This window comes from Passer domesticus, chromosome 3, assembly GCF_036417665.1.
Source record: "Passer domesticus isolate bPasDom1 chromosome 3, bPasDom1.hap1, whole genome shotgun sequence".
In the NCBI taxonomy this organism is placed as follows: domain Eukaryota; kingdom Metazoa; phylum Chordata; class Aves; order Passeriformes; family Passeridae; genus Passer; species Passer domesticus.
The window spans coordinates 6,649,125-6,761,021 of record NC_087476.1 but is presented as its reverse complement, the minus strand read 5'-3'; the positions used below and the strand labels follow the sequence as shown (position 1 = coordinate 6,761,021).

The 111,897-nt window shown below is 40.5% G+C and overlaps 2 protein-coding genes across 6 annotated transcripts; both read right to left on the bottom strand.

The window, feature by feature from the left end:
* Positions 1–386: 386 nt before the first annotated feature.
* On the bottom strand, positions 387–12,265 carry ADGRF4 (adhesion G protein-coupled receptor F4). 2 transcript variants are annotated; one of them, XM_064411752.1, is made up of 9 exons: positions 11,891–12,265; positions 8,677–8,775; positions 8,265–8,301; positions 7,977–8,137; positions 6,712–6,990; positions 4,679–6,043; positions 3,761–3,802; positions 3,622–3,681; positions 390–1,409 (listed from the first exon to the last, which is right to left on the bottom strand). In XM_064411752.1, the coding sequence occupies exons 2-9, from the start codon at positions 8,749–8,751 to the stop codon at positions 1,404–1,406; spliced, it is 2,025 nt and encodes a 674-aa protein (XP_064267822.1). In that variant the 5' UTR covers positions 8,752–8,775; positions 11,891–12,265; the 3' UTR covers positions 390–1,403. The 2 variants fall into 2 exon arrangements, with proteins under 2 accessions (XP_064267821.1, XP_064267822.1); XM_064411751.1 differs by having other exon boundaries at positions 387–3,681.
* Positions 12,266–14,351: 2,086 nt separating this feature from the next.
* CD2AP (CD2 associated protein) lies at positions 14,352–91,153 on the bottom strand. Of its 4 annotated transcripts, none has more exons than XM_064411749.1 (18): positions 91,138–91,153; positions 68,642–68,802; positions 52,708–52,861; positions 49,110–49,210; positions 45,020–45,140; positions 42,546–42,730; positions 38,999–39,107; positions 36,241–36,332; positions 34,599–34,703; positions 32,246–32,282; positions 31,820–31,882; positions 28,365–28,524; positions 26,416–26,558; positions 20,294–20,409; positions 19,422–19,508; positions 18,612–18,796; positions 17,805–17,868; positions 14,352–16,660 (listed from the first exon to the last, which is right to left on the bottom strand). In XM_064411749.1, coding segments are annotated over exons 1-18 (1,926 nt in total). In that variant the 5' UTR covers positions 91,139–91,153; the 3' UTR covers positions 14,352–16,618. The 4 variants fall into 4 exon arrangements, with proteins under 4 accessions (XP_064267819.1, XP_064267816.1, XP_064267817.1 ...); XM_064411746.1 differs by lacking the exon at positions 91,138–91,153 and adding an exon at positions 90,792–90,822; XM_064411747.1 differs by lacking the exon at positions 91,138–91,153 and adding an exon at positions 89,971–90,185.
* Positions 91,154–111,897: the final 20,744 nt, after the last annotated feature.

The following is a 111,897-nucleotide window of genomic DNA, read 5'->3' as shown; positions in this document are numbered from 1 at the left end:
TTGGGGTGATGGTCTTTTAAATTTGTTACAGCAGCAGACAGACCCAATCTTACCTCTATTTGAATAAAGCTCTCCAATGTGCAGATGGGCTGTGTGAAAGGAGCAGGCAGGGACTCCTGCAACAAGATCAGTCCACAAGGAAAGAAGAGAGGAGAGGAAGCAGCAGAGGATAAGAAATGCCCCATGGCCCAGGCACAGCTCTGCCCTCCAGACCCTCCTCAGCTTCTCCCACCAGAACTGTAGGTTTTCCAGGGCATTCTTCTCCCTCTATAGAGGCTTGTTGATGACATTAAGCTGTGTTATTTTGCTTAAATCTTCTATATTCCAAATGTATGTGAAGTCACGTGGGTTTAAGTGATTTCTGACTTGAGGTAATACTACTAATCTACACTTTTGGTAGAGAAGGATAAGGACCACTTGTTAGAAACAATGCAAAATTTCAACTTTATTTTCATATTAAACCATAAATTTATCATGACAGGAGTCAATAATGCTTCTATCAAGGCCTTCATTAGAAAGGGTTTCTCAGAACAAGGACAGATTTTCTAATTAAACCAGACACCCCATCTCATGTGGAGAAATAATCTCCTTGAGACCTCCATCCATTTGGTTCAGCTCTGCTTGCTTTCCCACATCTAAAGGGGGAAACTGATTATTTGCAGAGTGCTCTTTCTTGTTCACCTCTGTCATTGTCTTGCAGGACAGGACAAAGAATGAAAATTCTGTCCTGACAGATCAGAAAAGGGCTTTGTACAATTCCTCTGACACACAAGTACAGAGATGGAGACAACAAATATTGGGAGGGATAGAACAATGTTTCTGCAATGCAGAAACAGAATTGGACATCAGTCTGGGAGGACAAATGGAAATGACGAATACAGTGGCAACAAATAGAATCAGGTTTGCTCAAAAGACAACCAAAATCAGCTAGATAATGCTCAACATTGTACATCACATGATGAATTAAATAATTTTAGAACAGCTCTACATACTGTACAGCTCATTATTGCACTGCCAAAAAAAAAAGAAAAAAAAAAATTAAAAAAGAAAAAAAAAAAAAGAAAAAATAAAAGTAGAAAAGAAGAAAGAATTGAAGCACTGAAATGGCAAACAAGGACAAACTCTCCTCACAGCAGTTTTCACAAAGGTGAGAAACAAGCTTTGTGTTTCAGCATGTTTCCTCCAAGGGCTGCAGCAACACTGATGGTTTCCTGCTCCTGACAGCAGGTTCAGGGCCTTTTCTCTTCTGGTTTTCATGATGCTTCCTGTGGTGGTGCTCCCAGACAGGGCTGTCCATGCTCTGGGCTGGTCAGGCTCCTCAGCTCCCCTCAAAGCAGCATCTCTCTGCAAGAAGTGCTCCTTTCTTCTTGCTGGTCACATCCACTGAAGACAACTGCCCACTGCTAGGACTAGGAGGGAAAACAATCAGGTCAGATTAAAAGTATCATCTGTGGAGGTGGAGGGTCCATCTCAAACAGGAGGTGCCTCTGCATCCTCTGAGAAACACCACAAGGTGGTCACCTTAAAATGTGACCCGCAGGAAAGGCTCCTGCAGGTCTGGGGAAACTCAGAGGCCTGAGCCAGAGTCTGCATCACCCTTTGAGTGTTTCACATGGACTATTAAACCCTCAAACAAACAGTCCCACTTTGGGCCCCTCAGTTCAGGAAGGACATTGAGGGGCTGGAGCGGGTCCAGGGAAGGGAACAGAGCTGGGGAAGGCTCTGGAGCACAGGTCTGATGAGGAGCAGCTGAGGGAGCTGGGAAAGGGGCTCAGCCTGGAGAAAAGGAGGCTCAGGGGGGAATATTCTGGCTCTGCACAGCTCCCTGACAGGAGGGGACAGCCAGGTGGGGTCAGGCTCTTTTCTCATGTAACAAGCAACAGGACAAAAAGAAATGGCCTCAACTTGTGCCAGGGGATTTAGATTGGATATTAGGGACAATTCCCTCCCCAGAAGAGTTGTCATCCATTGGAATAGGCTGCCCAGGGCACTGGGGGAGTCATCATGAAGTCTCTGGAGGAATTTAAAAGTCAAACAGATGCAACCCTTGGGGGCATGGTTTAGTGGTGGGTTTGGCAGTGCTGGGTTCACAGCTGGATTCGACCTCAGAGATCTTTTCCAACCTAAATAATCCCACGATTCTGAAGCTTTCTGAAACAAGACTTTTTTTTTAAACAATCATCTCAGGTGTGACAAACTTCTCCAGCTCTAATGAGTCAAACTCCATGTTTACACCCAAGTTTACAACAGTGGATGACTCACATCTTTCCCCTCTGTTATGCCACAGTAAACACCTACACGTGGTTTCTTCCACCAGGTGAGTGACAACACCGACCTGAATTCCCAGGCACACACAGCCATAGTTTCCACAACAAGTTTTGCCCAGTGAGATCACTCAGTATTTTTATCAAATGTTGCTGAGTCATGGGATTAGTGACATTTACATCTGTTGTTTCCAGACTATTATATTGACGGTGTCTTGAGAGAATTTTAACTTTCAAACTTTCAATCCTGACCTAATGCCTGACAAGATGTGAAACATCTTTATTGGATGTTCCTGAATTTATAAAAGAATTGTAATCTCAAAATTGCACAGTCTCTCCTGCCCCAAATGACCCATTTCAGAGAGGTGGAATAGTTGCCTTAACTCCTCTATTTTCTCCTCATAAACCACATTTGAACACAGAGGCACTGGAAGACCCTCTGCAGCTTTCAATACAAGGATCATAACTGAGTAATAGACTGGAAAAAAAGCAAAGAAATTATTTTTCCCATGACTAAACTGGACTGACACAATTTCTTTTGGCACACAGAAAAAAACACTGCAGGTAATTCTTGAGACACCTTAAAGGCACTCCCTTTTATAAATACTATGTGAAACCACTAAGCCTTGTTACCAAAAGAAATCTAAGGACAACAAACAAAAGTTTTCCTGTAGAGGTAGGAAACACCAGCTCAGTGATGTCAACACTTCAGTTCTGCCAAAGTTTTTGTAGGAAGCTGCTAAAACACAGTGTGTTTCCTTGAGGCTGAATTGCTTTAATGAATTGTTCTGATATTTGAAAGAACCTCAAGCTCTCATGAGTGCACATCAATTAGCACCAAAGACACTGGCTGGGCTCTGAGTGGTTTCCATCCCTCAGATGAAAGCAGAACAATCCTCTGACATCCTAAAGCAGTCCTGATCCATGTTTTTGTTTGTGAAGGCAGCAAACAGGTAATTGGATTGGGATTTCTGATTCCTAATTCCATTCCTTCCTTATTTCAGTGACATTAAAGTAAATCTAACATGAGGAAAAAAGTTACTGGGACTGTCTAGCAAAAGTGCTTTGACAGCTGCAGGTGAAGAGATTGGTTAAAAATACCACTTTTAATGTTGTAACCACAGCAATAGGTTATGGAGGAGTGAGTCACATAAATCTATCAATTGCTACTTCTGATATTCAGAAGCTTAATATCCTGAGCAGACTTTTGAGATACCTGCAAGTCCTTCAGCAAGAATTTACATTTGAAAAATGTTACATGGTGTAAGATGTCATGGATGGTTCCATTCTTCCAACATACAAATCAGGTTTGTAAATTGGTAAGTTAGCCATTAATGGGAAAATAAATAAACTTTACCTTTTCTAGACCCCACTTCCGCCTTGATGAAAAGCAGTTCATCCTTAAGGCTTCTCTTGTCTGAAGATTTAAATAAATAATATTAAAGGGATCAATTTATCAAAGTGTAGAAAATGTTCATATAATCCAGAATAAGTACCTTTCTGTCCAGAAGTGTCCCAAACAACAGGATGAAGAAACCCTAAGAAATTGCAAAAACAGTTAACAAAACCAGCATAACCACATGATATTTCTAAGTGTTTCTAGATGTCTTTTCACTAAGGAGAGATCTCATCACCTGTGATTCAGGTAACAGCAATGAACAAAATGGGTTTATCCACACAGGTCACGCAGGCTCTCTGGGAACATCAGGAATGGATATAACCTGTGTTAATCCTGACTAAGAACTGGATGGATGGGTAACAAACCAGGACTTTCTCAGCCCACTCAACACAGCCTGATCCAAGAAGAGCTAAGGCAGACTGGGTGTGCAGCAGTGTGTCAGGTAACACTGGGTGTTTATGCTGATGAGCTAATCAAAACCATGGAATCAGCTATGGAATGGAACGGTTTGGGTTGGAATTGACCTTAAAGGACATCCAGTTCCAACCCCCTGCCATGGGCAGGAACACCTTCCACTACACCAGGTTTCTCAGAGCCCCATCAAGCCTGGTCTTGAACATTCCCAGGGATGGGGCATCAACAGCTTTTCTGGGAAACCTGGGCCAGTGTCATCTTCACTGGAAGGGAGAATTTTCTGTGTAATTGTTAATTGATAAGGATCAGACATCTTTGCAGTTATAGACATTTACTGGTGCACTTTACATCTAACAGAAATCAGTAATGGGGTTAATTCTTCATCCCACTTCAAACCAGACCAGTTTGTCCCATGACCAATCTACACCTAAAACACCAACCTGGGATGCCTCGTGTGTGTGCCATGGGAAAGCACAGAGTGGAAGGGAGAGCTAAGATCCTACTTTTCACACACACCTGGTGCCAGCCCCTCTCTGATCTGGTACCTTTATGCCAGGCTCAAGGTCTGAGCACACACTACTCCCAGTGACCCAGAGCTTACCTGGAAGGCGTTCAGCAGCGCAAACACGACGTGGAAGGCCAGGGAGCGGCTGTCGATGATTGTGGCCAACCCAAACCCCCAGGTGAGGCCCAGCAGAGGTGTCAGAAGGGCAACGTTTTTGCAGGCTCGGATCATGCTGCTCAAATCTTGTGACTTACAGCCTTCTCCAATGGAGGATCTCCCAGTCTTCACCACAACCACGACCACCACAATGAGATTCATCACAATGATGCTCAGGGCAGGGACAACAAAAGCCAAAAGAGCTTTTGTCTCATACCAATTGAGCCAGCAAGCTCCACTCCTTAAATACCCATTTTTTGGTTCAGTAATAGCAACAGTGAGGATAGATATGACCAAGGGACATCCATATCCAATAGAGAATGCTGCGGCTAAGAATACAGATCTTGTTATCTTAAAAAAAATTAATAATAATCCATAGAGAATTAAGAGTCCCAGGGTAAACATCCAAAAAAACAGGGCAAGGTAGAAAAAGTGAAGGAAAAAAGTGGCTGCCACACACAGCTGATAGTTTAGGGCTGTGTTGTGCACAATGGCAGCCAGGATGAACAGGACATCAGCGACGAGAAGCGAGGCAGCGATGTTGACCAAGCAGAAGTGGCGCATGTAGGTTATCTCCGTTTTCGTGACGTGCTGCCAGACCACAGCCTCGACGAGGAGGCAGAGGACCAGGCTGAGAATGGAGAGGCCCAGGCCCACCCGCGTGATGTAGGCCAGCGTCGCGCTGCGCGGCGCGGCCGGGGCCATGAGGATGGAGAAGGATCTGTAGGTGCGGCGCCGGTGCGCGCAGACACAAACCACGGCGGAGACGCTGTGGGCGCGCAGCTGGCACGGCCGGGGGTCCCAGCGCCGCTCGGCCAAGTGCCACCCCACGCACTGAGCCCCCGCCTGCTCCAGCTTGTTCAGCTTCTCAAAGGTCAGCAAAACGTTCTGGAGCTCCTCCGGCAGCGACACCGACAGCACCATCCCGTTCACGAAAGCGGGGTCTGGCTGGTTGGTCTCCAGGATGGCTCCCAGTGTTGGAAATGCAACGCTGATGGCTCTGGAAGCCCTGGGCAACCTCAGCAGCTCTTCCTCTGGAATCACCACGTGCCCAGTAATATTGCCTGTGCTGTTGAACTCCATGGAAAAGTCAAAGCTCTTTTCTGAAGTGTTTCTGTGTATGCTGTAGCCTTTGGTAGCAATGAAGGGCTCCTGGATACTTTCTGACCCATTTCTTAGGAGAAGTTTCCCAGCAAATAAATTCACCGAGTCCAGTAATATTGAACTAGCATTTCTGTCCTTTACAAAAGCCCAGTTGGAAATGATGGAGCTGTTCAGAATATGGTTTGCTATCCTGCTGTAGCTCTGAAACAAACAAGCAAAACAGAATTTGTTTTATGTTAGAAGAAACCAATTATTCTATTGACGGTGCCTCCAAAAAGGCTTATTTAATTCATGAATGACTTCTATAAAATGAATAATCCTTTTGAAAATGAATATATTCCCACAACTCATTCCAGTCAAACCCAAACATCTCCTTACTAGAATTGTCCTAACCTCTTCATATCCTCCATCAAAAGGTGATTAGAGAAGCAAATATAAAGCAAAAAGGACACCCTAGTTCTATTCCAGATGGTGACCCACCATGCAGGTCTGATTTTTACCACCCTCTCTATATTTCTTCCCCCGCTCTCTGCTTTCTGAGTTCATCAGGGAAAGATCTCAGCTGCCTTCCCTACAGTGTCATACTTTAGAAAGTAATTCTTCCTTGTACTGTTAGCCCATGCCTATAACAGCAGTTCCTGGAAACCTTTGCTTTTAAAGAAATTTAACTCCACAGTCTATTTTCATCACACATGAACAAGTCAAAAAGTTTCCCTGACAACAAAATATCCAACTCTGGAAACTCTTTCCAGGTGATCTCCATGTGACCTGCAGCCACCACTTCATGGGACAGTGGCTATAAGGACAAAATACTTGTGGATGCTCCATAAAGCTCAGAAGAACCTCCCAAAGCAAATAAAAGTAAATACCTGCATTTTTCTTCTAGTGACATTCTCTGATAGCAGCAGGGAAATCTTCTTTAGCAATTCCACTATATCAGCAATATTTCCTGGGATGGCTGGTGAAGACAGGATATCTGGGATGATGCATGAAAAATCAGCTTGGCAGCTATGATTCCCAGCACCAAAATGTTTTGCTCCATCTCCAGGCTTCCCAGGCCCTAGCTTTCCTCCTCCTACAAAAGGAAGGTGTTCTCCAGCACCACCACCATGCCCTCCAGAGCATGGGAGTTCATTTTGGGATATCCTCTGGAGGGAGAAAATAGATTTGAGAAAATTAATGAAAAGCATGAAAATGAAGCCACAGCTACAACAAGGCAAGAGATGCAGTGCTGGGTGTGCAGAGAAGGTGCCAGATGGACTGAAACCCAGGATCAAAGCTCACCTGAAAAGAATATCATAGTTATACTACACACATAGGGGGCAAGAACTAAATGCAGTGCCTTATTCCTGAAGTAATTTGATTAAGGATCTTGCAGCAGAGGAGAATTTGTCATAAATCATCTGATTATTACACACTTTGCTGTTGTCCTTTCCTCAGTTTCATCCCACTGTGTTCTTATCTCACTTTAGATCCACGTGAAGAACACCAGCCAAGTAAACAAGGTAACTTCATTTCTGAATTATGTTTCCACACAAGAATTCCCCAAATTTATTTCCTATCACCTGATCCAAGATTGTAAAAGAATTAGAGCAAAGTCTGATGAGTAGTGGCTGAAGATTTGGAAATGTTCAGCCTGGAAAAAGGAGGCTCAAGGGGGGGTCTGTATCACTCTTTGCAACTACCTGAAACATGGTGATGATAAGGTGGGGGTCAGGCTCTTCTCACAAGCAACAAGTGATAGGACAACAGGCCATGGTCTCCAGTCACATCAAGGGAGGTTTAGTTATTAGGAAAAATTTCTGAAACGGTGGTCAGGCATTGGAACAGGCTGCCCAGGAAAGTGGTGGAACCACAATTCCTGGACATGCTCAAAAAGGGTGTGGAGGTGGCACTTGAGGTTGTGGCTCAGCAGTGGAATGGTGCTGCTGGGTTAATGGTTTCACTCAAGGACCTTAGAGGCCTTTTCTAACCTAAACAGTTCTTTAATTCCACGAAGCCAGAGCCTGTTATCAAAGTACTGTGTGTTTCAGGAAGCCTTCTCCCTTTGCTCAAGAATGAAAGCCCATGGAAGGAAGGTCTGTCTTCCCAAGAAGTTACAAGCACAGGGCAAGGTGCACAACAGCTTCCTCACCTGAAAAAGGGACTGAACATCCAGGCTTGCACAAGCATCTGACAGCATCTGCCACTTTCTGTCCTCACAGACAAAGCTTGTCTCCCCATGGAAGGAGGGAGAGCAAGCCTGAATACAAAGTGCTCCATTATCTTGGCAGGGAATGAGATTTATACAGGCATCTGGAAAATAAACCAAGCAGACACTGTTACAAGGTGAAAGACAGCATACCATGGTCTGTGATGCATCAGGGGTGTGAAGTATTGATAACTGATAACATCTCACAATGCATTAACCAGGGCACTGTACCTTGCTCATCACCAGCCTTTGATTCATTACTGAGAACCTGAAAAATAAGAAGTGGAACGTAGAGTGAGTGTTCACATAAATAAGTAAAAGATGACTCCTTGGCAAAAAACAGAAAAGGTTTCAAGAGGAAAATAGTCCTTTTGAGGTCCAGAATGCAGAGTTGTGGCTCTTTGCTTGTACAGACCAACTGAAACTCTCTAATATAAATGTCTCCATATATGAAGCCCTCAGTTGGACCCTGCTACTGAAGTGACACTGAGCTCATGCACAGATCTCAGATGAGGAAGTTGTTTACGATGAGGGTGGTGAGACACTGGAACAGGCTGTCCTGACAGGCTGTGGCTGACCCATCCCTGGAAGTGTTCAAGGTCCCTTGATGGGGTTTTGAGCAGCCTGGTCTAGTGAAACTTACCCTGGAAAAGGTGTGTGGCACAGCAAGGAAGAAGTGTGCAGCCCAAAAGAGCAGGTAGATCACCTTCACATCCATCACCACTTATGTGCTGATTTCCTCCTGGAATAAAGATATTAAAGAAGTTTAGACATCTCTGTTTCCACTTTTTGAACACAGTCTTATTAGTATAAAAGCAGCTAAACCTATGCCAGAGACGATCCTTATTGGACTTGCAAGGTGATTTTCAGGCATTCATAATTCAGTTCCTTTACTGAGAATGACTTGTGAACCCTTTCTTTAAAAAAAAAAAATCTGCTCAATGCTGTAAACTGCAAGATGGAGAGCTTATTAATTAGCATTTCAGCCTGTGCGTCTCTTTTGAAGTGATTTAAGATAGTCTCATCTCCACTGGGTTCAATGCTCTGCTCTCCTTGGGCAGTTCCTGCCACATGAGCTGGAAACATGAGCACTCAGGGCCCAGAAATCAAAATATGGTAAACAAGGGCCAGAGTGAAGAGCTATGTCCTTTGCAGAAGGATTCAGACCTCAGTTCCCTCCATGAAGTTTCCCACAGTCCTTAATAAAAGCTAAACATCCTGGGATGAAACTTGTTACAGGCATATTTATTGGGAGAAAAATAATCCAGCAAAGGGAATGAAGGAAAAAAAAATGTGATACATCAAATCTCATTATTAGATGTCAGACATGTTGACATCCAAGGCAAAAGCAACAGCTGCTGTGGGTTCAGAAGAATTGAGACACTGATCTTCTATCATCATAAGTAGATTAATTTAATTTAAAAAATAAAATAAAATACATAAAGGTTAGTGAGCTAAAGCACTAAAGCAAGAAGCAAATGCACAGTGACAAAACAGGATGACAGCTTGATCTCAAGAGAAGGCAACATGAAAAACATCATCAAATTACCATGCCTTGAGAGGAGCCCATCAATTTTCCCCCTGACACACAGTGATCAGCACAGATGATGCTGATCAGAAGCAGAAGGGGTCCTGCACTGGGAGAACAGAGATGTGTTTTCCCATCCAGAAGCTCCAGGCTCTCCCATCTGACAGCACCAAAGGCCCAGGCACACAGCTGGCTGCCCCTTTCATCTGTGATGTTTGTCCATCATGCTCTGTTTTCAGATCTGTAGGGTTTATTACTTAATCATGAAATTACTATAAAAGAGTTCAACTAATGCACTGAATTTCTAAGGTAGCTCTCAAGGAGAATCTCATGCCAGCCTCTGAATTCAGCTGTTAATATGAAAAGCATTTTCTAGGTATAAAGCTAGCAGCCACTAGCTCTTCTAAGGAAATAAAATGGATCAGGAGAAACAAAGCAGAATATTCAGATCAATATTGCCAAAGAAGGGGAGGTGGCTGGGAAACACCTACAGGTTTGGGGTGAAAGGCTGCACCGAATTCCTTTCTGATTTCTGCAGTCATTAAATGTTTATTGCCAGCTCCTAGCCCTAATTCCATTTCACAGCTCGGAATCCTTGAGCTCATCGTGTCTCACCACTAATTAATTCACATTCATTTTGTATTTAATCACAGGTGGAACCCCACCTAGGGCTGTTACCTCCGAGTGAGGCAGAAATCTGGGACATCTCCAAGTATCTCGGGCTCACAGAGACACCGGCCCCTGCCAGCGGTGGAACACTGAGCTCGCTCGGCTGCATTGTTTGACTCATCTTGGAAACCACCCAGTCCAGCACTGCAAGAGCCTGCCAAGGCAGCCACTGTGCAGCTGGAGAAACTTGGGGCAAAACAAGCAAGGCAGCAGCACGTCACTGTTGCTTTAGGAAAAAAACATGGGTATAGTGGCACTGGGCCACATGAAAGCACAAACTGAGAGAGGATGATTTCTCTCTTATCATAATCTACTGCTGATAATCCCTGCCTTTTTAAGAAGCTGTAAGCATGATAACTCCTCTATTCCAAAGGTTTCTGCTCCCTCCATGTACCAGGACACAGGCACATGAGCAGCTGAGGTATCAATACCCTCTCATGTGAAAAGGAGTTTCTAGTAAGGGGACACTTCCACACCCAGCTCACTGTCACCAGATGATGATCCTCCTTCTCCAGTTCATTCCAAAGCCCTCAACAGAAGGGAAAGAACAAGGAGAGAGTGGATAGACAGTGGTTACAAGAGAGCAAAAATAAAACCAAAAAACAAAGAAACCCCCTGAATTCAAAAAGTAATCCCTATGTTTGTTAATGCTCACAGCCTTACATTAAAAATCCCACACTCTGACTCCTGTTGGTGTAAAATTGAAGTATCTTGTAAAACTCCACAGAACTATCTTCCTTTCCTCTACCCCAAGCATATTCTTGATTTTAACTACTGGCAGGATGCACTGCACAGCAGTCTGGCCCCACGTGGGCACAGCAAACAGAGGGATCTGTCCAAACAATGACAACTATGGGAGTTACACCCCCCAGTGCTGGACACAAAGTCTCTGGCCAAAGGGTCCTTCATCACCTGGAGTCACCTCTCTCTCCTGTCCACTGCTCCAGAAAACAAACTACAGCAAAGTTTACAGGGAAAGGTGTCCTCCACAAAAAAATTACAAGCATACTTTTTACAAAATAAAGATTTATATTGACCTTGCAATAATTTGCTAGAGAAATATATTTTTACAAATACTACAAACTCGTAACTTCAACATTTATTAGAAGTATTAAACCCATTATTACAGAACCTAATCTATTGGTTTTAGGGCTTGAATGGCCACATGGCTTGCTTAAAACTCAATAAACCACCATAACATGATAACCTGCCATTGCTACCAAGCAAGTAAAGGCTGCAGCAGGAGGCTTTAGTGTTCACATGGTCATCTAGGGATAAAAAGTAAAGCTCTTCATTCTTCAGAATGGTGTTATTTGTATTTTTAAAGGAATCATAATCGGAAAGTGTAGCTTTAAGTGAAGCAAGTTCTAAGAGGAGAGTAATCTTTATATGCAGCCATAAGAAAACCCCACATTTTCTTAAAAGTGACAACACTGATTAGAGACCAATTAAAAAACAACAAGGAAAAAAAACCAAAGGTTAATTAAAATATCTAATTATTTTCACAGACGTAAAGAGAACATAAAACTAAGGAAAGAAGGGCAAAGTAAAAACTGCCTTAGCAATTAAGTGCATTTTAGATTATGAATGAACCAATTTCACAGACCACTGGTAATTCTCTAGCAGCTCTGCAATAATGATGTTCTGTGGAAATACTCACTGTTTTCAGAAGTCTGGGGAATACTGTGAGCAAAGTTAACCCAGCCAGGGATCCCCAAGCTCTCAGATGTGACTCTCTAACCACTCCTCTCCTGCCATCCTGCTCCAGTCTCACTCTCACCCAGCCCTGCCTGGGTGCCCCAACTCACTTGGAGTTTTCCCATGAAGAAATAATGTTGGGCAGCAGCTGCTTCTTTTGTTGCCTGACTGGATTAAGGCTGAGGAACCTGCAGATGAAGGTATTGCACTGCAAAATGACAAAACACATTACTAACACACCCACAAATCTGCCAGATTGCCACCTCTGCCAGGAGTCCACAGGGATGAGTCACACCTGTGGGCTTGGTGCCCTTCCTCCAGGTGCAGGCAGCAGCTCCTGCTCTCCTGTATTTCATGGAATCATGGAATGGTTTGGGCTGGAGAAACCTTTAAGACCATCCTGTTCCAACCCCCTGCCATGGCCGGGGACACCTTCCACTGTCCCAGGTTGCTTTAAGTCTCTTCCAACCAGTTCTTAAACACTTCCAGGGATGGGACATCCACAACTTCTCTGAACAACAATCTCTTAAAGACTTCAAAACATTAATAATCAAAATCTGGTCAAGTTAATGCACTGTCCTTCATAAATGCAAGAGCACACTACTGACAGCACCTGGTGCAGCTAAAAAGCTCAATGGGGAAATAACATTTTCTTCAGGGCTACCCCATCATAAGGGGTGAGAGTTATCTGCTGAACCTTGTGCCATGGTCACTGTTGGATCTGTAAATATCACCTCACCCCCAAAAGCCAGATCTCCAATAGCCAGAAATGTACAGCAAGCAGTTTATCACTACAGAAGAGCAATTCCTAACACTGCTCACACAGGACTGACTTGGAAGAGTTCTGGTCATTAATTATTTTTTTTTCTACATTCCTGCAGTGTGTTTGTCAGGAGCTTATAAGGCTTCCTGTCATTTTGTCTGCTGTCACATCTCCAGGCAGTCCTCAGTCACAGACATGTCTCCAGTTTTTACCTAAAGACAGGTATTATTTACTGTTCTGCTTTGATACAGCCAGCCTCACATCAGGATCAAGCAGGAATTTAGTCAGGTGCAATCAAGCACAGCCAACACAACCCACCTGGGAAGGGGAAATCACTTGTACTTCATACAATACCAGACAGAGATCAATTAAAAAAATAAAGTAAGAATAGCTAAAAACTGGATCATGTCAAGGTATGGACATGTTCCAAAGGGCTTCTTGACCATGTCACCTGGAGCTGTGCTTCTACACACTCCTTGAACCCTTACTGTGATGGCAAAACTGAATGGCCCTTGATTCTCAACACCTCCTCAACATCAAGAGTTCTCTGAAGGACACAAAGTCCAGCATCCTGCAGCCCTCAGACACCCACACGCTTCTCCCAGATGGGAGCTGGGTCAATCTGGGCTCCCAGGGGGCTTGGAGAGATTAAAACCATGAGTCCCAACAAAGAGGCACTGCAAACCCTGACCCCAGCAGCATCAGTCTGATGCTTTACAAGCTGGTTGGGGTTGTTTGCATTCCTCAGGCACATACAGGGAGGGGTTTGTCTTCTCAGCTCTTGCAAAATCCAATTACCCAAGATCTGCAACCAGCTGTGCTCATCACCTGCTTTCTCAGAGATCAGAAGCATCTCGGGTAACTTTCAGAGCAGCCAAAAGGCAGCTGTGTGAACCTGGGTTTACCATTTCCTTTGGAAAGAGGTAACAAATAGACTTGTGCTATCTTAATGAATACAAGGTATTTATTTAAAAGTTCAACAGATACTTTGCTGTACAATTCAAATCTTGCAATAATCACAGGTTTTCATCAGAAATTCACTTCCATTAATATTAATGAAAAAAAGCATCTCTGTGGAAAAAAATCAAGTAAGTACACTTGTAATTTTGCCTTTTTTAAAAACTATACCTTGTGTACTACCAAAAGATTTTTAGAGAGTTTTAAGATTGAATGAAAACCTGGCAGTTCAAAAATGCCCTTCTGCTGTTCCATTCTTTATGTGCCTATTCCCTTTTCCATATCCCTAATAAACATGACATACCCTCAGTTTTCAATTCTTCACTATATACTTAAGAAGGGATTCATACATGCATTTATCCATGTTACTGAGTGGAAATAGGGATATTAAATTAAGCCTCTGAAGATGCACAGTAAGGTCAGTTCAATATGGGCCAAGAGGAAAAAAAAGCAGGGGAATGAACAGATCCTGAGAAGATAAAAATTCCCAGTTATGTTTGCAAAGGAAAACTGAGCTTTCCAGCTGTTTGGGTCCTAAGCCACCCTGATAATCAGGAGCAGAGCATCCCAGTGAGATAATGGAAATCTGAAAACTTTAAAGGGTACTATTGTAAATGCTTTGCTTCCACCCCCCATACTCCTCCTTGGAAAGAATTTCAGGGCATACAAAACAATCCTGAACAGAACTGAGCAGATGCCTGAAGAGGTTTTCACACTCATTTTATTTGCTGAGTTTGGATAGCATGCATCATTTTACAGCACCGGTAGACAAGTCAGTGAAGCACACTGCTCTCAGGAACTTGTACTGTGGAATGTCTCAGAACCATTACCCTCTCCCCCTCCACTCCAGTACGTAACACTAGCTGAAGACAAGACAGACACACATCAGGGCAACTTCCTTATGGCTACAAATACTCATAGCAGCGACTTTTAAAGGAGGGTTTATTAAATCAAGTCATTGCACTTGGGTCATTTATTGCTATAGCGAACAAAGGCCATTAAATAACAAACACCTCTCATTTGTGGCTTTAGCTGATTGTCTTGTTCTCTTCATCCTCTGCAAGCTCATACACAGGCACAATTTCTGCAGAGCAACCCCTTCTGAGATTTGTTTCATGCTCCAATCACAGTGAAGAGCTTGTATAACAAAACTGGGTCCTCCATTAGGCTCAATTCTTGTTTTTATCATCTGCTTTACAGGCATGAATTCCAGGCAAGAGTTGAGTGTCTGATGAGAAGCACATGATTCCTCAATTCATTTGTGATGCACTTGGGCAATTCAAGGTTAAAAGCATTAAGAGTGAATCAGCTTACTAGCAATTTGACTAGCAAATATTACTCCATACCTGCATAGTGTATTGATCAGATTTCAATGAGATTTCATGAACTATTTGAAACAGTAATGGACAAACGTTTCCCAATGAACTTTTTGACATTTTTATTTTATGACACAAACTGTGGAAGAATCCCATGGTGTGGCATTACTCTCAAGAAGTAACATTTCCGTGTCACTTGAACAAGTGACATACTGAATAATTACTATATTATGACTTCCCATGAAGAGAAGTTTAATCACCTTCTTTTATTGGTGAAGTTGACAAACTATGTGGCATGCTTTTGTCTTTTAAGTTATAGCAGACCTAAGGGAGTCGAGCTGATTAACAGAACTAATGAATTTGACTTTCTGAAGCTGGATGTTTTTAAATTCTTTAATCAGACAAACAGCAATAAACACCATTGTCTCCCATCTCTCATCACTTTGCATATTATTTATGTATTATTCTGGTCCAAGTTTTGAGCCCGGGGTTAAAGATAATGGTAATCCACAAGATCTCAACTTCTTTTCCATAAAGACACCACCTTAGACACCAACACAATGATGTCAAAGCAATTGTTCCAATCACTTATTAAAACATAAAGATGTTACTAAGCTTAGAGGTTCATAATATATTGAGAAAGTTTATGGCATAAATATATAAATATTGAGAGCTTTTGAGAGTATCAAAGTTCCAAAGGGATTTATTTGCAGATATATTATAAACAAAACCTGACTATTGTAAAAACAAATCAAGATGCATACTTGAACCACTAGAAAGACTGATGACTTTGGAAACACAGAAGTACAGACACTGTGACTTGAGGTTTACTCTTTCATGCTCTACAATGTAATATTTTAGGCACAACAGGTTGAGTTGACACTGGACCCTCACTTTGTTTCTGTATTCCTTGCATTTTGTGGTTTAACAGGTAATTTTGTCATGATTTCACAATTAAGACTTAAATCCCTTTTTAATCCAATAGTGCAAGTGACAAACCGTTCTGCTGAACTACTGGAATTAAGTCATTCAATCTTTTTACAATGCATAGGAGTTTCACCTGCTTCATTGCACTAACAAATTCCTATCTCATTATTAATACTATGCTGTTCATAAGTTGAGTATTCTCACTGCAGACAGGCACAACAGCATAACCCTGGGTAAGACTGCCAAAATTATACAAATATATATTCCCTTTTGCTTGTAGGGGAAAAGTAGTGACTACAATTACAATACAGTCATTCCATCCCTTCCAACAGACTATTTTACAGATTAGTTGCAAAGACAGATCACCCTATTTATAGTATAGATCTCTTTAAAAATCAAGCTACAGGTATTCAATAAAAATCTATTAAGAATTCCCTCTCCTTTCTATACAGATTCAGTAGTATTTTCAAGCAAACCAAAAAAATAAGGTCTGCAATTCCAGCACAGTAAGAAATAAGGCCTCTTTTATATTGGCAAAAAAATTACACCATTACTCTTTTTTGTTTTCTTATTTTTCTGAATATAAGACTATATTCCTTTTTTTACTATATTTTTTCTTTAAGACTGTAGAACTCCAGAGCATCCATTATAATGAAATAAGAGTCAGTTCTCCTTGTGTTCAGCTTTGAATTCCTGGCGAGTTAAAAACATTGAGTCCATAACTGTCTCATGTAGACATCACTGCTTTCTTCAATTTTTCTATTTCAAGCTGAAAAAACAAACATTTTGAAAAGAAAGTCATTACTAAAGTAGCTATAAAATCTTCTGAGCTTTCACCTTTACATTGCAAAGACACTTATTACACCACAGAAGCATCTGACAGTACAGTATTTAAAGTTGATTTTGTACCACTGTATTGCTAAAAGAACAGGAATTTAAAATAATTAAAAAATTTCTGGTATAATCTTTTTAAAATAAAAAAAAAAATCTGATTGATAAATCAGTTTATCTGGATAAATTCTCTCTGAAAAAAGAAGTCAAAGCTGGGTTATGCAATCCCCTGACAGGTCCCCACGTAATGCTGCACCATCACCTGAGAGCAGCTTCCTAAAAAACAGTCTTTCATGCAAAACACTGCCTGGATTAATTTGTATTTCTTGACATGGACTTAGAGGACACTGGAGTTGCATCCTTGTCATCTCCACTGCATATTTAAGGCATCTTCATTGATTGCTTTAGAGTCACATTAAAGAGAGACTCACCAGAAGTTTCGCTCACGTGTTTCAAGTAGCTTTGTAGCCAGCAAGATGTACTATTTCACAAATAAAGTGCCCTTTTGTACCAGACTGAAATAATTTCCTACAATGACCTCATCTTATTAACTACCTAATGGCATCATATTGCACTGCAGGTAGTGCTCTTCATCAGAAAATTGAGGAGTGGCATTCATTCATAAGGGAATTTTTCAGATGCGTTCTGTTCTTTTGGAAAATCATCCACAATATTGAAACAATTCATCAAAAATTTAGAGAAGTTTACCTTTGTTTTTCTTTTGATTACCTAAATTAAATAGGACTTTCAATCTTATAAATGCCAAGTATTAACTGTGTCTCCTGGAACTTGTCCAGTTGGACATATTTCTAGAAAAGAGCAGAATGCAACAGCACTAAACTGAACTGCCACCCCAACCACCACACTGATTGTTACAAATAATATTCCAGAAAAAGAAAGCTGAACTTGGATCTTCTCTATATATCAAAATGCCTCATGGGGCATTCATTCAATCACAAAATAAAACAGCAACACAAAAAGAGACTGAACAGGTTTGTTAAGACTTTCCTGTGACATCAAATCCCAGAACAAAGCCTACACACCCCTGAACTCCCCATGCCCTCCCAAAGTGGTAACTTTACCTCCAGATTGCTTCGCAACAGCTTCTCTTCTTCCAAATCCTTCTTTAGCTTTTCCAGTTCTCTCCTAAAAACAGTTAAGATAGAAACAGAAGTTATACGGGGGGAAAAGAAACTTCACATTAGTGAGGACAGGATGCACAGGCCTTGTTTAAATTTTACAAGTGGGATTCACAAAACAAGGCACACGCCCACCAGTGAACTGTTACTCACATCCGCTGGACCGCAAGTTTCCACCATCACTCAACACTTCTCACCTACTACTCACCACCTATCCCTAATTTTTAATCCCAGTTTTAAGGAAGCTACTTAAACATTTGTGCTGTTATTTAGTATTTAAAGTTGAATTCAAGCTAAAATAACCTAAAATAACATGGCTACTTCTACACAGAGAATATATTACTTAGAATACAATTCATGTCAATACTGCAAGTACTTATGCACAGTGTTACACAAGGCCTGTACCATGTACTTATGTCATTACCACAAAAAATTAACTACTTTTCCTCACAATGAAAGCACAAACTGTTTAAGAAATACTTTCAAAACAATGTAATGGACGCAGGAGTGCAAAGTAGGAGGGAAAAAATGTGTACAAATTCCAAAAATACTCTGACATCAAATTTGTAGGTATTTAGGACATTTAATAGGATCAATTTCAATAGAAAATAACACTATTAATTAATAATATGTTATTAGCAGAGAATAATTAATTGGCATAGAATAGCTTTCTTATTTTAAAGTCTGGCATTAAAGACATTTATAAGATGTCTATATAACCCCTTGCAGATTGACAAAGTAAATATTTACCCATGCTCTTTCTTCAGGGCATCTACTAAACCCATTAAATCATTAATCTGAGTCCTGAGCTCTTCCACAGAAGTTTTTTCATCATATGTTTCTCCTTTCAGTTGGAGGTCTCCAGGTAAAAAGTCGAGTATGACAGAACTTGGTCTCTGAGATGAAGGTGGAATCAGTGGGCTGAATGCAGATGGCTAAAAAATAAATTGGCAGAAAGGTAAGAAGTAAAATCTTTATAAACTGAATGCTTACAGCACACAGAGTGTACCAGGATGGGAGCTAAATGTGCATAAATTCCCTTAATTTTCTACATAAAAGGTAAAAAAAAAAGGTCCAGTTTAATTACTGGATTACTGGAATATATGAGATAGTTACTTGAATACAGCTCTTAATTGAGAATTTCCTGAGGTTCCTGTAGTCACTAAAAAAAAAGTACTTACACTTCAGTCCTCTTCACTTAAAGAAAAAAAAAGTGCTTTAATGGATTTCACTGGATCATTATAAACTTCTGTGCACTCTGCTGATGTGCTCAGTTATTCTGTCTGTCAGGAGACTGAAGGCTGAGCAGATATGGAACTTATTTGGGAAATACCACCTGATATAGCAGTTCTCATCAGAACTCATGCACTTTGTAAGCATAAATAAACTTCAATACTAAATTTTTTACTATGAACTTCATACTAAATGACTGAGCTCACTTGTACTTAACTACAAACACTGGCATTCAGATGATTGTGGGAACCTGTACTGGACATGCAAAAAGGATGAACAGAACACCAAGCTCCCTGGTACTCCTCTGGCTCCTTGGTAGCATCATACCTTCTTTGTTTCAACTGGCTTTGGTTTGGCACTTTCTTCTTCTTTCTGCACCTTCAATATTTTTTCTGGACCCACATTTTGACTTGCCTAGTAAACCATTCATAAGGAATGAAAAAGTTTTCAGAATTAAAAAGAAAAACAACAAAACTTAAAAGTAAATGAATAAAAAAAGCCTTTCCCATGTTTCTAAAAATGCAATATTAAAGGGGAAAACCAAGTAACAAAACTTAAATTGCTACACTAGTAGACTTCTCTCCCTGACAGTCAGAACTTTCCTTCCCCACATTGAGTGAACTTAAATGAAACACAGGGATCTTGGGCAGGATTTTCAAGCATATTTGCCAATATTTGAGTCTGTGACACTTTTGGGAGCCTGTAGGTGCTTCCATAAAACACAAATGGGCACTAACTGTAGATGGTAACTGGCATAACTATGCAACATCCAGTGGCAAAAACTGATTTCAAGGACACTGCTTCTCATTATCTGCCAGCCTCACATCAGCACTAAGATCACAATCCCCACGTTACAGCAGCATAAAATTATTAATTTATAGTGCCCAATTGTCAAAGTCACTAAAGACACTTTCAGATCTGTGTATGTACAACACCTATTGCACCATCAGTGAGGCCAGAAGAGCTGAGCGTTTCCTGCAGCAAAACCCCATGGAACAGAAACACTCCTTCAGCTGCAACGCAGTTCCAGCTGTTTCTCTTACATTCACTTCCCTGCACACAAAACCTCCAGGAACTGAACCCCTGCAGTATTTTGCTCTTCAGATAAATGGCTCAAAAGACTGCTCCCCAGTGTCGTCCTGTTTCCTGGGAGGCCAGTTTTTAGTTCCCTACTAGCAGAACACCCCCAAAATACTCACAGGACTACTGCTATTGAAACGGGAAGGCAGCCTCCTACCAGGCATCTTGGGCCGGTTCGCGGTCGGGTGTGACAGATTATCTGAGGTAGCTATGACATCATCAAAGCTTAACAGATCTACAACAAGATGAAAACAGAGACCACCATCAAGACCAGAGAGTTTTTCTGAGTTCTTTTTATCCTTTTTTTTTTAAACTTGAGACACAAAACAAGAATTATCAGAATTCTTATAGTTTTGAGGATTTTCAGCATATACAACACACAAGGTATCTGAAACAACCGCATGACCTTGACATATCTGGGAAACTGTATTTTCCCCCTTGAAAAAAAAAAAAGAATTAATTCAGCTAGGACTTAAATTCAAGTTAATTTGTGTGAACAGAAGAAATGCTCTAGCAACATGGCAGCATCTGCAGAAAATATGTTTATTACTTCTTCTAAGAGCTGCCATATTCAACTACTTGAGAGAGTGTTTTCTTGTCACTGAACATGCATGAAAAGCAGGAAAATGCAAGTTTAGTGACAGACAAAAATAAAAGCAAAATGGTAAATTACATACTGGTGTACTCCACACACTGGTGAAAGCTAACAAGACATTACTTGAACCTATGTCTGTGCAGGGTAGATTTTTTAATGTTGAATGTCTAAAGATAATACACAACTTTATAAAGACTTTAATAAAAAACTCCAAAACTCCACTCTTGTACTTTATTCAATCACACAGATCTCTTTGCTCATTAGGCTCTTTACGCTCACACCTCTAGGAAAACTCTCTCTCAGATCAGCAGAAATGCTTTACATCCTCTGGGAACAGGAAACTTCGGGGAAAAAGTTGATAATAGGAAAAACTGACCACAACTAGTCTTAGTAATGTAAGTACTTCACCTAAGTAACAACAGGACTTGGCCTTTTCTCCACAAAAATAAACATACTTACCTGGCAACAGATGTTTAGTGAAATTGAGATGTGTTTTTTATTTAAGCATTGACATAAGATTACAATTATTATATATCATTTACAACCCAAATTCATCACTTATTCTATAGACTAACTTAAATGCCACACAGTATTTACTACAGGCACTATAAACAACATTCAAGACTTTAGGTTTGATTTTTTTCATGACCTCTGATTCTTACTTGACATTACGATTTAGCAAATAGAACCTATGATATCTCTTTTCCTGCATTCTCATTAAAGGTCAGATAAGAAAAAAACCTTGGGTACACTGAGCCAGACCATTCATACCCCTTCAGTGTCTGGATGTCTTAAAATAATTTTAACCCAAGTTTTACTCACACATTGTCAAAGCTATTTTATACCTGTAGGTATTAAGTTTTCCACTGAATGTTTTAATTTATTTTAATCTGCTCTCTGTATTAATATCCTTGAAGGTCTTAGAACATTCAGCTCCTTTGGACAGCCCTGACCAGATCTACTTCATCACCCATTCCTTTATAGCACTGTTACCAATCAGTTTTGCTGCTTTTTACTTCTATTCAAGAGAATGTCAAGACAGTCTTTTGTAAACATGCAATCACACCTGCAATTAAACAAGCAGGGAGAAAAAAAAAAAAAAAGAAAGAAGAAACAGAAGAGTGATGAATGGCAAGCAGCTGACGGAAAAGAGGATGAGGGAGAAATAAATGAGAAGGGATTTCTGTTCCAGCCTGTGCCAATAAAATATTTCATTTAATACACTGCAAACAACAGTGACCATGGGGTCATCTGCATGGTGTTCACTCAATTCTCAGTAATCCCAGCAAAGCTGTCAGACTCACAGAGGAGTTTGGGCTGGAAGGGACCTTAAAGATCACCCTGTTTGAGCCCCTGCCATGTGCAGGGACACCTTCCACTAGACCAGGCTGCCAAATGGCAAATTAGGATTTATGTTAATTAGGTATCATTAAAAAGGTAACAAGAAAAAATTTTATGCCTTTTTCCCCTCATCTCACTAATTTCTTACTTTAAATGATCCTTTTGTCATTCCACAGAAATGACAAATCATTTAGCAAGAAATTTAAGTAAGAATTATAAATTTGGTTGCTATTATGATTGAAATGCCAGTCCTGTCTCCACAAACAGTAAACATCAGGCATATTAAAAATATATTAAGAAAAATGTAAAGTTTGAAAAAAAATCACAATATTTGACAAGGCTTGAAGACTGCTAGAGTCCTGAACTGTGTACTATTTAAATATAGATGGTGGGATAATACAAACGCCAGAAGTTTTTTCATATTTCTAAGAGCTTCTAAAGGAATTTGTTACAACTGAGAGAATTGTTCAACATTAAGATTTTGCCAGCAGATTCCAGACAGAGAGAATTCTGACTCTACTTGAAGTTTTGTTTTTACTCTTCCAATTTATTGCTTTGGTATAGGGAAGAAATTAAAACACAGGTTGGTGGAGACTGGGGTTTGGGTTTTTTGGTGGCTGTGGGCTTAGGGGGTTTATTTGATTGTTTTTCTTTTTAAACAACATTTTTAGTTATTTTAGAAAAAATTTAACCAGTAAACCAGTAAACCAATGGAGATACTGATGAAATCCATTGCAAGTTCACAGTCTACACCCACTTCAATCAATAAAATGATTTATCAAATAGAATTCTTACAGACAGCCTGTCAGCAATTGTTAAAGGAAATCCCATCACAGTGCCAGAAGAGCAATACCACACATCTGGAGATAATCTGGGTCAAAAAAGGACTATGACTGAGCAAGAGCATCTTTCTAAGAAGATGAGCTAAGCCTAAAGTTACATAGCATGGAATATTAGAAATGTCTCTTCTACAAGCTTACCATGGTTCCACCACAGAGCTGTTAGGAGCTTTGACAGGTACAATTAATGAGAGGCTTTGTTAAGATTTGTGAATGTTTCAAGTGTATTCATAGCAGCTTGTCTTAAAAAGCCTTCACAAAAAGAAGCAAAGCTGAAGGGTGGCTGAAGAAATCATGGTTCCACCATCTCATGTGGCTGGGGTTAAAATACCCATGACACAAGTGACATGTATCCAATATTTTAGAAGATAAGAACTCACATTAATCTGTGGAGTAAAAAGATGCTGCCCTTTCTCATATTACTCATCTTGCTGAGATTTCCCCCCAAAAATTCAGGGGACAGCTATAAGCTATAAAATATTTAAGTACCCAAAAGCTTCATGACTGTGTTCTTTGTGTGTACAGAATGATAAAGCCATTCAACCTTCATACACCAGATGTGCTAAAGGTACTGAACACATTTCACTACAAACAAACAGAAAGTTTGGCTTATCAACAGCTCAACTATAAATTTTTTCTTTTAGTCCCCACCAGTTCCTAAAGGAAAAGCCTACTTAAAGTAACTTCTTTTAACAGCTAAGGAAAACAGGCATTCAAACAAACAAAAAAAAGTGCATTTTTAATAGAAATCCCAAAATTTTAGTACAAATAATTGCAACTGAAAACCACTCTCACGATGTTAAGAAGAGGATGTGTATGGAATAAAGCATTTGGATTTCCTTAGAGATTGTTATCTTACCAAAATGGAGAAGGGTAGGGTAATTTCCTGACACGTAAGAAGGGAAACATGGCAAACAGGATAGGAAACAAAATCTGGAAAGAAAAGTCAAGGAGAGGAATGTCTAGAAAAAGATTCTGAACAAAAAAATTATTTTACAAAGCAGGAAAAAGAAACATTTGTAGAAGAAAACAGAATTGCTTTACATGTTCAGCATGCCAGCATTACAGCTTTAGTCTTTTACAGTACTTGATTCTAATCAAACAGAGAAACATTTATGCAATTTTTCAATTAAACTTCAAGAGGAGTTATTTCAATGTGATCAATGTTTCTAAATAGTTCTGATTATTTGTCCTTATCTGATGGCTGGTGACATAATTTTGGCATAGGGTGGGCTGTTTTTTTTCTTAACAGAATATTTACAGCTTCTTATGCTAACCTGAAAGTGGCTTAATCTAAACCTCACTTCATGGTCGAACTAAGTTGCAAAAAACCCAGGACCCACATTAAAAAAAAAAAATCCTAAAAATTCATCTACTTCAGGATCATAATCTGAAGAGGGGGGAAGAAATAAAAAATGAAGACTGGTAAAGCAGTTGCCAGCCCCAGCCATCCATTTTCCCTCATCTTTTATTAATACCTATTCTAGTTATTGTAAGGTTAAACAGTCTTAAAAATAATATAAGGACCCAACATCTTATTTTTTTATATAGCCTTGGCTGCACAGGGTATTATGTCTTTAGCAGCACAGTACATAGAGAATTATAGCATGAAATTCATTACATTTTACTGGTAGGAGTTTGGATCAATCCCTTCTCACAGGAGCAGTAGGACTGACTTATGCAGATTGTTTTAAGGAAAGTCAGTTTGACAAACAGAGGATTTCTGAAACTTTTCTTCAACTGCAGCTCCTTGACCCTTCTCAGCACTGCAGCCCCACGTGAACTACCTGAGCCTGCTGTGCACCAAACACAACAGAACAGACCTCACTCATGAGCCCCTTGTCCCCCCGTGCCTTCCCCATCTAGGTATTAAAATCTTTAATTTCTCCAGAAGCCCATAAAAACTTGTTAGGAAAAAAAAACAAAAACAAAAAAAAAATAATCAATCTGTGTAAAGTTCTTTTTCTATCACTGAATTGCAGTATATACATGAACACCTGACAGCACAGGTACTATGTTGCCACTATGGTCATTAAAGATGTCAAGGTAACTGAATGTAAATAAATAAGATATTCCAGCTGTTTTCATAGGGAATTTTTCCTGAGTTTAAATGATACTATGCTATACAGTAACACATCTAACACAACCCTAGAGATTATCATAGAATTTATTATACTCACTAGAAAGCTGATAATCATAGAATGGCTTGGGTGGGAATTTTAAGATCTTTACCTTCCACTATTCCAGCCTTGGACACTTGCAGGGATGGGGCAGTCACAGCTTTTCTGGGCAGCCTGTGCCAGGGCCTCACCAACCTCATATTAAATATTTTTTTTCTGCTATCTAACCTGAGTAGCATAACTTCTGTATTAGAAACATACATGAATTAACCTTTCCGCATATAAAGCATTTAAACTTATAAAGCATATTTTAACATGCTCAATGACAAAAAGTCAGGAGTATTCTTTTCCATTCCTTAACTGCTTCAGTTCTTTCAATGCATTATTTTTATCTTCCAGATGAATTTATTATACTTTGGACTAACTATTCTACAACTAGAATACTGTCATTTGCCTTAAAAATAAATATATTTATACTATTTTTAAATTTATTATTACTAAAATCTTTTCTGAGACAAAAAGTTGCATTTGAGATATGCAAGATAAACATTACAGATATAATTCACTACAGCTTTTTCTGAAGTGGTTAATCATAAAATATAAATAATTTAGAGTTTAGAAAAATATGCCCACAGCAGCTGATCTCTGCCTCAGTGACACACAGAGGTCAGGTATCAGTTGCACTGTCAGTCCAGGGCTAATGATAACCATACAGTAGTTCAGAGGTTCAGATCATTAAATGTGGGTGCTTTAACCACTATCACAAGGGTTTTAGTTGATATATTTAGAATTAAGGAGATGCCAGGTTTGGCTCAGGGTGCTTTAAGCAAAGCCATAAGCATGTATTCAAATGTACAATGCTTTTTTAAGGCCCCAATTTAAGGTATGATAAAGTCAAAATCTAGAACAGCTCTGAACTAAATCACAGGAGGCCAAAGGTAATGGCATTACTAAGAGTTCTGAAGTTAGCTAGAAAAGCAGTTATCTGAATTGCAAGAGCAGAACAAACTGAAGCAGCCATTAAGAAAACAACTTCATAAAAACTCAAGATGAAAGTAGCAGCAAAAAAAGCAAGCTTTCAAATTAGAAGGACAAACCACTATCTCTGTCTCCCTTCCTACCCACTGTTCCAACCCAGAGCTCAGCAGCTACTTGCAAATACCCTGCTGACATCTGCTCATCCCCTGCTGGCTCTTACCTTTGGCTGCCTCCAGCACTTCTAAAAGAATACAGAGCCATAAATGCACTCAGTGGCATTTTGAGCAAATCACTCAAAAAGCTTATTCCAACCCTGTAACACACAGCAATCCAAACAGAAAGGGCCAGAAGGATATTGCTTTTCTTACCTGATTCTTTAGAGCTCTTTACCACAAGTGAATCTACCTCTACTGATTTTGGTCTGAGTGGCAATGGTTCAGAGTCTAACTTTGGTTTTGCTACTGGCTCAACTTCAGATTTTGGTCGAAGAGTAACAACTTCTCCATTAGTTCTGTGGTAAGAGAAAAAGACAAAACCTGCCTAGTTAAGAGATGGAATAGTTTAAAAGGAAAAAATACCAAGAATTAGAAGCAAACTGGAAAATTATAGTCAATTTTATCACTTTCTAAAGCTTTGTTTTAAAATCAAGGCTTCTGGAGATCAATTCTACTCCTATGAAAACCAATTCTTCTGTTCCATCTCTTGCAGAGTTGTCAGATGTGCACAAACCCATGTGAAAATAATCCAGAACTTTTACTATAGGACACAGTTTGGCATTTCAGTTCAAAATATTACACTTCAAAGGAGAGGTGAGCTGAATAACATTTTCACTAATACCTCCTGAAATAATTCAGAAACTGACTCCTTGACATTAAAAAAATCTCTCTGTACAGGAAAAAGGGCTGACAAGACCAAGTTATTTCTTGCTGGATAGGGAAAAAGCCACCTTGTAGCTTTTGTCCTACCATGCATTCCTTCCATATCTGCTCACATCATTCACAGACAACAAAAACCCCAACAACAATGAAAAAATCCAAGTAATGCAACCCCCACCAAAATAAATTTAAAAAAAAAAATAGGAAACCTTTTTCTTTACAATTGTTGCCATCACAAACCTATGCTGTTGGGTTGGCCTGTACATGCCATATATAAACTGTGCCCCTTTTATTAATTCACCTGCCAGAGCCTGTAAGTTTTATCGCAGTAGAAAAAGAGACAGCAGCCTGATCTTCCTGAAACAATGCTAAAAACATTTAAATATCTCTAAGATGTAAAGGTTTCAATTATTAAAGGCCCACAGCTCACTACAGACCTCTATTTAACTGCACATGTACATCCCTTTAGAACAATAATTATTTTCTAAACTGGAAAATAATATGACTTGTAGTTTTAAAAAAACAGTATTTACTTGGGAAAGCCTCCAAAATACCAAGTGAATATAACACAATTCTATACTGAAAAGTTATTTAAGGTGCAAGCAGTTTGATGTTGCATCTGTCTGCTTTATTTGCACAAGGCCAAGTGTATCACAACCTCATTTTCTCATGGTTCTTTCAAGTCAGCTGAACATCCCAAAGGGACAGTTACCAGTCAGCTGTTGGTTTACACTTCTGGGTAAGGGCCTAAAAACTGCTGCAATGGAGACAGAAAGGAAAATTCTATGTATGGGAGACTGCATGGATGCAAAATTAGTTTTACTGAAAGTTTCATACTCATGAGGAGAAAAAAAAATTAAGTGGATCTAGAAGAAGTATTTGTACCTATTTATCCAGTAAGCCAAGTGAGAAGGCTCAAGAGTAGAGAAGTTGAATGTGGTTCTGTAATAAGGGCTTCCTTCCCCAGGAGCAGACATGAGCCACAGTGAGTGCCTTTAGCACAGGTACCTGTGCTCAGTTCTTCCCTTCCATCTGTCTTACCCCATACAAAGTGCTCAAGCCTTGAACGCTGAGGCAGCTCAAATTTTCAGGGTTTTTTTCAACACAATAATAATTCTCAAGGGCCATGCCCACATTCTTTTACTCCATCCTGTTACTGTAGCTACAGCAGTCACCAGATGAGCAATTTCATCTGCCCCATGGTCAGTTATGCTCTAATGCTGACTCTGAGATGGATTCAATGTCTCAAAGGATTTGAAAGGCCTAAGTTCACATTGATAAAGACTTGGAGAACTAAGAAAATGGTAGGTATAAGGCAAAACTTATCCTTGCATCCTTTTCACCTTTAAAGCACACATTTTTTCCCAACTCATCCATGAGGGAAGATCACACAACAAATCAAATTGAATATACTTGGTGCCTGCAGTTTCAGTCATACTGACTTGGATGCAGACGATGGCAAACCAGGCTTGTCTGGACGTTTTGGGTGCAGGAGTCCTGCTCTCAGTAGGCTGTTGGTCTTGCTTGGAGGAATAGGCTTCTTGGGTGGTACTTGAGGAGCTTGTGGCTTCAAAGGCTTCTGATCCAAAGCTCCTTTTTCATCTGACAAAGGAAGTCACATTTTAAAAACCCACATTATCTAGAATTCTTACTCTGCTAATCAGTTAGAAAGCACCTGCTGTCAGAAATGCCTTCTCTGAAGATCAAAATGAAAATCACATATGCAAGTGTCTTAAATGACACCTTATCAAAACACACAAACTACTTACCTGAGCTCAAAAAGATTTATCTTAGAGTAAGATAAATCTTCCTACTGACATGAAACAGTAGTAATAAATTATGGATTCACATTATTGCACAGCAAATGACAGCTAAGAACCAAAAGTCTTTGTACTGCTTTGTCTTTTCTACAAATTCATTTGATTTTCTTTTAAAGGGGTAGGGGTTTTTATTTTGTTGGAACTAGACTTTTACACACGCAGCAGCATAATTTATCTGTGGAAGAAGGGGAGGAGAGAAATTAATTTTTATCTGAACAGCTGAATTTATTTTATCTAAAGTCTGCCTTCTTACAAAGAGATAAAAATTAGGTATGGATAATAATTTTTTTTAAAGCTGTATTTATTTATTCAATGACTGCATGACCTAACTGAATCTTGTCCAGAGGAGCTGACATACAACATACAGGAGACTGAAAAATTCAAGCTGCTTTACAAGCAGTAGTTGAATAGGTTTGAATCCATGTGTCCTAACTCTACCCTGCTGGACAGAGCCAGAGCAAACCTTCTACTTTGCCCTGTAAAACCATATCACAGTTCATTATACACAAAGTAGTGAATATTCTAAAAGATAATTTAGGTCACAGCAAGGGGTTACAGTTCTTTACAGTTACTGCCCTTATAGGACAGTAAATCAGTAAACTGGGATGGAGAGAGTGACCTTCAGCTTTGATTCTCCCCATCCTCCCCTCCTGCAATTTGCTTTTAACCAAGTATTGACGTGGTGTGAAATGTTTATATATGCTGTGGACCTGGGAGCTGGGCTGGGTATTTGTTTCAGCTCCATGCCAGCAAAGTGCCTGAACTGCCAGGTCAAGGACTGATTTCCTTTGGGTAAGTCCTGCAGCCACGGAGCCCCCCTCCAACCCCAAAACAGGAAGAAGCCAATGTTCTTTCACAAAGTATTGGGAAGCAAACAGATCCTAGAGACACTTCTGCCAAAAGCATTGCTCAGGGGCAGAATTGTTTCCCTGCTCTGGAACACTTGAACACCAGGAGGAGAAATGAGCAAAACCAAAGGGGCTGCCATCTCCCTGCAGGGTCTCAGCATGGAGCTAAGAACACAGGATGCTGAAGCAGTGGAAGGATTTGCCACACGGTGGGGCTGCCTGCCCTGTGAAAAGCAGCACAGCAGCAGCAGCAGCCTCTCCTGCCTCCCCACCCAACACTGCCCGTTTTAAACACCCAACACCAGGCAGCACCATGCAGATCAATCGGCTTTATCGGAGCTGTGCTGAGCACAAGTTGAGAATTATCCCTTCTGCTTTTAAAAATAAGAGAGTTCATAAACAGGGCAGAAAAAAATGCTGTCATCAAACCCTATCCTGAACTCTCATCTGTCAGTTCTCCCTTCTAATACTCCCACTCAAAATCTGAATATAAAAAATGGCTATAGCTAAGTGGAATAAGTTAATATCAAAGGGCAAGGTTCACCATGAGCACAGAAACTGGGAATTTCTGCTGGACAAAATGACATATCTTTTTTGGATTTTGCTCCTCAATTAAAAAGAACGTTGGCTAAAAATGAATAGTTTAGTAATGGAAATAAAAGATACAAATCTGAAGACATTTACACTGGAAAAAAATTTCCACATGACACCACTAAGTGTCCTTCACTATAAATACAGAAACACTCATAGAAACTCTAATTTTCATCAATTTTTGATTGCAATTTAAGACAGATTAGTCTCCCAATAGGCATAAAAAATGACATGGTCTGACAGCTTCTGATTAGAGCTGCTCAATTAATTTTTTTTTTTCCTGAGAACTTGTCACAGAACAATTTCATATTCAATAAATTCAATTACTAGTATTAACACGGATATTTTTCCACAAGTACAACTGCACTGATAAATGGGCATATCTTCCAGTAAAACACTAGTGCTATCTAAAAAAGTAATTTTTATTACCTGATCTGCAACTGAATCCAAACAAATTTTTCCTCCTTCATTTCCTGTAGCTCAGTAAGGAAGAGCTCTCTACCTTACATAATTTTGTACAAGATTTCACATTCCTATGTCTTTTGGATGGTGTTACTCAATATTTTTTCCTCTATTCCTCCATGAATAGTTGAGCTCAACTATGAAAAGATTACCACCATAGTCCAAGCAGAACCAGTTTAAAATTAAAGTGGCTTCAGTTTAGAAGAATTTAAAAAGACCAGGTGATACACATTTCTGGAATCATACAGTTGATCTCAATTCATACCTGAAGATACTGCTCCAACAGATAAAAATTACTTGTTTGCTCACATACAGAACAAACAGAACTGACTTTAACAAGTGCCTTTCATATTCAATACCTGAGAAGGTGCCTTGTTAAAATGGGGGTAATAAAAACTGCCCAAGGAAGCCAAGAAACCCATCAGCAGCCTCACTGGTAGAAATGCTGGTCAGCCACAGTTCTCCATTCACAGGACAGAGTGGTTTTGTAATTTGGTTAAGCTGCAGGAACATCAGCATTTCTTCTGCAAGGCCCAACCAGCACATTTGTTTAATTGCCTCATTTTTAAACACAATCAAACATTTTCATTTGCCAAGTTTTTTACAACAAGAAAAGAAGCTTTTTAAAATCTGTTTGGGTGACAACAGTAACTTTGCCTCTGGAAAAGGGTGTTCTTTAAATTTTAAAAATAAAGTAGTAAATGTCTCCAAATTCAGGGGAACTTCAAAATATGGAATATAGCAAGAATTATCAGTATAAGAAATCTCTATCTCTGAGACTGTAGCATCTATCTAAGGAGTCTTGTATCTGTTCTGTGTAACTCTTCCAAAATACTTTTGACCAGACTGATTTTTGCAGCAGTTAACCCTTGCCTTTCTAATAACTTACTACTGCTGCTCAAAACCGCAGCCACTGTTACAGAACTATACCTTATAAATTTAATAGAAACTATGTTATTGTGCAATATAATAACCAATCTTGAGAATGTCATATAATAATAAGAAATAAACATTTTAACAGAGTTTAGGAGTTCCTCTAACTACTCCAAAGACATTTCTGTAACATCACAGACACAACAACTTCAGTAGATGGTGTCAAGGGAGTTTGCATGATGACTCTGAACAGAGACCCTACTGCCAGAGCAGCCAAGTCACCATGAAGAAAACTGTCCTTACCTTTTTCTTCTGGCCTCAAAGAAAGGAATTTCTTATCTCCAGTTGGCAATTCAGGTCTTGCAGCTGAATGCAAATACAAACCACAGACATTTTTCAAAGAGCTTTAATTATCTTGGTCACTAACTAAAAATAAGACTAATGCCAAGTTGTGTCTCCTCTTTTGCAAGGAGCGTAATACCATTTATAAACACTCACTTGAGCCCAGAAAATGGTGAGCCATTGTTAAAATGTTTCCAAAGTAGGCTCCATCATAATTTTAAAAATACACAGCAGTAGCAAAATATATAAAGTATGAAAAGTAAGCTCAAAGTGTGACTATGGCTGCATTACTAGGAAATAAAAAGCTACTTCTAAATTTTCTTTTGAAGTCATGCACTGTTTCTGCAATTTAGTATTTTTTCAGACCACCAGACATGTACTACATACCTGGACTTTTAACTGGAGGTGGAGGTTTCTTTGGCTTCTGCAAAATGAAGAGGAAAAAAACCCAAGTCAGACAGGCAAGCAAGCAGATATTCTCTGTATCCAAGACAGCCTCATTTGTGTTTTGTTTTGCATGCTGTAACGTGGAGCTTGTTTACCAGCTGATTTCAAAGTATTTCACAAAGGAGGCAATCAATTCAGACAGGAAACACAAAGACCTGGAACAATTCCTCTGATATCTCCCAGACAACCAGTTATGAAAATTCAGAAACAAAATTCAGGTCTGTTCAAATGTAACCAGTGCTTCAGCAATGTGCATAAACAGAGGGAAGAAAAAAAAAAAACCTAAATCCAGTAATTTCATCTTTTGTAGTCCAAAGAATTGCTCTGATCACACGCATTTTGATTTCAATATGTAAACCTAAATCTTAGTTAGTACAAGAATACAAAGAATAACCAAGTAATTTTTTGAACCAAAAGCATTCACTTTCAATAAAAACAGATTTCTGAATTGAGTATCAGAGGAATGGCTTCAATTAAGTGACTTTTAAGTTACAAGTGTAAGAAAAAACTAACAGATGCTGGCAGCATTTGTCTCAAAGACTGCAGTTACATGAAAAACATTGATTTGAACTCCCTTACCATTATACTTAAGTGGGAAAGATGGACAAACTATGCCAGCCATTTAAAATGTACAAAATATCACAATGCAACAGTTTGTACATTGAAATTACTGTTTTGAAACAGTTATTCATCACTTTCTGATACACTTGGAAGTTGAATCTCTGTCCTGCTAAAAGGAGACTGACACCTCTCAGGAGAGAACTCAGCCACTTGTCCTCAGAATGTCATTCATTAAATTGCTTTAGAAGATGGGCCTTTCTGGTTGTACTAAGGACAAGATTCCCTGATAAAATGATACAAAAACCTACAAAACCACTTGTTCTTCACACAGGTACTGCTGAAACCATACAGGCTCTGTCTAACACAACCCCTCCAAAAACACCCTGCAGTGGGTATTTTTCAAACAGTTGCTATGGATGGATTTCACTTCTGTGCCCCTACAGCTATTGAATAAGCTCTTTTTAATGCAACAAGATTTTATTCTAACATGTGAAATGTAATTAAGCAAGCAGGAGAACCCATATTCAATTTCTTTCTCTGGTTTCAGAGGACACAAAAGCGAGTGTACCTAAGTAATAAGATTCTGTTTTCTTTCTTCCCAAAAAAGTAACTACATTATCCAGCTGTGCAGCATTGCTGCCTCTACCAAAAACAATTAAACAGAGTTCAGCATCAGCTTGCCATTGTACAGTTCTGCTCTGTGTTTTCATGAAGTCAGTATCAAATAGCTGATTATGATCACCAGCCATCCAATGCCTTGAACCTGAAAGCTGCTCAGTGCAAGGTGAACCCCTGTGCTGAGACACTGCACACAAAGCAGAATAAAGGATCAAAGCAGGGAAATGCTGTTTAGGGTAAAAGAATGGTGTCAGCCCCTCCGTAGGAAACAATTCTGTATTGTGAAATAGCAACCCTACCTACTCTCTCTTCTTGTATTTTGTGGCATTTATGCCGCCCTTGCACAGCTGAGAATCCAGCTGTAAAGAAAATTCTGACTGGGGGTAGGTAGGTTTCTGTGTATGTGAGGCAACTCAGGATAAATTATAAATTATTAACTCCTGATCTGGAGCTGAATCCATTCCACCTGGGGCTGGTGTACATTTGGGAATTAACACAACCATCTTTGCTACACAAACATGACAGAACCAAAACATCACACTAATCTCAACAAAAAACCACACTATAAAACAAGGACCAAACTTACAGGACCATTGAGTACCACATGAAAACATGAATTTCTACAAGTTAGTACATGAGATGGTGAAAAGATATTTCTAAATCCCACCCAAAAAATATCCTTCATATACTGCAGCTAGTTTTGACATGGAAAAATCCCAGAAGGGTCACTCAGCATTTTGTAATTACAGTCACTTAAGGACTTGAGATGGAAAAAACCAACAGCTTATCTCCTTCCTAAACAGTAAGGGTTTAATTCAGTAATCAGTAACATGTAACACCATGCTATCAGAACTAAACCCTTTTCTAAATGACCTGATCATCCTCATTCATTAGAGGTAATCTCAAAAAAACATGCCTCATTTTAGTATTTATGGACAAGTTAAACACAAAAATCCTTTTCATCTTTCTTCTTTTATACAACTAGGTCAAGATAAAGTTAAAACTACCACAACTGTAATATTTTAAGCAGCATAATGTGTTGTGACCTCTTTTATTCTCTGCGTTTTCATTAATAGGTTTTTTGTGATACTAAACAATAGGTGTAAGAACTTACAGGGAAGTCTTTATCAGACTCTTGTATTTGAACAGCAAAGTTATCTGGGAAGACTCCTTCTTTACCATTGAGCTCTCCTCTCCACCAGCCTGGCTCTCCAGTGTCCTGAAACAAACAACAGGTCATTTCAACCAGTATTTACTTCTTCCCCAGAACACACACAGCTACACAACAGCTTCTTCCTTTTTACTCACAACAAAGTAATTGTTTGTCTGAAATTGGGCAACTTAACAAGGGGAAACAGCTACAGATCAGATCAGGTTTGGTCAGTTTTTGTTTTCTAAAATGCAGGATGAAATTATATTACATCATATAAGATAAGGATAACATCTGCAAAGAGAAGTACATAAACCTAGTTAAGACCTAACACACAACATTTGATCTTCTCAGCTTCCTTGACCAGCAAGTTATTCAGTAAATACTCCAAATGTTATTGGCATGACGCACAATTCTACTAAATAAAAGTGATTCTGATGTGATGGATCAGCTCCACTGGTCTGAAAAGGGTGGAGAAGCAGAAGAATATACCTCCCTAATAGAAAATATAACCATACTATGAGAAATGAAAATACAATATTGGGTAATGAATTCAGTGGCAGAGAACTCCATTACATGATGTTACTGATGAAGGCCTTTGTCCATAACAGAAAGTATGAGGTAATACTTTACCAGCATAAATAACAGCTTTCCTCTGTGCCTCAGATCCAAAAAAATCACAGAAACCTACAATGGTTTGGGTTGGAAGGGACCTGAAAGATCACCCAGTTCAAACCTCCTGTCATGGGCAGGGGTGCCACTCAGTCTGGACTCTTCTTACCTCCACTTTGGACCAGTTTGTGCTTTGGATAAATTGGTTTAAAACAACAGAGAGGCAAAAGATTGAGTGGAGATGGGGCAAGGGTTGCTGTGTTTACAAAAGGGCCTTCCATAACTACTCTTTTCCACTGTACTTCTGATCAATGATGCTCATAATATCAATTACTTAATTCCATAAAATTATAATCTTAATAAAGAAAAATGTGTTAAGTCTTCTTCTGCAACTGAGTGAAAGTTGAAGATGAAACTTTCCACTTTTTTAGGAAAGTCATTATTTCTTAATAAAGGCAAGCATATAAACTAACACAAGACTGCAGAATAATGCAGGGAAATTAATTACGAGTAGGTTTATTTTCTATTTAGAGCCATCTCTGCATCAAAATGATCCATCAAAAAGGTGCTTTCAGAATTCAACACAAATGAGAACATTCAACTAAATAATCATGTTTCTCTTACAGACAGAAAGTATCACTAAATTCTGTCTGGTTATTCTGAATCCCCAGGGAACAAGAACTGTTTCTGAAGGTAAAGGGGCAGTTTGCAAAGCTTTTCCCATTTCCTCACTGAAAAAGCATTTGGTACTGAGTGTACACTGATCCCACTGGCCTTTGAGGACCCCAAGATAACCTCCCACTCTGGAACAATCTTTGAAGTCATCTGTATCTCCATTAAGTGCAGAAGCAAAGAGTTGACTCTCACATGAGAGAAATCAGTCTACAGGAGTATCTGCTCCAGCAGACCCTCCTGCTTCTCAACTCATACACAACCTCCCTGTACAAAATTCACCCAAGCCATACACATGGTCAGGCAGACCAAACTTTCTTACCTTACTGATTATTTGAATGATCTCGCCTTCTTTAAAGCTAAGTTCATCATTTGAGCCATCATAGGAAAATATTGTCCTGCAATATTCCTTGGCTGGAACAGAGGAGCACAATTAATCTGGATACCATGGGTAGTAACATTCATTACAACAGCTCACTTATGGTGTCTGAGATCTGAGAAATTCACACTGTAATCACACTTTCCTTCTAGACCAGCCACCTGAGACTGATTTACGAATATGCAAATGAAAGGAAAAATAAGATTATATACTTATTGAGCAAAGGAAATAGATCTTTGAGAAGTTAAAAGTGTAAGCCCCAAAGCATTGTTTTTTCACAACAGCAACTTAATTCATGCCGTCTTATGTCAGAGGGAGAAAAGAGGCATTAAGTGTAACAGTCAAAATTGTAATAGCACATCTACCCCCCACAGCATTTATGTATTAAATTTTGAGCTACTCTACACAACAATGATTTCAAGCTTATTAGAGTTTTTATTTATTTTCTCAAAATTGATCTACATTTCAAATTTGCAGTCTTCATTAAATACAGGCAGCTGTTTTCAAGTGACATCCTTTATTAACATGTACAGCTACAGAAATTTCAGACAGCAGCCTTCAGAAATTGTGCAGTGAAACCAAGTAACTAAAGCAATGGCATTCCTTGGCTAAGCACCTGAAACCAGAGCTCATCTGAGCCATCAAGCCTCAGCCACAGCCTCTTCTGCAAAAGCAGAAAGAATAATTCTTTTCATTTGGAACAGTTCAAAACTAATCTATTTTAAATTGTGGTAACAATTGAAAAGGCAAGATGATTTGTTTTCCTTTCCCACACTGGCACAAAAACAACCATGAAAAGGCCAAAATACATAGACTTTTTAACCCCAGCATATTTAGAACAATTTAGCAGATAAAAAGATTGTATTTCTGTATCTAGCACACTAAGAAAGAGGAAGCAGACAAAAAGGACTCTTTAGGTGCTGCCATAAGCAATCAGGTGCTTGGCACTGACACCACAATCAGCAGCTGCTTCACCCTCCAGTTAGAGCAGCACACCATCAAGTCACAGAATCACAAAATCATCTGCAATTATCAATGACAGCTTTTGCTGGGTGGCAAGAGAATAAATCAGTTGCAGGCAAACCTTTCTGCTCTTGTTGTGTTTTGTTTAATCAGGATACACATCTTTAGTTAAAAACGCACAAATTGTATTCACAAATAAAAGTGAGTAATAACCACTATGTTAAAATGCCAAAGTATGCCAAGTTTAAAGAGATTATATATATAAATATTGTATCCTAACATAATTGGGGGAAAGAGGGGTCAAATGGTGTTTATTTTATGTTTTAAAGAAAATATTTTTATATACTTGCATTGGAGGCCAAAACAAACTTCCAAAACCAGCAGAACCTCACTGCAAAATAAGCCAACCTAAACATTTCAGAGATCTGCATTTATCTGCTAAGAGATGAACACAGTTTATTTTAAAACCTGGTCTCTCAAAACTGAGGATGAGACACATCAACTATGTGTTGCATATTTAAATAAAACACTAAGGAAGAATAACAAGCTGTCTTCCTAAGGTTTAAGATGTTCTCATCTGGTGTCTGTAGGAATTACCTACTGATGTTCTCCTACAGCTTCTATTACTGTCATATTTAAGTTCCTCTCTGATATATTTGCTTCTCTGGGAAAGAGACTCAGCATGGCTACAGGATTAGATCAACTTCCACGCTTGTAGGATGAGATGCACCTGAAACTATCAAAGGAGCTAAATCCTGAATGTTTTAGGTGTCCAGCTTTGAATGTTGGGATTTCTCTCTAGGCAGAGTTGAGTTAATTTTTATGCATCTTTTTAGACAAGTCAAATTTCACAATGCTCAGAGCTGCACATTGTCTTGTTGGTTCTCAGAGCAATAGCACTGGAATGGTTTAAAAGCAAGTTTTTTTATTTCTGCAAATTATGCATTCCATAGAAAACAACACACCAAAATAAGGTACTTCCACATAAAACAAAAATATACTTAAAATTATAATACAGAAGTTGACAAAATGTCTGCTCTGGAACCAGGGAAATGAGCAGTCTACACATCACATAATCCAAGTTAATTTTTCATATGGGGTTGGCACTCCCACAAGATGTTTTGGGTTGGCTTAAAAATATCTCTCTTGATAAAACTGTGCAATTTGGCAACTAAATGAAGTCATAAATTCTTAAGAGATAAAAAAGAAAAATAAAAAAAACCAGTATAAACAGAACCACAAGGGAACTGGATTATAAAGGGAACAGATCTCAACACAACGTTAACACCAACTTTCTGACGAATGCTGCCACCTCCACAGAAAATCCTGAGCCTACAAAGGAACTTGTGTAACTTTGGGACAGAAATTGTGCTGGGAGACTGTTCCATGGAAACAGGTCTCCAGCATCCCATCAGAATCAAACCAGGCAGGAAGTAAACAACATGTCAACAGAAAATTAATGAGAAATGACTGTTGCAATAAAAGTTCCTACTGCAGCCTTATTTTGTTCTGGGAGACTACCCTACAAATGTTTTTGATTCTTTTTCTAAAGAAATGTAAGCAAAAATTCATTTAGACTTTTTTGCACTTACATAACTCCTCAAAGGTACAGAACATTACACAAAACTTCAGTACACGCAGATGTTTTCGATTTTAACAAAAAAAAAAAAAAACCAACAAATAGTTCATAAGAAAGGACTACCACATAACAGATGATGTAAATATCCATCAGCCTTACCTTTTGGTTTACTTTCAGTTTCTGGTTTTATTACTTCAGGTGTGTTTTCAGTTTTTGTTGTACTGGGAAAATGAATTAACTTTGTTCCAGGGGGATGGGTAGGTAATGGCTGTAATAAAGGAAAAGAACTTTGTTAACAAAAAAACAAAAATTCTTTAGAGTTTTGTTTTGTATTAGGCTACAGAACACACTGAATTTTTCATTAGCTGAGATGATGAAAATTACCATCTCCAAGAGATTTAATGAGTTTTCCCACTAAGTACTCAGCTTACTGTATTTACTTCATTACAGACACTGCAATTAGAGTTTGTCTACTGGTTAAAGACAGAGCACAGCTTTCAAACTGGAAGCTGATCTCAGGATAGGGCCAAATATACTTCAGCAGTTGTATTTCAGCAGTTGCAGGTGTTACTCTCCCATTAACCTGAATATTGCCTCCTCCAGCACATAACAGAAGCAGTTATTTAACAGCTCTGCTCACAGTAACTCACTGGCCACGCTTACTTTGTACTGGAATAAGGCAGAGATATTCAGCAGCCACACAGCACCTCAGACAAGCAGTTTTTAACTACTCAGACAAATGAAAGAGAGCATGAAAACCCATCCCAGCTTCCCTTCACTCTCAGCAATTTGCACAGAACAGTTCAAGTGTCACTAGAGATTTCTCCTAAATGAAAAAACAAAGAGGCATTGCCACAAGTTTCAGAGTTAACATTTAACCAAAATAAATTACAGAATAGCTCATTTTGCCCCTCAAACTTACTGAGCTGCCAAGCAGATTTTGACAGCTTCAGCTGCATCTACTTCTTCACACCCAGAGCTACACACACAGAATGTGATCTTACAGTCAGTACTCACCTGAGCAGCCCTAACAGCATTACTGATAGGAAAAATCCCACTGCCTTTAGTTACTCTGCTCATTTTCATCTACAGTTCAACTCTGCAGATCTTCTACTGTCAGAGGAAGTGGATTTACTCTCCTAGAGCCAGACAATGCCTGTAGGCTGATGCTTGGTGCCTCTGACATACCATAGAGGAAGCCAAGGTCACTTGGGATGTTCCTGCAGTACCTATGCAATTTAACTCTCTCCAGAATGATACATGAAGGAAGCACTAAAATAACCCTCCTCTGAGATTAAACACCTCCAACATGGAAACAGCTCTCTGCATTTCCCCCTTCCAACATAAGATGCAATTAGGAATGAGAGAGGAAGTTTAGGCAGACAGGGTATAAATAGCCTGAGCCCAGGCGGGATGCTGGGAGAGCTGGAAGGATCTCCTGCAGCAGCAATACACTCTTGGGCACTCCAGATCCATCAGTGCTCAGCCTTCCTGTGCTGAACAGCCTGAATTTTCCAAGGGAAAGGAGACCTCTAGACCTCTCTCCTCTACACAGCTTCCTTTTTTTTTTTTCTTACTGTTAAAAGAAAGGTTTTTTTCTTACTCTTAAAAGACTGACAGTGCTCTCCGATCATTTAATCAGCTAACCCCAAAGCAAGTTAAGCACAAATCCAAGGAGGCCATCTATTTTTACAAGAGCTTCATGAGAATTATCTCCCTTGGGCTCTCCAAGCTGTTCTGTTAAGTCTGTCCACCTTTAGGATGACTTTGGCAACAAATATAAGTGCAATATTAAGTGCTAAACTAAATTGTTTATTTCTCTGACATTAAGCTATGCAAAACTGTTTTCTCACTTCATTTACTCTCTTGATGAGAAATTATCTACAAGACCTTTCCAAACAGGCCAACCAAAACTGCACAGAACCAGCATATGTCATTGCACATACACAGTCAAATAGAACAATTCAAAAGGTCTGAGCAGACTTCATATTAACTGCACAAGTTTGGAAAGGCTCTGTATATTCCCAAGTGACAAGGCAGACAGTAGAGAAGAGCCCTTTTGAATGATCAATCTCATGACAAGAAAGCAAACTGGAAGCTAGGCCCTGAAAACCTACTCTAACAGCATTCACATGAACATGTAGTGATCACAGACTGGCACACCAAGGGACAAAGAGGAGGAATGAGGAGAATCCATGTGACTTCACAGAATCATGGAAAAGTTTGAGCTGGAAGGGACCTTCAATGACCATCTAAGTCCAACTCCCTGCCATGAGCACGGACACCTCCCACAGAGCCAGGCTGCTCAAAGCCCCATCCAGTCTGGCCTTGAACAATTCCAAACATGTGGTACCACCATAACTTGTGTGGTTCCAGCATAACCTGTTCCAGCATCCCACCTCCCTCACCATGAAAAACATCTTCCTTACCGCCCCTCTTTTCTTCCTAAGTCTCCCGTCTTTTAATTTAAGCCACTGCCCCTTGTCTTCTCATTACAAACCTCAGGAAAAAGTCTTTCCATCTGTATATCCACCTATATTATATTGAAAGGTCACAGTAAGGTCTGCCACCGACCTCCTTTTCTAAACACCTTCTTTAGGAAGCAACATTCCCCAAGCTTTAAGCAGAAGGCAACACACTTGCAAATTTTCCAAATCATCTGATGCTCTGACCAGACCAGAAACAAACACCACACACACCGTGCCATTGCTCTGAGCATTGCTATTGAGGGAAAACACATTCAAGGAAGCCTCTGATCCTCCCTCCTCCCAGGGACTCGCCTCATTTTTTGCCCTACACCATTACAATTACTACCATGGCAGAGGAAAACAAATCACTCACCAGAACAGCACTAATGATCATAACCCACAAACAAAAATTGAACTAGACAAAGGCTTTAAAAGCCTTCTTGATCACCTGAGTCCAAACTGAAACTCTGGACTATCTCAGCTGCCTTTAATTTACCAAAAGCTGAAAATCCATATATAAGCTTTTGGAATAGTAAGTTCAAGTTAAAGAACTGAGCATTGTTGCTGTGCTTCCAAGGGGTAAGAGCACTCTTGAGTTCAGATCAAAACAAAATTCAAACATCAAAGAATAAAAGTGCTCCTTTTCCCACTCAATCATAAAAAAATGGGGAAAAGAAAATGCAAAATTCTGGAACTGCATTTCTCAGGCTTACAGGTTTACACAACCAGTAATTTATGAAGCTTGGCAGCACTCACTGAAGGTAATGGCAGTTGACACTGAGAACAGCAATCTCAAGATCCACCAAAAGTTGAGAAAAAAACCCAAATAAGCTAAAACACAAAGAAATGCCAAAATATTCCTTGTTTTAAAAGACAAGTTTAATTTATATTGATAGACTTCATCTTCTCCCAGACTATACATACAATCTGTTACAAGGTGAACCAGAGGGGCCTCACACTGCAGATGTGTTTGAGATGCCACTGTGTATTTTACCACATGGCTCTGAAAAGAGAATTTATGTATCAGCTTGGTTTTCAGTCACTAATAGTTTAAATACCAAGACATTTGAATAGACCTTTTGGAATCAATGTTAAATACAACTTACTATGAAACATATTCAAGAGGATTTGTTTTGTTTTATAGGCAAGAGCCCTATGAGAGGGTAATGGTCAGATTCCACATCTCCTAAATTATTTTTACAGGAAATCTCAAAAGAACAATATGTACCACTACAAACCTTATCTTGCTTTTTATCTTCTGATTCATTACTGGATAATCTTGTTTTAAGTTTCACTGAACCTTCCTTAAAGATATCTCCAAACCCAACACCTCGGATTTTCTTTGGCTGTGCTGGTCCCACAGCAGGTTCACTCCCATTTCCTGGAGAGGTCACAGGTGAGGTAGGACTATTAAAAACAGGCTCTGAAAATAAAATAAGAAAGGGAAAGCTATTTTAAAAGCTGAAATTATTCATTTGCTCTTCTGGGAAAAAAGTGGAAGTAGCACAGCACTGTGCACTGCTCCTGATAAAGAGCTTTTCTAGGAACACCACTGCAGCTGTAACACCTCACATTTGTTCTCGTTTTGTATTTAATGTAAGACCAACTTAAATCACACCAGTTTTGTCCTGATTACTCTGGCAACTAAATCAACAGCTCACTAATATTCTTGCTATTTCAATTAGCACTCAGGCTCCACAGTGTTTTCCATTAGTTTTATGAAACGCTGCTTACGCACTCTCATAAATGGCATTTTAGTCCAACATTTAAAAGCTTCTCATTTGAACAGCTACAACCACAGAAAGCAATAATCAATAAAGGTCCATAATGAATCCAAACATGTTTCAACTGTCACAGGAAAACAGAGTGTATTTCAGTGGCAGAGTGATGCCTCTCATGGAAACAAAGAGACATTTTCTTATTGCTCAAAATGCTCCAAGCACTCAAACCAGATACAGTTGTTGGAAATTAATCACTGCTGGATAATTCAACTATTTACACTTCTGTTAATCTTTCAGTTTTAAGGGACAGCATTTATCCACCCCCCAGAAATGTACTTCAGAGAACAACTTAATTTTGTTACTAAGAGCTTTGCAACCTTATTAAGTTTTTTTAATTATGGTTATGTAAAGCCCACAAATTAGGATACATAGACAAGCAACTTTTGCATGCAGAATTCCAGGAGACAGTCATGTGAAAACAGAGAGCTTTTATAAACCAAAGTCAAAATGGCCTCCACATCTTTTAGCCTTTGGGTCAAGTTCTTGCAAGCCTATGAACTGCAATAAAGATCAAAGCATCTTCTTTCTATCATCAATTTATGATATTTTGATGGTACCATGAAGCTAAGTTGCTCTTGACTTCAGTTGCTCACCTTTTGCCTACCCAGATGCTCTTTATTTAGTTATATCCCCCTTATACCTCACAGGACAGCTAAACATCCCTTTGGTGGGCAAAGTCCAGGCTGCACCTTTGAATGACCACAGGTGAGTGAAAGAGGAAGTTCCTGTTTCCCAAGGGTGAGGAGGGACCCTGACTGTGAAAGTAATGAGCATTAAATATAACCCCTGGGGGATGGGGGACTGAACACTCCAACCTTTTAGGTACTGAGAGAAAATACAATTAGTTCAAATTACTGTGCAGTGTCACTGATCTCAGTATTCAGGAATTAAGATCAATGCATACCCATTTGTAAATTCACTGCACCAGACCCCACTACACTCAGGGAACTTGACCTCCAAGGAAATAGCAACTGAGCTATTTGGGACTGCTCAAGTCAAACTCTTATTTTATGCTAATGTGACTTCCACAATTTCAAAAAAAAAGAAATTCCAAGCCAGGCTCTTCCCTGTGTCTGAGCAAGCCCTTGTTTGAAGCAATCAGTACTGGACACGATGTAAATGAGGGTGCACATTACCACAAGGTAAAAGAAAACAACCTGTTTTTCTCAAATGTTAGCCCACTATCTTTTAAAAATCAATTAACTCCTGCTATGATGTTCCCAAAAACCATTCCTGTTTCAGCAATACCATATCACAAGTCCCCTTCAAACTGATCTTCACAGACTGAAATGTTTCTAAAGTGCATTTTCAAGGGAATGGAGTAATTGCCTGTAAAGCACAGACCTGCCTGGCACCACTCAGCTATTGTTCAGCCACAGAGCACCTCCTTCTGCCCCAGCTACACAGTCATGGCCAGAAAAGGACAGCCAAATGTAAATCCTGCCTTAAAAACACCTTATTGTTAGATTAAAACATAATCTAAGGCCTAAGAACTGGGGTGTCTTCCTCTGGACTCATTTAAGTTGAGGCTCTCCACACTGTTTTGATTCCCAAATGACTTGGTTAAACACTTGAATTTTCTGTTCTGGAGAGCTCATGTCTGTGAGAATAAGACTGAAAAAAGCTATTAAACAGAAGAATAATTTTATATCTAAGTCTAAAAAACATCAACTTTGAATATGATAAAATTTCTAGTGATAAAGTGTATAACACACATTTGCAAGATTAAGACTTGACTGCAATTTTATTATGAGTGAAGGTGGGAGCAGACAGGAATCCTCAGCATTAACACTTTCTGGAAAGAAATTGGAACATCATTCTTAGGAAGATTGAACACTTTACAACTTTGTTGTACTTTAACCATAATACTCCAAATTATACCAGAAACCAAAAATTACTTTGCTAAGAGTTTCTAACAAACAGAACACTACCTGTGTCATCCAGAGCATCCTGTGTTTCTCCATCATCCGTTGATTCCAATTCTTTCACAAAGTTTGAAGGAAACATCCCTGCCTTGCCATTCAGTATTCCACTCCACCATCCTTCTTCTACCTGTATAGAAACATTTTGCACATTACCAATGGAGTAAAAGGAAATTCCTATAAATTCCATACAAACTCTACAAACAACTTTGGAGAAAGTTCAAATTATCACAATTTCTTTATAAAGAAACCTACCAAACATGTAGAAGGATTAGACAAAAAGAAGAGGAAGAGAACAATTTAATGTTACTTGTATCACTACTGCAATGATCCTAACAGGAGATTAGCCCCATTCCAGTTAATCCTAAAAAGAAGCAATATGTTCATCAACTTTCTCAAGACAGAGTAAGAGGCACTGCACATTTAACACAACAAAGAGGTATTAATCTGTTCATGAAATACAGATGAAACGTTGAGTCTGTGGGTCCATGGAAATTTTTATGTGTTTTTGTTGTCCATCTGTCTTTTCCTCTGTCTTGTCCACTTTCCACAAGTCCTGCTCTCTGACTGGCCTCATATCCACAGAAGAGCTTCACACAATTTTGATCAAAAGAAAAGTTTCAAAGATAAAATTTCATGTGGGGTAGAACAGAGAAAAGTCCTTCAGGACATCAGAGAAATTGAAAATTAAGCTATCCACTCCCTCTAGCAGGAGGTTGACCAGCACAGCCCAGCCCTACATGCACCACAAGAACTTGCCCATCAGAGCTGACCAACCTCACCAAGTCCACGAGAATTCTGTGGTGGCACACAGCACTCCTAAGGCCAGCAATATATTGGAAAGTTTATCAGGAATACCCCACATGGTATAAAGCAGAACAAGCAAAAGCAGGGCAGGAAGAGGTGGGGTAAAATGATGCCAAAGAATTGTGCCCTTTGAATTTATGAACAGTTTTCAAAATGTATTAAATAAATTCAGTTTATTTACCTAATGAGCACTAGTTAAAAACTAGAATTAAGGTAAATTTTCAGAATCTTTTTTTTGGGTTGCCCTGTTTTGAGACTGGATAGCTGTTTTTAGGAAAGGAAAGCAAGAGGAAAGGAAAAAAGCAAACCAAGCAGCAGCTGTTTGCATTATCTTTTTTTTAGCCTGGCTTTTTAGGTCACTATGCCTGACACACAGGCACAGTTTTTAAATGCCAGTCCACCTCCAGGCAAGCAGAGCCCAAGGAGAACCTGGCAGCTGCAGACACAGGCAATGAAAAGAGCACTATTGCTTTTAAAGGCATCCTGGTGCAAAAACACAGCTTTGGTGTGGATGGTTCAAACTCAGAGACTGGTCCTCTGAAACAAATTTTAAGCACAGATTTCTGGCAAGTGCTGCCCAGGCTCTGGCACCTCAGATTTAATGGAACACATAACAGAAAACTAAACTGAAAATGCCTTTACTCACCCCCACCACTCACTCAGGAGCCATGAAAAAGGGACTTTTAATGGTTACAGAATGCAGAAAGTGACTTGAGCATCCATTTATTCTTCTGCCAAGAGACGTGGTCAGCAAAGCACTTTACAGCAAAGCAAAGTGATGCCAACTCAGAGGCTCTCAGGAACAAACCCAAAATTTCTCGGGCACACTCACTCAGCCTCCTCACCACACTGCCTTCATATAAATCCCTGACTACACACAAACTACTGCCAGAAAAGGTTTCTTTCATCAGCATTAAGACACAGGTTAAAAAATTTCTCCATGCTTTGGGGGAGAACATCTGCACATCTGTTAGCAGCAGCAACACAGATGACAATTTCATAACCCTTCTCTTCCATTCCAAAATATTATCATATGATCCAATTTCCACAAGAGGGAGGTACAGCTCTGGTACACACACCAGAACTTTTTTTTTCAATGTGAATCCATTGACTTATTTGTACAAGAAACTCAGACTTCCACAGAAAAAATGGAGCAGAAAGCTGAAATAAGCAGCTTTATCAATCTGTTGTTCTATTTTTTTTTTACTACAATCTTCCCTAATGATGTTATATGATATTTTATTTCACTTGAAAAAGCAGCATGCAAATACTAAAACTATAATACTACAAAAATAAATCTGCTATTAAGTGCTGCTCCTGACAGGAGAGAGGGGAAGATATAAAGCAGAAACAAAGGTTTTAGAGCAATGACACAGTCACCACGTGTGCTCTGTGCATGTTCTTCATGTGTAAAACCCACATGACGTTCTATAAACAAAAAGCTCTGTGGATTCAGCCAGAACACAGCACAATTTTCTTCCCAAGAAGTTACTTCTGCCCTATCAATATCAACCATTTAATTTCTGAACCCATTTGCCTTCACCTCTGATTTCATGATCAGTGGTGTCATTTATATCAACTCAATTTACAAAAACCAATCTAGGGCTAAATATTGAATTATTTTCAAGTAACTGACAGAGCTGATCCCCTCACAGAGCTTATTTTCTTATTTTCCCCACAGAAAGAGGTGACCAAACAATTTTTCCTTGAAGTAACAGTTACAAGTCATCTGCATCTACAGAAACAGCACTTTTATACATTCACAGAAGCAAACTATCTCATAGTACTAAGGACAAATTACCTAAAGCAAGTTATGCCAGCATATTACACAACCAATGGACAGTATTTTCTACCATTCTTTACACTTCTGGTCCCATCAGTACAGTTTCATGAAGCAGACAGATCCAGTCTACACCTGTTAGGTCTCTTCTACACCACATGAAAACAGTGCAAACAGCTCTGTGATCATAGTAAACTGCACTATTTTTCTATCAGGTACCATTTCCCTAAAAATTTGTCAAATAAGTAGCCAAGACTGGGTACTACAAAAACATATTTTCAAATCATTAAAAAGAATAAGCATGGCAAATAACAAAAAAAAAAACTAAATAATAAAATATAATCCACACTTTCTTAAGAAACCAGATAAGGAAATGCTCTAATTTTTTTATTCTGTTTGGCTACTTGGCCATCTCTGGTACATGACACTGCACACCCCTCTGAAAATAATTACAGATGCTGACATGTGCAAGCAAAAGAGTCATTTCCACAATAGTTCACTGCATGTGCTCTCTCATAAATGCTTACACTGGACCATCCAGTCACAACTGCCAGTGCAGGCACCATCCACAAATTAAACTGCTGAGGTTACCCAGGAACACTCCTCTAAAAACACCCACACACAAAGGTATTTATGAAACTGCGAGTTTAGTGAGCAGGTTTTGCAAGTCACTTGCTCTGTTTACTCTCAGATATTAAATTCTGGAATTATTAGTGCAAATGCATCTAAGGGCATAGGTTTTTCCTTGCTAGGAAAATGGAAGTCTCCTTGGCATCTGCTAGGTGAAGCACTCTCTTCCCAAGAGGGTCAGGCACATGAAAAGCACAGTCTCATAAAGCCACTGAAAAAGCACCACCAACAACAGAAAGAAAGCTTCACTCTCCCTCCTCAGAGAGGAAGAGATGGCACCAGTGAAGGTCAGAGCCTGCCATGCAGAACTTTTCAACCGAGTTCTAAAATGATTCCTTCCACAATCACTCTGATCTTTTCCACACCCTCCCTGACAGATTTCACATTTGGAAGAGACACTCACGGCTATTGAATGGAACAGACACCAAGGAAGCACGTGGGTAAGAAAAGATAAGAAACCACCACTCCAACTCAATGAGTTTACAAGAGAACGTGAAACTGCCAGATCAAGTCAAATAACATTTTTCATCTATACCAATTTGGAGTATGTCAGCCTAAAGAAAGTTGTCCAACAGTTTTACCACAAGCATCCTAAAGCCAAGGATCACACAGACAGGGCCAAAGAACTGCAAAACCCTTTCAAAAAATGAATCTGTGTAACAGATCACAATTTATTACTGTGATGATCAAATATTTCTTTTAAACATCTAGTATTCATAGTTTTAGTATTAGATCCTGAGAGAAAAAGCTCCAGAATTAACTTTAGCTGCAAAACCACTACTTCCCATGCTATTTTCCCAACATGTTTGTAATACAAATAATCAGCCAAAAAAGTGGTTTGACTCTCAGCACATGAAAGGCCAGCTCTGCAGAACAGCTTACCTCATCAACGATGTCAATGACATCCCCCAGCTTGAGCTCCAGCTCGTCCTCATTCTGCGGGATGTAGTCGAAGAGCACTTTGCACTGCCGCTTCTTGGACCCTGATCCAAGGGAAACACCAAAAGTAAGAACACTCACACAGGAGAACTCATCTTTCCTACACTCTGCTCCTGAAGACCCAGAAAAACTTCCAAAAAGCTATGTAGCTTTTGATCCTGATTTTGTGGTTTGCTTGGGTGACCTTAGGCTAGAGAGCCACAGTTCTGATAAAGGAACACTGCACCAATTACCAACCTGCTATAAAAAACATGTTGACACAAGCAAGTCAAGTAAATCCCTACTACAGTGATTTCTCAAGCTATTTCCCAACCAAAATTTGCAAGAATGGCAATCACTGCCAGTTAGTACCCACTTGGAAGAAAAAGTGCAAGTTTGAGCCTCCAGTCCTTAAGTAATCCTGAAAGCAGGAACAACTTTTGTTATGCACCACACTGGAGAGCTTACAGACCTTCTGGCCTCTAACAAGGACCACAGCTTTGAGGTAATGCCAATATTTGCTGGGCTCATATTTCAAAATCTGAACTAATTTCTCTGTGAATTAAAAAAGAAACCCTACCTTTTCTCAGTGCCAGTATGGCATCTAGTAATTTAAACTATCAATTAGCAGTCTTTGACAAAGGCAAGATTAAAATCAAGTGCAGTTTTCAGCTGTTTGCTCCATACCATTAAAGTGCTGCACACATTAAAAAGGCAAAATGACATCTTAAGAGGGGAGGGCATTGAAGTGGCTTCTGAGAACTCAAGCCCTGCAGCCACAGTGGTGTGAACCCACACTGCCTAATTACCCTGCACATATCCTGGAGCGCTGCTGCTGCTGAGCACAGACAGTTTATGCACTTCTCCTTCAAACAAGAGGCCATGCCTTCAGACCTTTTCCACAACAGAGCAGCCAGCATGCTTTTGAAGGCAATTATCATCTTGAGTTATGACCCATGCATGCTCCCTATCCTCCTCAAAAACAATCTGCCGCAGTTTAAACGAAAATATCAGTCAAAAGCTTGAGGTGGTAAAGCCTAAGCTTACAGGAGCTGTGTGATTTCCATGCTCTCTCTCTTATACTTTGTTCTCCTTCCACACTCAAGTTTCAGCAATTAAGATTAGCTGTGTAAAAGCATTTCAAAACACAGATACTGCCTCCAAGATTGATCCTTGTCTTTTTACAGCACTGTTCAAAGTCCAGAGCAAGGCATTTAGAAAACCACACCCAGCATCTCAGTACAAAGCAGGCCAGGCATCAGAGTAAGAACCAGCATCTAAAATGTCTGAGAGAGAGCTCACCAAATTGAGAATTTTCTACATGCTGATGTATGTCTATGCAAGAAACAAATAAACCAGAAATATGAAGCTTTGTGGGTTATTTCTAGTAACACATAATTGCCCACATAATATACCCTGCTTTTACCTCCACTGGAACTCATGCACGAGCCCAGAGGGATTGTTCAGTTCAGAGTAATTGCAATAAATGGTTCAATAGCCTTTACTGCCTCCTGCAGTGCTTTCAAGGCTTCTGTTTGGTAGGAGATTAACTGATACCAAAAAAAAGGCAAATTTAAAAGTCACTGCCATTTGGCATAAATTTGATCTCAGTGTTCCTTTTCATAGTGTAATTATATCTAAATGGGAGTGGGAGGGAACCCATGGATGCATTTCACATCCAGAAACCTCCCTCTCCTCTGAGGTCTGTTTCCAGTGACACAATTTAGGAAGTACTGCCTCCCACTTTTGAAAATCCCTAGAATAACCGAGGAAGGGAACCTGTCCTCTCAGAGAACAGAACTCCAGCTTCACGTGCTGCTGCAGGACTGCTGGGCTGGCAGCCTGCAGGCAATTCTGTCCCTTTCCAAAACAACTTGTCTGGCTTCAGGTTTTGTTTGTTTTGTATAGGGTAAACCAAATTTAGCTCTTTGTTGCTGTTACTTAGCACACCTTCGGTATCTTCTTTCTGCTAAACACAGGCAGACATCTAATTGACAGGAATTCTGCCTGCAGCTTACCACCCACCTGACACAAAAATACCTGAATTCAGGGAGAGCTGCATGAAAGAAACTTAACTCTGTTTTTAACACTGTAAACCTCATTTCAGCAAGTGAAAAACCAGAAACACAAAGACAACTTAGCTCTGGAAAGCAAGTGATTGCCCAGGCACATAGCAATTAGGATCTGCAGGAGCTGTTCAATTTTCCAGGAAAAAGGGAACAGCAAGTGAAATGGAAATGCAGAGACTGTCACTGCACCAGGTAAACAGCTGTGTGCCTAAAGGGAAGTGCTTGAACACCATTTTCTCCAGAAGGATGAGAGCAGCCAGAGCCCTGCAGAGTTTGAGACCAAGCTGTACCTTCTACCCTGGACACAGCCACCAGCATGAGGATGTGACATGGAAAATACGGGAACATTCCAGGGTTAGGGTGACCAGAACAACATCTGACAGCTGAACTGGCATCAGATCATGTTCACGGAATCCTACAGTATCTCCAGTTGGAAGGACCCATAAGATCACACTCTTTCCTTTTCAGAGCCTGGCTGTATTTATCTAGGACCAGCATTAATCTTTCAGGTTGGATTTTTCCAAAGTCTGATGTGTAAACACCCAACAGGCAGCTACATGCTTTTGCCAACATGCACATACAGATCAGAGTCACTAAAAAGTGATTTTATATCCTTAGTTTCCTGGAACAAAGTCTCAAAAAATTTGTAAAGGTGGTGGTGGTCCTGTTTCAGGGTTTTAATTAACAACTAGTGGAATATAGGCAAAACCTCAAAGCATAAACATGCCAGAACCAGTAAGTTCTGAACTTTTTTTTTTTTTTTTTAAAGCAAGCTGAAATGATAAATTACTTCAAAACCTTTTAAGACAGAGGAAGCCACAGCAATTTAAAGCACTATCTTACAACAGATTGGCATGACCAAATACAAATCACAAGCCTATTTGCTGGATGCAGGGAATGGTAAGCTTTCTGCTCTAGGCTTCAGTCACCTTGATATAAAAACGGGCATTAAAAAGATACAGAAGCACCAGTGCTACATTCCTGCCATCCTGTCTGTTAGAACAAAAGGAAAATTACTAGTTTTTGTTAACACCACAAACTGCACCTTATTTCACACCAGAAGCAAGCCTATCAGGAAGAATCTGAACTATACAGCGTTTCCTTGTCAAAGTCTTGAATTTGTAGTAAAACTTGATGTTTTCATGTTTCAACTTTTCTTTTAAAAAGGCCACAGGAAAATTCTTTATTATCGTGATCAAGCCTGCAGCTCTCCATTCAGGTACCTGATAATACAAACAGAGCTCTCTGACATCTGGAAGGAAACTAAATCCTGATCACAGAAAATTCATCCCTATTACTGATGCTAAAAGCTACATTTAAGCTTTCTGCTCATACATACAGGAGCAAAATTTGTCTCTGAATAAGTTTTTCCTCCTATGTTACTAGTTTTCCACGTAACCTTAAAACTAAGTCATGCATTAAATAATTTATGTTTGTTTTAAAAATGCACGTCAGCAGCATGCACAATTGAAGGAATTGGAAAGACCACGTACTCTTCTTGAAGCCTTTGGACGGGGGATGAGGCTGAAATCCTCCTGCTGGGAGCCCATAGCTGCTCATACGCTGCACAAGGCTGGCTACATTGCCAGATTTCTCCCTCCTGAGTGGCACAGCATCATCCTTGGGCTCTACATCCTTCTTAACTTCCTGAAACAAGAGATTAAAAGATTCAGAGGCCACTTAAATCACCCAAGAGGTCAGTGGTTTTAAACAGGTGTACCATAGGCTAATACATTTCAGGTACTTACCCTTTGGGGTATAATGACATATTATACTCAAAAATCATGGCCTTCATCCTACAATTAAACATAGCCAAGACTGGAATAAATTTGACCTTTCCATACAATTGTGTTAGTAAACAGGTAACATGCTGAGAAAAATCAGAAACAGGGGCAGCATTTTAGCTATCTACTCTAAATCTCACAAAAGGAGCTTTGAATCCAGAAGTCTCATATTACAACTTTTATATAACAGACTGTATTTGAAAACATTTTTAAGAATATAAATATTACTTGAATGACTGACCATAGGGTAGGGTACTAAAAAATTTTAATACATAAAAGAATATTAGGTGATCATCTCTGCCCCAGAAAGCTCCAATGTGTTTACAGATGAGACATGCAGTTGCACTGCTGAAAGATGTGAGCAGAAAAGAAAGGGAGCCCCAAAAAACAGAGTGGGAGCAAGTGAGAGGGAAGATCTAAGAGGAAAATAACAGAAATACCATTTTTTTTTTGGTTAATGTCTCCCACTCTCCTTCTAAATTAGAATGTTAGCATTGAAATTGATTGTGCCAAACAAGACTGAGAGGCCTATCAACATGAAAGCACCAAGCAGCAAAAAAGGCCAAGCAGCAACAGTTACTCTACTGCATCAGTTCATTTAATAGGATTCCACTGGAGAACATATATGCTGAAAGAAGGAAATCATCACTTTGCACAAGACCAAACCCATTAAGTCGGATCAATGGCCCATCTATTGCTTCCAGCAGCCAAAATCCCAGATGCTCTTCAGAGCTCCTGCAGCTCAGATCCTCCCACATTCCCAGAGCACCCATAAGGACTCCATCAGGGAGATGGATCACCTCCCCTCCCTCTTGTGCCTGCAGCTGGAGCTGCTGAATCCCTTTCTGCACCCATGGTCTTGTCTGCCTCCACAGCACCCCTGGGGATGCAAACACCCATAAGTACTTGCAGCTTTTTGTGATCCACTTCACAACAATTCCTGTATCCACCATCAGTAGCCACTGGTCAACAACTCCATGAGCTATTGCAGCTACAGCTGCAATAAAATATTTAATACTTGAAAACAGAATTGGCAAGGCATATATATACACTTACTCATGTCTTGTGAACTCTTGAACATGAGCTTCAAGACAACAAAGCCCATACATTGATAAAATGCCAAAAATATGAGAAACATATTCCCTAGGACCTGTCTGTCTGGTGCTTTTTGGACTACTACAGCCCAGCTTTCTTACTTATAGCTATCCAGCTGGAAAATTCAGCAGGTTTGAACACTCACTGATGCTTTCAAACATACTATGAACCTCAAGTTAAACAGACCAAAGCATCTTCCAATTTCTCAAAAGAACAGAGCAAGACTACAGACAGCAGGATTTTTCCTCCCACTCATCTCCATTACATAAAAAAGGCTTTTTAGAAAACAGTGGAGTAGTTCCTGCTGTTACTCTCCTTCCTCCATGCTGACTGCTGCCCTGGAGATCTGAGCTCTGCTCAGATCCATCCCATCTTCCAAGTTCAAAAAAACCCCAAAACAAACTAAAAACTAACCCCTCTGGAACAGCATAGTATCCTGTCTACCTCTCATTTGAGCAGACATTTCATATTTCAAAGATTTTTGTCATTCTCATGCCTACAGCTGTTTTTTGGCCCATTACTTAGAAGTCTGATAAAACCATAAGCAATAAAATTTGGCTACAGCTGAAAAGCTTTTCACCTCCAAAATGCCTTTCTGGCTGCATTGCTGACAAGGCCATTCTGTTCATCTTAAAAGCATACTGGCACTTGAAAATCTGCCTAGAGTGCTTCTGCCTGCCTCTGGATTTTTAATTTTTTTTTCCTAAGCAATTTATACAGGTTTTTAAATCTCCAAGCTGCTCCAGGAACTAGTACTTCCCCAGGTTTCTCAATTGTGACACTTTCTAGTGAGGAGACAGCTCCAGGCTCCTTCCCGAGGTCAGGACTTTGCAAAAGACTTCAGAAGCAGCTGCTTCAATTGCTTTGTAAAAAGCACAGAAATACAAAAAGGAAGTGGGGAAACCCCACACAGGCAGCTTGTTCAAAAACATGACTTTTTTTTTTAAATTTATTTATTAGAAGAAAAAAGAACAAAAACCAACACAACCACTTCCAAATGCTAGAAAATACTATGAGATAAGCACCACCTTAATCAGTAATTTGAATTAAACAGACAATATGCTTTTAAGTCCAACATCAAAGGCAGCAAAATAATGGATAGGGTATAAATAATAGGAAATTATTTCAGACAAAAGCAGTGCCCACTACAAATGACCAAAGATCCAAAACTAAAAAGAGGAATGCTTGAGCAACTTTCTTGCCAGGCTTGAGTATCCACCTGAAGTAGTGACAGGTAGAAAATGCTGTGGGTCTAACACAGACAATGGAGAATTTTAGCAGGAAGTACAATGGAATTACATTTTAAAATATCCACATTAAAAAAATAGGATTTAAAATAATTTTGTGTGTAGTCATTACATGCAGAAAATCTTGTTGCCCGATGCAAAGGCTGAAGATTTACTGAAGGAGAATTTCCTCAGCAGCCAGAACAATCAAAAAGAACAATGAGACAGTGGGAAAGCCCAGCAGCACCAGGAAGGCACTCTCTGTACCTTCCTACCACAGCCAGCACAGGAAAGCTGTGACACTTCAATACACAGTTAAGAGAAATCATCCTAATCCAAGACACACAAAAGCAAAGAGGATGCAAGGAGAAGTTCAAGGTGATCGTGATAAAAACAGGAGCAGAGAGACTGCAAATGTCAGATTTACAAGGAGCAGATAGATGTGGGTATGGGATTGGTACCAGCCAGGTTTGAATCAGAGTTGACAGTGATGTTTTACTTTGTGTATCAGAACACAGCACTGGAGCATCACACGGAGCTGCTTTGCAGCAAGGAGAGAAAAAACAACCACACGAGAGAGTTCTGCCACAGCAGCCAGGCTCAAATCTAGTTGTGACAAAGAACTACAGAAGGTGTCAGTAAGCAATGCCTAAACGGGTCAGGAACAGCTTTTTTCATATTTAACCCTCTACCCCCTTTGTAAACCTCTTGTAAAGCAAGAACTATTCTTTTGTTCTCCTTGGTAAAGAAGAACTGAAACATTAATTATCCTTCCTTGGGGCATTACAAACTATATTAAAATTAAACCAAACTGAAACAAATTCAGGAAGCCCTGGTCTCCACACCTGCATGTGATCCACTCCACCACAACCCTGTAGTTCAAGTCAGTCTTCTAAGAGCAGGGAAGTGCTAAAAGATTCATTTTCAAAAGCACACTTCAGGATCCTCTGACATACACATCCATCACCCCTGCCAGCATCTTCATCCTGGGTATGATCTTAATGACTCCTTTCACAAAGAAAGTAATTTCTACACAAAGACCAACTGGATATCTCAAAACTGACAGTTACTGATGCAAACATTAATTCATGCCCTGGTAAAAACATTAATAAGAGTTTGCAATTCTTACATCTCTTCCAAACAGCTTGCTTGAACTTCAGTGTTGAAAATGACACAGCCACAGTTCTCACCTCTGAGGTACCACTATACCCAACCTGAGCATGCCCAAGACTCCTGTCCAGGGGTTTCACAAGGCAGTTTTCTTTCTTTGTTTTTGGTGGCTTTTAAGTCAGCCTTCATACCCAAATTATCAAAGAGAGTCTGTGTTGTGACAATACCAACAAAAAGCTCCAGGACACTTCATCTTGTTCCGAGGTGAGGCCACTGCCAGCCAGCAAAACCAAAATGGAAATATGACATTAACTGCAGCTGGAAATTTTAATATTTTTATTCTGCCAGTCCATTGCAGTTCAAGGCTTGTCAGTGTTTCCATGAGCAGAGCAGATTTTATGCATTTATGACTTGGCAGTACAAGGTCAATACAGACTGTGTCTTGGCGTAAAACACACTCCACTGGGAAGCAACCACCCACTTGTTCTGTTGTGAACTGCAGCAGTAGTCATAAAGATTTGAAGTTTTCATAATCTCCACTAAATGTGTATTTCACAACAGTTACAAACTCACTGCAGCCTGATAGGCAAAAAAAAAAAAAAGGATATAAGCATATAAATTTAACTAGCCAAAAATAGAAGTGTTTTTTGCTTTAATTGCATCTGTCGCGGTTTAATAATCCCTCAAAGAAATGTGTATGTTTACAAATAAAACTCTCAAAATCGTTTAAATGCAGCAATGTGTGATGCAAGAACTATCCTTTATATGCAGCCAAAAATGCAACACATGCAAATGCATGCACGATGCATCTAGATGCTGCTAGAACGAGCGGGCAGTCCTGACCTATTTCCGAGCGAGAGGAGCAGCCTCCCCCAGCAGCGCTGCCCGCCCGCGGCTCCAGCGGGGACAGCTGCTCCTCCTCCTTCCCCCGCCAGAAGCCAAGAGCTCTCACATCAGGCAGGCACTGGAGATGCAGAAAGCAGGTCAGAGTGTCTGAAAGGCCAAGAGTTAAAAATACAAAGTCTATTCCTGAATTATAGGGCACAGAGAAGTTCATTATCCAGCAAAGCTAAATCCTTAGCTAGATTCTTCAAGCATAAATATTAAGGCATCAGCTGCCATCTCCTCCTATGTATGCCATTATACAAGGAACAATCATCTTTAGACTTCTTACATTAATTCCACTGTAACATCAGTTTGTGCAAAAATGATGTGCATTACTCTTAGTGGCTGAGTACATTTTAAAGCAAGATCTCGAGAAGCAGATAATGGTCTCAATCTCTAAAGAGGCTGAGATAAAGAATACACAAAGATAGATGTCTGAGCCTACACATACAATTATCTCGTCTCTTCTCCATCAGAACAGCAATGAAGAACTCATGGACTGACAAATTAAGTCCATGACTCACATTACTGAGTAGAAAATAAGTAACTCAGAATTGGACCTGTCATTTTAGGGGAGAGCGAGGAATTGGAAACAGGCAATAGTTCTGTTTATACAAGTTCACAGCCTGTAAAATCCCACTCCTGAAAAAAACCACATAGAAATGTGACTGTACATAAATACATATAAAAATCTGTACAGCTGGCTACAGAGGAGAGATTGTCATCTGTAACCTGTTCCAAGAGCAATGAAACCTCAGTTCCTGGAGCACAAAAATCTTCACATAACTGATTATTTAGGCACCACATTTCCAGTTTTAGTAACAGCAACAGACAGACAGCACATGGCAGCCTGAACAGCTCCAGTCACTTAAATCTTAGATATCCCACATCTTTCATTTTGCCTGTGTCTCTTCCTTGAGTAGAAAACATGATTTCTCATCCTCAATGTTGGTGCCTGGAGGCAAAATATTTAACAAAGCCAATTAAAGAAAGATGAGTAATGTGCATCTATTCCTACCTGTCTCATTACTTTACCTGAGCTAATGGGAAACATCAAGAAAATCCATGGACCAAAAGAGCTGAGAAGGTGCTGAGCTCCTTCCCTGAAGCATTCAGGAGATCAGAGCAAGAGAAGAGCTCGGATGGGAGAGGTCAGAGGCTGTCCCTGACCCTCCAGAGAATTAAACATTATTCTTGAAAATAGAAACAAATCACCTAAAAATGAAAGCAGCTACCATCTGAAGAACAGACAAGATGGATAACCTTTGTTTTGCAAGACAACTTACCTCCTGGAGAGTGTAACAGGTGTCATGGGTTGATTTTTGGGGCCTTAATTTATGGTCAAAGTAGGGAATGTTTAACAGTGGGTTTAAGTATTGACCCAGCACCAGGCTGAATCAACAGAGGCAGCATCACTCCCTGGCTCTGCCTCTTCAGAGTCTGACTTGTTGCTTTCTATTAAACCACACCCACATCACACAACACTGTTTAACAAGTTACCAACATTTTTACATGTGTTATAATCTATGCTAAATATAGATATTTTAATTATACTGTCTCCTTGCGTGGGAGGAAAAAATCATCAATCAGGCAAGGCATCACTACTTTCTCACAATATGCAACATGTGGAATAAGTGGGATCTCCAGGAAGCATAAAAAATTAACTGAATTGCTGCAGATTTACAGACTAAAACCTGAGCCATCGAATAATTGTGATACTTGAAGGTCAAGAACAGACAAAGAGCTGAACCTTTCTACATAAGGAACACTCTATAGAGGTAATGTAGATGTAGGCTTGAATTTTCAGATTTTGATACAGATCATAAAAATACATGCATATAGTTTTTATATATACAAATAATTCAGTTTTGTCATGGAGAATTGGATACCTATAAACTTTACACCAAGCAAGTGTCAAAACAGAATCTGACATGAAGTCTTGTTAATATTGGCAAAATACAAGAGACCTCAAGCAAAACTTAAAAGCCCACATGCAGGAAAGCTCAGCAGTCAGCTCATCAGGTCTATCAACAGCAGAGCAAGGAAACCTAAATTAACCTGAGTAAACAGAGGAAGCACAGATCTTTACATCAGTGTTTCCCAACCATTTAATTAAGAAAAGAGTTCATTTTAAAACACTTCTGAAAATAATACCTTAAGAATATTTTATGGTCTTGTCATGTTCATAGCCAGCTAAAACCGTTTTAAAATGTTGATTGCGTCTCTTCTTTATTATATTTGCTAATACATATATATGAGAATTTAATTATATTTCTTGTAATTGTTTTATAGAATAACAGTTAATGTCCTGTCAACCACCAGCCACAAAATAGTGCTTCAGATCAATGAAATCAAGAATCACACGTGGCAGAAGGCAAGACAGAGCTCCAGCTCCCAAAGCACATGTGTTTTATCAGCTACCCCCACATGGGAAGGCAGGAAGACATTCCTTTCCCTTCTCCCAGTTAATTGCCTCTACTGCTGGTCCAGAGAAATGTGGGATCCAGTAACCACTACAGGTTCACTGTGATGCTCAACTCAGAACATCCCTTGTTCCTTGTTCCATCCCTGTCTTTCTACCTCCACTTTGTTGCAGTCAGCTTTCTTCTTCCCTGCATCCTTTTTCCAGGGCACCACCTCTTTGCATTCCCTGTAAAACCTTCAGCATTTCACTCATGGCCACAAGTTAAAACACTGACACATCCACATCCCTTCACAAGTCTTGCCTAGGACACAAATTTAAATGCTTAAGAGATTGCCAAATAAGGGCAAAAAATATAAATCTGGAGTCTCAGCAGATATCAGAAAAGGTTAAGGATTAGGCATTATTAGGAATTACCAGAGATTCAAACATTAACTAATATTTTTAACTGAAAATGCATCTTGCTTTCTTTCTACTCCTGTTTTGAAAGCATCTATGTAACATGCTTATCACCATCGGTTTCTAAGAATTCAAAAGCTTATTACACCAAGTCCAAAGCTAATGAATTCACATACATACACCAAAATATATTTTTACAAAGTGAAGAGCATCAAAAAAGCTTGTTAAACCTAGAAATATTTACCACAATAAACTTTCAGATCAGCTCATAATACTGAATAAAGACAGCGTTCAAGGAACACATACATTTGAAACTCAATACTGAAAGCACTACAATAGAGAAGACCTAAGTTCCCCCTCCAAAATTATGAGCCACCGAACAAAAAATTCACAATTGGTGCAAATATTAGAAGATGACAAGACAGAGATCAGCTACCCTTGTGCAGGTTTAAGCTTCAAGTTCACACTTAGATTACTTCATTCCACCTCATAGAAAGCAAAAGAACCGATTTAATATTAACTGTGTTGGGTGTACACAGATGTTGATTTATGAGACATATGGCAAAGGACTACAATGACATGGCTGGAATGTGCAGCCAGAGCCTCCTGGGATGTAACAAACATTACAGCAAACAGCACCTGGGTAAGTGACCTCTTTGGTCTCATTACATATGCTAATTCCAGAGCGTATATTTATAGCTGTATTTTAGACTTCTGTACACAGGGAAACTCTAAACTTAAAAGTCATGTTCCTGCACAAGCCCACTCATTCCCTGCTGCCTGAGACGCCAGCAATGCTTTGTGCAGTTTACTCAGTGATGGCTGCAAACACCTTCTGATGAAGCACACCCTGTTTGCAGCCTCCAGGCAGGGAATGGCTGCCTTGCTCCTGTGCTTGGAGAGAAAGCTATAAAATTACACACAAATCAAGTGTAACAACTAAATAAGGACAGACAAAGGAGCAGACTGCTTCACGTGAGTACAGGAATAAGGACATGTATAAACCTGCTGCTCCTTCCACACAAACCATCACACTTGATCAGAGCAGCTCTGGGAGTATCCAGGAGTGTGCTGTTACCACAGAGCAGCATCACAAGCTGATATGACATTTAGGAAAGCAAGGGGCACAGGTACAATCTACAAACTTAGATAACTCAAATCAGAGGGAATGATTAGCACATTAAGCAGTATTCACACAGGTCATTAAACACACTTTATCCTGCTGTCCTTCAGAACAGCACCTTAAGTTCCCTAAAGTTCCATATCAGTGCTGCCACTGAGCCAAAACTTAAAAGCTCTTTCCATTTTTCTCATGCTCTTGACATGTATGAACATATATATTTTTCATATTTGAAAAGATACTAAATATTACAAGAACACCAGTGTTTTCCCCATTCTGTGTTCACATTCAGCCACTGAAGACTTCACAACACCACAGATTTTTATTCATACAATAAAACAATAGTTTGTGAATGCACAGTGAAATCTTTTTCTCAGGTGATTTTTTTCAACATCTTAAAGCACAGGTCATCTTGGAGAGGGAAAGGGGCACATAATTTCAACAAATTTCCTGCAGTTAAATAGCTCACTTTTGAGGAAAGCATCTGTGACATTTCAGATCTAACAGTACATCAAGACAAATATTTCAAATAGTAAATCACTTGCATGCTGTTTCTTACCAAACAAGACACTTACACTGCCCTGGAATATGAAATAATTTACACATCTCCAACCAATACCAACAAAGGAAATTCCTGTGTGGATGTGGTGACAGCTGAAAAGACATCCTGACACACAGGTGCCCACAAGTGGCTGTGTGGGCAGAGCTGGATCAGCAGCAGCAGCCCTACAATGCTAAATCAAACACACCTCCACACTTCCCCTCTTCATGCCAGATACAGTCACATCACAGAGGGAATTCACCAGTTGGGACCCAACTGGTCTGAGCCCAGGCAGTCAATCCAGTGACTTAACTGGAAAAGTCACAGAAGTAAGAATAAATCACAGTGAGCTCTGAAAGACAGTGAAAATGCTGACCATTGGTTGTATCTGTCAATGTTTTCAGTTGATTTAATTTTCTTTACTGCTGTTTTTAGAAACAATAGTTTCCACATCCTAAGTAAGGCTCACCCAAGCCAATTACCAACATTCCAGTTGGAAAAAAAACCTGTTTCCTTGTTTATTCCGGCCAAAACAGCTAGATAGCAGAGACTTGTCTCTCACCCCACAAGCACAGGCATCATTATCACCATTCTCAAAATCCCATCATTATCCCATTCTCTCAATCCCTCAAAATTTGCTAATGGATGGGATTAGCAGGTGCAGCTCAGGCAAACCCACAAGGTACCCCACTCCTCCAGTGGCCCTGTTTCCCCCAAAAGCTGAAGAAAAATCAGCAGAAACAATGAGTTGACACCACAGTGTTGGCAACAGGTGTTAAAGCACCAGCCTGAGTGCTCAGCTTCACTCCTTGCCTGAAGACAAAGAACCCAGTGCTTCTCTCATATACTCAGCACTGAAACTGAAATTACTTAATATGGCTTTCAATCTTGCATGTAATCTTTGTTTCTGAGAAACAAGAATTGCCAGCTGCGAAGCAAACATCACCTTCTTACCAGCAGGGCTGCCTACTCTGCCTGGAAGCAGTGCTGCTCCAAGCACCCAGTGTCACCTCCCTGCACAACCCACTGCTAGTGATGACAGTTTCTTCAAAACAACAATAAAGCAAAGGAAAAGGCTATATAAACTGAAATGTAATTTGACCAACAGGACTGATAAATTGCTGTATATCTTGCTTTCTCCAAGCCTTACTCGGATGCAAAGATTTTGGACAGAATACTTTAAGGAGCAGATGCCAACATTCTGGAAATAGGTATTTTATTCTATTCCTTAAATACTTCCTAGTTATTTCAAACTAAATGCATATGGCTTGACCTATACCCATTGCTTTAAAGTTTATTCATTTATCAGCTTTTTTAACTAATGTTACTACACTTTTGAATCATGCCCAGATTAGAACTAACCTAGAAGAGTCTGTCTTGTCTGCCATCCCTCCCAACTCCATGATTCCTGTTTAAAGTTCTGGGTGAGGTCAATTTTTGAAAAGAAATTAAGGAAGATGCTATGTTTGAAGGAGCTTTCAGCCAAAACTTCTCTCGCTGGCTCACAGCACACTTGTGTTTAACAGCATCCCAACAGTGAGAACACAGGACAGAGGCAGCAGCCAAGACAGGCTTAAGAAGGTATGTCAGTGGTGCTACGCTGAAGTGTTCATCTAGGGGTGATGAAAAGGCAAGAAAAGAGGCTTGGGCTGTATTTAGTTTCCACAAACACACAGACCAGGAAGTTGAACAGAAAGAATCAACTAAAAACAAATCATCCTTTTAGAAAGGAACTCTTTCTGCAAGCAAAGTAGTTCTATGCAATCTATAAGCATCTCCCTATACTACAGAAGGGGACATGAGCTAAACCAACCCCAATTAATCTTATTACACGAACAATTCTAAGACCAAAAATTTACACCTTATACTAAATAAACTCTCAAAATCATACTGCAAGCATAACTTTTAAATTCATGCTGTCTCCATTCACTGCCCCCAAAACACAAAGTCTGTTTACAACGTTTGATTGTAAGAACATATGGAAAATAAAACAAGCTTACCACTTCCAAGGACATATTTGCTCGAACACGCCCAGTGTTGGAGGTTTTTTTATTTAGGGGGAGGAAGAATGTCACAGCGAGCAAAGTTCACGTGTTAACCTGGAGAGGATCCAGGCTCGGCGCTAGAGCAGCAGCAGCTGCTCACACCTGTGCAGGCAGGAGGCTGTGCCTGCACCAGCTCCAAGGCTCAGGGGCTGCATGGCCCAAACGCGCTCAGAGCGGTGCCCAGCTCGCTCACCACGATGTCCCCAGAGCCTGCTGGCAACCTTCTCTGCCTTAACTGATGAAAGGTACTGATTAAACTATCCACTGCTCCTCCCTCATCCGAGTTGCTGCCGTGAGCTTATGATCAAACTGGTTTTACTACCATGTAAAGCCTATTACTCACAATACAACTATTTACTAAACTAAGATAGCAATAAATGAAATAAAACAAGGAACTTCAGTTCTTAAAAAACTTCTCAGCTATGTAGAGACAAAAAGCTTAAGAAAATAAGCAGAAGGATGAACACCAAATCATCACTTTCAGTTATCAAAACAACAGGTGTCTGGAGAGTGAAGAGAATTACTCAAAACAAATAAATCAACAAAAATGAATCTTAGTCCATCTTGTCAAAGTAAATGCAAAAAAGGAGTTAAGACTCACTGGGCCAGAGAAGAGAGGGAGGGGGATTTCCTGAAGGAGGGGAGGCCTGGACTCTTAACCTTTACTTTCAGAGAACTGTTCCTGTATATTATATAAAGTCTAGAAGCAAACAGAAGTAAAACCCAACCCAAAATCAAAAAGTCTTCCACATTCCACACACATTAATATCTCAAAAAACCTCACATAGTCCATCTAACAGCACTACTACACTTCTCTAAACCACACTGGAAACAAACAAATGCGTGCACATTTTTAACCGGGATGGGCTTTAGAAAGGAAAAGCTGCTCTCAAAGAAAACAATAAAAGTCTGCTAGGTTTCATTGCTAAATCCTTTCAGGAATTTATGAAGTTGTTTATTTAAAATTGCCCATACAGGAAGAAGCAGAAAAATGGCAATAACAATGTCAGAAACAAGAACTCTAATTCAACCCTACTCAAAGAGGATATGCACACAGTTTGAACAGGAATTTCAGATGAGGTTTTGTTAATAACACTGGCAACTTGTGCACTCCAAAACCCAGCTCTGCAATACAGGCAGAACATACTTAAGAAGCTGCAGCACTGAAAAGTGAATTCAAGGAAATGAGCTTCACAAGTAGGCAGTGTAATAGTTTGCACTTTTTTTTTTAACCTGCTTGTACTCAACTGTACATTTACCACCATCTCCTGGTTTTGGGACTGCTTTGGACATCCCACACACAGAGTTCACAGCCAACCTTTACAACCCCTCCCACTCCCCACCCCATGCACTGGCACTGCACAGTGATATCTGAGGATGTTTCAGAAGCTTTATGGGGTTCCTTCTAGCTGAGTCTACCAGTTCTCTTTCTTTTAAAGCAAAATTATGCAAGTCAGCACCAAGAACTGCACCTTTTGGGACAGACCATCTCAGACTGCTCATTAACCCAGCAAGTGATGGGCTCACAGAAGATATTCTGGTCTCAGGTGGACCAGAAACCAGATATCACCAAGCTCTGGTCATTCTCCAGGATCTCCCCATCAATACCCAAAAGGCTTGGGTAGAAGCAATTAAAAATCAAACAAAAAGTTACCAGATGATGTTATAAGGTACCAAGCATCAGCATCACATCAGTATCCACAAGAAGCTTCCATCAATTCCCTTCTCCACAGGAGTGTTTCAAATTCACAGAGTGCTTAGCACACCCACACTGTACAACAAATCAACTCAATTAAAAACACAGTCTCAGCTTCCTCTGCTGCACTACCACTGTGTGAAACAAGCCTACCACCACAATTTAAAATAATGCTGCATATTTAGAAGACTTGAGAAATAAAAGGAGGACATAATCAAAAATCTATTTCCTGCTTTAAAAACCCAAAATGAAGTTGACAGCACTTAGTATGACAGACAGAAGAGATGCATTTGCCAAAGCACGAGAAGTGGCATAAAATGGCAGTAAATCAAATGTATGGGCAGAGCCCAGAAGGAGGGAACAGAAGGGGACTGATCTGCTTTAGTAGTGAGGATACAGTCTGAATCTGGGGCATCCAACATATTCAGGCAGCAATAATCCTCCTGTCCACATTTTGCTTGTCTTTCAAACAGGCAAGAAGCACTCCTGTGCTGCCCAACAACCAAGGACAGTTTGCAGCTGGCACCAAGGCAACAAGCTCCTTTCCTGCCCTCACACAGGATGAAGAGACAAACCAACAACATTAGCAAAAACAAACTAGCTTGAATTAGAGCCGTCCTCCCAATTCTCTTCCAGTTGATGAAAATCAAAGGCTTTTCTTTCTTTAAAAAAAAAAATTTATCTTCTCTAATAACATCTAACATTTCAAAAAGAAAACATGTTTACCCAGTTTAATCTGTCATATTTATTATGTTTTGAAATTTTACACATAAAGGCAAATCTAGTGGATAACACATGCACTTTCAGCTTCAAATTTTAATCTTTTCCAGATCAGCACAAATTAAAATTTACCATCCATGGAGAGGCTATATCCTGGCCACAGTTCAATTCTTAACAAACCAGTGAAAATATATACATGTCACCAAAAAGCCACAAATTTAACCACATAATGCATTCAGGCCAGATTCTCATTTAATGCATGAAATTACAATCATAACAGAAGAGTAAGATGATCCTCTCAGGAAGTAATAAATATTTAAGCAGAGCTCCAGAATTTTGCAACCAAAGATGTAAAACTTGGTGCAACCTTTAGTACTGCCCACAGCAATGTGTGCTCTCTGGTCACATTTCTGTCCTCTTTCAGACTTTTGTGCTCCTTCCCTTTCACGTGGGTCATGAGAAGTCAGCAATACTCATCTCTTGTCAGCACCCTCACTGTTCTTACCACTCCCAATGGTGGTGGCTGCTCTCAGCACAAACAAATAAATCCATCTCTCCAGGGGCTTTCCTCACTCACGGGGCCAAAGTCCAGCTCTGCCTGAGCTCATTTCCACCTCCCTCCACCCACACCTTGCAGGTGTTAACAGCACACCAGGCCAAGAAGGGGCATTTGAGTTTAGTTGCTGAGGCTTGGCACTTGCAGCAGTCTGGTCATAGTAACATCCCATAGATCCTGCAGCGTGACCCAACTACAGCAGCAATGAGAATGGTTTGAGAGGAGGCACAACCAACAAACAACACACCACCAAAATACTTTTCTGCAACAGCTTTACCAGAAATATTCTCTCAAACTATCGCTACCTGTAAATTGACTTTTACAAAGAAACCATAATTAAATTGACCATGAATAAAACACCCAACTTTCACCTCCCTAACAACTAATGCTTTCCCATGATCTCACCACTGCACAACAGCCTTCCAGCCTAAACATACCATCTTGAAGAAAAGTTCAAGAAGGCAAGTTACCCCTGTTGTCATGAAACAAAAGTGACCATTTTCTTCTACACAACTTCCTTTCTGCTTCTCCAAACCCCTACACCTTCTAGAAAACTGACTGTCCCCTGTAATTCAGGAGATCTAACCATGCTATGCACGTATGAACAGCTGGAAAGTTAAAAATACCTGCAGCTGAGATGCCAGTATGGAAATAATTGTAAACAAAGTTTATAAAAGCCACAGCTGCAGAAGGACAAGAAAACACCCAACAAACATGGTAATTAACACAAACATGTCACATCCAAGCCATCTTTGCAGCAGGACAAGTTGCTGACACACAAACCAACAAAGAACCGAGGCTGAGGCTTTCTCCCTACACAGCACTTGAGAGCTAATTAAGGAACATCAACACAGTGATCATCAAACACCACTTGAGGTCAAACTCCTATTTATAAAGGACTCAAAACCCAAAAATTACTTCAAGTTAAACTACCGACAACTTGAAAATGTTAGACAAATGAAAAGCATTTGTACAAACTTTCCCTTGGTAGGAGACCCTCTGTGAGAACAACTGGATGGTTCCCATCAGTTTTAAAAGGAAAATCTTAAAACCCCTCACAGTAAATCAGAAAATAGTAACTTCACTTTTTCACTTTTTCAGAAAAATTGTCAAATTTAAAGTAAGTGTAAATAAGTGTTTCTAGCACTGGACCAATATCCCCTTAGGTTTTACAACATGAAAGCATCACATTAAGTTACACTGGATAGTTTGGTTTGCAAAGAATTAATTTCACTTCAAAAGGGGCAGGAATACCTACATTCACTTGGACTACATGGAAGTGTTACAACAAGGAGTTTGCAGACTCACAAAAAAAGGCAGTGCCAGCAGCAGAGCCCAGGGTAAAGCAGAACTGCCCCATCAAATAAAACAGCTTGATCCAGGCTGAAGAACCCAGATCAGCACAGCCTGAGGATGCAGTTTTTCATTATAGATGAGCTGAGCTGTGACCCCACTTTGCCAACTTTCTCATGGCTGGATGTCTTCTGTAGGTGTAGGTTTAGGGATTTTTTATATTCTTGTTTTCTTAATCAGTTCATCCCACTAAAGCAGGTAACCATGGCTACAGACAACTTAGTTGAAGTCAGAGTGACACAGAAAGCAATGCAAGGATACAGGCCAAAATAAATGCTGAAGTAAGAATAGACAGCAGAACTTAAATTTTAAAAATCTTCACAAGAATATTTTTAAAAATATCAGCACCTTGAATGTCTTCCCATTAAAAAAAATCATCCTGTTACAAATACAACTTTTGTGTATTTCAACTAGTTCATTAACAATGACCCAGCCACACCATCACAGTAAAATCAATCCAATGCAAAAAACTCACCTTCACAAAATTGTCAGGGAACATGCCCCTTCTGCCATTTAACTCCCCTTCCAACCATCCTTCTTCTTCCAGTTTTTTCACATTCCTGATGATTTCCCCAACTCGGATTGTTAACTCATCATCATGCACTGCATCGTAGTCATATTCCACAATATAGTCCACTAAAAAAGAAATGAAAAAATAAAAAAAAACATGTACAATGAATACAACCCAGACTGGGAAATGCAACTTGAAATCCATGCATGTTCAAAAGGCAAACCTAACAATTAATGCTAAAAACAGGAATCTCCCTCACAGCAATGCTCATTTGTGAACTGTGACAGTCCCACGTATTTTTGAGAGGGAGAAAAAATTGGAATATTAGAATAAAGTAAATTTAGGAAGAGGACAACAGGTCATATTTTGGTGGTGGTAGGCTTTTGTTCATGTCTGGTGCTAGGAATTGCTGGCAATGTTTTTTTTTTTCCCCTACCAAGTTCCAGCTGAAGATTTACCAATTGTGAATCACTGCCCACAGGGCAAGCGCTTCTGACTCAGTGCCCGTCCGGGGCCAAGGATCAGACACTGTGTGTGTACATACTTCCAATGCTTTGTTAATCCTCATACTCGAGCCTGCTACTATGTTTGCAAAAAACTAACTGGTGCACACACAGAATCTTTGCAGGTTTGAGCCAAGAAAGGCAATACAGCCTGAAGGTGTGTGATTGACAATATCACACAACATAAATTGCAAATATGTAAGAAAGCACCTTCCTTCAGAGTCATTTGGTTTGTGTGAAGTAGAATAAGCAAATGAGCTTTATTTTTGATACAATTAAGTTTACTCAGAGGAACACAGCAGTGTATTCACACACTTGTCCATCTGTTGCACAAGATCCATGAGAGTTGCTCACTGGCAGCTTAAGGCTTGTTTGGCAATAAAGACCCATTTGTTCATCAAAAAATTCTGTTCATGCCTGAAATTTCCACAAACCTGCAGCAATCAAATAATCTTCCCCATTAGTCCCCATCATCCCTCCCTATTCAGTTAAATATCCAGGCACTGCCAAATGTTAAAACACTGTCCTCACTGAAACCTCCCTCTCCTCTGCAGATCACAATGCACAAGAGCACAAGGGTAAAAGACAGAAATCCTGAAAAGTTGTAGAAGTTTGGGGTTTTTTTTGGTTTTTTTCCAGGTTAATCTATTTTATCAGTGCATAATAATACCCAACAATTAGTCAAAAAATGAAGGTATCAAAAAGGAAGAAGCATTATTTCCTTGTTATTGAACTTACAGCTGCATTAAACCAATACGTAATTCCAATCTGTGGGCAGTTTTAATCACAAGTGCAGCTGCAGCGATTGCAATTAAGCCTTTATCCCTCTGCTGCCTATGGACAGCCAGAAAACCCTTAGTAAAAAACAAAACTACATGATGGTGCCATGAATTCAAGAGATGCTTGAATGATATATCAGGCAAAATATTTTCTGAATGCACCCATTAACAAAGGAACCAGTAGACATAAACATGAAGACTTAATTTTGCCAGACTTAATTTGAAGATTTAATTTTTAAACTTTCTTCCTTTAACAAAAAACAATCATTTTCTTCCTTATGAACAGAAATCATCACTAGAGTTACCTGCCTATGATACACACCTGGAACTTCTAGCACACTTTTGGTACTGTTGACATTTATCTTTGCCAAATGTACTCTTTAAACTTGTTTGAAATCATCATATTCCCCCACTACTGCCTGCAGCAAGCAGAGTAGTTCTCTCTTGCTTCTGCACACAACTGTCTCTTGAGTGGCTGACAAAATATTGCCAAACATACAGGGAATTCTGGAAGTCACAAATCATAAAGACAACAGCCATTCATCACCTAAGAGTCTGCAAACAAAAACATCACCTTCCAAGCAACTCAACCCAGCCATTCTGGAAACCTATAAATGTAGAAAAAGGCAAGAAATACCCACGTGACATATTTCTCTCCTGATACACTGTTTTGAAGCACATAAGCAGGTCTACAGAACAGCTTTACAAAGCTAAACATGGAAAATGGATCACAACGGAGTGCCAGTCATGGCAAATGCTCACAGCAGTGACTGAACTGCCAAACACCTGGTCCTTTTTCCACAGCAGCAGCAGATAATCACAGCCACACTGTGTCAACATGAACCAATTCTATTGAAAGCTTATTTATTCCCTTGGGAGAACGTTTCTATATTTGTGTTTGAAATGCACAGCACATTCATTTGGTCACCTTTCCAGACTACAAAACATCGACTTGGTCATGCCAACAACAAATCGAGAACCTGAAGAACCTCCCAGTCACCATCCACACGTCTTTATGTTCCAAAGACAAACAGCAGTAAACAGACATCAGCCTCTTACACTTGAAATTGAGGTGCTGAACTTCCTCCTGTATTTGTGAGTGATACCCAAAGCCACTCTTATTCTCATGGATGCATACACAAAACAGGAATTCTGTTGCCTCGTCTGTGGAAGGGACCATGGGGAATGTTAAGACAGTCATCCCATAGATTTTTTTCATATGATGGCAGAGGATCAGCAAGGAGCTACACATCCCATGTCTTGCTACCATGTGGTCCTCAAGAACACTTACTTTTGCTTTTCAATATTAGCAAGTAGCACTAGTTAAATCATCTGGGTGATGGGCAAGAAAGCTCTGTACTGTCAAAACAGTCCAGATTAAATAAACCTCTGAAAAATACTAAAGTATAATATTTACCCAAGTAAAAACAGCGTCCAGAGATGACAGAAAATGTTTTTAAGGAATCGCAACTCCTTATAATAACACTAACTAGACATTACATTACTTTACTGATCATACTTCTTAATGCTTGTACTAGTTCTGAATGCTTCAGGTTCTCACTTAAAAGCTTTACTCAAGAACAGACACACTGCAATCAGTCAGCAGTGAGGTGAACTCCAGTAATATAAGCTGGTCAAAATTGTTTTTAAAAATTCTCAGCTGGTAGAAGGTACAGCAGAACTCCTCAGCAACACAAGCTATCAAACCCCCCTATCTTATCTCCCCTCTGCTTTTTACACTGCTGTCTCCTTTTCAAACCTCACTCAAATCAATTATCTGGAGCTTAAAGTCCATAACAATCAAGTCTCAAATGAAAAATAGTCTTAGGCTTAAGCAGGAACACTGAGGTTTACTGTGCTTTTCTAGCACATCCAGGAAACACTAAAGTTCACCAGAGAGGGGCAGAGAACTTTCTCCTGAGTTTTCACAGTATCTGCATACAAGGAAAGGCTGAAAGAGCTGGGAAAAGGCTCAGGGATATCTCATCAATCAGGGTGGAAAATCATTGGAAAAGATCAAGCAGTGCCCAATGAAAACACAAGAGGCAGTGGGACGAAATGAAAACAAACAAATGCCACTTAAACATCTATAAATACACTGTCATCCAGCAATGACAGCTTTCCAACACACTCAGGAAACCTTCCAGATGGTGTTTTTTGAAGGTGCTGACCCATTTTCAGGGGCAACTGACTGATTAAAATCAACACAGCTACAAAAAAAATTATTGCCTGGACATATCTGGGGGAAGATGGCTCTATGGGAAAGGTCTGCTCACCCCTTGCTCTTTAGCAGGATGACAACCTCATTAACAAAACAAGAATGAAACAACTGGGTTGGACATTAGGAAGAAATTCTTCACAAAAGGGTGAAAAGAGTGATCATATATTGGAATGGCCAGCCCAGGGAGGTGTTTAAGGAGAGACTGGATGTGGCACTTAGTGCCGTGGTCTGGCTGATGCGATGGTGTTTGGTCACAGGTTGGATTCAATGATCTCAGAGGTCTTTTCCAACCTGGCTGATTCTGTAATAAAACACACCAAACCCTCAAAGCCACTCAGCAGCTACAGACTACATTATTCCCCACAGCACAAAGTGCTGTGCTACCTAACACTTCTTTGACAAAGCAGCCAAGACAGCAACACTGCCTGCAGCAGGCATTCAGTCACTGCTGGCACAGCTGGACTCCCCACTTGTCCAAAATTACACAACCAGTTCTTCTGCCAACCACATCCCAGTGCCAAGGCAGAGGCTAAGTCTCCCAAAAAGCACAGCCACATTATACCTATCTCCTCTGGTTTTAAACAAAGGATGCCTTCAGCTACTCAGACCCTTTCTGAAGTTGTCTATAAGAGGTAACTAAGGCCCTCTGGTAGCCCTAAAACGGAAATCAAAACATAAATCAAGGAAGAGTGGAAAATATATCAAAATTTTAGCATGCCTGTGTCTTCAATAGAAATAGGCACTCATCCAGCAAAGAGCACAATTTCACATTCTTGGTACTTTGTTTAGGGTATTACAATGTTGTGAGAACCCAGTGACTTTTCTGTAGTAGACAAAAAAAGACAAGCCAGATCTAAAATAAATTCCATTAAAAACACACTTTAATAGCTTATACTTTTTTTTTTAAAAAAGAGGGGAGAGGGATTCATCAGAGAACTGAAATCCTTGTATATACTGGGAAGCCTTGCTGAAACTTGCTGCAGGCCTGGAGGGACAGAGTCCAATGTGAAGCAGCAAGAATTGCTGCAGTGCTCCATAGAGGTCTCTTCAGGCAGGTTTCAGGCCAGTTCAAAGTCATTTATTGGAACAACAACCCTGGAAAATCGTGTGACCTCCAGAAGTACCTTGCCAGCAGAACTGCAGTTATGTTAGAAACTGAGCTTTTGCTTTTCCAATTTAGCAAAACAGACAGTTGCTGGATGGCTAAAACAAACTTCATTAATACTGTTATTTCCACTTGTACATATATCACGTAAAACCTTCAAAGTTTAGTCTCCTATAAAACAAAGCCTAACAATTTTTTTATTATATATGAATAGAGTTACAAAGATATTTTATAGCAGACCAAGTTTAGAGCAAAGACAAAAAGACCACAGAGGACAAAATCTTACCCTTTTCACTACCATACTGTTCTTCACAACTGTTTCAAAATCAGGTGCTGAACTTAAGGAGAATGATCCTTCCAACTGCTTTCCCACAAAAATCCTTCTACCACTTATGAACTACAGGAATTCTAGCTGGTTTAATACTAATATAACAGTATATGTTCAGCCACTTAAGACAGACTTTAACACTGAAAAAGTAGCTCAGGTGTTTAAATGCTGAATAATGAAAACAATTCCATAAGTGTTAAACTTAAGATGTGGTTGTAAGAGTGTTTTCTTTCCACTTCAATACCATATAATTTCCTGTCACCCTGACCTGAGTCACTGATGACAACCCAGATGCTTAAATAGAAGGGCTTGACAGACTTCCCACTGCCCTTAAAATTCTAGTTCCTGATCCCAAAACTGTGAGCTTTGTCTACAAAGCTCTCCTGTAAAGGCACCCACGAGGTGAGCACCAGGGTTTGGGAACCAAAGACAAATCCCTCCTGGCCAAGAGTTCCCACTGCTCTGCAGCCAGGCTCTCTCCAGGCTCTGCATCTGCTTCACACTCCTGATTACAAATGACCAGAATGACCAGTTCCCCCAAGATCCAAGTATTCCTTTGGGGTACAGATGTAGGTTTGCTCTCCCTCAGTCTGAGCAGGGGAGTGCCTCACATTTCCCACTATCAGGGAAACCATCTAAGCACTGGTCTTGTGCAAGAGTCCTTGCCTTCCTTTCACACCCCAATAACCATCCAGCTGAGAACAGCCGAGGGACTGAACCTTGAACAGATGGAAACATTCAGTACTTCCTACTTCCCTTCTCATGGTGCCCAATAAAGCTACATCACCAACAGAGAGTGGGAAACCCACGGAGCTGTATTTCCAACACATCTTAAGCCAAAGATGTTGTGATCCCCTGCTTTCTTCTGTGTGCATTCAGGGGTCCCTTCCCTCTGCTCTCTGCTTAAATTAGTAGTAATTTATAACACTGGTGAATCAGATAAAGAAAACAGCCCAAGAGAAAGCTTGCAGTGACAACTTTCTGTAAGTTTATCTCCTTAATATGTCTCACTGCAGGTCAGACATAGGACTGCTTCAAACCACTTTAGATCAACCTCTACATCCCTGTTACATCCCAGATCAGGAGCACACTGCTCAGTGAAGCTCCAAACCACCCTCGTTTGTGGTGCTTCAATTCAGTGTGGAAAAGTCTCACAAAGTAATCTGGAATTTTCACTGAAACTAAACCCAGGAACACACTTAATGCACATTAATCTTTAACAGGCATTGTGTCCATGGGACAAGACCAAAACTACAATGGTATAAAAATGTCAAAAAATTTGAAACCTGAATATGGTCTCTCACACAAGCAATTTCCCCCTACAGATCCACTCATCTTGCCCCTCACCACTTGCTGCTTTGCTCAAAGCCAATATCTGCCATGAAACCACACCCTAATATAACACATTATTGATACAAAGCCACTGAATTCCTGTCAACTCTGATGGTAAGGATGCAGTTCCATGCTATTAAGAAACTGAACAAGTGTAATTAGCTAATGGAGGCCACACAGTCCACACATATTTAACTGTACAGTCACCAGTTTTGAGCCACACCACACAGAAGAGCAGACATTTCACTGAGCTGAGCCATGCAGAGCCATCACACTCACCTTCCACGTGGAGGACTCACAAACAGTTGCATCACACAGGCTACTGCAAGCATTAAGCATCACCAGTGAGATTTTTGCCTTCACAGGAGCTCAGAAGGAGGTCAGGTGCCCTGCACAGCCCCTGGAGTGGCAGTGACACATGGCAGAGCCATTTCTGCCTGTGCCTCCTCCCAAGGGAGCCACCAGTCATGCCAGCTCCAGCCCAGATAAACAGCTCTGTACCAAAGCAGTCACACCTCCTCCCACTCCTGAAGCTTTGATCCCATGTGCCAGCCAAGCAAACTCTGCTGTCACAAGGAAGGGATGTGGCAGAGGAGGTTCTCTGCAGTTTAAGACAATGCTGACCTCATTTATTCAAATTTTAACTTATGGTCTTACTTTAAAGCAAAATGCCCAGAGCCACAAGAATTCTTTCATTAGTTTATAATAATACAACACAATGCCAATACAACAGAAATATTTTCATGTCATTCTATGTACATTTTCTTTGAAGCATACACAATTAATTCCCAATTTGCTGTAAGCTAATTATTCTAGTCATGGATTATTTCAAAGACAGAGAACCTACATCTATACAATTTATTAGTTCAGGTTGTTGGGCAAGCAAACAATCCTTTCAAAGCACTAAAGATGCCTCCAATACATACAAACACACAGTGTTGGACCCAAGCTGATTCTACATAAAACCAGCTCAGCCATGTCCACCCAGTCTCTGGAAGCACCACAAACATCCTGCTGTCACCCAGTGGGGACTCAGTTTGGATGCCAACAGGATTTGCTCTGTTTAAAGTCATTTCATGTTGAAGTGAGTATGAGCCTTCACTCTCTCTTCAACACACCCCCTCTCAGAAGGCTCAGCAGGTTCAAAACAGGGCAGTCAGACACTGCTGCACTCAGGATAAATTCCCAACAAGCCCCTTTCCACTTTCTCAGCAATGGGGTGACCAGCCAGAGCTGTTGGATATGTGATGGTTTATAAGACCTGTTAAAAACTTAGGAAGTACTCTCCAGTGCTTACACTGAGGGTATTAAAGATAGCTTTTAGGAAAAAAAGAAAGAAGTCAGAATAAACACACACCCCAGAGAAAACGAGCAACAACAAGCCAACCAAAAAATGGCAACAAAGCAACTTTGACACTCTCACAATATCCCACATGTCATGCAAGCCTTTGCTTCTCCCTTGAGCTCCAAGAGCCCAGCTACTGTCAGCTTCCCATGTTAAGTCCTGTGAGCTCAAAGGGAAAAAACTACCATTGCAAGAGAGGAAGGAACAAGCTGGCACAAAGGCACTTCTGCTATTTGCCTATGAGGTCTCACCACATTTTCTACTTTCTAATGATAACAGGCACCTTATTACATCCTTTCAGTATATGCTTTTTCCCAAGGTCTGTAGTGACAGCACTAGAGGCACTGGTTTTAAACTGACAGAGGGGAAATTCAGATTAGACCTCAGGAAGGAACTCCTGCTGCTGAGGGTGGTGAGACAGCACCTGGAGCTGGCTGGGGATTGTACTCTCTGAGAGTTCATAATTTGGATGTCAGTGGCATTGCAGTGAGAAGGTATTTTTGTGAGAAACATTTAGTGGATGAAACTAATTTCAGTTTGGCCAACTTCTGCAGAATTTCCTGTCAGCTGTAAAGGTAAAATCGAAAGTGTAAGTAAAAAACTTCAGTGACAGATATGAGAGATCTTACGGATCATAAGAAATCTGTGAAAGTTACGGATGTCTCTGAAAAAGAACATGCTACTGACAGGGATTTGTTAATTTATTTGTATGTTTTATAACAAAAAAAATCATAAAATACATTTGTGCCTGAATCACAGGATAGCTTGGGTGGGAAGGGACCTTTAAAGAACATCACTGGACAGGGACACCTGCCACCAGACCTGGTAGCTGCGAGCTCCATCCAGCCTGGCCTGGAACACTTCTAGGATGAAACATCTGCAGCTTCTCCAAGCAGACTGTGCCAGTGTCTCAAGTCTGTAACAGGGCAACTTGAGTAAAGTTTCTTTTTCCTTTTCTTTCTGTCCACCCTGCAGTATCTGTTATTTTTCCTCACTTCTTTTGTAACTTGCTCTGTGCTGCATCACCTAGTTCTAGCACAAATATTTTCTGCTTAAAGCAACAATTCCTCTACATCCGTAGCTTGCCTAAAAAAAGGAAAATAAAAACAAAATAAAAATAGCAGTGTACCCTTGAGACAGTCTAAAGCCAGGAGACTTGGTTCTGTCAGCACAGAACTCGTCCATCTGGAAGCCGCCTGGATCCGCCTGGCATTTTCAGACTGGGTAAGGCAATGGTGCATTCTCCAAGATATGACTCACCATGCATTTTTAATAAAAAGTTTGTCTTGAATTTTACAGCTCAGTAAGAATGCCTGGAATAATTAGGACAATGAACAGTTGAAAACAGTTTGAAATGTAGATTTTTTCCTCGCAAATTATTTCAACTAATGAGAAACTCATTGCATTCTAACAGCAACCACCTCAAACATCAGTTTCTTGTGCTGGTTCGGGTGCAATTAGCAAGAGACTTTGGGAAGGAAATTAAACAGTATAGCAGAAACCCTGCCCAGCAGCCTGCTCTGAAAGACACAAACCACATAGGCCTCCTTTTCCCACTCCAGGCTCCTGTAATTTTCTGGAGTGCATTGTAGTGCTTAACACTGTATATAAAACGCAAGTGAAAACTGAATGTTTGTCAATTTTCACTTACCTAAAGGAAACTTATTCACACATGCCCTCAGTTTTACAACTGTGCTGTAGATAAGTCACCACTGACAACCAGATGGGAAGAAACATGTTTTAGGGATACCTCACTCCAGATTTAACAACTCTAGAAGAAGTACCCCATCATGTCTCCTCCAATATTATCAGAAATACTTGTCTTAAACTCAGTCATAAATTTAATAAATTGTGGATTTAATTTACCCCCTCACTTCTATAAGCAAAATAGCTGGGCTCTTCCATTTACAGCCCAAGACATGAAATGGGAAGTATTAGAATAAAATCTCAACCACCCCCAGGTATTTAATACTTTATAAGGATAGAGGAGGTCAAAATGTTTTGCCTGGGAAGTGACACAGAGCAGAAAGTGATGGTTTGTGCTGCATGCTATTTCCCTCAGTGTGAGCAGAGCTCAGAGCAAGAAACCAGCCTGGAAATGAGAGGTGACACCTGCAGGAAAGGCAGCAAATGTCTCCACAAGCGGAAGTGAAAAAATGCTACTAATTCACATTGCAGAGAAAACCAGGGACCTTTGAGGGCACAGGGGAACGTATTTAAAAAAAACCACACAACCTTTTTTGAAGCCATGACTCAGACATTGTTCCATATATAGATTTATGCCTCTTCCTCTGTTCCTTCCCTTAAGTTAATTTTATAACATCTATTTGGCAAAACATTCAAGGTGAGTCACAAAACACTGAATTACAAATTCTGCTAAAACAAAGCCACGAAGAACAAAAGAATCATACCTCATCTAAATTTTGTTCAAATCCAAAGTACCAAATAAACAGTGAAAGTACCTTGAGGTCAACACTGTATTTATACGTGTTCCCTTAAAGCCTTCACTAGATAATTAGCTCACAAAAATAAGTTTGAAGCTGAAGACTCTGTTGCTTATCTGAGAACTCTTTTTACAAAGTCATTCCCCTGAAAAATAAAAAATTGTATTTGAAGTTTCCTTTCTTCTGTCAGGACTCCACACTACTATAAAAGCTTCAGCGTCTCCTGCAGATTTTTTTTTCAGGATTCTCCTAGCCAAAAAGGACATCATGATCACAGCCCCAGGTTATGAATTCAAGAGTTATGAAAACAAGAAAATCTCTGAAAGCCTTTTAGGTTTAAATGAAAACTCCTTTAACGCTCCAAAGAAATGCAGAAATGCTTTGACAGACAGCCTACAATTTGGCACATCTCTAATTCTGAATGACAATTAGTACTTGTGCAAACATAGCAAGAATCTGGCTTTGAAATAAATTTACAGGAACTTAAAAGCATTATTAGGAGCATGCACAAAGTGTTCTCTTCATCTGTAAAAACAGACATGATGCAAGAGTCTGAATGGTCCCAGATTGGAATTTTGCAAAAACCACAAAATATTCTTAGCATTACAACAGGAACAAGTGTTTGTATCTGACTCCATGCTGTCAGGGCATACTCATTGTGACATAAAGTTAATTTATTTTTTAGTGTGGACATTTTAGTCAAGACAATAAACTCAACATCTGATGGACAAGCCCAGAAAGAAATCCCTATGAAATGGATTTTACAAAAGCCAGTCAAAACAGCAAATGCTCAAGGGCACCCTACAATCTCAATCAGACAGTTTTAAAGGAGGCAAAATTGTTTCATTAGGTCAATTATGTTCTAAAAGTTCAGAGATCAAGCCCTTCAAATATCTATTTCCACATGTATTTAGAAGGATTTAAGTAATTCTCATTAAGATCATTATTTCAATCTGCATGGTTTGCAATGCTTCCAATCACAGGAAAATAGGGTTTGAAAAGACCTCTGGAGGTTACTTATTCCAAACTGCTCAGAGCAAGGTTAATCCCAAAGTCAAATCAGGTTGCTCAAGGCTTTGTCCAGCTAAATTTTAGAAGCTTGAAAGGATGGAGAAAAAACAGCCACCCCAAGCACCTTTTCTGATACTGAATTCTCATAATTTCTCCACATTATATTCAGTGGGAATTACCTCTGTCCTAACTTGCAGGCATTGGTTTATAATTTTTCACTGTGCCTCCAAGGAGAGCAGGTTGCTCTCCTCTCCAGGCTACACCTGCTTCTTGCACACCACATGCACCAGCCTCCCAACCACCCTCAACTCCCCAGCTCAGGGGCATTTGAGGGGAGGGAGGAGCAAAACTGGACACAGTATTAGAGTAGGGAACAACCACTTCCCATCACCTGCTGGCTACTGCCCTGCTCGTGCCCCCTGGCAGACAGTAGGGTAGTTCATTACTACTGCAGCACTTCCATTCACTGTGGAGTTTTTTAGGTACCTGGTCATAATCTTGAGCATTTGAATAAATCAGTGTTATGTGAGCACCCCTACCTGCCCATCCTCCTGCTTCACTCCCAGTAATTCTTTCCCAGTACACCCATGTGGCTGAAACATGCCAGAAGAGCAGCATCTCTAAAGTAAGAGCTGTACATCTTTTATTTTTAGGGTTTTTTGCAGAGTCAGGACAGAAGCACTCAAATCTCAATCCTTCCAAGGAAGACTTCAGGGCTGCCCCAACACTTGCCCTTCTAACCTGATGGCTGGCTGATCACCAAATATGCAGCTTGGAAGTAGCTACAGCATGTGCAGTGTCTGGAAGAGCTAATTGATAGTAACACGATTGGTATTTGAAGAATTTGAGAAGGGATCAGAGGCCTTACAGGAGTTCATGAACAGCAGTCTGGGATAGCAGAAAAGCAAGGGACAGCAGTTGCTGCCATCAGGAGACAAAGCACCTAAGGCAAGTTCACAGAAAGCCAACCCTCACCTCCACTGTTCTCAACACAGTCACTTGAAGGAGTAGTTTGGATTTCAGAAACACAAAGGAAATACTCTCAGTTGCTCCCACATATTCACAAGCACAGGCATAATCCTGGAGACCCAGCTACATATACAAAAAAAAAAAAGTGAAATCAAGAGAGAAGCCAGCAATGCAACCTCGGCTTTTTCAAGCACCAAGGTCAGGATTGAGCACTTCAGTCACTGCTCAGAACTGAAAATCCAGGATCCAGCAGTGAACAGCAGGATCCAGCAGCTCTGTGTTGATGGGAAATCAGTACAGTCTCCTTGCTGCATGGAGATGGCAGGCTGTGCCTTATTGCACTGACAGCACATCTCCTGTTTCATAAACAGCTTTATTTCATCTGCTGTTCATCCAGCCTGAGGCTTTCTGTTACTGGTTATCCACCAGGGCAGGTTTTCTCCTACAACCTACATATTAGAAGCTATTTACATTACAATCCATACATGTGCCTTATAGTTCTCTCTCAGTAAAGATGAAGCACTAAGACTGAAACAGCAAACCCTTCCCACAAAATAAGCATCTAGTAAGGTGATGAGCACACGAAAACAAGGGGAAGCAATTTTATACACTCTTAATTGTGCTTTTACTTGACAACCTCACAGTGTTAAATTTTATATATATATATCCCTATAACACACAATGATTTTAAAAATGCCTTCAAGCTCTCCTCAACCTGCAAAGGGTGTCAGCTGAGATAGTTTCCAATTTCCCTACTTCCTGACCCCACACCCTAATTCAGATACTGGTAGGCTTTAAAAGCAGACCCTGCTATACTCAGGCTTCTGATAATGTGAATGTATCAATATAATGGTTTTTAGTATAATCTTCCCCTTCACAGACACTGTCCTTCCCTGTGCTGAAGGATGAGATGTATTTTCAGTAACCTGTGGGTCAGGCAACGGAAGCCCTGTATTTGGTTTTCAAGAGCAAAACAGCACAGTTCATGATAATTTATCCTTAATTAAAAGGCTACACTCTGCTGTTTGCACTTCTCAAGAAAATCTGCTGCCTCTTTATCTACCATACCCACGAGAGCATGTGATTAACATATTTGCTTTTATCTTCATGGCTTCAAAAGCCTTGCTCACCTCAGCACTTCCACTGCCCCACTTGCAGCACAGCATCTCATTCCACCTGGCTTCTGAACAGCACCAACTCAGCTGAACACAGCAAGAAGTGTTGTTTGGGACACTGTGGTTTCAAACCAACAGCCCATGGCCCACCCTGTAGACACTCATGCAGCTTGTAAATCCTGCTAATTTTGTCAAGTCTTACCCCAAAATCTCTTAACAAAAGAATATTGTTCACTTCACCTCCCTAGGGCTTTTCAGGATCGACTGCTTTAGTCGCTTACAGAGACCAGAGTTTTACACTGACTCCAGCAGTCTGAGGCTACAGGAGTGACCCTGCATGGGCTCTCCCTCCTCATTCTCATTTCACCATCTCTTCCCCTGTGCTGGTCTCACAGTTGTGCTGCTCCAGGGTGTGTCAGTCTAGTTTGCTGCCAAATCAGCCAGCTGGTTCTCTTCCAGATGGATTCAGCCTTAGCCAGAGTCTTGAACTAGATCACTGTATGGACACATGATCACTAAACCTGCCAAAAGGGGAGATTAAAGAACACACTGATATTTGCATTATCCAGGGATTGACCATAGCAAGAAATTATGGATCTAGCATTCTCCTGGCAGTTTGTTCTAGCAATTAATAACTTCCCTGACAGAAACATTTAGATGTTAAAATGAGTGCAAATAGCAATGTGATTTACCTCAAGTTTTAGGCAGGCTTATTCTACTTAATCTTGCATTTACTGGTTTTATGATAGTGCTAAAAAAGCCAAACTACATAAAAGCATTTAAGTGATGGGAACGTTGCAAGTCCAGCCCAACTGCAGAAAATCAGGATACAGAAGAACAGATGCATACTTTTACATATTGTGCTCATTCCTCTTCTCTAGACATAAACATTATTGAGAACAACCAAAATCAACACCTACAGAAATACAAAAGGCACCTCAGTAACAGGTTCTAGCTGTTTAGAATCTATTTTCTCTTTAAAGGTATTATTAAATCAATTAAAAATTGCAAATTAGAGGTACAGTTTAAAAGGAACATTTGGCTGGCTTAAAATGGATTGGGAGGAATAAAAAAAACCTTTAAAGATAAGAAAAAATGCTGTGAAATAACCATTTTGGTGGATCACGAACATTTAGGGAGAACAACTAATACAGGCACACTGAAGGAACTTAGGAAATTATAGCATGGGTCTAGTGCAAAGTAACCGCAGGTTAAAATGGAAAAGGAAAAACGCTACATTCCCTGACTCCTGAAATTCTGTCCCATCCACTCTCTTGCCCAGGAGGTAAGGACTGCAGCCAGTGAGGCCATCCAGCTTGCTGGCATGATGGCAAAGCTGGCACCCACCAGGCAGCTCCTCAGCTCCCGGCAGGGCTCACTGGAGCCAGGGCCAGGCACAGGCACGGCACAGCTCAGGCCCTGGCCAGCAGCAGCCTGGAGTTATCTGCAAAGCACAGCCTGGAACTGCACCCACAGTGTGACAAGGGAGATTAAATGCAAAGCAGCCTTAAAACAAATCTGTTCGTAGCTCAAGGTACAAGTTCAGAGTTAAGGGATGAGATTCTTCCCCACTTCATCAAACTAGTGGTTTTATTTCTTCAAGCAGCAAAGATGGAGACGGTTCTCCCTGATTGCCAAACATGCATTGAGAAGAAACAACTTGAAACATTCTGACAAGTTTGCTTTTATGTTTTTCCTAAAAAATAAAGAAACAGTGCAACTTGGGGAAATAACACACTAAGAGGAATGAAGGTACACTGGTATGTTACCAATAAAGCCACAATTGAACTGAAGAGCCAAAATTGGAAGACAAAAAATTTCAATCAGGGCCAAACAACTGCTGTAAGTGTGCTGCAGCTGCCATCAGTGTCAGTAGCATCCTCATCCTCCTCCTGCAGCCATGAGCTCACTCTCAGGTTTTGGACAGCCAGCCTGGCTGAAAGCTGATTCAGGAAGACAGGGAAGTTTCAGATTATTTAGTTCATACAAGCAAGGGAAGAGAACAATGCTCATTAGCCAGAGGTAAGCAAAGGCTCTGACTAAACTTCAGTGCCAGCTTAAAAAGATCAAACTAAATCCACAGTCAAAAACATTTGACAAAAGCCAACCACTTAGAAATTTTATCAAGGAGGCAGAAACTGATGACTTAAAAGTCTTCTTTAAATAGTAAGTCAGGCAAGTTTCCAGGAACTCTAGCAAAACTGCCTTATTTAAAATTAAAGTAAAAATCATTAATAACTGCCATCCACAAAAATCTATTCACAGCGGCTGCAGAAGCAAAAATAATGAGATTGCCTAGCACTGCTTAATTCCAAAACCATTTGCCACTAATGACAAAAAGTACCATGTTTACAGAGATTTATTTACTGTTAAGAAACAGTGCAATTTAAGCCATTTAAATAATTTCAAGCAGCTCTTTATCTAGTTAAAACTAGAAAGCAATAACATTCATTTTGAGTTTCTTCAACAATAACGTCAAATTTAAACTCAATTTGCAATCACAAAGTTCTTCAGCACTAAGTGGAGAGCAACTGCAGCCCTCACCTGCAACACCGCAGGTCAGCACTGCGCAAACTGCTGAAATTACAGGAAAATGCTTCATTTTTTAATTATTCAAAATATTATATTTTAATTTATTCTGCTGAAAGCAGTCCTGCCCTAATACAGATTTCACAGAATGTTCTGAGTTGGAAGGGACCCACAAGGATCATTGAGTCCAACTTTTAAATAAATGGTCCATACAGGGACTAAACTCATAACCTTGCTGTTTTTAGCACCAGGCTCTGATGAGCTGAGCCAATCCCAGGGTCATGAGCACATTATAGGCAATAAATATTCCTTTAAGAAAAGTGAACTTAATATTCTAAATTACCTCATATTATACTCTCTACAGTGTACATCACCCTGAAAGTGGAAAGATTTAACTCATTTGGCAGAGAGGCACATACTGTGATTTTTCCTTCAGTCTGATTTAGGACTCTGCCAGTGGCAAGACTTACATTTTTGTTCAAAAATATCTACAATGCATCATTTTCTTTGTTCAAGATTTCTAAAAAAGAAATATTTCATAGTGATTGTATATGAAAAAGTCAATTCTGCATGGAAGTAGCAATGTAAAACACAATCCTACCCAAAAACTCTTGCTGGCATTAGTCAGAGACAGTAAATAGCAGTGCTGGTGAAATGAAGTCTGAAGTTTATGCTGGGAAACAGGGAATAATTTAGGGTGAAAGGACACTTACTGACACAGCAAGAGTTCACACCAGAAAAGAGGCAACTAGAAAGGCAGTTTTAGTGCTTCAGTGCTGCTGTCAGCAGTGCATCAGGACAGCCACGGGTGCTGCTCAAGCAGGGCTGTGCTCCCACCACCACAGCACTGGAGAAATCTGTTTCCCACCACCCCACATCCAAAGCAAAGGACAGCAAAGGCTCAGGCAACATCTCCACTGAACACTGGGAACATTTTAGATCATTGGCACATTCACAGCTCAGAGTAGAAACAAAAAGCAACATTATGGAAAGTCTAGTTTGGAAAGTCTAGTTATGGAAAGAAAAAGCCAAATGGAATTTAACTACCTTACAAAATACAGGATACAGTTTAAAAAAAAAAAGACAAACACACAGTTTAAAAGGAGCAGAAGAAAAAGTCTTCCCTGCCAGGGACCAGAATATATTTTGAGTGCCCAGGCAGCAATCACAGCTGATAGAAATCGTTACACCCCAGACCCACTAGCAACAAATTTCACCTGACTGACTCACCACTTCTGTCAAAATTATTTCAGTCACTTCAAGCATTTTCATTGCTGCTCTTTCCAAACAAATCATTTTTAGCAAGCTAGGTTAAGGATCTACCAGACTAGCAGTCATATGTGACAGCATCTCCAGGAAGCAAAACAAATGGGAAGAGCAGAGCTGTGACAGCCAGAGCAGGACAGAGCAGGCAGCCACCTCACTGAGCCCAGACAGCTCAGTGTGCCCGACCACACATTTCCTGTGTTTATGCAACAAAAACCCACTAAGGGGAAAAAAAAAAAAAAAGCACAGGGAGACAATGGAGAAAGCCCATGAAGGTGAGGATAGTGAGGATAATTCAAGGGCAAGGTTCTACCTAGATGAAACTAAAGCTCTTAAGAACTGTTAGAAATAAAAAAAGAAATCAAGACAGCAAGCATAATTCCACCCCTGCATGAAGTTAACTCTTGAATAAAAGGAAAAACTCTTTTCAACAAGATGAAAACATGATCAATACTAAAATAACTGCCCAGTAAAGGTGACCAGCACCTGGAATGACTGGCCCATGACAAAAGTATGTGTAGAGAGACTTCTCAGTATGAAGCCACCAAACCATCACCCACCATTCCTCAAAAACACAAAGAAGTCTGGCAGAACAAGGAGCAGTTTCAGGGTAAAAAAAACTCACGCTGAAAGGATGTATTTTCCCCACTCATTCCCATACATGTTAAACAGGGATTGCCACTGTCACAGACAGTGGTTGGCAAAAACCACAAGGCTTTTTTGACCCCTTATGGATGGACAACCACAGACTTGAACTAGGTATAAAAAAAGACCTTGTGAAACCACAAACACCTCTGAGAAAGTTCATAAATCACTTACTGCCAGACTAGGGGTTTTTATTAAAAGAAAAAAAAAAAACTAAAAAACTTTCCACTACAAACCTGCTTTACATATCCCTTTCCTTCCTACCTGTCTCCACAATCAGAACCTTCAGCACAGCAGTTCTTACAATCTTGGGGGACAAAACCCAAAAAACAAAAAAGGCAAGAGCTGAGCTGACAGAATCTCCAGCACCTTTTGATGCAATTTCTGCTCGTCTTCACCCAAAGTCAGGACCCATCAACCAGTAACTGGTTTCCCAGTAGCTTAGGCATGTATCTTCCAAAGTCAATTTTACACCACCCTCCCTTATGGTTCTGTCTACAGTAAAGAAAATGGTCACTTTGCTGACCACCACAAGTACAGCTGGTCAACATCAGGCTCATCAAGTACCTGAGTACAGAAGGGTTGAACAACTTGAATTCCTGATAATCATTTTTCTCTACAATAAAGTCTGACTGAAGCTCAACTGCACACCCCACCTTACGTATTTCTTGGTAAAAATAGCAGCAGCAGGACTCTTCATCTATCCTGTCTCATTTGCTCGGGGGTGTATGAAGTAGATTTTTGATTGCGATTGTTCTGTGAGGGTTTGTTTTGGTTTTTTTTTTTCTTTATGAATTGAAGAACAAATCCTGAAGTAATGTTCTAACAGGTTCTTGGAATACTACTGAGGAATACTGAAACTGCCACTGTCCCCACAGCAATATGTTAAAAGCATTAAGCCTGCTTACAAAAACCTTCTAGACTGTTTTTTGTTGCCAACATGAAGGTAGCAAAAGGCTTCACACAAGTTTAATGTTCAGTGAACGTACTCTGTAGACCAAATATATTTATACTTATTCTCTTGGCAAAGAAGAAGTATATCTGGCTTCTTAAAGTATTCCAAAATTATAATTTTTTCTGAAGATAACATGTAGCAAATTCAGATATACTAATCATGGGAACCACAAATCAAAATCTGCACAAATTTTTGGAAATAAAAAAGATGGGGGGATACATATAGCTAAGAAGATACTGACAGATGTTCAGTGGATTGCAGCTTTCCACTGTGGCAATTTATCAGCTGCTGCTGGAATGTTTCCTTCTCAGTTATAAAGCCATATGACAGTTAGCTGGAAGCTAATCTCCCCAAGTTAATATCAACCCAAGACAGCAAAAGACAATTCAATAAAATCTTTTCTACCTAGGACATCTGAATACATTTTTCCCATTAATCTGTTTACCGAGCTGTTTCTAGAGTCATACACACATGATTAATCTAGTGCAGAAGGTAAAGAATTGTAATGACAGGGCTCAAGGGTGTCACTAGACATTGCAAATAACTTTATATGGTCTTGTGTGTGTCACCTCTGATCACATCCCCCTCCCCATCCTTCAGATGCCTGAATGACACGTGCTCTTGAAACATTAATTTCCAGCGAACAGAAGAACATGAAAGAACTTGTTTCCAAGGCATTCTGTACTTCTGCCCTTCTCCTTTTGGTTCCTCCAGAGTCATACTGGCTGTTCTTACTTCTCCATAAAGCTCAAAAATCCTTGAGTTCATCAAAAAAACCTCAACACTCCCCTCTAATCCGCCTCTTACATGTAAAATCCCTTCCCCAAGCTGACATAAAAAACAAGCTCTTATCAAGAGCCAGCTCCACCATGACACCAGTAATAAAATAATCAATTAATGACTTCTCAAGCTAAATTGGGAGGCAACTACTAATTACACTGAGTGCAGAGCAGGCTACAGTTACTTCTTTTTCCTTATTTTTAGTGATGTTTTATTGTACATTCCTCACCCCTTTTGACCATGATAAAGAAGTACTTGGAAATCTGAATAAAGGACAACACCTTCAGAGAAAATCTGTTTAAAAGGTTCTGGGATCATTACACAATCCTTTCTAGAGCTTGGCCACGATCCTGGCAGGAACTGCTCTGTAACTGCACATACTCACAAATTGTTATGGTAGTAAATAACCCACACAACAGCAAACTCAACACAGTGTGTGCACCCACTCAGTCACATCTAGAACAGTAATAACATGCTGATTGTGCTCATCAGAAGAGGATTTCCTTTAGAAAAGGAAACTTAAGGACAAAAGTACATAAAACCATGTCATAGAAAAATCATATACAGTCATGAACTGGACTACAGTATTCCTAACAGAACTAATTGAGCATACGAAGGATTTTAACAACCCAAACCTACCATAGGTCAGTCCTGAGGTATTTCTCATTTCAGCATTACAGCCCGAGTTCAATATGTTTAATTAGCACACTAAGCCTTTAGCTTTAGGAACTGCCATCACCAGCCACTACAATGACCTGGGCAGACATTTCTCACTTGCAAATAAAACAATGCAGCCTGAAAATAAATTAAGACCAAGTCTCATCTATTCTGAATAATCACAAAAAGCATCAAAAAGTGAGATGCTTGGTTTCTACCAGAATTTGAAACACTGATTTCATTTTCTATTTTCAGATTTCATTTTAAGTGTGCTTTGACCCTCATAAGACAACTTCCACTGAGCTGAACAACTGAAAGCAGATCTTGATAATCAGCAAAACACCAGCCAGGAGGAGCGTCTCTCGCTTCACTAACTGCACGTTTGATCTGCTCACCGTGCACTTCTTCATTTTCATGCACAACGGGGAGGCAGAGAAGCTATCCAAAACCCAGGTAGCCTTCCACTGAAAAAGCTTTACCCCCGTTCTGATGGAGCATGTTTGCACAGAGCAGCATAAACACACAGGACACTGAAGCCACGGCCACCAGTGCCCCTGCACACAGCGGAGCTGCACGGCACAGCAGAGCAGGCTGCAGGTGCGAGAGACGGACAAAATGATCCGCGCACCGTTCTGGACCCCAGAGAGCTCCGAAGTCTCCATAAAGGGGAAGTCGCTATAAGCAAAGACAGCTCTCAAGAGCGGTGTTTAAGCTCACTCGCTGATACTTCCCTATGCTGACGCTTCCACTAAAAACCAGACCCATCACAAATGACTGTTTCCAGTGTGAACCTGAACACAGCAACATTCCCAGCGCTTCTACACTCGCTCCCTTCAAAATACAGAGAGTGCTTCCGCCTGGGTGGAGAAATGGGCGAAGGCGCAGCTCAAATTGACGCTGAGTGGAAAAAAAAAAAAAAAAAAAGGCAAAAAAAAAAGGCGAAAGGGCTGGATTTAGCCATGAAAACTTTTACGCTCACCAAGCCACTCCCTGCAAGCAGCACCGGGCACTGCTGCACACCTCGCTCTCCCCACGGAAACTCACAGAGCCTCTTCCCAGCCCGGCCCCTGGGCAGCCCCCGGCCCGGCCGGGCGGGAGGGAGCGCTCACCGAGCGCCTCACCGAGCACCTGCCGCGCCCGGCGGCTCCGCCACCGTCCCCCGGCACCGACACCGCTCCCGCCCGGGCATCTCGGGGGCTGCCCCGGGCCCCGCGGCTCCGCGCCCTCCCCTCAGACAAAGGGCGGCGAAGGCGCCCCCGAGGAAGCGGGAAGAGGGGGCCGGTCCCGCCGCCCGCCCCGCCGCGCTCACCCATGCTGCGACCGCCCGCCCAGGCTCGGCGGAGCGGCTCCGGGTCCCGCCGACACGCTCAAGCCGGGCACTGCGGCTCCATCCGTGGCGCTGCGGGCGTGAAAGGGGCGGCTCCGAGCCGCGGGCGGCCCGGGGCAGAGGCGCCGCTCGCCCGTCCCGTCCCGCCGCTCCCGCGGCCGCCGCAGCCGAGCTCGGGCACCGGCGGCTCCGCCCCGCCCACGGCGGGGGGCGCCAAGTCCCGCGAGAGCCGCGCGCCGCCACCGCCCCCACGCCGTTGCCAGGAGGGGGGTGACGCCACCGCCGGGGCTCCGCCCCGCGAGGGGAAATCGCTCCGCCCCCGGAGCCGCCCCTGAGGGCACGGCCCGGCCCCGCCCCCGCGCCTCGCCCTCATCGCCCCCGGGTTAGAGCCGCGATGGGCGCCTCAGCCGCCCCTCAGCGCTCCTGTCATCACCGCCCTCATCAAACCCCTCCTCATAACCCCCTCACAGCTCCCTCATCGCTCCCCAGCCAGCCCTCACAGCCCTCTCATAACCCACTCACCTCCCCTCACAGCTCCCTCATCGCTCCCCAGCCAGCCTCCTCACAGCCCTCTCATAACCCACTCGCCTCCCCTCACAGCCCCTTCATCACCCCCCTCACAGCCCCCTGAAATCCCATCATCACCCCCCTCAGACCCCCCTCACAGCCCCTTCATCACCCCCATCACAACCCTTTGTTCAGCCACCTCATCACTCCCCTCATCACCCCCTTCACGCCATCACAGAATAGGTCATGTTGGAAGGGACCGCGGTGGTTCCACCTCCCTGCTCAAGCAGAATTACCCAGAGCACATGGCATGGGAGTGTGTCCAGACAGTTCTGGAAGATCTCCGGTGAGGGAGACTCCACGGCCTCTCTGGGCAATCTGTTAGTGCTTGGTCACTGCACACTAAGGAAGTTCTTCCTCGTGTTCTGGTGGAACTTGCTGGGATCAGTCCCTGCCCGTTCCTCTGGTGCCATTACTGGGCCCTGGAGAAGAACCTGGGCCCTGCTCTGAGCCCTCCCTGCAGAAGGGACAGACCGGGATGAGGCCCCTCTCAAGGCTGAACAGCCTCAGCTCCCTCAGCCTTTCCTTGTAAGAAAGGTGATCCACTCCCTTCATCATCTCCATAGTCTCCACTGGACTCACTTCAGGAGCTCCATGTCTCTCACAGAGCCCAGAACAGGACACAGCACTCCAGATACGCCTCAGCAGGGCTGAGCAGGGGTGCATGATCACCTCTGTGATGTGCTGGCAACGTTCTTCCTAATGCACACAGGATTCCTTTCGCCTTTTTGGCCTCAAGGACTCATGAACAGCACTATCCCCCTCACCACTCCCTTCACCGCTGGGGCCACCCCACATCCCTGCCCTGCTTCCCAGCACAAAGTCCTCCCCTTCCTCTGGGTCTGGAGCACAAATCTCATGAGGAAAGGCTGAGGGCGCTCAGGTTGGAGCCTTTCACACAAAGGTTGATTACCCACTGGAATGGGCAGCTCAGAGACAGTGGAGTCTCATCCCTGGAGGGATGTTCAGCAAAGACTGGATGTGGCACTTAGCGCCAGGGTCAAGCTGACATGGTGCTGTCTCGTCACAGCCTGGGCTGGATGATCTGAGAGGACTTTTCCAACCTAACCATCCCCTTGGCCAATGCCATTAACATCATGCACGTGTTTGTGGGCGTGTGCACTGCTTTTGAAGAGTTTTTAGGGTAGGGGTCTTTCTTGTTGGGAGGGTTTTCTTTTTACTTCAGATGCATGTAGGAAAGTGCTCCAAGCTATATCAGGCTGCCACTGTGCAGGTTTTTGTGGGAAACTCAAGAATGAGTGAAACAACTACTTAGAACTGAAGCAATTTAAAGAAAAAACCCTGACCCTGAGGCCAAAAGGACAAGTAAACATGGTCTGGTTTTGATGAAAATCAGGGAATATAACACAGCAGGGCTCTCTGAAGTGAAAATATTCCCTCTTCTTTGCTGCAGACATCCTTTTATGAGTGATTCCAAATGAGCTGTTTCAGCCAAGCTCAGGACAAAATTAGCCTGAAAAGAATGTCAAGTATTTCCAGGAGTCAGCTTTTGCCTCGCATCTTTCTCATGGTACAGAAAGGGAAATGAGTCAGATCATGACCACTAAAGACAAAACATGAAGTCTGAGTGTATAAACATCTATATATCACATTTTATTATGGTATTTTATCTGCTTCACCATACTTTGAGGCAGGTGCTTCCATTTTTTTCAACTGCAGCACTGAGAGTATCCAAGTCATAGTCAGAATTTCCTTGAAGCAGGTGCAGTGTTTGCTGATAAATGGCCCCATGATGATACCTTTAAAAGGAAATTTTATTTTTGATAAAACTACAACCCTCTTGCACCCCAAGGTTTAAAGTACTTAAGAGGAGGTTTGGGACAGAAAGAAAACATCAGCCTTAGAGTTTGAAGTCTCTTCCAATAAAAATTCAGAAAATAACTTCCATGAGAATGAATTATCCTCATCTGTCTAATGTACCACTTTTTTCCACTTCCTTTGTAGAGCTACGTGCTAAAAAAGATGGATAAAGAATAAGAGGAATTATAAATTGTATCTGATGTAGCAGTTTTTACTTTTTTAAACTCTGCTACAAAGCTAAGTGTGCATGAACAAGATGTGAGAAATAAAATGTCAATAGTGTACATGTTTAGAGAGCATTGAGGGAGCTCCATGTAGCCTTCTTTCTGGAAGCTTCTTTCTGGAAGCTTCTTTCTGGAAGCTGGCCAAATCTCTTTCCAGTTTATATTCACTTGTGCTGACATAAAGCTGCCATTGCCCCTCCCTTCAGCCTAGAACAGGCTGGAGAGCAAAGCCCTGGTTCTTACGCTGTGCACAGGTAAGAGAGTGGTTTTGTGAAATTCTGTTTCATTTCAATATGCCTTGATAACTCCAGCCAGGTCTGGCTCAAAGCTTCTTAGCAGCCTGAGTACAAAACCTGAGTTTTATTCTGAGTCATCTACTCCAATGATAAAGCACCAGCATCTGCTGGTGCTGTGCTTCAGCCTCCGTCCTCTTTCCAGTACCAGAAATGGGATGGCTCCTTTGGGAGCCCCTGTGGGAGGCTGCTGAGCCCGAGTCTCTCTCTGTGGGTGAGTGCCTGCGACGCTGCTGAATCCATCCCCTGCAGCCTGAGCAGTTTTCTGTCCAGAGCTGGGCTGTGCCCTGTGAGGTGTGTGGCACTGGCAGCTGGGTCTGCCCCACGCTTTGCTGAGTCTGACAGGACTTCACGGCGCTGAGGTTTGCAAAAGTGCAAGAGTCTGCTCATGTGGGACTCAGAGCAGCGTGGGGACCTGTATTTAGCAATCTCATATGGGCTGGCGATTGTAACACATGTAAAGAAAATACATCTGTGCCAGGCCATTGACTATTTTCACTCAACTGTTAAATCATGTGACTACTTCATTTCTTTTCTCTGTGCTCTGTCTGGTGAGATGTGCTAAATGCTTATTTACCGAAAATTGCCTTCTAAATCGCCTACAATGAGTTCCTTCCTCACTTTCCACTTCAGTAAAAGCTGAAATTGTAATGAGCCATTTTCCCTTGAATATTAATCAATAATTGGTATTTATGCAGTCCTTTGAGAACAGTTGTACTCATATTCAGACAGATGTACAGGGAACTCTGGCTCTTGCTTTTTATTCCAACCTTCTTTTCAGTTCCAGGTGTAGAGAACTGATATTCTGACTTTATGGAATTATAAAAGTATATATTTGGTTCAGAGTATTTTCAAATCCAATTAGGTTCCCAAAAATAGCACAATCATCTCACAAATTTGTTCAAGAAAACTTTTTTTAAATGAAAGATTCGCATTTTAAGTGTTTTATGATTGAGCTTAATGGAATATCTGAATTTCTACCTTGCTTTTGAGAGAAAAAGAGTTGTGATATACTTGCAGAGCAAGATAACATCCACTGTTTACATCTAACTGCTACTGTAAAATAATACTGTAAAATTTTATTTTACAAGACATGGTATAGTTCCTGCTATGCAGGTTTATAGCACAAGATAAGAATCATACAATTTGTCACCACTAGAGCTGATTTCTTTTCTCTCACAAAAAACCAAAAAACAAACAAACAAACAAACTAATAATAATAATAAGACTCTTTCCCTAGTACTGCTATAGTGAACATTTCACTTGACCTTTTTTGCCACTGTGGTTGTCTTAAAATTACTCCAGTATTTCCAAATAAAGAAACCTAAACCAGGAACTTTCAAAGCTTCTCTCTAGAGTGCAAAAAATAAAGGAACTGACTGTTTTTTTTTTCCCAAAAAAAAGTATGTCAGCTGTTGCCACACAGTGGTTTCATGCACTTTTGAACGGCACATGCACTGCAATAATTGTGCATTCCCCTTTAACCAAATAGCTTGCTCCCAAAGATTCCAGCTGAATTGATTTTTCACGTTTTTAGTTCTCTAATGCATTTTTCATTGCAGCAACTTCCTGCACAATAACATCCGTCATCCATTGACTGCAAACAGGCAGCCTCTAGCACTGAGTTAAACAGTCTGGATGGTAAAATTTCACCTTTTCTTTTCAGCAGCAGTTCTTGCCAGGTAACAATAGTACTGAAAAAATAGGATTGTGTTGAGAAGTTTAAAAATTGTTTGGATGAGCAAACTCCCTCTGCTGGTTTCAAGCAGCAGCAGATATATTTCATTTAAAAACATACAAACTGGGAAAATATTCATTCAATGCACACAGTGCTTTTCCCTTTGCTGCATAATCAGCGAAGAGTGAATCTGTTTATTCCACAGAAGGAGACAAGACTCTTATTAAAAAAAAATAAGGGAGAAAATAAAAAGCCACAGAGCAGGTTTTTTGTAATTAAAAATTTTATCAAAATGCAGATTTTCAAGCAAGGGGAAAAAGAAGGTTGCATACTAATATCGAACCTTTTTTTTTTTTTTTCACCTGTTGTGGAGGTGGTTACATAAAGAATGTCCAGAGAAGGGAATGGAGCTGGGAAAGGGTCTGGAGCACAGGTCTGGTGAGGAGCAGCTGAGGGAGCTGGGAAAGGGGCTCAGCCTGGAGAAAAGGAGGCTCAGGGAAATATTCTGGCTCTGCAGAGCTCCCTGACAGGAGGGGACAGCCAGGTGGGGGATGGACAGAACAAAAGGAAATGGCCTCAAACTGTGCCAGGGGAGGTTCAGACTGACATCAGGAAGAATTTCATCAGTGAAAGGGTTGTCAGGCACTGGAAGGGGCCACCAGGGAGGTTGTGGAGTCACCATCCCTGGAACTCCTTAAGGAAGACTGGATGTGGTACTCAGTGCTTTGGTTTACTTGACATGGTGGTGTCCAGTCAAAGGCTGGACTCAATGATCTTGGGGGTCTTTACCAACTTCAGTGATTCTCAGATTCTATCATTATTCAAAAAAGAAAGCAAACTTGGTTTTTCCTGTTCTTCCCACCTGCTGCAGACTCTCCATTAGGGACATTTTAGCAGCTACACAGGGTCACAGGCTGTGACCTTTGGGTACAGCACAGCTCCCTCCAGCCTGGTCAAGAGCTGCTGGTCAAAGTCTGTCTTGCAGATGATTGCTAAAGGACAGTGAAAAACTGTCACCAGCTGGACACAGCAAGGATCACCAGAATACAGCCAGTGATACTAAGGAATTTGTGGGGCCATTTTTCAAGCTGCTGAAATAATCAAGTCCTAGTGCCATATTTTTCAAACTACGGAATATGGGTCAATGCTGATCTATAAGAACTCTATAAGAAGTGGTCTGCAAATAATTGCAAATGACTGTAAACCAACTGTATGTTGTATTCTCACTCATTTGGCAAGCAACCAACCAAAATGAGGGAAATTATATGGATGCTGGAAGTTTATCCTGATTTGATTTAACTGGAAACTGTTGTGACAGCACCACAAACATGGTTTGTTTTTTATTGGTTAAAATCTTAGTTGGAAAAGTGGAGGAACATCAGCCAGTGGAAACAAATTCCTCGGTCCTTTGCTTCAACCACTCTTGGTGTATTTCATCTATTATTATCAACCTCCTCAGTCAATCATATTTTCATTGCTATAATCAGTTTAGCCTTGACTAGTGAGTACTGTTCCTTTTCCTCATGTCATTTCTTTGCCATGTGCCAAAAGCTGCATTTTGCTGGGCTGACAATAAGACAGGGAGCCAGGACAAGTTTCAATTCTGTGGTCTCATTGTAACATATAAAAATCCATTCTTCAAACAGGACCCCATGTTGATTTAAACACTGTTGCAGATGACAGCTTGTCCCATACTAAATATTTTTAAAGTTCTGAATGAAGTATTAGAAATGTCACTCCTGCACAGGTATGAAATAAAATACTTGTAACTGTTGAATCTTGAAAGAAAAGAGCTGGGGGAGAGGGAGAGGTTTGTGAAATTCAGGCTAAGTATAGGCAATGATTAATCATGTTTCTGCCATGAGGCCATTACAGCAGCAATCTGAAAGAGGAGTTGCCTTACCCTGATGACAGCTATTATGTTTTTTGTTTGACCTCTCTTCATTTATACTGGGCTATTACAACTAATTAAAACAAAGCTGCAAACAGCAGGGAGTGTGTGGAGCAGCTCCATCTGCATTATGCTGATAAAAACCAGTTCACGTGGACATGCTGTCATTAACATAGAACCATATGTGTAGCTGTGTGTTTCAGAGATATTCTGTTTGATTTGAACACAGGAGAGTTTTCATCCCACAGTTTGTAAATCACACTGTACTTAAGAACAAGGAGAAAAGAAGCAAACTGCTTTTCACTGGATTTTTTTTCTCTTCTCTAATAAACAACCATCTACCTCCTTCCTTTCTGGGTACATTTGGCGTTTTGCATTTGTATTATGTCCTTTTGGCAGCCCCTGTTTGGGATTTCCTTATATTAACATTTAGCACAAAGGAATCTCATCTTCAGGGTCCAATGGGCTAATGGTTTCCTTCGGCATCTGAATAAATCAACAGCTGTGGCCTTCAGCCATTTTGTCTTTCCAAAATAAAAGTAAGGGGAAGCTGCTGCTTGTTGTTGTAACAGTTCTCACACATGCTCTGCGAGGAGGATACAAAGCCTTTTTTCTGGGGAGATGACTTCCCACAAAACATACAGCATTAGAAATATAATTTTCCCCTCACTCAGTAACAGCAATGTAGCCCAACTTGAAGCGATCAGAAGATAAAAAGTTTCTCAGAAGTCAGTGAGTTTTATTAAAACATTTGATACATAAATACTCACATCACAGTAAATGCACACACATTACATATGTGCCTGCATTTCTGTGCCACAGGCAGGATGATGGTATCAACTGAAAGTGCTTTTTTATTCAGAGACAGTCACTGATACCTGTACAGGCCCTTTGTGCTGGAAGCTGTGCTGTGGTTGCCAACAGCAGCTGAGGCACTGACACAGCAACTGGAATGTGTCACTCTTTGGCACTGAACTTTTCTTTCTGGCTCTCTCACTCCTGTGCTGGTTCTGGTGCTCATCTGATGGTTGTGCTCAGTAAATTCAGTTTTGACATCTGTTGGGAAAATTTAAAGCGGGGAATTGTTAGTCTTTAGAGCAGTGTGGACTTGTAGTTGAACTATGTCTGACTGGAATTTTTAAAATTCCAAATAAAACCAGTCTATCACGAAAAGACTGGATTAGGTGCAGAAGCTCTGCACAAACTAGTTGCACTCAGGGAACTATTTTGGGTGTGATTGTCTTGTGGGGTGGGTTTTGTGGTTTTCTTGTGGATTGTTTTTTAATGGAAGTACAGCAAAGACACACCCTGAAAGCTCCAGGACACAAAGACACTGTTTTCTCTCGGGAGCTTTTAGGAGAAAGGGATGTGAGGTTACCTGTAGGTTTACATTTTCCTGTATTGATCTGCCTAAGCTGACAATGCCATGAGCAGGGTGCTCCCATCAATACCCCAGGCTTCCACGGAGAGGCCAAGACAAAGCAGTGCAAACACTCTTCGTGCCTTAAACTCAGCACAAAGCTTCTTCTCTCTTCATCCTCCAACATGTCAGATTGTCATTAATTTTCTTGAAACTGGCAGCCTTTTGGTGAATGCTGTTCAGGCGCTTTTGAGTTTATAAATAGCACTCCCAAAGGGCAGTCATTCTGTACGTCTGTGGAATTGCCAGAGTTGACCAAATCCCCACTGTTAGAAAACTCTATAATAAACCACTATTTCCCCTGACAATTACACACCCTCACCTTCAGTTATACCAGCTGAACTGTGTGTGCTGCTAGAGTAAATGCTTCAGTAGATGCTTCTTTGAAGTGTATAATTATTCCCAACAAGCTACTAAATTTTACAAAATAATGTTCCCTGCATTTTTAGTTCTGAAAGTTATTTTGTAAATAACAACTGACGAAACCATTAGGCATTACTACAAGGAAAACATTGCCCAGTGCTAGAAAAAGAACACATTTCTTCCTGCTTGGCCCCAGAAAAAATAAACCCTATAGATTTTTTTTTCTGTTGTCAAAAAAAGTCAGAATTATGATTTAATCTATTAAATATGAAATATTTTCAATGAGAAGTGTAAGTTCTCCTCTTAGTATGGTACTTGTGACTATGAAGAAGGGCCCCTTGGCAGCACTTTGAAAGCTTTCACTGATTATTTTTTGTTGTTGTTATGCAGAGTAAGAATTTAGATATTTATCTACATTCCTGCAGGCTTGTATATCCTCTCCCTCGGGGCACTGATGCCTGCTGCCAAGAATACACATCAGGTTTTCTAGAGAGGCAGCAAACTGAGCCAAACAACAGACTGAGTACTTCAGGAGCACCTGATTACCTCATATATTCCCTCCTAAGAAGTTAAAGTATTGGGGATTATTCATTTTGCCACAGTGTATTCCCTCCCACAAAAGCAACAGAATATGTTTTCTGTTTCACTCATTGGCTACAAGTGTCCATTTTGACTCTGTATTCCCACTTTAACTGTTACCAAAATCTCAGCCTTAAGGGGGAAAAGCAGCTCCCGTTCTGCTTTCAGAGCCAATGAAGTTAGAGACGCCAACAGAAGATTGGATTTACAGCCTGATAAATAAAATATTTCTGAATTCCCATTCTAATGGATGATGAATTGAGATTATTGCTGCTTCTCCTGATAAGTGTGCAAAGAACTGCAAGTTTTTGTTTGTAGAGGAAAACACGACAAAGAAATTAATATGGAATAGTTTGTTGCATTTTTGGACTTGCATTTGCCCATGGGGAAGTGCAGAGGGGAACGTGTGACAGTGAAGGGGAACCTGCTCCAGAACGTCCCTGAGTTGCCAAAAGTGTACCATCAAAGGTATTTGCAAACCTGAGTGTTTTTTCTAAGGAAGAAACATTTTACTAACTCATCAGCTGATTTGTGAGTTGGTTACCCATAAATTTGGGCATGGGTAACACATACTTATCTATCAAAAGTTGAATCCTTTAGCTGACACTCTCCCAAAAACACCCACTGAGAGGACAGTTTGCAGATACGATGTTTCCTATTCTTTTTCACTTCTCCATCTGTGTTATTTCCAGCTCAGACTGGAAAATCAGCATATCTTCTTTTATCTAATTTGTCCTTATGCTTCGGCCGTTCACATCAAATTCATTCTTTTTCAGAAATTCATGTTAATATTATTCCAGAGCTTCTGCTGTATTCAGGAACTCCCAGTCTCCATTCATTACCTTTTCCCACAAACAAGAGGGGGAATAGTTTTGTTTAAACACACTGGTCTGCTAAAAGATCATGGTTTTTTTCAGAGTGAGGTCCTATAAGATAGAATTGTCTGATACAAGGGCAGAGAGCAGCACATTATTGAAGGAAGGAAATTTCTTGTTTCAGCAATTTTTTCACTATAGAATCAGAGCTCTGTCATGTGAAATCAGAATTCCAAAACTTACTCTTGTTTCAATTTGTAATTAAAGAAATTTGTGCAATGAATATTCTAAAAGCCACTTGCTTCTGAGGAAAGAAAAACTGGTTTAAACATTCCATGGTTTTCTTTCAGTGTTTATGTTTGTTTCATGACTGGTTGATAAAGACCAGATTTAGGGAGGTTAGTTCATTTAAAACAGTTCTCTGACGTCCCAGGTGTCTTCCCTGTGATCCCTTTTCTTCTCAATGAACAAAAAATCCAAGTGTCATTGACTAGAATAAAATCCAAAATCTTTTGGATTTTAAAATAAACAGTAAGGAGAGGTTGATTTAATCTGCTTTTAGGTGCATGCTTCAGCTACTCCGCTGATGCAGATTCACTTGACAATCTGTGGAAAGGAAAGGAAGAAGCAGGCACTGATGGGAAACTTCACCAGATCCTCAAATAAGTGCCTGAGTGATAAAAACCCTGGAGAGGTTCCAGTATCTTTCTGCTGGTTGTGGAGGGAAAACACACAACCACCTTGGACTTGACTAAAGTTGGATAAACCAAAGGCCACCATACAAATTCCTTTTGCAGTATCTCTGTTTGCCTTTAAGTTCTGCTAAACTTCTGTTTTGCTTGCAAACAAAATCAACAGTGCAGTACAGACAATCCAGAATTAGATTTAGCTCATGACTAAAGCTTACAAGCAGCACTAATCAGAATCAATAGACACAAAATGGTGGTGGATGTGCTTAGACTGGAAATTAAAAAATAGATATTATGGGAGAGCACTGGCATGATAGTCTAGAGCAACATTCATAGAGGAGTTTGAAGAGAAGTGACATTAATAGTTCTCAAGATGATGCTTGTTCCTTTTATGTAATGGATTATTATTCACTGATTTGCTTTAGTAGCAGGAAAAAGGGCTTGGTTACATTGTTCCCTAAGTCCATGCATTAACATACACACATATCAAATGTGTGTTTGTATGTGTGCATGTGCTGTATGTATACAGCCCTTTATTTGTCTTTTGGAAGTCCTGGGCACAAGGGTCAAGCTCTTACCAGTCCATGGAAAACAAAGGGCCCAGGCACCTGTGTACCTTCACAGGCTGATACAATGTACAGCGTGGCTTTCTCTATTCCTGTTTTGCCTTTGAGGTCCAAACGTGCAGGAGTAACTCCAACACAGCACGCAGGTGCCAGAGCAAGCTTAGGAGTGCCAAATCTGAGTCCTGGTGACAGCAGTCGTGGTAAAGATCTCGACAAGCTGGGCAGTCTGCAGTCTGAAGTCATAGCATGGAAGGATGGAATTGTTTAGTTTGGAAAATACCTCTGAGAGCATCAAGTCCAACCCTTCACCCAGCACTGCCAAGTTCACACAACCAATAAACCATGTCTGCAAGGGCCACATTTACTCATCTTTTAAATATCCCTGGGGATGGTGACACAACCCCTCCCCTGGGCAGCCTGTTCCAATGCTTGACAACCTTTTTGGGAAGAATTTTTTTTTCATAATGTCAAATCTAAACCTCCCCAGTGCAACCTGAGGCCATTTCCTTTAGTCCTGTCACTTTCTACTTGAGAGGACAAAGCATCTCCCCACCTGGCTACCACCTCCTGTCAGGGAAATGTAGAGAGTGAGAAGGTTACCCCTGAGCCTCCCTCTTTCCAGTCTGAACACCCCAAGCTCCCTCAGCTGCTCCTCATCAGACTGGGTTTATTAATGTGTTATCACAGTCCCACTTTCCCTCTGTTTCTTTTTCCCAGGAAGGACAGTCTTCAGATTGCCAGAAGGGCATCCTTAAAGGGGCAGGAAGAGGCACAGACCTGTAGTAATGACCACAACTCTCTCCTGCTCTAAAAGGTAAAAAAAGAGGAAAAAAAAAAGGCTGAAATCAAGAACTGCAATCTTCTCTCAGCTTTGGCTGTCCTCCCACAATACTGTGTTACCACCCCAGCCAGGAGTGCTGAACGGTGCTGTTTGACAGCTGCTGATTAACCCCGGTGCTCGAGCAGCAGTCATAGGTGCCAGACACTTAAACTGTCTCCACTTGTGCAAGCTGTGACCTAGAGTATCTGTTTCTGTGAGGTGCCAATCCAGCACCTGCCACAAGTGTCCAGCTCAGAGCAAGGGAACAAAGGGAAGTCCCAGTGACACATCTTCCAGCTGCAATCCCAAGGAAGTGTCACAGGAGGACAATAGAATGCCTCTTCTGCAATGAATGAGTGGGTGTTATTACGAGACACATTAAGTATGCACAGGGATGAATTTCACCCCTACCAAAGACAAGAAAGAGACACAAAATATGCCTAATTTTACTACACTCTGAAGTTTTGCTCTACAAGGTCCTTGAAGAAAGTTGTAGTGAGATGAGTGTCATGGCATTATCTGGCAACAGCATTGTAACTTCCATGAGAAAATGTGATGCATGTGATGCAGTAATCACACTCTCCTAGACTGCATTTGCAGGGAGGGAGGGAGAAAAAAAAACAAGAGCCATTATGTCATTTTTACATGGTGACTTATTTTCTTAAAAAATGAGATCTTTATTCCTTCTACTTACTTATTTTTGTCAGTACAACAGCACTGCCCTACGCAGTCCTCAGTCTCCTATTGCTCTGCTGTGTCACCTTTCACATGTATTTGGGGTTTTTTTAACAGCTTAATCTCCCTTTGCCCATTCCAGTTTTCTTCTTGTCCTTCTCATCTCCACATTCACTATTCATTTTTGTTTAAATTCTGTATCCATTTTTATTTCTTTCTGTAAAACCATTTACAAAAGAGTTGGTATCTAATCCACAGGTCTGTTCTATATATCTTGCCATTTGTAGGAAATGCTGATAATTTTTGCAATAAGCTTCAGGATGATGACTGTCTTTGAAGTACCAGCTATTCACCTGCTGCCTTAAAAACCCTCTCAAGTCATTCCCCAAAGAAGTTGTAACAGTCACAAATGTGTCATAACTGCCTGTAATTTTGAGTGTCCAATTTTATAAGTCACTTGGTTTTCATAAAGTAACCTCTAGCCTCAATTTCAGATAGTGTGCACGTGGGAGCACAGCTTGATCCCAGCAGCAGTGAGGCAATACCAGAGCAGGAGAATAGAAAGTCCATGATCTGGGAAGGCAAAGGAGCTCCAGTCTCCTTTGCAAACCAGAGAAGCTGAAAAGACAGGAGGTCAGAGGGAGGAAAAGACTGATAAGGAGTTGTAGCTCACACAGCAAACACAGACCAGGGAAACAAAGGCCTTCTGCAGGAAATGAGCACAAGTGTTGGAGGGGAAACTTACCTCACACTAGAGCTTTGTATCAGATAGATCTGAGTTGAGCCTTGGAGACCAAAGGCTTTCACCTAGGGAAGTGGATAAATTTTTGAGTTTGAGGATGCCATCTGGAACATGTTGGATTTTCATTTAAGTTCTTAATATTTGGAGAATTTTTGTTAAAAAAATTAAGAAAATAAAAAGACATGAGAAAGGGGAGGAAATTACACAATTACTACAACACAATAAAAACCTGAGCCAATTCACCAAGCCAAAACAGACCTGGAGTGACTGGTCTGATCTTTCACAGCTTGCAGCTTTAGGGCATGAAAGTTCATATTAAACAAGAGACAGAAGGAATCACAGTAAGAAGGATCTTAGGGGGAACTTTGGTCTTGGGGTAGAAATGATTGAAGATGAGGAATAATGGTCAGAAAGAAGCTGCTTACTAGAGGAGCCAGAAGAGAGAAGGAGCTTGGGTTGGCTGAAGAGTTGTTCAGAATTGAGTCATCAGCTTTTTTTATCCTGGGAGGAGAGTCAGGGCTCAGAGTCTGCCCTGGGGGGTGTTAGTACTAGAGACACAAACCCTGAAATTACAGAAGGAGACTTCAAATTGTTTTACTTTGGTTTATTGCTTAACTCTGGGAGAAGTACTCCTGGTCATTACATGCTATTTTTTTATCTTCTCCACCTTTAACAAGTTGCTGTCATATTTAACACAGTGATTCATTAGTGTGATGGGAAAGGAAATTTTCCCAGGTGTCTGGGCTGGGGCTCAAACCGATCTTTATAACAGTCCTTCACAGATAATCAAAGCCAGCCCTTATGGCAGCCATCCAGGGCCCTCCAGAAATATTATAGAAAAGCTGAGAGCATTTTATGGTTTATTTGGGTGTTGGAAAAAGGCTGCAGCTGCATTAAGAACCTGTCCCCAAAAACCTGCTCCCAAAAGTCCAAAATGTGGGAAATGACACAGGCCACAGTTCTGCCCAGGGTCAAACTTTATTCCAAGTACAAGAAAACAGTACTAGTCCAGCCCAGGAAGAGAATAAAACGGACTTAATGGAAGAAGAGGAATCCAGCAACAGGCAGATTTTAGAAAAACAAAGTTTAGCCCAGTAGGATCTGAAGGTTGCAGGTTACTTCTTCAAAATATAAACCAAGCTTCTGCGTATAGTTTTTGCAAAGTGTAGTCAGCCTACGACAGTTTATTGTTTTTCTGAGAAAGCTTCCTTTGTCCTTGTGTTTTTTCTACAACAGATATTTATAGAAATTGTAGTCATAAAGTTGCTAAAAGCACTTCCTGTAAATTACATAAAGGTCTGTCTCCCAGTATCACAAGGACCTTGTGATATCACAAGCTTCCCAATACTTTTGAGACCTTTTTTTTACAGAATAGAAGAGCTCTCTGACTCTTACCATACACTATCCATGTGCTAAGGGAAAACACCTGCCCATAGGAGACAGTCACTGGCAGAGAGTAGCTGGAGCAGTAACTGCAAATGGTTCACATTGTCAGTGGTGGTCTTGTTGTTGGGATTTTCAGATCTTTAAAATATTTTCTTGAGCTGTTTTTTCTTCAGAAATTATTTGTTCAGATTCACCAGCATATTCCATATTGTTAATTTTCCCTCAAAGAATTTGTTTGTGATTGTGGCCTCTCTTTAATATCCATCAAAATGTTGTGTGATTCTACCTCGCCCAGTATTTTCACAGTAACGTAGCTGTGCACCTTCTGTTTAGATCTGGGCTATGGTCACCTTTATGGATGAGAAGACCCTGGCATATTCCCATTAAAATTAGAGAGTTTAGAACATTCTGAAATAAAGCTAAAGTGCTTGGGTTAATTTTATATCCAACTGAGCATAAAATGGTTGATTGCAGTGCTCAAGAGGAAAACATGAGATTAAAGAATTGATCTAATCTGCATTGTAGTTTGTTAGAAAACATCATGTATTTTTGTGGGCCTAAACATGCACATTGCCTGGAGTTCAAAGGAAAAAACCAACCATTTTAAAATCAAGCAAAAGGTTTAAAAATGCGGAGAACACAGTTGCATAGTAAACAATCCCATGAGCTCATGCTGTGCCCTTTCTTTGCCTGCCTTTGATGTTGGAGCTCCCATTTTAATTGTACAGGCTTGGTCCTGCTGCTTGTGAATTTGGTAGGAAGACCTCCATCATCTTTGATTGTGCAAAAAAAATTACTTCAGATTCTTACATGGCTTTTTAGTACAATGAGGCAGTTTTGTACTTTTTCTGTGTGATGGAATCCTAAAAACTCCTCCATGTAGGAAGGAAACAGAGCCAGGGCTGTGTTGCACTGGCTTTCTGCTCCCAGGGACAGGAGGAGCTGCACCTCTATTTTCCATCTGTTGTCCTTTTTCCTTTCTTCACCAAAATGCCAAAAGGAGACAAGCAATGGAGCAAATAGGATCAGTGGAGGTACAAGGGAAAGGAGCAAAGGAAGGATGGGGGTAGAGAGCTCTACTGAGTTGAAATAGCACCATAAAATCTTAGAGGGGTTTAGGTTGTAAGGGAACTTTGAAGTCCATGGCCCCTGCAATGAGCAGGGACATCCTGAACTACATCAGGTTGCTGAAAGCCCCATTCAACCTGACCTTGAATGTGCCATGGTGGTGGCAGAGAGGAGGTGGCTCTGATGCCTCCCACACAGTGTTGATATTGTAGCACAGTATTTTTGAGGGGAAACGGGATACCACTTCCCAAAATCCAATGTCACCCATTGTGGATATAATGCTGCCTCCTTCTTTTCAAAAGTGTGCTATTAGTTCTTATGCAGAGAGCCATGAACACAAAATGTGTGATACACTGCCTACATTTCCTAATTGCTACAGAAAGATTTTGACAGCAAGCTTCCCCCCCGCCCCAGGAAAGGAAGGAAAAATAACACAGAAAAAAATTGGAAATAACTTCACTTGTCCAGCTTGCATCTTCCTAAACTCCCTCATATTCAGAAAAGAACAATTTCCCTTGAATTAGACTCTGTCTGTCACTCAGACACCTGCCAGGGGTCACTTCCAAAGGTGGTCTCCACTAAGACAGTAATCCCTGACATAAGAGCCTGTGGCAATTATTAATTGAGAAGAAAACCTGTCTGAGGCTACTCGCAAGAGCAGACTAATGGAGATTGGCCCTAATCTGTACAGATTGTTTGAGATTAAGGTTTACAGTGCTATAGAAAGATTTAGAAAGTACCAGTGGAGGCCAACATGTCCTAGCCTTTCCCTTGGCTGCTGCCACTGTTTTCCCACAGGAGACAGAAAGTGATAGACCCAAATAAAGAGCCCAGGAAGTGTAAGATGTCTTGAGCAGGAGCTGCAGGCACCAGGGAATGGAGAAGTATTCAGAGGGGCTTCAAGCATTACACAGCTCATTATGGCTTCCACAACGTCTGGCAGCATCACACACTTCTAATTGAATTTGGAATTGAGGTGATTTCCCAACACATTGTTTTGCTCTTAAAACCTCTCCCTCAATTCCCCTTTTGCTAATTTATTAACAAATTAGGGTGTTTGCTGTAGCAGATGAAGCAACTTGCATTCACAACACTGGTTTAAAAATAGTAATGAGAAATGTAATAGCTCAAATACAGGGTGTCTACTTGGAGAGTAAACACGTCTTCAGTGTTAGCTCAGCTTTTAAAACAAACTCAGTAATTGCTTCCAGAGGTAAAATATTTGCAAGCTGTTATTACAGCACACATTCATTAAAGGGAAGGAAACACAGTTGTCTCTTCGGAGCAGGCAGACAGGAACAGGGAAAGCTGTGCTCCATAATTAATCTCCAAGAGCTGTCAGGTACCTGTGCCTCTGACAACTCAACATTAAAACCTTATCCGTGGAGCATTCATCCATGCTGCTGTTTCCCAAGCCAGCAAAAGAGGTTGTGTATTTGTTAATTAATTTCTGGGAAACGCCATGGGTCTGTCTCTGAAAGCAAATAGCCCAGGGAGATGTTAAATGTCTTGAGCAGAGGATGTAAACCTGCAAGTGATTTCAGGGTTTGAATATTGTGTATCCTTCAAAAGCAGTGGAAGGGGAGGGACTATGCCAGCTAGCTCATGTCCTTACACAGATGTGTTTTTTCTTGAATTTGGCTGTTTCACGTCAGAGAATGTGATCCCGCAGCTGCTAAAATTGACAGCCAGCTTTTTCACACCAGGATGGGCTGGAATGGGGACTCTGGAGATAACAGAGGCAGCACTTCACTCTCTATAGATCTCTTTAGAGTTGTGCAACAGAACATATCTCTGGCTCTTTCTGTTGTTCACAGAAACATCCCTCACAGACAGCAGAACTTTCCATCATGGTTTTAGTTCAACTTCTCCTGTCCTTGACATAATTTGGAACATTTTTGCCCTAAAAAAAACAGGCAGAAAAAAACAACCAAAATAAAGAATTCAAGCAAAACATAAATCTACATTTTTTCCTCCTCAAGGGACAATAATAAGGTGATGTGGCAGTAATAAAATGCCCATATCTCCACTGCACACATGCTGCATCAGAATAGCACAATTCTGTTCACAGGAGCACAACCTAAAATTAACTGTCAGGGGCTCCATAACACAGCAAGCTCAGTTAAAATTCTGATGCTTAAAAAATCAAGAGCCTTACTAGCACTGAGGACATTTGAAGCACACAGCCTGCTTTGGAGCTTCTAGCATTTTCAGTGGGAACATGGTACATGTGAATCCCAGGGTTACTCACATGTTTTACAGTAAACACTGGTCTGGATTAAACCTCTCTGGACTTAATTTAAGGGCTACTTAGAATTGAGAAATTGGGCCACCCTCAGCAGGCCTGGTTCACTCCAGTTGTGTAACATGAATGCCAGTGTTGTGATCCCCCATTCACAGGCAGGAGCAATGCTTATCTTTTGTAGGAACCCCACTCTTGCCCAGATCTCTTGCCAAGGAGGAAGACTTCATATTACAGCTGTAGTTTTTCCTGAAAAAAGTTTTTACAGTAACTTTTTTTTTTAAAAAAAGGTTTTTTACAGTACAGTTTTCCTGTACTGTACTCTAATTTACAGGATTGTCTCAGCAAAGACTCCACCTCTGGTAAGGGAAGGCCCCTATGGGCCAAACATCCATGGCATGCAGCCCTTTTTCTGACTGGGGAGGTGTTTATTTGGGGCTGGAGCCCCTTAAGGAATTGCCTGATGGATTTTTTATGTGGCCCTGTAAAATTTGGCAAAAAGAAAAGAGAGACCTTCAGGAAGCTCCTACCCTCAGGAGCATCCTGCTGGTGGTCACCATCCATTGGTCTGGAAACCTCCCCATTCAGCCCACAGAGAATTTAGGTTTTGTGAATTATGCTCCTGAACTGTCTGCTGCTACCATCTGCCTTGCAGGTCTGTCTCAGGAGCCTGCTGTGGAAAGAAAGCAAAGATCTTCAGATTTCCAGACTACTGCCCCTGTTCCTGCCATCTTCCACCCTCTTTTGCATGGGTTCAAAGAAAAAAGATCATAGGAAGATATTCTTTGACCAGGAGCAGCACCATATGGTTATCCTGGTTCCCTTGCAATCTTTATTATTCAGAAGGAGCCTCTGTATAGAGGAAGGAAATTTTATAATTCTTGTCTACAAGTATTTCCAGCAATCAGAACTCATGATCCGCAGGGATTATTTGGTTGATGGTGAAAAGTGTTTCATTTATCCTGCTACAGAGGAAGCTCAGTGACTCACTGTTTGAGATGTAACAATGACTTTTGCCAGACCAACTTCCCACAAAGGAGAGCATTTAGTGTAAACAAATCACTTACTGTGGAGCAGGACTGGTTTGCAGTGCAAGAGAGGACAGAATTTACTGCAGCAAATGCAAACTGGAACAGTTCAGTCACTTGGGACTGCAAAACATCAGTGCAAGTGTAATTTTTGTAATTTGATTATTCTATCTCCCTTCACAATGTACAACAAGAACGATTATTTTCCTCTTCTCATGAGTCTTTTTATGTTTCAGGATTGTTAAAATCTTTTCCAGCTGCTCTCTTTTCTAGAAATGTCTAGAAATTTCTAGAAATTGATTAGTTGGTTATACCTTTCCTGAAGTGTTTTTCCCAAACCAAGGACATGTATTCCATCTGCAGCCTTGTCTATGCTATCTAGACTGGCAAGGATATTTCAGCATCTTCCTGGTGGAACCAACTGATTGTCCACAAACCTCCCTTGACTTTTCTTAGTTAGAGGTTTCCTGCATCTCACAAACACTGTTCTGTTCTTTTTTCAGGAAATGCAATGAGGTTGATTATTGACAATCCTGATATACCTCCCTTCCTTCTTTTCTGAAAACAGTCACCCTGATTGTTCCTCTCCAGTGCCCTGGACCCTCATCTGTCCTCACCACACTGTTCTCAGGGAGGATCACTTACATCTCATGCTGCTTGCTACAGCTACTTAACCATTTTAAATAAACTTCCTTTTTTTAAGTGACTACTGAAGGAAAAAAGGCCTTAAACCTGTCACCCATTATTATTTCTCCTTTCCCATCACATGTTGGACTAACTTATCTTTCATATCTTTGGAGAATGTCTTAGTGTTATTTTTAATTCAATTTCCTAGTTGTATTTTATTCTGCTCCTCATATTTGTCCCTGTATTTAAAGTAGTCATAGGAATTCACCATGCCCAAACCCATTTGATCCAGGACTTCTGTCACACAGAGCAGCAGCTTAGCTTTTCTCTGACAGATAACAGTAAGCAAATACATTTTAACTAAAATACCACAGATTTTTTTTGCAATAGTAGTTTTTCATTTTTATAAATAGTCATGCAAGAGAGGAACAATTTGACCACTAAAAGCACATTTTATTCTGTTTGAATATCTGAAAGCTAACTGTGTGATTAAACAGCTGCTCTAGCAAAGGTTGGATAAACCCAAACTCAAATATTTTCTGAGTATTTTCTGAATGTTTCCCACACTAGCCAGGAAACAGTATTTTGACAGTTCTGAAGTGCCTCCATAATACTGTTTTTCTCTGATATTTCTTATTTCTACTATTTAATATGTTTTTATTTAAACATAATTGAGAGTTTTGACCGTAGTTTTTTGCAACATTTCTCTACGCATGATTCAAAGCACAAACTGAGCCTGTTCAAAAATGAATGAAAATATGAAAGTCCAGATGCTTGATTGCCTTTGTGAGCTGAGGGCAAAGCTTGAGCCACCTGGTATTTACCGGCTTTATTGCTGCACACTTCCCATCTTTAAAATCCTCTTCAATCATTAACTGATCTCTCACAGCTCAGCAATGCAGGTAAAGTTCTTTCTTCCTGCCTGGCAGGAAGAGACAAAATAGTACAGTGAGTTGAAGAGGCACAGAGGGAGTCCCATCAGTGCCCCCATTCAGAACATAGTTTAATTAATCTTTACATGATGATAAAAATGGCTGCATCTTCCCTTTTAGTCAATGAGTCATCCATCTCACATCTATGTTGCACATCTTTGTCCTCTTGCTTTTTACAAAGAAATTCTATTTAATTTTTTTTTTCCATCTGCTTGGTCTCTACTTTCCCTGTGAAAGCTGTGGTGCAGGGAAAAGGATCCTGTGTCTTGCTCTGGGATAATCTCTGCATTTGTTGGCAGACAATCAGGTAAAAGCAAAGCAGAGAGATTTGGCACAAGACAAAGTCTGAGTGTTTGGTTTTATGGAAATTTTTTTATTGTTTCTAGGGGATTTTTTTCCACATCTCTTTTTGGGAATGTTTCACTTATTCTGCCCTTCAGTCCAGGGAAAGAACAGGAGCCCATTATATGAAAGCCTGAGGTTTGATGTTACAGCTATTCACAGGAAAGTGGGACTTTCCTTTTATTGTTCACAACAAACATTTTCCTTCATGAGAAGCATAATAGAAAGGCAGTTTTGAAGTCAGGGGAAAAAAGTGTTTTGCTCAACTTTAATCAGATATGAATTGCTTATGAAGTTTTAGAAGAAATATATTGTTTGAGCTAAAGAACACCAGCTGATACTTCCTTTCCTTTTTGAATGCATCATTACTAAATAAATATGGGAAAAGATAAAGTGAAAGTGTTCTAATGTTTCACAAAAAACCCAACAAAACAAAAAACCCTAAAACCAACAACAACAAAACAAAACTAACCAACCAAACAAAAAACTTTTTTAAAAAAGAGCTAATAACTTGTGGTGCTGGGTCTCTGCATGGTCTGTGTCTGCTTGGGGGTGAACTGCTCTGTTCCTGGGTCTGCAGCACCTCTGTGTGGGCTGAGCCAAGAAAAGGGATTCCTCATCTCTGCCTGCAGGATTCACTGCTAACCCCGGGTCATTTCCCACCTGCTTGGCAGCTCTGCCATGAGACATCTTACAGGTGTCCACGCTCACCCTTTAACTGCCAGTTTTTCATCACCTGGCAGAAATAAATCCCTGTGCTTTTCAGAATCAAACGTGACCCGGAACATAAACATTTTTAGTATTTTCCAAGCCTGGAGTTCTGTTAATCCATTCCCACCATGCAGCCCCTTCTTTTATGGAATTTTGAAATCTTCTTTCTAACATATGTTCTGGTACAACAGAGTCAAGTAAGACTGGAAGCCAATGAATCTCAAAATAGCATTAAAAATGTTATTTTCTAATTTTAAAATACTTTTCCTATTCATAGTGATTTAATGAAGTTACGCCAAAGATTAAATTGCACTAATTACATAATTTTTGAAATTAAACCTTTTTAAACTATAATCTAACAAAGTATAATTAACGCTGGCATGTGCAACCCTTAATTAACCATGGAGATTTTATAGAACATGATGTCTTT

Excerpts from the sequence above, each read along its gene's own strand:
- ADGRF4 (XM_064411751.1), bottom strand. The coding sequence starts at position 8,751 with ATGGATGTGAAGGTGATCTACCTGCTCTTTTGGGCTGCACACTTCTTC. Across the intron at positions 6,044-6,711 it reads TCACTAGAAGAAAAATGCAG|AGCTACAGCAGGATAGCAAA; the intron begins GTATTTACTTTT and ends TGTTTGTTTCAG. Across the intron at positions 3,803-4,678 it reads CGCTGCTGAACGCCTTCCAG|GGTTTCTTCATCCTGTTGTT; the intron begins GTAAGCTCTGGG and ends GCAATTTCTTAG.
- CD2AP (XM_064411746.1), bottom strand. Across the intron at positions 31,883-32,245 it reads ACCTCCAGTTAAAAGTCCAG|CTGCAAGACCTGAATTGCCA; the intron begins GTATGTAGTACA and ends ATTTGCATTCAG. Across the intron at positions 28,525-31,819 it reads TTTGAGGCCAGAAGAAAAAG|ATGAAAAAGGAGCTTTGGAT; the intron begins GTAAGGACAGTT and ends TTCCTTTGTCAG.